The sequence below is a fragment of the Enoplosus armatus genome, chromosome 7 (genome assembly GCF_043641665.1).
Source record: "Enoplosus armatus isolate fEnoArm2 chromosome 7, fEnoArm2.hap1, whole genome shotgun sequence".
NCBI lineage: Eukaryota > Metazoa > Chordata > Actinopteri > Centrarchiformes > Enoplosidae > Enoplosus > Enoplosus armatus.
In genome coordinates, this window is record NC_092186.1 from 26,481,449 (window position 1) to 26,592,961 (window position 111,513).

General features: G+C 40.9%; 2 protein-coding genes across 2 annotated transcripts; one reads left to right on the plus strand and one right to left on the minus strand.

Moving 5' to 3' along the window:
* Positions 1–48,475: 48,475 nt before the first annotated feature.
* LOC139287811 (probable small nuclear ribonucleoprotein Sm D1) lies at positions 48,476–86,329 on the plus strand. Its single transcript, XM_070908988.1, has 2 exons — positions 48,476–48,694; positions 86,216–86,329. The coding sequence occupies exons 1-2, from the start codon at positions 48,476–48,478 to the stop codon at positions 86,327–86,329; spliced, it is 333 nt and encodes a 110-aa protein (XP_070765089.1).
* A 9,664-nt stretch (positions 86,330–95,993) lies between these two features.
* cherp (calcium homeostasis endoplasmic reticulum protein) lies at positions 95,994–110,569 on the minus strand. Its single transcript, XM_070908740.1, has 20 exons — positions 110,479–110,569; positions 109,276–109,449; positions 106,770–106,808; positions 105,988–106,157; positions 105,752–105,889; positions 105,482–105,633; positions 104,720–104,831; positions 104,118–104,207; positions 102,360–102,570; positions 101,943–102,106; positions 101,419–101,673; positions 101,084–101,279; positions 100,741–100,982; positions 100,201–100,334; positions 99,600–99,686; positions 99,104–99,262; positions 98,005–98,118; positions 97,818–97,912; positions 97,514–97,699; positions 95,994–97,163 (listed from the first exon to the last, which is right to left on the minus strand). Exons 1-20 carry the CDS (start codon positions 110,501–110,503, stop codon positions 97,126–97,128), a joined length of 2,781 nt encoding a protein of 926 aa, XP_070764841.1. The 5' UTR covers positions 110,504–110,569; the 3' UTR covers positions 95,994–97,125.
* Between the last annotated feature and the right edge of the window lie 944 nt (positions 110,570–111,513).

Here is a 111,513-nt window from a genome sequence, read left to right on the forward strand (position 1 = left end):
GACAGACTCAGGAGGCGGTTAAGTAGGGGGTGCCTTTCAGACGCTCCACTCATTTTTTTCCCTCAAGACAGGAAGAGGAGGAGTGGGTAGAGAATGAGGGTCTCTCTCTCTCTCTCTCTCTCTCTCTCTCTCCTTTATCTTACTCCTTCTCTCTCTCTTTCCCTCCCCCTCTCGGTCTTTGTCTGGGTAAAATGGATTTGTAGGTATTTCCCAACATTTGATGCTAGCTCTGGTCTGGATGATGTTAAATTGCGGCGCTTTGTCAGCAGGTCTCATCCTCTCTCTCCAGTGGGGCTCCAGGGGGCTTCAGGGATTACAGAATCCCAGACACCGACAGTCTGAGGTGAACCTCCTGAACATCGACAGGAAGGGGGAGCAGAGGTAGTGGGTAGTTTGTGTGCATGTGTGTGTGTAGGCCACTGCCACAGGGATATTTGGGATAATTAAAAGGATGTGCCATGCTCAGATGGCTCTATCAGGAAGGGCAGTGCAGGTGTATCTGATCATAACCATATACGATGGTAACCACAGAAGTTAATATCTAATTCTAGTGTTGTAAAACATATTCACCTCCTCAGTGCATTGTGTTCTTATCTGCGTCCTGTGTTTTGTGTTTATAGGTCAACTAAAGAGAAGGTAAAAATAGAACATTCCTTAACACTGTAGGAAGCTTTCCAGATGTAAAGTTTCACTAAAACAACTCTCCGAATTAAAATGCAAGTGGGCAGAAAACTGTGGGGAAAAATTTGCTGTAGTTGACCAACCGTCATCGAATTGTAGATGTTCAAATTTCCTTTTTTTTTTTTTAGCACTTTAAGAGATAGGTTCACAGTTTTTCAAGTCTATCTTAAAACATGTGTCCATATGAACATTGAAACCGTTTTTGCTTGCTGTAGTCATTCCTCCTGTTCATACTGACCAATGTGACTATTAAGAGATCCCTTCCTAAAGCTCTGCCATTGTACATAAATGGTAAATGATCTCACTAATATAGCGCCTTTCAACCTTCACGGTTCCCAAAACACTTTACAGCTAAGTCTCATTCACCCATTCACTCACACATTCACACACCAATGGCGACCGAGCTGCCATGCAAGGTGCTGGTCTTCATAGGGAGCAACTTAGGGTTCAGTGTCTTGCTCAAGGACACTTCGACATGACGGGGATCGAACCCCCAACCCGCTCTAACCAGCTTTACCTCCCGTGCGACAGTGCTAACCACTGCGCCACCATGCGGTATTGTAAGTGATGGGGGGGCCGTATTGTAAGTGATGGGGGGGGGGGGCAAATTCACAGTCCTTGTTCTGTGCTACTTTGAGACTTCCAGCCTGAATTAGACAAATCAAAAAGTGGATATCTAATGTAGTTACAGTATAAAAGTATAAAGCATAAAATTCCCTCTTTGTTTCCCTGGACAGTATTTCCTTGCTGAGCTGCAAGCATGACATTTTGCAGTATAAAGATTGAAACTTATTAGACTTATTATAAAACACCTTGATTTAATTAACTCCTGAAGCCTCATTTTAGCTTTTAATAAACGTTAGAATATCATTTCTCACAGGATTGGGACTGTGGATTTGGTCTTCCTTCACTTTCATTGCAAGCTCATTAGGAAAGGTTGCCAGAATGAATAGGAGGAACAATTACAGCAAGCAAAACCTGTCTAAGATTAGTCTAATAAGATAAGTCTAAGATTAAGAAGTGATTACTGGATCACCGTCACTGGTGGGAAGACAGATTTTAACCCCAAATTGGTCATCAACATCTGATATGAGAATCTGGCTGAATTTCGGCAAGATCGGCCATAATTCACCTGATTAATTAACTAAACTTGGAGGATTAGATTAATTTCTGGCTTGTCAGAAACTATGGTCGGCTGTCTGCAGTGTAGTTTGCGCAGTAATCCCATTTCTCGCATGGCTGCTGTCAAAAGATTGTTGTGAGCTTGATTTAATATTATAGCAGCAATATTTGTGTGTATATTTGTCTGTAGTCTTAACTGAGACTGTGCTGATATAGAGATAAAACTGAGAACTGAAACTGACATTGTAGGACCACCTGTGAGGTCCCTCAGGGATCCATCTTGGGCCTACTTCTATTCTGTTTGTACAGGCTCACGCTTGGAAATATCATAAGGCAGTTTAACATTACTAACTATAACTTTATTTCTTCCCCGGAGTTTCTTTGTGCTTTGTCGACTCGTAGGTCGCTGTGGATCGTGGTCCTGGTACGCCTGGGTGCTGCTGTCGCCATGGGCCTGCCTGACTCTCATCACTACAGTTATTATGTTTAGTCGTAGTTCTGTCACTATTAAAGCTCCTATTATTAATCTCAGCTAATATTACAGCTATTTCTACTGTTAGTGCTGCCATACATCTTTGCCTACCTATCTGTCTGTCTGTCTGTCTGTCTATCTGTGTCTCTATGTCTATCTCTCTGTCTCTGTCTCTGTCTCTCTCTCTCTCTCTCTCTCCCTAAAACCCAACCGGTCAAAGCAGATGACCGCCCACCTAGAGTCTGGTTCTGCTCAAGGTTTCTGCCTCTTAAAAGGAAGTTTTTCCTTGCCACTGTCGCTAAAGTGCTTGCTCATGGTGGGAACTGTTGGGTCTCTGTAATAACATTATAAAGAGTCGGTCTAGACCTGCTCTATTTTGTAAAGTGTCATGAGATGACTTTGTTGTGATTTGGCGCTATATAAATAAAATTGAATTGAATTGAATTGAATTGAACATCTCTTTTAACATTTTAACAACATTTTTATGCTGATGACTCACAGCTGTACCTCTCACTAAAATCTCGAGATTCCCTACAGCCTCTCCTTGACTGTTTCGAGGAAATTACAGGCTGGATGGCAAGCAACTTCCTTCAGCTAAACAGTAACAAATCTGAAGTAATCATTTTTGGTCCTCTAACCCCAGAAGCCATCTCATCAGTATGCTACGCCACCTCAACCCATATGTGAAGTCACATGCAAAAACCTAGATGTTATCTTTGATTCTGAGCTCTGTCTGTCGTTGGTAGGTTTTCTTTGTGTATTTTATTGTCCTTTTGTGTAGCACTTTGGTCAGCTTAATCTGTGTTTAAATGTGCTCTATAAATAAACTTTACTTACTTTACTTTACACATCTCCCAGCCATCTGTAGATTCATATTCAACTTAAACACTTTTGCGGATGCGGCCATCGCGTTTGAATAAAACTCTGGTGGAATTCCAATGGACAAAATTGATCTGTGGTTCTTTGTTTACATTCAGTGTGAGCACCCACATCTTGATCCGTCAATCAAACTGTACAGTGCGAGCATAAACTAGAAACTGAAAGCAATCAGTATAAAGTATTTAAATAATTTAAGACAAGCAGACAAGGTATCCAAGATATCCAAGGTACTGTATCCTTGACACACACAGAATGCCTTGGAAGTAAGTTCAGGGAAAAAAGCAGTACATTTTAACTGGTAAGCAGTGTTTGTAAATCATTAAAATTGTTAAAAGTTAACAAAGGTTGCCATTTAAAAAAAAACATCTAAGAGCTAAGAATTATCAAATCTCTTTCCTTTTGTTGTAAGCACGTTTTGGAACACCAACATTTGCAATTAGGGGACAAGGTTATAGAAAGATCTGGAAGGATTTTAGACAAAGTTCCAAAAAAGCTATCTGTTGTTGTGGGCAAGACGTGACTGCATGTGACTGAGGTTGCCAGAAGAGTTGTGGCTTCTGTCACACTTGACATCAATATATTAGTACATTAAGATGTAGATGTATTGTATTTGTTATATTTTCTAAATGTCATTTAAAATCCTGAGGATCCTGAACTAGCTACAATAAACAGCCCATAGTATGTGAAACACCAAACAGCAGTCACTGAACAGTAAGTGCGAAACAAATCCGTGATACACACCTCATTGACTGTGGTGAACTTTATGGGCATACCATTGTGTTAGCAAACGTACTTGTATGTGTAACCTAAAAAGAAAAAGTCATCTAGCAGCTATTTGCACCTGAGGGGAAAATCCTGTGCTGGAAGAACACAGTGATCCAGTTAAGGTGCCACGTCAATTATTTTGTCCCAGGTGAAAATGCAGTACACACGAGTGGAGGAACTGCAGCCAACTACGAAGACAGAAACATGGGACAGCTGCCAATGACCTGTCAGCCAGTGTCAAGACGAATTACCCGAGTAGATGTTTTAGTAAAAAATGCACGGAGCCACAAACATCACTTGTGGTGTGTGTGTGTGTGTGTGTGAGAGAGAGAGAGAGCGAGAGAGACAGAGAGAGAGCTACACACCTTGTTATATGATATAATTGTTGTGCTCCCTGAGGCTGATGTCCCACTCTGACCTATTCACACATATAACTTAAATGCCATCAGACGCTTGAGTCAAAACATGTAATGAACACATGTAATTATGTTTATTAACCATCGCAACTACACTCGACTGTGACTGCACTCGGAAAAGCTGACTTCTTTAAACAGATAGTGACTATTTATACAGGATTGAAACATGGCACATTCTGACACAGTGATGCCTGTTGGTGATATATCTGAATGAGTGAACGTCAGTTTTACTCTGACCTTGAATTAAACTATTTTGAATATGAGGCTCCATCTCTAGGGCTGATAATCACCCCTTTCTCCTAAAAAGCTGATTAGAAACCTGTTAAGCAGTGTCACATGACCAATAAATCAGATTTGTCCAGCTGGAATTCAGGTTTCAGATATTAAATTACTACAGAAGACAACAGGAAGCCAGTTATGTAATTGCATGTAAATGCAATACATATACATTTCCTACTATGTTTTTGGCCAACCAACTGTTGATTTATGGAATAGCATGAAAATGTCAACATATGCTTGTGCATGTGCATGCTTGTGTTCATGCCACCAGAGGAAAAGATACAAACAAAACAAAGACCCGCTCATCAAAACATTGCTCCAAAGACCCACTAGTGGTCAAAACTCCAAAGGGTACCTTTAAAGTGGAACTACATTTAAATTAGTTTTTTTTTTTTATTACACATAATCACATAGATTGTTGTTGGCATATGATGTTAATACAGGGGATATTTCCATCAAAGCATATTGTGAGTAAAAACTGCTTTTTCTGCTCAAAACAAAGAACACTTCTGTATCTTGTTGGATTTGAAAGTTTGGTTCGTGACAAAATAGGCAAGACTCCAAGGTCTATTACGTACGTTGACCCCCGTCCTAGGGTAGAACAGGGCGGTTTGGAGGTTCTCTCCCCCGTCCACATGTCGAGGTGAACTTGAGCAAGACGCTGAACCCCCTCCACCTTCCAGACATCGGATTAGGAAGGTCTGTGTTCCACCACTTCACTAACTTTGAAACTGACGATCCAACATTCAGGGTGAAGACTAAAGTAGTGAATATAAATGACTCATCAAACTCACAAAGAAACAAATAGTTGACTGTTCTTTTTACTCCTTTATCTGTCTAATTTGAGTAATACTCAAAGTTCTCCAGATCAAACAAAATATAAATAGGACCACACAAAGGTGATTTTTAGTTACTGATTTTAGAGTTTAATTCCACAGTATTGGTTGAGAAGGGTTCATTTGATCCATCCAGTACTTTTATATTGTGAGGTACAATGAACACTGTAGTCTGTATGGGGCCAATAGCAGGGCTTGTAGGTTTGCTCTATTGCAGATCTGCCTCTAAAACATCTTTGGTGGCTTTACGGATGTCAGTTACGTCAGCTTCAGAGCAGTGATTTAGTATTGCAATCCTGTAAAGTTTTCTCAGACTTGACAATGCTCCTTCAGAGCCACAGAACAGATATTATACACCTGTTTTTACAGGCTAAGTGTACTCCCCTTGACCAGTAAAATTACTTTTGTGTTAGCCAGGTGTAGCTGTGGCAGGATAAAAAGCCACAGAAGCTGCCAGGTATGTTATCAACATCAGCCTGCTTAATATCTGTAACTGTCCTCTTCGGATAGTTAGGTTTCTTGCTCAGTTGCACTGTAGAAAGCACAATTTCGTGTTTTTGAAAGGGATCCACTCTGATCGCTCAGATGCTATATGTGGATAACACGTGGCCTTTAAAAGAAGGTCCTTTCTGGCTCCCAGAATGCCTCACTACAAATTGCAAGAACTTTAATTTGTATCACAGAATTTAAGCAACAGATGTGGGTCGTGTGTGTGTGTGAGTGTGTGTGTGTGTACATGTTTAAAAGTGTATGTCACGTTAAAACCCACCTGTGTTCCCAGGGAAGTGAGTTTTTGCTGATAAATTGAAAACTGTCCAATCCTCTTTATTTTGTTTTTCTTTCCCTCTCACTCATGTTGATACTGGCTCAGGAGGGAGGACAGGGAAGAAGAGATGTGTATAATGGTGGAGAGAGAGGGGGAGACAGATGTAGGGAGGAGGAGAGCAGGAGGAAAATGGGAAAGTGACAAAGAGAGACACAAAAACAAATTATGCAGGATATAAGAAAATGAGAGGAAGAGCCTTGGCAAACCAAAGAGTGGAAGAAAAGACAAACACAAAGTTATTACTACAACTGATGCAGTTGAAGTTACACTGCAAGACTGACTCCTCCATTTTACGGTCATGTCCAGTTTAAATAACTGTTTGAATTAGCTAGCTAGGAAAATTTATTTACAGTTCCTTTGGTTTCTGATAATGTAAAATGTAAAAAGTCATTTTCTTTTATAATTTGATTCAGCACTCTGCATATTGTTATTAAATTTAATAAAAAATACATGTATAATATGAAATGTTATCATCATCATCGTCATTAGCATCATTCTTCTTTTCATAATAAACAGAGTTGGAGTTCATTTTTATTTGATTTATTTGAAATGTATTTATTTTATTTCATTTTTTCCCAATGATACTTTTATTTCATGTCACTTTTCACGTGTGTTGTCGCCACCCCCTCCCCCTTTCAACCAATCACATGCCCCCTGCCTCTCTTCACCAAGCTCAACAACTGCCAACAAAATATAGCCAGCTATAGTTTCTCTTAGCTAGAGCAAGAACAATGTCCAAGTGTTGTTTCTGAATCATCCACAACTGAAGTTCCGTATTTCACCCATGTGATAACAACTAAAGCATGACAACTGACCAACGGCATCCACTGAAGAAGACCATGAGATGTGGCTGAAAGCCACCAACACAAGTAAATAGACTATGTGTTCCAAGGTCAAGAATGAATCTTCAAGCTCAACAAAGTTATTGTGTGTTCTGTTGCAGTCTTTTACATGTAGGGTTTCATGAACATTTCAACCATTGTCTTTTGCCAAGATCCTGACAGCTGGTAAACAAAATAGTTCATGGCTCTTTGGACATATAACAGTGCCTAACTGCTATTGGCTATCTCAGATGAAAAGCAATCACAATTTTGAAGTAAGACCTGTGCTCAAGAGGTTAAGACACACGCTCTGATCTAAATGTTGACCAAGGAACCTCAGTACCACAAATTTAAACACATGAATGGTCCCTGCATTTTACACTTTACAATAACTAATATTTTCAGAAACTGTTTCAGAAACATTGTACAATCCTTTTTAATGGTGTTAACTTGGGAGAGAGCCACACAAATAGTTGCTTTTCCATCCATAGCTTAAAGTGCACGGGAATATACCACAAATATATTAGGCATAAATGCATTTTATGCCGAGTGTGTGTGTGTGTGTGTGTGTGTGTGTGTGTGTATGTGTGCGTGGACATGTATTACTCATGTTGTGAGGGCATAGATCTGTTTACATTGTGGGGACTCGCCTTCCTTTTGGGGATAAAACCCCATTACGCAAGTGATACAATTTTAGGGTGAAGACTTGGTTTAAGGATAGGTTAAAAGAGAGGTGGTCTAAATCCGAGGGTGTAACTCATGGTGTATGGGCACAGGTGAAATAATATCAGCTCTTCTAAATATAAAACATCCTCGTAAAAATTAAAACAAAATATTTAAAAAAATGCTTTAGAGATGGGGGAATAATGCATTGATCCAAGGCTCTTCTCTGCAGTCTGTTATTCATAAAGTCTCCCCTCCAGGTTGTGACCAGGCTCAACCCTGCTTAGAAAATAGCCAGGCACTGGCAAGGTTATGGTAAATGAATACCTCAAAGTTGGCCTGACTTTTGATTATTGGCTGCAGCCGTCTTTTAGTTTCAGTTTATAGTTGCCGTATTTTAGATTTGCTGTCTGTCTCTATGGGAGTTGTTGTCTCCAGGTGACATGCTACCCTTGTAGAGGGATTTTAAACCTGCAGCTGTCTATCACTATTGTGGAGCTATGGAGACAATATGACATTACTCAAAACCATTGTTGTTCCCCACTAAGCCCCAGGTAACTTTTTTATTTCTATAAAAACACTGTTCCAAAACCTTTCCAAATCTATTTTCAATCGTCCCGAGCCAGGGGGCTAGCATTGGTAAATTTAAGCTGACATCGCCAGAAAATCCATGCTTTTGTAAGTTTGTTTGAAGGTTGGAGGTACGTACACGCAAGAGGTATCAGTGGGGGATTATGACTCCCCCCCCCCCCCCCCCTCTCTGTTCTATGTTATTCTCTTCTGTTTATCTCCCTAACAAATCGACATGAGTAGCCCCTCTAGTAGGATCCTGGAAGCTTAATCTACGTCGTATGGGTAAGTACATATTCTACGAAGTCGTATGAGTTGTGATTTCATTAGTCCTCTAAACGTGTTTAGGGTGGTAACTGCTCTTATGGCGTGACGACGTCATTTTGGGCACACGGACCCTCGCGGCAGAGACACTACGGCGTAATAGTGCGTGCCTATTCGTGTCTTTAAAGTAGACCTTAAGCTGGATCTATGGTCGCCGTAGTTCCGCAAGCTGTCGAGGCGCGTGGTCGTGCACTTCTGAATGCACCTAGTACTAAGTGCAGCCATGTTTGTTGATGATCTTCCAATCGTTTTTTAATTTCCTGACGTTTCAGAGAATACTGCAACATCTACAGCAGCCTTCTCGCACGAGCATAAACAAGGCTTTAGTCACCGGTTCCTTGGTTTCTCCACTACGATTAGTGAAGAAAACTTGGATGTCTAAGAATTCTGCGTACTCTATTTGCAAATTGTGTTTAACTTTGATCTGTGGGTGGTGGAAATTTAACATGGTGACAAATTCCTCGAAAGCAATTGCTGTGTCCCCCCATAGGCCAAAGATGTCGTCCAAAGTATTATGGGGGTCATTTTATGCTCCATGTCTCGCCTGAATGAAAAGGACCTGCTTGAGGAGGAGTAGGAAGTAGAGCTGAAGGAGAGAAATAATTGGGTGGAGGTGAGGCACTTACTAGTGCTGGGTGCTGTGGTCAATCTCCTGTGGTTATGGTTAGAGTTAGGGTCACCAGGAAATGAACGTAAGTCAATGTAATATCTGTAAAGTGATGGAAACACGACTGAGTGTGTGTGTGTGTGTGTGTGTGTGTGTGTGTGTGTGTGTAAGTGAAACAGAGAACATAGAAAATCTTAATATATCTGTACTGAGAAACATGGTTACCAGTGCACCCCAACATGACACTAACAGCAGTGTGGAGCAGACAGACAGGAGAGTCCTGCTGCTGCTGCTGCTGTTTTGCCTAGTTCCCACAGCCTGTCAGTGGAAACCTGTGGAGGGGAAAATATTTGGCTTAGAGGCCTGGAAGACAAAGCGGCAGAACCCAACCAAACTCAGACCTAGTCCAAGTCAGGACGGAAGAGAGAGGGAGCAGCCTCAGGACAAATACCAGGCTGCCTGAGCAAGAAGGGGATATTTCTGCGCAAACCTGACAAAACCTGACAGGACTCGATGGGCCAGGATTAGGGGAAGCAGCATTTCATTCAAAATTGCTCGGGTTTGGGTTGGGATCAAACACCTTGTTGAAAAATACTATTAGTAATTTAGTAGTCAGATATGAGCAATTTAATGTTTTGACTGAGGCTTGTGTTTGAGTTCAGCTAAGGTTTGGACCAAAGTCTTTTCAGGCTGGAGTCAGATGAGGCTCACACTTTCATCTGTAACGTGATGTTGGCTTATCCACCGTGAAAAAATGTCTAGTATTTTTCCATAATTTCCAGAACTTAACGTAGCATTTTATTTGATTTTTGTCAGGTTTGTTGGTTCGGTCAGGCACCCTTGATAAAACACACAGAAACGTTTCCAACAATTTTTCAATAAAGAGAGAAGTATGCACAGGGAGAAAAAGAGACAATCAAGTGAATGACCAGATGATTTGCCATTCAAATGTGAGGTTGTTTGCAGAGACAGCCAATGATGGTATGTAAGTCCCAGTGTCAGCTAATCTCAAAATCAAGAGTCAGTCAAGAGGGACGTTTTCGCCAAACACATCAGAAAATATTGAAATGTGCCACCCAAGAGTCTATAGTCTAGTTTGCTCAGTTTTCTTGACACACCATCCAAAAGTACAGCTTCCCAGTCAAATCTAAAACCTCTAATGCGTGCCAATGGTTTGGGTCCAACTTGAAATGTGATACAGGGATCGTAAAATACTGGACTTAAGTATTGTGTGGAGGATCTTGGGAACAGGGGGAAATGGTTAAGGTATTTATCATGGAGGTGGTCTGCTTTAGCGTGACTCTTAGTTCTGGGGTAATGGTCCAGGGCGCCTAAAGAACACTTAAAGAGCAGGAAGAGTGCCACAGAGCCACAGAGGAATGCACACAGGCCTGTTTGAGACTGAGGAGCTGGGCAGAGCTCTTAAATCATGTTAGTGAACTGGATTCAGAATGTTTGTATACTCAGGGTTTGAAATTCCCATTAAGTCACCAGGTTAGTCACTGCAGCTGTTGGAGGAAACATACATATATATATACATATGAAAAAAGTATTCTTCAGGTTTCCTCTTTATTTGTATTTCTTATGTTTCCCAGAAGGCCTTTAGACAGTCTACAGAAAAGGTATGTTGCTTTCAGTTGAACATTTTCTTATGACAATAAAGGTATTGTAAGAAGTGAGAATATTAAAATCTGAAATACAGATGTGGTGAGATGATTTTATTTATGGACCCACTGAGAATTATTTTCCAGGAGGGCCCTACACCAGTACAAAGTTAACATTTAAACAACACTTACGTGCACATACAAACATTTCAAAACACAGTCACACAGCAGCTATTTGGCTATTTACACTTGGTGTGAGCATTGTCCACGGGTTATTACGCAGCAAGTGTTATGCATGGACCGCAGGTGTTGAGCGTTGGCACGACAGCCGCGGCTGCAGGGGTTTAGTGCCAGCTACAGATAGTCTTAAGTATGTCAGGTGACGCAGTATAAAGGGCAACAAAGTCCATGTAGTAAACATCATGAGGTGGATGGATGAATAGATCAAGCACAGGACCTGTTTGAATGCCATGTGAAACTAAAAGTTAATGTTTTTTTTAACCCAAACCATGATCTTCAACCTCAACCTAACTAAAGGCTTTCTAACATGTGGTAAACGTTGTGAAACAGTTGCAGTTTGGTTAGGTTTAGGCACCAAAACTACTTGGTAAGAATCAGAATCAGAAATACTTTATTGATCCCTGGGGGAAAATTGTACAGTACTGGTGCTCCCATTCAAGCAGCATAAATTAGAAATAAAAGTATGTACAAAATATAAAAAATAAGAAATAGAAAATAAAAATATACACATTTACAATATTAAAGTGAAAAATAAAAGTAAAAAATATATACAATAGCAGTGTATATGTATGTATTGCACTATTGTGTATGACTATATATGTATTGCACTGACATTTAAGAATAAGTAAAAGTGAGATAGTATATGTAGAAGCAAGGCTTTCTGACAGGAATGTTTTCTAACACGTGGTTAATGTTGTGAAACGTTTGCAGTTTGGTTAGGTTCCTCCCCAGATGCAGTTGTCTGTGGATGCCTGAGTACTTGTCTCTGCCATGCTATACACACCTGGGTGTAAATAGCCACATTAGCTATTTCAACCCGGGTGCAAATAGCACTGTTGGCTACTGACATCCAGCCTGCACAATACTTTTTTTCCCTGTCCATAGAGAGGCATGACGTATTCCTGTAAAGGAAGGCCATTTTTGGTTTAAGCTTGTTGGCCACATTTGTAGCGTGCCTTGAAGTACAAATCATAACCTAACCAGATACGTAGATACTTCCTGGACATGTTCAATCTCAACATTGTTCAAAGTATACAAATGAGGTCAATGTTCTGAGTGTAGAAAATCTTAAATTTAGTTTTGCTGGCATTGAGGACCAATTTCAGACTGGCCAGTGCCCTTTAAATGGTATCAAAAGAATCCTGTATGTATAAAAGAGCTTGTCTGCAAGTAGGCGCTGAGGAGTAAAGAGCTGTGTCATCAGCATAGAAATGAACATTAAAGTTTTGTATTTTCTTGACAATATCATTTATATACTTAATGAACATAAGAATAGACCCCTGTGGTACCTGTTTATTGACCACCACGAAGGGTGACCTCACCTCATCTGCCACCACAGCCTGCGTCCTATTTGTCAAGTAATTATGGAACCAATTGCAAGCATTCTGATCTACACCAATGGAGAATAATCTGTCCAGCAAAATTGTTTGGTTGACCACGTCGAAAGCCTTTGATAGGTTGATGAATAGTGATGCACATTTTTGACCAACAGTATTTACAATGTCCTTTATAACTAGGGAAGCTACCAAGATGGTACTATGGCCGGGTCTGAAACGAGATTGAAACAGGTTTAGAATGCTATTCAGGGATACAAAAGTGCACAGTTGCTGACTTAACAATGACTCCAGCACTTTTGCTGACAGTTTGGAGATTGGTCGAAAATGATTTACCTCACTTATTAGATAAATCATTACAAAACCAGGGGTTTGATCTGTTTTTCACTCTTAATCTCTTAAGAGGGGAATGCTTATTTAATATAGAATTAAAAGTTGTAAAGAAAAAGTGCTAACTCCGGGTCAGGAATGTATGCGCCACGATTGATTGGCAAATTGGCATAATGAGTTCTGTAGCTGTAAATAGAGGCTTCACAGTTGGTCTCCTCCACACTCGATTTCTGAGTTTATGATTGTTAAACATCAATGAAAAAGGGAGTGCTTTTGATTCTGAAGGGCTGACACCAACACCTATTGCTGAACGCTTAATATTCAATATATTCTTCCAGGTGCATCATCTTTGCAGTTAAACAATTCATAACAAAATGGAGAGTGATACAGACAATATACAAAGATTGATACAAATAAGAATAGTTCATCAGTATTAAAGTAAGCCCAGCTTGAGGTCTGTGTCATATCATGGGAACCTCATTTGTATTCAACAACATCCCTTATCCCCTTACCTACCCTACTCACCAACCCCTCCAACCCTAAATGATGTCACTTACAATTGTAATTTAGCCAGTTTAATCAAGATCCTTTTTTTTCGGGGGGGTAAGTAAAGCTATGTGACAGTTGAAGATTCCAATTGTGTAATTATAATTGTGTCAGTATTTTAGTAAAAAATAAAAAAATAAATGAAAATATTCTGCAAATACTGAAAGTAGAGCAAACAAAATGACCAAATAAAGAATGACAGACATTTTCTGTCAAATGACAGAGATGCAGAATCCAGTCGCACTACCTTTTTTACCTTCATTTATCCAGGAAAGAGCTTTTTCAGGAAGGCCCTGAGGCTGACACAATTATCAATCTGATCTTTTGGCCACTGAGCAGAAGATGGAAGTTAAGGGCCTTGCTCAAGGGCCCCTCAGTGGTGGGATGAGTGTTGTGATGTGTGTTATATGAAGTTAACTAGTTAACTTAGGTTCGGGAGCAGGGCCACGCCTCAACCACACCTCTAATAACCTGTCAAGCCTACTTTTACCCGGCAAACTATCCAGCACCGTTTGCCCCAGATTTCTCGACCCACCCTCCCTTTCCCGTTCCCTCTCATCCCTACCTCCTCCCTCCCTCCCCTCATCCCTTCCCACATCCCTTCATCCTCTCTTCCATCCTCCCCTCATCCCTTCCCTTTCAATCCGATGCACACTTCTCTCAGGTCTCATTCTAGGTACCGTCTGGGGGTCTGTAATCAGCTCGGGCGGAAAACACACCGAGACGGAACCCCCACACTGAGTCTCCCTCCGCCCCGGTCTTCACTACGACCTCCCAGACCAGCCTAACAGACGACATCTTTCTTCCACCTCCACCCCTCCCCTTTACATTCATTCAGTCTATGACATTCAATACTAGAATGTTCATTAAACCCGTAAATGACAATGTTGTGGTGTGGTCCTTGAGGTGAACTTTCAGTCAAAGCAGATTCATCAGTCAGATTTATCCTTCTGTCTGGGTATCAAACGGGCAATCTCCCAGTCTCAAGCCCGCTTGCGTTTCCCAATCCCATTGTCTGACGTACCCCCACAATCCTATTGGATGAGTTTAAGTACCCGTTCATCTACACCAGCTAATGTTTCAAATGTGTTTATTTGAAGTGATATTTTCTGATTTTGATTAGTTGGTAGTAGAAGGTCAAGTTTGCATTTGTATGTCTATCACTTAGAGTGACAGAAGCAGGACTTTTATCCATTTATCCATGACTTTAGGCTATCCATTTTGACCGTTCTTGGTAAGACGTTTCGCAGCAGGTGGTGTTCAGGAGTTACAGCTGACTCCAGTTGGTGGGATTTGTGTCCTGTTGTTGACCTATCGTAGCTTGTAGTTGACTGGTTACTATATTGTGACATTATACTAAAGCTCAACCTTAGACCAATTAATCCTCCTTTGTAATCAAATTAGCACATAAACCATGGTAACTACATGGCACAAGAACCCCTGGCTGGGGATCCCTGCATTAGGCCATCACTGCCTATGAACGTATATTTTTTTTTGGGGGGGGGGTGTTATCTCCGTAAAGGCATCCATGTTCTATACCTTTATGTTATGCTGGGTTGTAAGGGGCTGGAGCCAGTCAATCACAGGACTATTTGCAGTATAATGTACAATCATCTGTAATAGCTAGACTACACCTAAATCTATTTAATATTCAGATTGCATTTTCTGAGCATATTGATGCTCCACAGAGAATGAACCCTTTCCATTTTAATGATGCTATTATATATACATCATCGTTATGAATACCACTACCTCTAGCAGTGGTATAAATTCCTCCAACAGCAAAAAAGAAATTACATCTACACACACATACACACGCACCCAGTACCCCCTCACCTTATTATGTTGAATTGTCCAGACCACAGGCTGGATTTACAATGTGACAAAGAGGAAAATGGAATAAGGGAAGAGAGAGGATGAGTGGGAGGGACAGGGAAAGATAGACGGAGCGAAAATCTCACAGCACACATCTCTTCCTCCAGCATGGATTCCTGAGAACCCAACCATCATGGAAAACCTCTAACCAGGCTTCCAACTGGATTCCTCCTCTCAGGGCTGACCGCTGAAACTTGGCCTTCAGAGGAAAACAGACAGCAATATATATAGAATTAACAGAAAGAATGTGATTGAGGAAAATCTACAGTATCTATACATATTTGATTATTTCGTATATTGTTAATGTATTAGATTTTTTAAATTTGATGTATGCTTCAGTGTGTAGTGCAATTGATAGTTGTTTGTGTGTTTTAGGCAGCTAAGGCACTGATCAGTAGTTCATGGAGCAAATGGAAAAATGTGATGCAGACAAAGCTCTGATAAACCTACTGTGCACTACCTGCCCAGCACCAAACAGCAGACAAGGTTAGTGCCTACTTGGTGAACAGAGTGGAGCATTTAGCAGCTAAAGAGACAGATATACACACAAAGTTCAGTCAAGTGCTGCGTGCCAAAATTTGATTGCCCGTGTGTGTATTGAGGGCATGACAGTCACCTTAACTGTGAAGCGACTTCATGTTACATACCTTCTGGGAAAAGTTTCAAAAATTAAAACAAGCATCTACCTACAAAACGTGGGGCTGCCAGTGGGCAAAGTTACATTTTTAAATTGGAAACCAACCTCTGTTTGTAATCAACACTACTTCTGTGGCTACTCTGTTTCTTAATTTCTGAACTAACACGAACAGATGGCACAGTTATTCCAAACAGTTTAAATATGATGATACTGATGAAAGAAACCTGTAAAATGAAGAGTTTTTACAGTGTCCAGTTCCATTTGCAGCTCTAACGACTCCCTACAGAGGACCTTGTTTTCCTCTTTGTTTCTCGTCACTTACCACCCAAATGGTGACCAATAAACTCCACTTTGCCTCTTGGAGTACAACTCGTCCATGTGCAGCGAACCTTAAAAAAGCCGCTTTCATTTTTAACATCTTCCTCCTGGCAGTACTGTGGCATTCTACATCATGTTGTCAAGCCGGAATCCAAACTACACATAGAGAGCACATTCCACATGAGGAGTGTTTCAGCGGGATTATTGTATGTCAACTATGAGACATCCCAGGTTGAACAAAGCACAGCAGGCGTGCCAGACACAGAAGTTTTAGCAAATATAAATTTTCTTGACGCGAAGATCACCCAGAGAGGGAAAACACATGCCTTGTATTGTGTATTAAATCTAAAAATATAAGCACAGAGACATCCTTGCTATCAAGTCAAAGTATTATCCTTCCAAATATTAATCCGTAAGCTGCATAAAGCTGTGTTGTACTTGTGTGTGTTGATGCTGTGTGCATATTCACTTCCATCTTGTATATATTTGCTTTCATGACTAGCAGAAATAAAAAAGAAATGACTTGGTGGCGATAAAAGTATTTAAGTAAATTTGCAAAGAAATGATCAACGCTAACAGGCACTAAAAGTAGTCTAACTATCAATCAAACCGTGAATCTGTGAAGTTGTGGACAACATGTGCGCGCTGTTTATTTTTTTGGCCTATATTTCTTTACATTGTGTTCAAATTGCACCGTGAAAACTCATGCAGCTCATGCAACAGCTCCTGTTTGCACTCATTGTTGATGCTGTAGAAAATGTCTGGACATGATGATACGAGGAAAGATCTGAAAAAAGGTGCTTTTGTATGATTTCTGAACAGACCTATGGACATTTATCCTCAATAGACGTTATGAGTCCAAGAAAAAAACTGGAGGAAACAGCAGTGAGTTCAACACAGATGTCAGTACACACCAACTCTGTTGGTTTTTACATGCCTACGTGATGTTTTTCTTTAACATTGTCATTCATATTATCTACTGTTGTGGTTGGATTAAAGTCTCTTAAACTCCAGACAGTCTGTGGATTGGTTCTAATCATGTGGGATGTCTAGCCTGTCTGTGTGGAGACTTTAGTGCACAACCACGCATTCTGGTGATCCTTTGGTCCTCTTACACAGCATGTCAGTCAGCAGCAGTTATTTAATAGCAGCACCTGGCAAACATTGCCCATCCACAACACAGCTGTGGTTTGGTGTGCCTCCACCTTACTCCAGACCTTTGACCCATAACCCTTGACCCTGACCTTTACCTGTTCCCTCTGCTGTGCCTCTTGTTTCCCTTCGTGACGGTGGATGATCACCTGTTTCCTGCAGAGAGTCAGAAGGCCAGTAGTCCCCCCCATCCTGTGGGCTTGAGGGAGGCTGCATGGATACACACAAACAGACACACATACAACCGCACAGAAACACATGATGATGGGATGACAGGGCCTCGTCAGGCACAGTGAAAGTGAAACAGGATGAGTGTTCCAGCACATTGCTGCTGGTGGTCAAGGGTGAAGGAAGAAATGATGTGAATGCTTGAGCGTGATAGTTTATTCTCGACCTTGTGTGAACTCATGGTCCACTTTACAGCTTGTTCCAGAGCTTTCAACCGTCTTCATTAGCGAATTAAGTTGCTGGCTCAGTTGTTATCATGTGACCTAACTATGGAACCCACCCCACTGATTTTACATGTCACTTTACTACTCACTACTCAGTTGCATTGCTGTCAGCTGAGCTTCCTTAAATAAATAAAGGTTTAAAAAAGATCCAGTGTTTTTGGAGCTTTTTGGGTCAGTTTTGACCATTCTTTTGTCTCTTGTGAGTCCCCCAACTCCCCCTCACTAAATCACTGGCACCGATTTAGCCAAACTTATTTGGAAGAAAATGAAATAATGGTCAAAAGTGGTCTCAATAATGGATAAACTGGAGGTCTGTTTCCAACCTGCCTGATCATCTGCCTGAATGAAACAAACCGGGTCCTCTCACAACAAGCCTGCTCATGTATTTTGACCTGACTTTGTTGTAGTCTTTGATGTCACCATGTTCCCAGATCTGAGCAGTTAATATGGTGAATGGTCAACTCTTGGACATGTCTCTGGCTGCAATGAAGCATAGCATTAGCTCAGGCAGACCACTGGAGTCTGTATTGCAATGATTGGCTCATTCACAACTGTGTGGCTCATAACATCCAATCATATTCACGCAGGTGTGCAATGCAGACATTATAACCTTACACATCACTGTTACTCTGACGATCACGCCCATGCCAACTCTGTTTGCAGGTCCCTCCCCCACCCCAACCTCCTCTTTATGTGGCATTTCGTATTGTTGATTTAACTAAGATTTAATGTTTTTGTATGTGATTGTTGGGAGATGGACTCAGAAAAGTCCTAGTTTTTTTTTGTTTTTATATAGTGTTGGGGAGGGGTCATGCTCAGTATGGCTCTAGTGGGCACATCGAGCCATGATTTCCGGCCCGTCCAAAAAAAAACACAATAAAGGTGAAAAACAGTCTAATTAATTACCTTTTTTCCCCCTCTAAACCTTAAAGGAATTCAACAGTAACATAAATAGTACGTGTTTAACCATTTGCTATCAATTACTTGACTATGAGTTCCAAGTTTCTTGATGGAACTGATAGACATTATGGACAAAACTACAAATCAAGACCCAAATATAATAACCGCCTTTAAAATAACCTTTTTTTCCCTCTAATGGAATGCAGCAGTGATTGCCTTTGACATACACCGTACATGTTTTCATGTGTCAGTGTTTCCGCTGCCACTGAATCTTTAGACTGCGTCACAACACAACGAACTGCTGGACCACACCAATGATTTTGTTAGCTTTAATGGAGAGGTTTTTTTATTATATTGGTTAAAATGCTGTTCAAAAGTCTTTCCATCCATTTAAGAGAGACTTAATGACTCTGTTGTGTGGGCTGCAGTATGAGAGAGTCTCTTCTGTTTGTTGGCGGACCTGTAATGGCACAGGCAGGACGTCCTCTGGACACTGAGCCAAGAGGACAGCGTCACGCCTGAAGGGTGTTAACCACTGCTGCTCATCACTTCAGCTGAGGCACTAAGTGATTTCACTGGCCGTTCCCTGTTAAGCCATCATCATTTCATCATCTTCATTGCCGTCATTCCTGTCATCATTCCTGAGGGAGAACCGTCAAATCAACTCCACATGGCTACCACACTGTAAACTGATTGCACGTATCCACTCACACACACACAATTCTCCTGCCCAGCGTGTGCTCTTGAAGACATACTGAAAGGACTTTTTAAGTTTAAAAAAGTATTCATGTTTTCACTGTTGCCAGGGGGAACGAGGCCTAAACACAGAGAGAGGAGTTTGACACGCAGTTAATCTCTCTCCCGAGCTCACATCCTCTCTCGGCAACATTCATAACGTGCATAAACTCAGCCGTACATTCTACACATACACCAGTGCATAACATGAGCCAGGCCGGGCGCCCTCTAGGCTTCTCCGATCCCTGGAGAGTCGCAGGCGTGTCCAAGGAGGCTTTTCCAGCAGAACTCTGGGTATTTTCCAGCGCTGGCCTCCTCTCCATTAGCCTGGCTGGCCTACAAAGAGGCCCTGGCAGTAAATCCACTGCTCAGCTTGTTATGGCGCAACAGCTCTGACAAGGAAGAAATGTCACAGGGCCTTGCTGCCAGACCACAGCTAACGGCTGGCTAAAGACGTGAACAAGAGCCAAGAGGGGATTCCTGCAACACACACGTCACCACAGCGGGGGGGGGCTCAGGTTTGAATATGTCACTGTGGGTCATTATGGATCCAAGCCAGGGCAGAGCATTTTCCCATGTGGATACTTTTGTGTGTGTGTGTGAGTTTGTGTGTCCATGTTTATGTCAAAGCTTTTTTGATGCTGGAATATTATTTTCTGTGTGTGTGTGTTTGTGTGTGTTTGTGTGTTCTTCACCATCCTCCCTTGCAGATACAGACAACCAATCTGCAAAAAAAAACGCTTTGGGAGGAGGTTTGTGCCCTCAGCTATAACTGCTTTGAATAGCCTGGGAACACTGTAACAGGCTTGTGTTGTTGTAATGTTCTTGTTTGTTTATACCTTTGTTATTTTTATATACAGACTGTGAAAACAAGAATGAATCTGAATCAGTCCATGTGCATGCATGTATGTGTGTGTGTGTGTGTGTGTGTGTGTGAATGGAGGGACTCAACCAATCAATGATTGATTTAGTGTCTGGTCATTTGCATGGCCGACTCCCTAATGGGAATGAGGGTATTTGTATTTTTGGCCATCATTTCATCAGTAATAGTAACATTGTTCTGTTAGTTTAGCTGAGGTAACAGATAGAGTTGATGGTTGACAATATTTTGAGTTTATAATGCGTGCATCCCCTGAGCCAAAGAAGCGGCAGACTCTCGTACAGCAAGCTAACCCAATAGTGCAAAGTTCTAGTTTTTATATAGTGTTAGGGGAGGGGTCATGCTCAGTATGGCTCCAGTGCATCATCAAGCCATGATTTCAGGCCCGCCCAAAAGAATCCTGAACACAAAAAGAAATTATTTTTTAACATGCATATGTTTGGACTGCCTTCCTTGGTTTTGACCTTTGCCTGCCTCACCATCCTGTAAGCCTTTGTACCTCTTTTTGTTAATATAATTACTAAACTGCATCAGCTCTAGCATCAGGTGTCTGCATTTGGGTCCTATCTCGTTTTTCTGTTACCCTACTAGCACCAGCTGTGACAGAATTTCCTTTACAGAGCCTTTAAAGGGAAATTACGGTATTTTTAAGCCTAAAAATACCCTTTTTTATAAAAGAATTAGCTTTATCTTCACAATATTAAAATGCTACTTAGATGTTAATGCATCAGTAACAATATTCCAACATATTCTAAATATAACTCTCTGGATGGTGTCATTTTGCATAATGAGTACTTTTACTCTTAATACGAGTGGCGTGCTGCAGATGAGCACACAGAGCAAAGCATTTTGGTTTAGTTTCTGCCTGCATGCAGGGCTGTTGACATAAGAGGGGGACCGGAGCAGACCTGACCACGCTGGGCCGGAAGAGTGAGGACGACTCTGCAGGGGAACAAGTGAAGCAACAGTGGAAAGTTAGTTAGTTGAGCTCACCAGGGTTCCAGTAAGGCCTGCATCCTTTTCTTGTTGATTGACAACTAAGGAATTTCATCGTACGTGTTGCCTGTAAGTATCTGGTGCAGCTTTTTAGCAGTACTGCCATGTGTCGTGACATTAAGTGAAATATCGCAATACCTATGAGATACACACGAGAGATGTAGATAAAGGGAAAGACCTATAATAAACCTGCATACCTCATAACACTAGGTTCGTGTCCGCCCTTTTTAAAGCTGAAAACATCTAGGACCTCCTCCTCTTTGTCCACCAATTATTCTGGTTTCACGTACGGCTCCTCAGTCCATCCCTGTTTTCTATAACTGGTCTTCTCTTATCACAGTCACTGATTTCACTGATGTGCCATCAGCCTTGGTCTAATGAAACTTTCATGCTGGAATCAATGTGATATTTTTTTCACAGTGATTATTGACTAAAGCATGCTTCCAGTAGTCCATTATAGCAGTCCTGGGACCAGCTTCAGGTTGTGATGTCACAACTATACAGTCACAGCACTCAGCCATGCCCTCAGCAGGTCATCTGCTCCAGGCACAGCACGCCCACCACGTACAGGGACGCTCATCCACCCGCTCAGTCTGTCTAAGTTATTGGACCGCTCTGCTCAGAACTTCTCTTCAGGTTTTTGGAGGTTGTTCAGTGGGTCAAAAATTGCTTGTTTCAGACAGGGTGAACTGAGGGGCTGCAGAAAGAGCCAGTAGAAGATAAATAAGGATTTTTTTTGAACTGTGAATCATGCAAAGCTGCTCTAGTGGAGTCCCAGAATATAAATATAGAGCTGAAATTAGCATCATATGGGACCTTTAAACGAGCCTGCATGAATCACCAGTGTTCAAGTGCTGTACCATTTTTTGTGTAAATGAAGGCGTGTTTACACAAAGTTGGTCATATCAAAAAGTAAAAAAAATCAGTCGGTCCAACATGAAGGGTGGCTAAAATGTTTGATGAACGATTTATGCCCAATCCCTTCAACACACTGACTGCGCAAAACAACACTAATGTGCCTTGAATCCTTGAACCAACCTGTGTATTATTTGACTGCAGTAACAAAAACATTCTTTCAGGGATTGCGGGAGTCTTTCCTTCTCTGAATACCTTAAATTCTGTTTATGCAGCATGGCATAACATAGAAAATGATTGCTCAAACAAATCTATGTTCAACAACAACCAATGTTATGTCCACCTTCAGCTGTTAGAAGGCTGTCTCAAAAGCTCTGAATAGACTTCTATGATGCAGTATGATTACATGCTCAAACAGTTTGAAATACAAGATCAACTTCGGATACAACTTGCGAAACTACTGAAGCTTGAAGCTGAATGGTTTTATCTGCTCTGCTAAAATATATATTCACACTGCTGACTGTAGTCGAGCATTGGGACGGACAAGCTTGTTTCTTTCTGCTTCTTGCTCTTGCCGTATGTCTGCTGCTTTAGCGCCCCGGGTTAAAGTAAATGGTATGTGATCTCACTTATATAATGCTTTTCAACCTTCACGGTTCCCAAAGCGCTGAGCTAAGTCTCAGTCATCCATTCACACATTCACACACCGATGGCGACCGAGTTGCCATGCAAGGGTTCGTTGTCTTGCTCAAGGACACTTCGACATGTCAGGGGCAGCCGGGGATCGAACCCCCAACCCGCTCTAACCAGCTTTACTGCCCGTGCGACAGTGCTAACCACTGCGTCACCATGCTGCCCTCTCACAAGTCTTGCATGACAACTATGACTTGTCAACAACAGCTACCCACAGTGCCCCCAGCTGCATAACTGCTGTAGATGCACTGCCAGTGCTTAATTACTGCACCGTGATAAAACCACAGATGAGCGATAAGCCTACAATGATGCACAGGGTCGACTGGTGGTTTTGATATATTCTGTGAAACCCCGACTGTGCACTGTAGTAAATTTATGCAGAGGAATTTGATGTGAGACATATTTCAGAGAGGGTTTGAACCCCAAACCCATCCCCCTGGCTGCTTGTTAGTAGGATTAGTTCATTGTTGGTTTGGCTCTGCACATGGGATTTGTTGACAATGAGAACAATATCGAATAAGTCACCAGACTTACATATGTTTATACATCTACTTTTTCGTCTACTTGTTTGACTCCTGTTTCTTGTTGCTCTCAGTGTGCTCAAATTCCTTGTATGCATAAACATACTTGAAAAGGCTGACTCAGATTCAGATTCTGACGTTAGGTAAATATACACACATGCATACATATTGTGAAAACGTAAAGTCTTTAACTAAAAGTCATCCAATTTAGCTTTATCTGTGTGTGTGTGTGTGTGTGTGTGTAAAGGTAAATCTGTTGGGAGGAAAGCTGTGGAATGAAATATACTGCACTCTTAAATTGCATGTGAGTGAACACATTCATGGTATCATGAACACACACAGACAGATGGTGACATTGATCCAGTGGGGTTCCCCAGTCCAGAGCAACTCTCTGATGATTTCCACGTGTCTGGCAGTCCAGGTCGTGTGGGTAATGCCCCCCTTCTCTCCTGCTATGACATTCACTCATGATTAATCAACATTTTATTCTAACTCTGGCCTTTTTTTTTAGTTTTTGCTGCCTCTTCACTTTTCCATTCATCTGGCAGTCTGTTTCTTTCTCTCATCATGTCATAGTCACTATAGGTGATTACAGCATTCTGAATTACTCTGATGGCATAAGAAAAAAACGAGACAATCCTGATTAAGTAAGTGATTGATTCATTTTTTTATGGATTATCAGACACAGAAAAAACTAAAATGTTAATGTCAACATGTTGAAGTGAAAACACATGGTCCCAAGATGCTAGAAGACTAAAGAAACACAAGACATTCACCATAAAACACTAAACAACACAATCCTGAAATCCAAAAGCACATCATCACAGTTAAAGAAATTCAAAATAAACTCCCACATCAAAAACAAGAACAGCTAAAGTAACTATCATTGCAAATTTCATAATAAACCTGTCCTGTTCCATAAAACCCTAACCTGATTTCTATAAGCCCCTTTCATATTTAAAAACTTGATGTGTAATGGAAGACTGTTCCACAGCATGGCACCAGTGTAAAAGAAGGAACTTCTGGCTGCATTATAGATCCTTTTAGTGCAGACGTCATGACTATGTCACAGTGTTAGCTGGAGGCAAACACGAATCAGAGTAGTAGGCTACATAACCTCCAGAAAACATCATCTTACTGTGTTGTTGGGTCCCAGAATCGAAGGAGTAATGGCTCCAAATTGAAATTTGATCACATGCGTGCTGCCATTGCCAGTCAAAACAATCAAAGACGAAATAAGACAAAAGGATTGGACTGGGGCGTTCATCAAAAACGCTCGTGTTTGTAGCTCACACTTCATATCAAGTTAGGCTAAATAAAGTCTGTTGTAGGTATGGATAACGTTATGTGTCTAAAGGTTTGTCATGCCCACCTAATCATAAATTGGGGAACTCTGAGGAATAGGTGATTTCTCTCGTTGTGCTAACTCTTTTAGCGCATTTGTTAACTTTGTTAGCTACTTGTGTGGCCAGAGACATAGGACAGGACATAGTTATAGGCATCTAAAGACTTATACGTCCTCAGTTTCTTTTTACTATACACGCTTGGTTTATACACGCTCCACCGGAGGTAATCCTGTCAGATCTGGCCGCATTGGTTCATGGTAACTTGATGTGACCTTACATATTCAGAGAAACTCGTATTTTCCTCAGCCATTGTTAGAAAACAAGCCAACAAAACTTGCTAGCTAGCATTAGCTAACGTGTTCAGGGAATTACCTAAGCTCCGCCCACAAAAAAAGTCATAATATTTACAAACTCAAAAGGGGTCTATTCGCTGGAGGTACTTTACACAAACGCACACTGGCACTGGTATTATAAATGTGCTAAGTATGGACCATTGTTGTCTGATTAAAATCTGGTTAAATGGACGTCCCAAACCTAACATAACTAAATAAACAAACAAAAAAAAAAAATAACGATGCATGAACTCCTAATTGCAACACCTATTTTCATTCCTTTATGACCTCTATGAAAGACTTGTACCAGGTGAGGAAACGGGACATGTGAGGTAGTTTCACCATCTCTTCCAGTCACAGGGTGGTTTACAGTCCATCCCAGGATGGTGTCACTTTTCCTTTCCTTTACTTTTTACTCTCCATTCCTCAACCCCCATAAAGGAATTATTTTCCTAATGGAGGTGGAAAGTTTATGGCCATCAGCCACATGATCAGATGCCCCCCTTGGACTTAATGAAGGGCTGGATGTCTGGACATATCTACAGAAGATGGCCAGGGATAGAATCAGCAAAGACTCTTTCCCAGGTGTACTGCAAGAGAGGACATAAGGTGTGATGTGGATGAGATCTTGTGGCCAAATGCAGAGGACAGGGTTGAGTAGCACTATTGCATTTCTATCTGTAGTGAGTATGTATAGTGAATATGTATAGTTTTGTGTTGTATTACTGGAATTAGTTTAGTTTCATTTTGTGCTCTTGGAATTGCTCTTTTTACATTGCCTGTATTCGTTTTAACTATTAAAAATATTAAAATGATACCAATCTACATAATGAATGAGGTTTTCATAGTTTTAAAAACCCTTCTCAGAAAGAATGCATTGAAGGGAGAAAGTTCACAACACAGATCCTAGTTATTCATGTTTTGGAACTGGACCATGATGGCTGTTTTAGCAATCGCTGCACTCATGCACCACATCCTCTCTCTTTCTCTCTCTCTCTCTCACACACACACACACACACACACACACACACACACAAACTGTGGGTGCTCAGTTACTTTCCTATTACTCCCAGTGTTTGGCTTGGTGTCCAGCAGAGATTCAACAGCCATGATATTTATTATTGCTCTGTGTGTCTGTGTGCTCTCAGGGCTCTCGTCCAGCTCTGTTCTGTTAAAGAATCTCATTTGTCTCTGGCAGGGATAGATCATCCACAGGGCCCAGAGCCTCGGGAGCACCATGAAAAGGTAACAACAGATTTCTCATTAGCAGACTCCAGATGCTGAGGAGCATTTCTCAGATTCACTGTGGCCGCTGAGTGGTGGCTAGATGAGAACTGTTTGTTGATGTTGTCTTTATTTTTCCACTAATTTGTCTGAACTTTAGTTTTTTTTCATCACAGTACCAAGTGGAGTGGGGTAATGTTAAGATTATTTTTGGTTCCACTTCGGACTTCTTGTCGTATTATTTGAGAAGGAGAAGAACAAAGTACAAAGCACCTTCAGTTTCAGTTGTAAATCCAAAATACACCACCAAAAATGTGTTTTCAGGGAACATTCTGAGATTCTGAAGCATGTTTCTCCACAAATTCTCAGACCATCAGATTCCTATTCAAAAGTCAGTTTCTTCTTACAAAACACTACTGCCAAGTGCATTTTTTTTTCAGCCCTAGATTTGCTACAACTACTAGCTGACACTTAAGAGCTGTAACAGTTTTCTTGAGACTAATAACTTATTGGACAACTTTCAGGAAGGACAGTTTATTAACTCAGATAAACGTACAACTAATTTGTATTGACTTTATCTTACGACAAATAACATTTGCATAACAGTTGACAGAAACAGCTTTAAGAAATATTGAGTTAATTACTTATCTTGAGTGATGATACTCTGTTTCGGGAACTCCCATGGGTGTTTCAGACGCCTACAATCAAAGTTAAAGCACTCAGCAGTTACTTTAACAGCTCCTTAAAGTTGCTCCAAACGATATTTTTATATGAACCGTGGACCAAATGAATATGTGTAATCTGAATGGTATCGCTTATAGTGACAAACCCACAGAGAATTATTACCAACTCTGCTGTTACCCTACACTCTACTAGTTTTTTCAACATCTTTCATCTTAATCTGGCAGTCCAGACAGATTAAAATGCAAAAGTTCTTCTAAATGATTGCACATGCTGTAATACTTTTCATTTTTTCCTCAGGTTCCTGTGAATCATGGCCCTGGTACACCTGGCTGCTGCCGCCATGGGCCCGCTTGACTCTCATCACTATAGTTATTATGTTTAGTCGTAGTTCTGTTACTATTAAAGCTGTTATTGCTGTTATTAATCTCAGCTATTATTATTATTATTATTATTATAGCTGCTATGGCTACGACTAGTGCTGCCATACATCTCTGCCTGTCTGCTTGTCTGCCTGTCTGTGTCTCTACGTCTGTCTCTCTCTCTGTCTCTTTCTGTCTGTCTATCTGGCTCTCCCCCTCCCTCTTTCTCCCTCCCTCTCTATGTCTCTCTCTCTCTCTCTCTCTCTCTGTCTCCAACCCAACTGGTCAAAGAAGATGACCTTCCCCCACCTAGAGTGTGGTTCTGTTCGAGGTTTCTGCCTCTTAAAAGGAAGTTTTTCCTTGCCACTGTCGCCAAAGTGCTTGCTCATGGTGGGAACTGTTGGGTTTCTGTAATAACATTATGAAGAGTCGGTCTAGACCTGCTCTATTTGTAAAGTGTCATGAGATGACTTTTGTTGTGATTTGGCGCTATATAAATAAAATTGAATTGAATTGAGTTGAATTTCACAAAATCACAATCACAACTTTCCCAATAGGCATCCATGTTAAAGTTCTTAAACATCCACACATTAAATGCTTTACTCGAATCTGCCAATTGTATTAACAATGTCTGCAGGACTCAAATATTTACAGAGGTCTTATATATTCTTCAACTGTCAAGGGTAAAGAACCACCTGCGCCACACAGCCAGGCTACCGTTTACAGCGGAGATGGAACAAAACTAGTGATGAGAAGAATGGTTTGTTTCATTCATTCATTCATTCAGTCATTCATTCGTTCTTTATTTTATTTTTTAATCAAAAATAGTTAACTCAGAGATATTAAACTTGTGACATAGGTAGTTGTATGAGTACATCTTGATGGGTTTATTGTTATCATTATTGTGAATAAAGGAGGCTTGTCTGACTTGGACTCATATCGGCGGTTGCCACCTCTGCATCTTTCAAATGGGACTGCACTCTTGGTATGTTTCACTTCTTACCCTGACCATTGTAAAAACTCATCTGTTTGGGATAGCAAGTTTTTAGTAATAAGTTCAGCATACCCCTAGATACACTGACAGCCATTTAATCCACCGATCCACTCTACTTGAGTGGTACTGGTTCTGTGAGTTGGTTCCCACAGACGACTTAACACCTTTGTACACATCTGATATAATGTCTACATACGGTTGAGGTAGGTGAATTTCCTCTAGTACATTAGGCATTACTTTATGTCATAATGTTCCAAAGGCATCTCTAAAGTCCAGGAACACATTGTAGAATTTAAAAAATAAGTCTTGGGGCAGAATAATAGCCATGGTTGGATGCGGGCAAACATGCATTTCATAAAAACTTAGATAGAGGAGAGGACAGAAATATCTCTACATGCAGATGGATCATCTGGAACATTGTCTTTCTTTGGTATTCTATGAATAAGGGCACCTTTCCATTAATCGGGTACCTTCTGTTGATTGGTTGAAAATGTGAGTAATAGTGTGAGGGGACTGGGGCCTCGTATATCTGTGTGTGAGAGTCACAAACTCATGCACTCAGACACATTAGATCTCATGTGGGAAGTATTAATCCTCCCTCATGTGTAATTGCATTAATTGCTCATCTGTTGTTCTTGTGTGTGTGTGCCTTTTCCTGTCAAACCTGACAGCCTGTCTGACGGCTGAGACAGAGGCGCCTGCTGCCATTAAAAATACACAATGCTTAGATTGCAGCAACACAAACTCTGGCACGCACACACACACACACACACACACACACACACACACACATACGCACACTACATGATTTGCTAACTGGGCCTTTGAACTGCAGCCAGAGCTTCATGTACGCAGATTGTCGTGTGTGTTTTCCAAGCAGTAAAATGTGGGCCCCGCTGATACTTAACTCTGTGTCTCTCTCCGTGGAATTTATAGGGTAGGGAACAAATTCAAAGACGAGATATAGACTAGAGCTGTGACAACAGCGGATGTTATCTCCTGTTGCATCTCTGTGTAAGCGATGAAGAAAAAAAGTAATACAATAAGCAGCTCAGGTTCTGCATGAAAGTGGTGAATTTATTGTATGTATTATATTTGCTGTCATAATTGTTGTATGAAGAAGTGACCAATGTGGTTTCCACTCCAGGACTGCTGAAAACTAGCGAAGTATTGCTCTCACACTAAGTAATGTGTAAAACTATATGTTAATGATTATATCCTTCCAAAGCCATGAATTCCCTTATGTTCTTACTCCATGTCTTTCCCTGTCTGGAATACAGTATATCTCTCTGAGATACCAGGAACACCATTATAAATGGAAACCCTGACTGATGTGAACTGTAAAGTAACTTCATGCTGGGAGGATATGAAGATGTGTTCATAAAGCACCTCAGCAAGTAAACTCTGAAGGACAGATTTAGCAAGAAAATGGTGATGCGCAAATGCGTGCTGCGGTTTTCTTCTGCAGTCTGAATTTAATCAGCACCTGATTTACTGAGAGAGCTCATTACTGCATCAGCTAGTGGAGTGTACCTGGTACTGCTTGGAAGATACACACTGCAAGTGAAAGACAAAGACACACTTAATGAAACTGAGATCCACTTGATCTTCATCATCACCTTATGAATTTCTAATGCACCTGTGTGAACCTTCTTTGACATGGAAAAATCAGATGCAGTACAATAAAAAGTATTGTTTCTGAGTATTTCTGGGTTTGGGTGAAATTCTTTACTGTATTGGTTCTTTGGCGAATAAAGAATGCAGCACAAAAGCTGTACCATAATGAATGTCTGAATGTGTCTTGCTGTATTTTGTTGTCCATTGTGTAATTATTGATTGAAAGAATAAAATAATTTGACCACAAGTTCCGTTATTTGATGTAAATATTTGCTTTTGTTGCATGTTTTCAATATTTTGTGAGCGTTAGAGCATTTTTGTGTGTGAACTGTTTTTGAAAGTGTAACTTCCGAATGGACAAATGCGTTCAAGCAAAAGATGCTGGAGCCACCTCAGCACCATGCCTCTGCTGCTCAATCTCTCGATGTTAGGTAGATGACCTGAAAAGTTTGGTGCTTTCTGTGGCGCATTGGGGTGGTAGCATTCTGCTGCTAAAGGTGCTCCTGTGCGTGATCCAGCACATCGTGGAAGAAGGTGAGAGTCACGTCCATGATTTTCCGCAGTTTGCTCAGCATCTTTCTCTCTGACACCACCACCAAGGAGTCAAGCTCCACCCCCAGGACAGCGCCAGCCTTCCCGAGGGAGCTTGTTGATTCTGTTGGCATTGACTGCTCCTCACCCTGCTGCCCCAGCACATGACAGCAAAGAAAATAGTACTGGATACCACAGACTGGTAGAACATTCTCAGCATGGTACTGGATTTATGGTCGGCGTAGTGTCTGTGGCGCGGGGGTCTGTCATCGCACCGTGCCAAAGGCTCTGCAAGCTGTCGCGGCGCATTGGCCGTGCACCTCTGAATTTTTCTAACTCGGCGACGCACACAATGCAACGTTTTAACATGGACGCCTGTGAAACTAAATTAGCCGAGCAGGTACGTCATTTCAAGCACCTCTACAAGAGATTGCCACCACATTTAATAGATAAAAACAGATACATTCTTCCTCAGCAACGACAAGCTCTAGTGCAGAGTGCAGCCATGTTTGTTTATGACGATCTTCCACTTGTTGTTTATTTAACGCCCTCTGGCGTTTCGGAAAATACTGCAATGGATCGCCCGTTAAGCATAAACGCCTCTGTGCAATCTCAAAGTGCGCGAGCACAAACAAAGCTTCAGTGTTCTTAGCCCAGTCCACCTTGTGGTGTAATCCGGCACAGTTTTGACGTCGACCCCCTGGATGGAAATAAGTGTGGGGGTGTAGAGGTGTTTACCGTCTGCTGAAGTCCACCCCCAACTCCTTTTTCTTACCAGTGTTGAGCTGCAGGTGGTTCAGCCCACCATATGTTGGAGTACTCCACACAACGTCGTCCACACAGAAGTTGACATACCCTGCTGTACAATCTGTTGGATCATCAATGTCCTCTCCATGTGAATTACAGAGCACATGGGCATCCAGCAGGTCCAGTGTCTTATTTCTCTTGGTTGGACAGTCCACAAACTGCTTGAATGTGGGCAGAGTCCCAGGGTATTGCAATGAAGACATTTGGGTGCTGGGTCTGCAGTCTTGTTATGACAAGGTGTATGACCCGAGGCCGAGGGAGGAACGTAAACTCTCTTGGCAAATATTCTCACATTTTCCCATGGTGATGGAAGGCAAACATGGCTCCCTTTCTTTGGCTGGCACTTCACTCCTGCCCTACATCTCCTGTACCATTCAGGTCCCTCCACTGCCAACACACTTGGTCGAAGCGACAACAACGTACCTTCGTTCTAAACAATGGCTCTATTGATGCCGTATTGTTGTGCAAGGAGGGAGATGAAGTTTAACAAAAGTGTCCCCACAACGGAGAACCATGGAAAAAACTTTCCACCACATCGTGGCACTAACTAAACTAAACTAACAAACTGAACACACAACTAAGCTCAAAACAAATAAGAATGATTTACAAAAGACAGAGAGCAACTGTTGCTGGCTGCTGCTCATACAGGACCAATTAAGTGATCACAGACTGTTGGAAGCAACAAAACATAATTTGACATTATGCTGTACATCAATGTTTCCCAAAAGTTCTGTTTTTGCACATGCACAGTACAACTTGAATAAAGTTTTCAACCTATCCACTTTGGAGAGCATTTTGGAAAACCTTAATTTTTAGTGTGGATGGAAGACCAAAAAGAGGAGGCACGGTTCCAGTGGTTCATTAAGATTTAAAAGAAAATGGAGGAAATGGAAAAAGGAAATTACTTTTAAAGATGGAACTATATACTGTATGTGTGGCCTGTTGTGTAACCAAAGATTTTTGTCTTCATTACCAACAAATGGGCTTGGGGCTGAGTGCAACAAACTAGCCCTTTTGTCGCGTAATGCTTTGGAATTTGTTTGGTTATTTTCAAACACATTTTTTAAAGAAATCTCTCTCTCTCTCTCTCTGACTGTGTCAGTTTCTTGAATCCATGTGTGTCATGTGTTGTAAGTAGATACCCAATGTGAAGGCCAAAAGAGACAGTGCGTAGCCAACATGTTGCATTACTGCCCATTCATACATACGGACTCAAAACTTTGGCGCTATATAAATAGAATTGAATGGAGATGAATTGAAATTAAATTGAACTAATGGCCAAAGCAAAAATACTCCTTCAGGTCTCTCTGGTCGGGGTCAGCTCTTAGGCAGTAGTAGAGTTGAGTCACATGTATGGGCCAGTTAAGATCTCAGTTTTAGGCCTGTGCAGAAGTCAGAGGTAAAGTATTGAGAGACAGATTAATGTTGTTTTTGGTCTTTGAATGAGATTTGAAAATAGATTTTGATTGTACTGATTGTTTTATGAGACTATTTTAATATAATAATTTTATATAATCCAGACTTCTCAAGTTTCACCTGCGGTGTCCTGTGTTCAGCAGTCTCTGTCCCTGGAGGCCTTGACTATGATATTTTCACAGTTTGGACCTTGATGAATTGTTACATGCTCACAGTTATCAATTTGATATTGTTAATCAGTCACACACACTCAGCTTGCTGGCTGGACACAGTAAGTGGACAGCAGCCAGGTGTGTCCAGAAGGGGATTTTCGAAGCTCATTCTTCTGAATTTCACATCATTTTGCAGCAGATCTGGCATGGCAAAAAAAAAGAAATGCTCAAGACTGGAAAGGATTCCATCAAAATTCTTTGAAGTGGAGGCCAGGTTCCTGGAACAGATGCAGGAGCTCGAAGAAGAAAAAGTGCACACAACCAATACTCTGCAACCTTTAATACAACACTTGCAATAGGAACAAACAGTTTGTCTTCTTCACCAGTGAGATCTGATTACAACAGATGAAACAAATACCTATTTTCTCATATTAAGATGTATTTCACTGACTGTCTAGAACTTCACTCCAACATTTTTGAAAATATGCACTTTAGTTTATTTATTTCTTCAACAAAATTAAAAACTGCTTTATTTAAATGTTGTGTTATTTCTTGTGTATTTAAATCATAAGGATAGCATTGTTCTATGTTTTTATTGTAAATTAAACCCATGAAAAGACCAACAATGTGTTGGTCCATCTCTCAGTACTTTCTGACTTCCCTAGTTAGTCAAGCTTAGTAGTCTTGAGTCAAATAAACTACAGTGCATGGTAATGAACAAGCCACTCAGTGCAACAGTGCAAAATTACATCAAGAGCAAAAGACGTGGACGGTCACCACTACTGAGTTTAGACAATATTATCCATGCTATTTAAACTTGTTCACATTGCGCTTGACATCCAAAGCCTTCGTCCTTTGTTTGTTGATCGAACAGTTTCCGTCTCCTCTTCCCCCCTGCTCGCGTGCTTACGTGATGTGTGACAGAGTAAAGTTTCCCCACAGATATCTGGACAGTGACAGCCTTACGTAGAATACCAATAGGGATACGGAATGGCGGATCTGTTACTGAACTCAGATCATCACTACGCTGCACTGCATGCTGTTGGGATGTGGAGGCGCTGTTGGACCAGGTCAGCGGGAGAGCGTAACAAAAGTAAGGCTAAACAAGAATAGAATGGGTTGGCTTATTCTGCTTGGTAATTTTCTTGCTTGTTCCATGGTGGTGCTAACAGAATTCTCCATACCCTCCCACCGCCCATCGTGACTCCTGTCAGTGCGAGCTGACATAGCCTCCATCTTTTTGGACTCTCCAGCTCTCCATTCCCTCAAAGGGCTGCACTGTCAAGACCTTTTGCTATTATGTTTAAATTAGCTAAATTAATTGATTTCACTCTGTTGTTGCTGTTTCAATTCCTGGTGACTGGGCCTTTAGTAGGATCAATAAATTGCTCATTTCCATCTTTAATGGAAATTTCTGACAAAAAGCATAATTACCACTCTCACCTTTTATTTGTGTCAAAAGCAGACATTGGTTTTAAGAACACTTAACACCTGGAACACACTCTTGACATAAGCACTTACCAAGTATAATGGGAAAGTAGCTCCTAATTCACATACTCAAAATGTAAATTAATCAGCTTATCACTTTGATGTTACCACTGAGATATGTAATTATCTAGCTATTTTATGCATAAACTTTGCTATCTTACTGCTCATTGAATGGTGTCATTCTGAGCAACATCAACAGCTTCCTTTTCCAGCCTTTTTCCACAGATGTTGTGCATAAATTTGATCTGATTTGTAGAAGCCACCAAATGTATAGCTTCCAGTTTTAGTTTTTATGGTTAAGATTAAGATCAATTATTTGGCCAAAGGGTACACTTCTGGCCCTGATTTTGCAGTTTCCTGTCAAAATTACCGTAACTGTCAACACAGTCCCTTTCATTTTGTGCATGTCAGATGAAAAATCATTTACTTTCATAAAAAAAACTTTCAGTGTGATCATGCTCATGTGTAACAGTAGTATTTAAGTGTAGAAGAGGCACCCACAGTGCACATATACACAGGTCTTTGTCCTCTGTTGAACTTCTCTTACAGACTTAATGTGACATATTGCAGACAGCACAATGCACACAGAGTCAGCGGAGGAGGCACATGGAGTGAGTAAGTCATTTCTGTGTTGACGTTAGTTAGAGCGACAGATCAGCATGGTATAACCAGTTATACTGCAAAGACAATATAAAAACATGTTCCAACACATAAGTTCAAGTTTGGGAATGTGGGGCAGGAGTGAGTCAACACAGCTCTAACATGATCCTGCCAATATGCAAATTTTCCAAACTGATTGAGTCAGTATTCAGCGCTCTACTGCCTATATTCATTTTGTCTAATCTCAATCTTTGCTTGCCTATTGACTCTCTCCATAGTCCACTGATGCTGCAGCCTCTGGCACTAAGTGACAGTTGAAGTAATTTATCGTTGCTCTATGTTGACGGTATGTGTCTCATGCTCAATGCCTAAGAGTTTGCAGCCCAATGCATTCAATAGAAGGGTTAGGGTTAGGTTACAGTAGTAGATGTTCCAAGATGTAGCAAAATTTAAAAAAGTATTGCTGCAACCAAATCTACAGGCATTTCCCAAAATATTGTAAATAGGGAAAGAAGAGGTTTCACCATCCCAGTCAAAATTTGTGTGAACTAACCAATTTATTTTTAAATGAGGGCTAAAAACCTATGTTCAAGTAAAGAAGCAACCAACTCCAGATTCATGCCACAAGTCACAGCTAGCTAAACTTAGCTTAGGTTGGCTGCCACCTGCCATACACACCTTTGTACCATTACATAACTGTTGGCAATGCACCATTTGTCATAATACAAGTTAGCATCATGGATCACCTTAGCTGGTGGAGTAACTTGAAAGCACGCTCAAAAGAATTGGGGCTGGGGAGATGGTGCAGAAGGGCCATCTTATCAGAGCTGTGCGGACCTGGACAGATGTTTGCAGCTTTTTCAATAAAAGCCAAAAGGCCTAAATGATTGGCCAATTAGCCATTTAAGAGACTTCCTGGTAGCTGACCATTCTAGTTAACTTAACACATGCCCAGAGCATCAGCAGATGCCTCATGAACCAACCAATCACAGCAGCATAGAGTTTAGAATTCTTCCGGCTAATCCAATCTAGAAACAACCCATCTTAACACATCCATTGAAACTGACTTGGGTTCTGTCCAATAACAAGACAAGAAGTGTTGTCCCACCCTTCCTGTAATCTGAAATGTTGTGTTTTGTGAAGCGTCATTGTGTCTGGGAGAATTAATTAAGTTTGGTGGCTATACCAGCAACTTTCAGGCCACAACATACTGAGTGCCATCGGTTGCCAATGCCAAAGAAAGCCTTACGTGAACCCCCGTACGCGAGTCCAACTTGTCCCCTGCGGTGTGTCTTCTCTCAAGCTGGGTGGTGGGGTATCCTCTGGTGTGTCACTGAAGTAATACTGACAGCTCACTGGTCTGCACTGATTTCTGTTCAATTAGGGTAACACACAATAAACATGCAGACAGAAGCCCTATACGTCAGGGACGAGGGTTGTTATTCTACTAATATCAGTCATATTTCCATTATTATTATAATTATAGCTGCTATTTCTACTGCTAGTGCTGCCATACATCTCTGTCTGTCTGCTTGTCTGCCTGTCTGTCTATCTGTGTCTCTACGTCTATCTCTCTCTCTGTCTCTTTCTGTCTGTCTATCTGTCTCTCCCCCTCTCTCTTTCTCCCTCCCTCTCTATGTCTCTCTCTCTCTCTCTCCCTCTCTCTCAAACCCAACCGGTCAAAGCTGATGACCCCCCCCCCCCCCACCTAGAGTCTGGTTCTGCTCAAGGTTTCTGCCTCTTAAAAGGAAGTTTTTCCTTGCCACTGTCGCCAAAGTGCTTGCTCATGGTGGGAACTGTTGGGTCTCTGTAATAACATTATAAAGAGTCGATCTAGACCTGCTCTATTTGTAAAGTGTAATGAGATGGCTTTTGTTGTGATTTGGCGCTATATGAATAAAATTGAATTGAATTGAATTATTCACTGTCCATCACAGTATCAACAAAGGAGTTACTTGCTATCTCTGCAGCACGCCAGACTTTCTTTTTACGTTTGTGTTTCTTTCCTCCTCCCTTGTCTCTGTCAGGCTTACATTAGATAAGACTCGCCTTCTGATGTTCAGCAACCAATTAAAAGGAAAATGACAACCATGTGGCCGTGACACAAGGAAATACAGTTTTGATTTGTGTGGGGAGTTCTATGTGACCAAATCAGACAGTAATGTATGGAGTGCTAAGGCCATGAATGGGTCTGAATGAATGCATTAAATAATTATATAATCTTAATTATGGGCCTGACACAACTATTTCTATGTACATTTTGGTGAAGTTTGACACGTAGTTGTTTTGGGTTTGTTTTTATAATTGGCAGTTAGCTATTGTGGCTGGCTTGCTAGGATGTCCTGATCAGTTGTGGTTTCATTACTTTAAGATGTGATTCAATCCAACCAAAAAAAATTAAAATCGTGAAATACACTCAACAGAAATTCAATTACTCAGTCCAAAACTGAAAGACACAGTAAGGAAAATGAAAAATAAGACATGATTAATTCATTGCATCAGTAAATGCATGAAATGTAACCAAATGTGGTTGGTATTATTCTTGTGAGGTAAACAGTTTTTCTTTTGTATTACATGCAAGTACACCCAGCTTTTATTAGCACTCTGGTCCTTTTAAGTAATGATAAACCCAATCATCTGACAGTCATTCACTTCTCAGGAGTTTCTAATTTTCCAGTGTTATGCTGTAATAACTTGGCCGTTCATCACAGATAGGATCTTCTCTCTCTTTCTAAACCTTATTTAGTTCAAGTTAGAGAATCTCATGAATCAGATAAGGGTTCTCCCTCTCTCCCTCAACTATTTTGCAATAACAATTTCCCCGTGACAAAAGAAAAACGGACTGACTTCATCTTGTTCTTGTCACTTTGAGCTTATTGTGGATGTTGCCTTTTATTTTCATTTCACAAGATTCATGAGATGGTTTCCTTTCTCTAAATGATCCTTCCTGATCTTAATCTTTAAGATGAAGAAGTCTGATGGAGCGAGGAAAAAGCAAGGGAGGGAAGTCCAGACTGGGGCAAAATCTTGATTCATGTTGGTCATCGATGTGCCTCTGCTGTTATTGGTCAGCACTCCTTCACAGCTATATGGCGCTCCATCGTATTGCTCTAAAAACAATGGGGCTGCAAACCAGATGTGTGATCACAGAGCCAGCAGTTATCAGTGTAGACCTCCTGGTAACGGCTTTGCTACAGGTTAGCCTGAAGTCTCAGTGTCACCTATCTCTGAGTACCTCAGTATGCTTCAAACGATCGATATGAGGTGTCACCTGAACACCTCTAACACTAAACACATACCACTAGCCAATCAAAGTAGGCAAGATTGTCTGGTAAAAAAGATTGTTGGACTCAGCGCTCCCATTTCAGCTGTTCAAAAAAGGGATTTCAGACTTTGCTAAGACCATGAAACGTGCACTCTCTTCAAGCTTACTGAGGCCTTTAGATTGTTACCTCTTCCCCAATACAATAGCGTTGAGTGGAATTCTGTTTGGGATGCTCACAACATTTAAATACTGATATTTGAAAACTTTAACATCGACATCTTTTTCTAAAAGCACTGTCCCTGTTCCTCTGGATAACTATTTTCTACCAAAAAGAATGCTGCCATGTCATGTCATGTCATGTGACAGTGTGTGCTGTGGGGGAGACTACTACTACTTTACATGACCTGTGTTCTGAGAATGCAAACACGGAAATAGTGTGACGTTGTTTGTGACTTACAAATCGCATCCCAACCTGTGTGTGTGTTTCAAACAATACAATGAAATGCAAGACTATATGAAGTGTCTGTCCCACTTTATAACGGGATTTTGCCTTCTCTCTTTGTGTTTGTACTAACAATCCACCTAATTCATTCTTTTGTGGGATTTCCCCCAAAACACACAGTGGAGACCTTCAGTACTGTGTGTCCGTGTTTGTGTGTATATATGTGTATGTTTCCAACATGCAGACTTGCGCACGTTTGTCCTAATGCAGACGTCATCTGCTGAGCTGAAAGGGCATGATCGGCGTGGTTTCACTGATTGAGAGACAGACACTGTCTAGGCCTACATATGTTAATATGTATGTGTCCTACTGCGAACTTAAGCCAGACTGGACTCACGAATCTGTCGACTGAGACTTGCAGCTCAACTTGTGGCTTTGCTAGGAAGCCGACAAGGGTTAACTTGCCACTATTGGAATCTGTTGTAACTAAAATGAATACATGTTGTGCACAGTTGCTGTTCCCTGGTGGATAAAAAAATATAATTTTCACACAGACTACAGAAGAGGTGTAAACTATGAATCACTTTGCTGATTCAAATTGTTTCATTCAGTTCAATTTTAAGCAGAGTAATCACATCTCATATAGCTTCATATGTACTAGTACATACAAAAGTAAGTGCACACATCACTGCTCATACTGCCGTGACTTTGAGCGCTGATTCTGACTTCCTAAAACTAAAGTCTATACAAGCACAGTTTAGATGGTTAACAGCTCAGCAGCCACTTATTTGTGCCAGTTATCACATTGTGACTGTTTCTGTTCAATTTGGCGAGTGCATAATGACCTGGAAGTTTAGTACTTGGATGTGACTTGGGACATGTCAGACTTTGAGACTAATTTGAGACTTTAACCTGCAAAACAGTGGCTATGCCCCACCTGTGGTAAAAAACTATACCACGTGTATTATGAACACACATTAGATAGATCTTGAGCAGCATCTTGTTTGCCAGTCAACGGTTGGGTCCACATGAGCATTACTCTCTCTGTTGCTTAACAATCTGTGTGTGTGTGTGTGTGTGTTTTTCTTTGGAAGCTGCTATCATGAGTGTGTCTTGCAGGAATGCACTGACGGCAGTCTAGACAGCTGATCCCCGTATGTCCTCTCCCAGGATACAAAAACCGAAGCTGTTACAACCCATGACGTTTCCTCAAAGCGTAATTGACATAGATGGTGGTCTGAATAAAAAAGCTGGGATCCACTCACAAGTCAAAGTCACTGCTCCGTGGGCTATGTAAACTGACACAGTTCAAATAAAACATGAAGAACCAAACCAAAAAAAAACCCCAACACAAAATATATTCACTTCATAAGAAACAAGCAAATTAAATTCATCCCATTTGGAATCAGAGTATCAAGAGAGTGTATCCAATAAGCCTCCCTTTGGAGAAGGATTCTGTCCCTATTCTCACCTCTATGTGCCATCTTAACTGTCTCAATGCTCATGTAATGCAGTTCACTCAGTGCCTAGCCAACAATGATTTATCATCATGGTTACATATATAGAACACGAATGTTCTTAGATTCTGGTTTTTAACTCGTATTGTTTTCCCAACGTAATATAAATTACATGGACATTTTAACAGGTAAACCACATGTTTAGTATTACATGTGATTCTGCCCTTCACCCTCATGTCCCCCACCAGACTTCAGATGGGTGAATTGATTACCCCTAATCATAGAATAGCAGTGTATATAATTATGACAAGGCAAATTCCCACTGGGGATCTGAGACAGGAAATCTCTGATTTCTCTGACTTCACTAGGTCATCACGCATTTTGAAATGCAACTTGCAATTTGAGGGTCACTTTTCAATACGTTCCAGTGTCTATTCACTACTTGTTTGACTGACTCAGATATGAGACTATAGGCGGATACAAATGCAAGACCCTGCAAAGCTGTAACTCTAAAACTAGGTTTGAGTAAATCCCACCACTGAACTTGGCATACCTTTTTGAGATAGTTGTCCAATAATTCCTCCCCTTATCCCCTCACTTTAAAACTATCACAATGGTCTTTTGCTTGTGACTCAGAGGATTCATCAGGATTACAAGTGCGTCTAATCCTCAGTAGTTCATTATATAGTAGACTTCTTTTTAATGCTGGTGAATGATAACTTCTGGATTGTAAAAAAGTATTTTATCAGTTTCCTTTATTTTTTCCTTGAGTGTGTAGAGAGGTTCCCTCTGTTTTCACAGAAACATTTATGTGTTCCGGATCATAACACAATGTGAATTTGATGGATTCCTTTCTTGACAAATTGTGGTTGTAAATAAAAGTATTGATCTTGAAACTTAAAATAATTCCTTGTCAATACTTCATTAGTTACAGATAACAAAAGCTCAGTAGAAGGATGTGATTCAGTTCTTTCATTCAAAAAACAGTTCATAGCTTCTAGACCATCTTTGGGAGGTACAATGGGGGTCCAAGCTAGAGACATCCATAGTAGGTCATTAGTCCACATGACAGTCCTTCAGCTTATTCAAAAAGTCTGTAGTGTCTTTGAGATACAAGGGTAATGCATATACAAAGTCTTTGCTGTGAGAATCAACATACTGAGAAGTGGGTCTGTGAGACATTCGTTTCCAGACACGATAAGTCTGCCCGGAGGATGTAACAGGTCCTTATGGATTTTAGGAAGAGTGTATATAACAGGTTGTATTGGGTTGTCTTGAACCATGTTTAGATTTATCACAGATTTGTCCCTCTCGTAAGGCCTGTTTCAAGACAGTCCTGATTTCATCAGCAAACTTTAAAGTAGGGTCTGAGTGGAGAGGAATATACACATCTATCTCTGTCACTTAATTGTCTTTTATGTATGAAGTTTTGTCCTGGACCACAGTGGCCCCACCTTTATCTGCACGGCGTATGACAATGTCCTCACTATACTTGTCATTTTCTTCAGATCAGAATAAAATCTTCTGTTCAAAGCTATCAGTCAAACCTGTCATACACTGAAACGTGACACAGCCCAAAATACTTTTATTGACCAGCAAAGCATTGATTATAAAGCCTGGCAAACATTTTGAAAATCCAACTGCTCTGACAAAATGAGATTTAACTGCCAAAGGACAAGGAGCTGGACACCCAAAACCATCTTGTTTGCCAGTTTGTTCTTTATGCTTCCCAACAAGGAAAACAAGCATTGTCCTGGGCATGGTGGCGCAGTGGTTAGCACTGTCGCACGGGAGGTAAAGCTGGTTAGAGCGGGTTGGGGGTTCCATCCCCCTGCCCCCGTCATGTCAAAGTGTCCTTGAGCAAGACACTGAACCCTAAGTTGCTCCCAGCACCTTGCATGGCAGCTTGGTTGCCATCGGTGTGTGAATGTGTGAGTGAATGGGTGAATGAGACTTAGCTGTAAAGCGCTTTGGGAACCGTGAAGGTTGAAAAGCGCTATATAAGTGAGATCATTTACCATTTACCATTTACCAGCACCTCTGTGCCCCTTTGGAGGCCCATGAACATTGTAAAGTTCCAGCATGGAGCACTGGAGCTCATGACCACTAAAGACACATAATGATTTTATGGTTTACATTCTCATTAATGGCCAACGTGACTAATCCGAAAACTCAGAACTGGTTGTTTATACGGCATCATGGGAGTGCACACAATAAGCTGGTGACATTTATAAAGCGTAATGATCTCAGTGACAGACACACCGCGACAGCATTACTGGCTAAGCCAAAGGTACGCTCGCTATGCAGACAGCAGATGATTCGTAACGCTACCGGCTTTGTCCCGTCAACCTGAGCCGCTGGAGTCCACGAGAGCTCTGTGACAGAAATATGCTGCAGCTCGTGGGAATCTACTACTGACGGAATGCAGCTATGCAGGAATCCTAAACATGCAGCTCACCTGAACAGAACAGCCAGACACAAAAGACTAGAACAGACCACTTATAGAATAAACTAGAGCAAACTGTCTTACATTCCACGCCTTCACGCTCATATGAGACGGTAGGAAACACAAGAACCATGTTTAGCTTCCTACCGATTCTGGGGACCCAGCCAGAGGTCCTCAGCTGATGGAGGAGTCAGGGGGTTCTGTTTCCAGTGCATACTACAGAGGCAACATGGAGAATATTGACTTTAATAGACTTATTAGCACACGTTAGAGGAATAATATTTTCTCAGCAGACTTCAAAGAGCAGAAAGAGAGTCCGGTTTCAGTGGTCTGACTGCAGGTGACGTTGTCGTATCAGGGGAGGCCAAATGAGAGAGGATGGATTGTCAATACAAGAATACAACAGATAAAAAAAGAGCACTTTTAAAAACTGAAGTTACAAAGTTCTTTACAAGAACAAAAGGGAGGTAAGTGTGTAAAACCCACAAGATAAAAGTTATAAAATCCAAAGAAAACAAATGGATTTGAAAACTTGAGGAGCAACAACAGCTGAAACTCCTTTACCTTTAGTTTTCATACAGACGTCCTGAAGACAATTGTAAAATCATTCCTAAAAGTGCTGCAAGTGTTTTTATGAAGAACCTTGCTGCAGAGTTCTGGACCAGCAGGAGTCCATATTAAAAAGATTTAAAGGAGGTAGGTGAACAAGGTGTTACAGCAGTCATGCTTAACATGTAAACATACTGAAAGATTTTTTTTGTTTTTTACAAATCTTGTAATGTACAGTGTGAGAACAGGATGGGACAAAGAATTAACCCCTGTGGTATGAAAGTGGCAAAAACGTGAACATTAGTGGTGGCACAGAATGTAGTGTTGGTGTGACAGGTAAGATTTAAGCCTGTCCAGTAAGACACTGTGATGAACAGTGTCAAATGAAGCACTGATGATCATAAAAGACAATGAGAGAAACTAGAACACTTGGCAAGACCTGAAAGATACTGGCTGGTGTGTGATGGAGGTCTCCTGTCTTAATCATTTTCCTGGGACATTAAACATGTTAGGAATGCCTCTCTGAATTGGGCCTGTTTCACTTTCACAAAGTGTGTAAAGACAAATATGTGTGTGTGTGTGTGTGTGTGTGTGTGTGTGTGTGTGTGTTTGTATTCATGTGCATGGCCAATGGCATTTGCTTGGACATGTTAATGTGTGTGCGCGCGTGTGTGTTTGTGGTGTTAAGATGGGGATGGATCAGCCTGGTCGAGGTCTCAGTCTCAGAACAGCAGTGACTTTATTAAACAAACCTGATGGTCGGAATTTGTTTTCTGTAGCCCCTCTCTCCCCACTCCACCTGCTGTCTGGGAATGTTCACCAGCTGTGGGAACACACACACACACACACACACACACACACGAGTCATGCGTGTCAGACACACATAAGTCATGCATGTCAGACTTGCCATAATAAATCATTTACAGTCACATGACAGATGGAGATTTAAAAAACCAAAAAAACCGAAAGGGTTTCTTTTAAAATACAAATTCATTACTTCCTCCTGAATCTCAGTGATCAGAGAGAGAGATAAGTTCAAATACAGCGCTCAAGCTGCATCTGCATCTCTCAATAACTGAACTGAGAGCCTGATTTTGTCTTAACAACCCGTTAGAATGTAAGCTAACCAATTACATAATAAATAATGTACTCACACGGTAGGCCGCTCCTAAATACAATATGTGCTGTATACAGTATATCTTATTTTTTTTTAACCTTTTTACTCTGGCATGCATTCTATTTGAATTCAAATTCCTTCTTTTACTGGAAATCGGGTTTTCTGTGCACCCATGCAAGTCCCAAAGAATCAATGTTTCCTCTCAGCTGTAATTGTAAAATAATAGTTGTGTGTAATTTAAGAACCAACTTGGATTACAATGTTCACATATGGGATATCTGTCCTTAGCATCTGCTTGGATTTTACAGTTGACCATTCTACTAAGAAATGACTGAGCTATTTTAAAGGCCCCAGTATTCTTTTTTTCCATTCTGATTTTTATTGTTTCCTTCACAGACATCCAAAAAATCAGACACACACACATAACCTGTAAACATATACACATACGTACACACAATCAGACATATAAAAAAATAACTGAGTACTTGTTCTGAAAGGAAACTATTTTCTCCCATCGCATAATCCTATCCCCGTCCCGCCAGTCGAACATAGAGCACTGTAGCTTGGTTTTAAGTTATGAATGTGTCAGACTTATCTTAGTTTACGTTTCCCTGATCTGTCTTAGAAATGGGTCCTAGATTTCTGTATAGGTGTCCATTTTCCCATGTATTTTGTACAGGCCCCAGTATTCTTGAAAGCCAAGTGGCTGAAAGTTAAAGCTATTGGTAAACTGCACAGATATGCTTTGCCTCTGTGAGCAAATCTCTGATCCTGGCAAATTTCATTGAAATGTATTCATTTCAGGCCTCTTGTGAGCAGGCCCTAAGGATAGTGGATTCAAAATCTATCAGCCAGCCCCCCCCCCCAAAAAAAAACAACCAAAACTGGTTACATAATATTTGAGGGCTTTATTATCAAAGCAACTTTACAGTATGTTCCCACTTTACACCGGCAGTCACAGGTAAAAGGCTACATTGTGTCAGTGTTGTCTTCCCAGCACTGCTTGTATATTCAGTGGGCAGTTGCCTGAAGAGCAGTAAAAACAAACACATTCCTGTGCAGTTGTGACAGGTGTGTGCAGCTACTGGTAGCTTGGTAGGAAGGCCCGAGCGTCCACAGCAGTATTATAACCCACAAACACTGGTCGCCTGGCGTGTTTTCCATCAGGAGGTTGTGACTGAACAGGAGACATCGGCTCTTTGATCCCAGCGCCGTGCAACCTCTCAACGCTCTCAGGTTTTAGTGCGAACATTATGTTCACACAAATCCTCATCAGCTCATTCTGAGTGGACCCACTACAGAGCTTTGACACAGAAAGCTGCTCACACAATGATGTCTCAAACAGGAGCGGAATGCAAAAGGAAACACGTGCAAGGTGTTGGCAGAGGTAAATTGTGGCTCTATAGACACATAGCTTGCTCATAATCAGTTATTCCTTCATGAGTTCTTTGTGACACCAGAGGAGAAACACATACTGGGCAGTAAAATGCTGCACGATCTGCTGTCTCATGTAACACTGGTGATGCAGGATGCGCTGAAGAAGCAAACCCCGGTGGGGTCCTGCAAAGCCTCAAACTATGATGATACTGGGCCAAACTTCGTGAAACACTGACAGGGACCATTTTGCTGCAGAATGAGTACTTTTTATACACATTTTGCTGATTATTTAAACATACTTAATTAACATTTCGAATGCAAGGCTTTTGAGCATTTCTACAGTGTGGTATTAGTACTTTTACATTAGTAAAGGATTTGAATACTACTACTACCACTGCCAACCAGCTCTAACCACTTAATTCCTGTGTTGTACTCAAGCACACGTGCAGTAGCATTGTGTGTTTGTGTCAAAGGTGGAATCAGACAGCTTTGCTTCTCTTTTGAACAGCGTTAATGGAGCATGTAACCATAATCTTTTTATCACTTTTATTTGTCCTGTCTAATCTTCTCTGTGGACACCCGGGCTTCCTACTTCTTGCTCAGGTACAGAGGAACCTCACAGGGTTGGCCTAAGCCGCCAGTTTGGGGACCAAAAATTAAAGATTTATGCTTGAATCTTGCATGTTGTGATTTGCACATTTTGAAGTTGTTGAGTTGTTTAATATAGTGTGTTTTGTAACATTACTAGAGCACATTCTGATGCACACACCTCCCCAATCTCAACAACACGTTGTGCAAAGGTGATTGAAACAAAAAGGTGACGAACACTAAAACCACTGAAAAGCTGTTTAGTTTTGGATCACATTGATCGTGCCGCGGAAGAGTGGTTAAAACTATGATGCTCACAATATTCTCATCATCTCTGCTACTCTTTAAAGGTGGGAGATCATACCCTTCACTACATGTATGGTTATGGAATTATAGAAGCAAAGGGTTACTTCTTGACAAGTGCGGGTCTAACCCAGACGTGTGTGTTCGTCAGCGTCAGTGTTGAGGAATGTACGCGGGTGCCACAGGTCTAAACACTGCCCACTCTCTGTGGTGTGGAAGGGCTTACACTCCCATTACAGGATATGTGTGTGTCTGGCTTAGAGTTCCTTCTCTGTGTATGTCTGCGTATGGCATTACTGCCAAACTACCAACCCACTCTTGCTGTCTGGTGTGAGGCATGACTCATAACACACACAAACAGACGTTTCTCACACACAAATACCACTTTTAGAACAGCGCAATCGATGCGCAACCCCACTGTGTGATGTGAATTACTGTAGTGAAATGTCGCTACATAATGTGATGCTGAACTGCAGCAAAGCAATGGACTTGACATGATATATTCAGGGTAAACATGACTGGTTTGCATTGCAAGCATTCTCCTTTATGCTAACATTGCTAAAGGTACTACGTGTATAATTGCTCCCTCATTGAAACGTTGCCATGTTGATTCCGAAAACACCAGTATAATTATGGTAAACAAAATGACACCATCTCAGGCATGAACTTTACCTTCAGGACACAAAACAGAAAGACAGCCCCTTATCATCTGAATAGTAACTATGGTTGTACAAATGTAGTGGAGTAGAAGTATAAATTTGCACAAAATGGAAATACACAAGTAGAGAAAGTAGAGTACTTAAGTACAGTACTTGTTACATTCCACCACTGCCGGTTGGCATGTGTCTTCAGCAGTTTACAGGTGTACTGCCATGTGTACAGAACAACAATTCTGATACACTATAATAGATTTATCTGATATATATTTAGCCACAAATTGTACCCCTGTAGTCCCAGCTCGCCTTGACCTGGCACTGGATGTTCCATGTATCATGTCAGCAAGATTTAATACAGCCTTAAAGATTGGTGAACTGTATAGTGCTGATTAAAAGGTGGGCTGTCCCATGGATGGATGTATCAGAGTTTCACTTGTTCACAGTGTAAGCGAGTACGTTAGAAACAGATTGTGAGCAGCCACTCTCTGTTTTACACACACAGAAACAAACAAGACAGTGGTGGGCCTTGAATCCAGCTGTAACACAAGACAACTGCTCATCATCAGGCATCATCGGGTTGGCAGTTTTGCTGTGTGTGAAAATGACTTGTGAAGAATTTACAAGGTAAACTGGAGGCAGTTGCAGATTCAAGTGGAATGCGCAAAAAAGATGGAATGGATCACTTTTGAAATAAGTATAGACAAAAATCCTGTATTTATTGTCCCTGGTCATACACCAAATTGTGGGTTTAGTTGTTTTTTTTTTTACCTTCACCCTGGTTCCAGCAGTGACATTTTAATACACTGCTGAAAGAGACAGAGGGAGGATGAATGTGAGGGGGAGAGGAGAGGGACGACAGACAAAAATGGGGGAAAGGAGTAAAAGAGATATGTCGTTTTTCCTGCAGTTTGACCTAAATTCTACACGTTCCCAAAGGCCAACACCCCCAACGCTAACGCTATTCCTATCATTTTGTCTGAAAAATAACACACACTTGACAGATATATTATTTGACAATACAAACAATGTTTCACTCTGCAGGACTGGACTACTTGGGAGAACAGTCATGGGAGGAAAAGCAAATTAAACCAGTGACTGGCTTATCATATATATCATCATCATAAAATCAAAGAAATTCATCTAAAGCCAGGAATGTGCCAGTTGAATTGTGACGGGCAGCTGCTAAGCACCTCTTGAAATAAAGTCATTTTTATCCCTTTTAATGAAAGATAAATGAATGACCTGGCTGGCATTAACTGCAATAATACATTGTGCAGTTGCAACGTAATATCAGCGCGACTGAAACGTAGACCATACAACAGAGGCCTGTGTTTTCAGTTGAGCGCTGTCATTTTTGTCTTTGATGGAGGATTTCTCTCTACATTCCATCACCATCATGAAACTAGTCCGATTTTTGATGAAACTCAGCCATGAGATGGTTACCATTGAACCGAAGAGTGGCACCCAGGTCCATGGCAAGAAGAGGGAAGCAGTGGCTGGGCGGGGGCGGGGACGAGGCAGAGGACACGGGCGTGGCAGAGGAAGGGGACGAGGCCTAGCGACCCGAGGAGACGATCACCAGGCCGTACATTTGCTGGCCACCACCCTGCAGTTTGTACAGGATTCTTTTTTTTTATTCTAGTTTTGTTTTTCCTTATTTTGTACATTCAGATCCTTATGGGGGGGGGGGGGGGTATAGAGAATTCCATGTACATATCAGTAGATCAACATATCAAGTTCAAGATCTGACTGGCAGTTTATCTGAGTGGAGCAACAACATCAAGACACATTTTAATGGCCATAAAGTGATCATAAGTCTGACCTGTGTAATGTGGCACAAATCATTCTACACAAAGCTTCAATACTCCAGTGTAAATCACCATGACACTATGTGCATTTTGAAGCAGATCTGGATCCAAGAAAAATTAAAATGTTGAGGTTTGTGCAGCACCTGGTTTCCAAGGTGACAAACCTCAACAGAAGAACATATCTGTGTACAGTACATACTGTGCTTTCATTCGAAGCAAAACCGAAAAGACCAAAACTGAGCAAAACTTGTTGCCGTTGTGTCATCAACTTGGAGAGGTGTGGATGTCTTTCAGCATCTCTAGTCTGTCTGTGGCTGATAATCTGCTGTACGGATATGAAGGCACTGACAGATCTATTACAAGTACTGTGTTGTAATCTCACACACATTTGACTGTTTTACCTTTGAGATTATTTTGTGTCGATTATAGCTATGTACATTCTATTAACCTTCACCTTTTCCCTTACATCACTCTAAAGTTAATGTAAAGTTTTACATTCAAGTCATCATCCTTAAACTGGCTATACTAAGAGCTGAAAACAAGCCAAAACATCGCATTGTTTTGTTTGCAGTGTTTACCTCTGATGACGTGACCTTGATGGAGTCTTCCTTCTGTCAGTCAACTGATGTGGAATATGGTTATTTGAAGAGTTGTTTTGCTCTGCAGCTGGCATGGCAATCCCCCCCGTCTGGCTCACCTCTGGCCACCAACACTGTGATTACATAACCAACCAAGACCAACGTTTGCCATTTAGTGTGTTGTTTTAATCCCAGGCACTTTACAGTTAGACTCGTAAAAAACAAAGGACTCTCATGAGCTGATCAGACTGCCTTCCTACCCAATAGGAAACAGGGAGTCAAGTGGGTCCAACCACAAAGTGGACTAAAATGTAGGTCAGTTTAAATCAAAGAACACCTTTAGGCTACAAAATAAAGTGCATTAACATGTCAACATATACAGTAGGGGAACATCATGTCGTTCCCAGGTGTAAACTGAGCCCTTATGTCCAAAACAACAATAAATTCCTTTTTTATAGACCGGCACTCTGCAGCCTGTCCATAAAACTGATTATCAGTTGCCGATAATGATCCTTCTGCAGGTTCAACTGAGGAAAACCTCGTTGCGGCTAGATAATAAGACGTTTTATCGTCTTCTTGGCCGTTACAACTCACTTTCTCAGTGAGGCCTTACTAGCATAAACCAGAAAAGAGGACATAAATATGACTATGTTCATATAAGGGCAATGAACAACTTGGAGGGTACAACAAGCATTAATGGAGCCCTGCAGTAGTTCAAGCAGGCACGGAAGTGATTCTACAGTCACATGTTCCATACATCCTCCAAGTCCACGACCTGTATCTCACAATGGCCAATCCTTGTTCAGTCTACATTCAACAACTCTGAGCTCTGTGTCCTGACTGCTGCACTGCTGCTCCCCAGCCTCCTCCTGTAACTTCATACTTATTGTATGTATGGGGGGGCAAACCTGCAATGTTCTTATTTTGGCGTACACAGCATGTCTGAGCAGTACATAATCCTTGGGGTATTATGTGAGGCAACACAGACTGTTTGCTATATTTACCGGTTCAATAATACATTTTTAAAGACGGTAAATTTTGGAGCAAACAAAAAGCACTTAGTCTATCCTAGACTTGTACCCAATGCTGAGATGTCAGTTAAACGTCTGGGAAGACAAACACATTTGGATTTATATTCAAGTATCTATCAAGCAGGTTGCACACCCATCTGACACCTGTAGAACAACACATTTGTTATCATGGGGAGTGATAGCCAGCATGGAGGAAAAATCAAGATGAAGATGTACTGTGTACAGCACACAGTGTTTGGTTGGCAAGTTACTTAACAAAACAAGACAACGGTCATTTTTGACATTTTTTGACGGATTAGTTTGAAATACTGTGATGGAACAAGAAGGAGCAGCCACAGTGAGCTGTTAGATGAAGAGTAGTCTCTCATAGCCAGACCTATCTCTGCACTTTGTTTTAGCCATGAAGAGCACGCAGCCTGTCGCCTGCACACGTCCAACTTCTCAGCGACGTAACAAACTCCTTTCACTGTGACAGTTGCTCACAGAATGGTGGAAAAAGGCCAATTATTGATTGACGTCTTTATTAAAACGCCAGTAGTTTGTTTTGTTGCCCCCAGAATTCTGTGACATTCAGTATTATTACTGCACTTGCTGTTAGGCCTACCACCAGTAACCACAGGTTACTACCTTAGCATTTGGTCTTGACAATACCAAAGACCAAGTGGCCTTGCCCCTAAAATTATGAAATTCTCGGCTGGGAAAATAGATTTAATATTAAATAAAAAATAAAAAAATAAGAACCAGAACCTCCTTTTGTTCTTTAAGTTTGAAAAGAGAGAAATAAAGGGCTGCAGGGAGGTAAAGCAGAATGAATGGTATGTAGTTACTGTATGTTATCACCACGTCTTGCTTCCAGGCGGTAGCTGCAAGACATGCACCTGTTAACATATGTTGACATGATTCCCTGCACAGTGGGAAAGAAGTGAGGAGGAAAGAAATAACACACATGGGGAGAGAAAAGGAGGAGATGAAGTCAAAGTTGGAGGGCACAGAGGGAGAGAGTGACCATAAAATAACACCATGTACCTGTAAACTGATTAGGCGACTGCGGCGCATTTTAAGTAACTGGAATTAAAATGACACAGACAAAACAACACATTTGTCCGACGAGGTTAGTCATCTGATGCAGCCTGATAGGGCACATACACACTGCATGTGTGTGTGAGAAAAGAACAAAAGTGTTAGGAAAGTATTTTTCCAACACAGCCCTACCACAATCTCGAGCATGAGAATGCAGCTGTGTGTGTTTTATTGTTGACCAATATGAGCCTACGGTCTCTTTTACAGTTTATAATATTAGTTTGGTATATGAGCCCAGACAGATTTATATAGATTTATTTACGTGTGGGGCTGTATAGTATTTTGGCTTGTTTTACACAGGGACTATTCAGTGGGGGGCTGTGCAAGCAAAACATGAGAACCACAAGGGCCGAGTTAAAAGGGAATTTTGGTTTGGCTGCCTGGCATCTGGTGAATAGATGGTTACTTTGTGCTCAGCCCGAAGCATGAGAAATGACTGTGGGATTAGAACAGTTTGTGTGACAAAACTGTATGTGATTCAGTGCAGGGGGGCTGCTGACTGTCAAACTGTCAAAAACTGAGTTCTTAACATCTCTCCAGTGACATAGCACTGAAAGATTACATATTTGTTTGCTTTGTCAGAAATGGTTGAAAACCACTGTGCCATTGCTCTGCTTGAATTTGAGTTCACAGCTCATCGTCTTCTGCGTGAGAAAGTCCTCATTTGGACAAATGGGGGAATCCTGGATGGAGCTGAGACGGGACAGTCAAGTGCGAAACACCATGGCTGACCAGCCGTCACATGTAAATATTGACCCATACATACTGGAAAACTGGTACAAAAGTAAGAGATAGCGCAACATAAATGTACAACCAAAGAGCTGAACCAAATTCTGTGTCAGATTAATCAACTAGCAACGTTCTAGCTAGCGACAGCTAACTACCTATTTCAAGCAATCTTGTGAAAGAAAACCCTGAAAAGTGAAAGAAATGTCAGACTACAACGCTGCTAGAAGTCTTCCATTCCTTATAGCACTTATAATCCCCCTTTCCTTCCCACTCTCCGCAATGTTTCTATGCTGGAATACTCCCTGACCCCACATTTGATGAGGTGATATTACAATAATATTGTAACCAACACGATTTTTCATTAAAATATGTATTTCACAATTGGAATTGCAGGAGGGGTGGCGCCCCAACGCCCTTAATGGACCACACACCACTGATCCAACCTTGCTATTAATTTAAGAAGTGAGTGGTGACAGTAGTTCAGTTGAGTTAAGTAACCCAAACATTAGAAACTATTGCTACTTTCAAAGCGCCCTGACCCCCAAAAAAGTTTGTCATTGCCCATGTTTACTACCATTGGAGGTGCAGTGGACTTGGTTTTCTGGGGTGTTTTGCATTTTTTCTTGAAATAGAAATATATTATATATATAGATGTATATGATAAATATATGCATTTTAGTTACTGCCGGTCAAAACTATAGAGTCCACAAAGGTCAGGGACCATGTATAGATACATATCTAAACATCTGAAAGTGATAGATACGCTCCCCTTCTCAAAATCGCCACCAAGACGTCTTGTTGAAAATTTGGATGTATATTTTAGACGGTTGAAGAAACGGAGACTTTCTGAATTCGGTACATACAAGATATTTTAAAACCAGCATCTTGTCATCGTTAAAGGAGCTACAGTTTAAGGCGCTCCCCTTGCTTTGGTTTTGCATTTGTGAATAGGTTGCAAGATTTATATTTAGACAAAAATGCCTCTACGTATTTTTTGGTTTTGTTTTGTCATTAATAACTGACAGAATCCATTAATTCCTGGGGAAAACACCCCTCATTCCAGTTCATTTCATTAGAAAAGCAACAAAAGCAGGTTGTTGGAAAGCATCACTGAATTAAGGTGATCAAAGACAAAACATTAGATAAAGTTATGTCATGCATTTTTTTATTGTGCAACCGAGCCGTGAAGGTGAAAATGTCACACGGTTAATTATAATCACTCTCCTTTGATACTTTGTCCTCATACTTGTAAGACCAGTGTTTAGGAATTTCCCTGTAACGCCAAGTTGTGGTTGTACCCAAGCGGCATGCTGTTTTTTTGTTTCTCTTCCTCCTGAGCTACTTGAACTTTTTACTTTTTCCCACCATACTCCTACAGTATAGTCCGCTCTCTTTTCTTTGTCTGCAAGCACTCGCAGGATGATCAGGGAGGTTCATATTATTGGTAAACCTGTGAGGTTAGATCGACCATAACCCTAACCCATTTAGTGCCAATGCAGGAAGTAGGGTGTCCTTTATGTAGCAAAGCAGAAAGGAAGCTTAACCATAGTTGTCATAACCACAGTCTGTTCCTAATCTTACCATAGAGGCCATTTTCAGACAGTGTAGAAACCAAGAATTTTTAAATCTTTGGCACTTAACATAATCCAGGGTTGAGCAGAATTGTCCAGTATTGACATTGTTGTCTGGTGAGAGGTATGATCTTTAAGCCTTGTACCGGGATAAAGACAACATGTGAGCTGGTGGAGAGCTGTTATCAGTCGTTTCACCAATTGCCCCAAAATGGCATACGTTTATGTTCAAGTGGCAAAGCCTGTGGCAAGTGGCCGTGGTAATTATGACTCTTGTCCAGAAGTAAAATTTTTAAAAAGGATATATTTTGTCACTTAATCTGGAGGACCTGTTGCTTAAATCCTTCAGTTTCTGAAAGTGTGTAGCCACTTGAAATGTAAAATATATAACGTGTCGCCCTGTTTGTGCACATTACTCATCACTCCTTCATTTGAAACCGTCCAGTAGAACCTGTTCCTGAGTGAATGTAGACAAACACTAGATATCTCAACACCCCAGACTCTGTATCATAGCAACATTTTTGGCGGGAAAATGTTAATACTGTAAGACATACCACACACCAAGTTCAAACAACAGTATTTTTTTTAACCTCCATTCTAAAGATGTTTAGTAATAGAAAACTTTAATAATTGAAAAATAAGTATAATACACATGATTTGGAAGGATTTGGGCTTCAATGGGCGTCACAGTTTAGATGGCTAATGAAAATGAGCCCCAGCCTTGCAAACTGTTGCCTGTTTAAAGAGCTCACTGCAAACAGGCAAAGAGGAATTTGGATAACATTACAATTTTTACAAAGTCAAATTCATTAGCTTTATTGTGCTGTATCAATTCACAATCAACCAATATTGAATAACATTTCTTTTAATTGAATTTTGTTCAAAATGCCCATAGTCCCACAGGGACGATCCTCTAAAACTGTCAGTGGTTTGTTCTACCCACAGAGTCACGCAGATATGATACATTAGATTTTATATCTTCAGTGCTTACTGTGGGGGCTCACTGTGCCTGTTATTGATTCAGCTCTGTGCTCTGATGTTTGCCATATGACTCACAGGCAGGACAGGGATTAATCAGAAACCATGTGCCGAACTGCTCACCTCCCATGGGAGACAAAGACATTTAAGAGTATGTTGTAAAAGTCAATCCATTCTTAAGCCCCTTGTGTTTATCTATCATGTTTGATAATGTGTCTCAATAGCTCCCGTGTCAAAGAACTTACTGAGGGATGTAGAGCTCTCTATGTCACAGAGTTGTAATGCTTGTTTGTGTGCCATTTGTAAGAAAGCTGGCTGCTGTTTGTAATAGCTTAAAAAGCTCTGAAAAGAATCCGAAGGTTTTGTAGAATCCCTTTTAGTCTGCCTGTGTCTGTGTCACAGATACTAGTTACTGCCATTTACAAAAGTATTTGACTTTCATGGCTATGACAGAAAATAAAGAGAAGGGTTAAGGGTGTTTCCATTACAAGAACTTAACCAGGGGACCAACAACCTTTTGAGGAACTCGGGAACTTCGTCTGCTTTTCAGCAGGAGAAAGTGGGATTGAATTTAGTTCCTCTGGGCGGTCCTGGTGGCCTAGGGGTTACGGCAAGGACCATGAACCTCACTATTCCCAGTTTGAGTTCAGCCAGACTACTGTCAACTCTTCAATTGAAAAAGGCATAAAACATCCCCAAAAAACCTAATACATTTAGTTCCTGTGGGATAGTTTCAGGTGGCAAAAAAGTCCCTGCCCCCGGTTTGAACTTTGCGATGGTTCAGGAAGAATCAGGTGGAGTTTGTAGGGCTAACTGTTGCCGAGTGGTCAAGCATCGAGTCCATGGCAACTACAACTTGTATACCACTTCATTCACAAAATAAGGAAGTACTGGGTGTGACTAATATCAATATGAGGGTCATGAACAGTTATTGTTGTTTATTAAATCAAAAATAATGTTGTCAGTTTAAAAAGGATCGAGATAAAGAAAGAGCAAGGGTGTGTGCGAATGGGTGGAGAGCGCACCCGAATGGGGACGAGGAGTGTCGATTTGCTGATGGAACAGTGCATGCTCCATGTCAAAGTTCCTGTTCAGGATCTATTACACAGCTGTCTCGTAGCCTCCCGAAGGCTGGGACAGATTCTCCTTAGCAAACTGTTGCACCCTTCACTTCTTGACTCTCTTTAGCCTATAAACATATCAGGCCTCTGCCCAACACTACACTTCATGTAAAGTCACCTTACACATTGTCTACAAAGCCAGCATAGGGAAATCAGCAAGTTAGAGGAGTTCTCACTCCCAAAACGCTTTACAGTTAAGGTCACATTTACCCATTCAGTCACACATTCACACACCAATGACCAATGTCAATCGAGCAAGGTGCTGGTCTCCATTGGGAGCAACTTAGAATTCAGTATCTTGCTCAAGGACACTTCGACATGTGGACGGAGGGGGGGGGCAGGGATCAAACCCCCAATCTGTTCTACCCTGCTGGGTGTTTCCAGAAGAGATTAGAAATGTCCACAAAAGCTATGTTTCGGGCTGCACAGGTGAACTGCAGCCGAACTTTTCGGCCTCCTGGATCTGGTACAGCGTGGAGATTTTTCCTTCCAACTCAGCGATCTTATCGGCCAGGCGGGCGCAGCTAACACAGCCCAACACAGATTGGGAGCCATGGATTGCATATGGGGTGGACACAGGGGGCCCAACCCAACTGATTAATGTACCCAGGAGCAACGTGTAAATAGAGAAAAGAATAGGACTAAGCATGGAATGTAGAAAGTTTGTTAAAAGAGAGAAAGTGGTAGTTATGCTTTACTATATCCTTTACTGAATAAAAATAAACCTGACTTATATAGCGCTTTTCAACCTTAACACTTCCCAAAGCGAAGCAAAGCACCATCATCGGACCAAATTTTGCACACTTTAAAATCTTTAAAATTGAATTGTCAATATAGCTGATTCGTCCTTCCTCAATTATAAAATGTTTTGTTTCTCTACCAATATTAATAACTTTACAGTCCTATATATGGTTTTGTGTGACTTTTTACTAGCTTTTCTCTCATAGAATATAGCCAGACCTTTTACTGAAAAAAAACATACTAACCTGTTTTTGTTTATGTAGCAAAATGTCATTTGGGGGTCTCAAAAGTACACATTGACTGGATTTTGGTAAAATTCCTGTTACCGGTGATAATTCCACAACCTGGTTCAGCTGTGAGGCTGCTGCTGTTGTAATAGTGAGTTGAGCAAGGAATGTAACAATGAATCCACTGCACCACAACTGTGCCTGCCAAAACCCAACATTTTTTATTTAACCTTAATTTAGACAGGTAATCTCATTGAGACACGGGGTCTCATTCTCAAGAGAGACCTCCTCACAAACATGCACACATTTTCAAAAAAAGATCATAAGGGACTCGAGGACAGTCAGACCCAAATAGAGCAGCATGATGGTCCACCGAGTAAGCAGCAATATCTGTCATTTTTCCAGTTCACACTGTCCGCCTGCCTCAAAAAACAAATTTCAATGATGATGACGCACCTCCTGATCAGAGTCATGGCATGCTCTGGTTATGCAACATCTCCATCATAGCTTTTTTGTCTTTCGTTTTATCCTTCTCTTTCCCCCTACTCTCACTACTTAATTACTACTTACTGAGACAAAATTGTTTATGTTGACACAAAGTCAGTAACAGGAAATGCACCATTAAAATTCATGTTAGGTCAGTTGTCAATAACTGTAATCATTTATATACATTCACATGTGAGTTCCATGCTTCAGGGACGTGAGCCAGTCTGGAAAAAATAAGTCAGCAGAATGGAAAAAAGAGTCTGCTCCTGTGTGGTGGTCGTCGAGACATTGGCTTGAAAGGCAGCAGATGAATGGACAATAGAATGGCTGCAGTTCGTCTCTGGCAGCCGCGACACAGCAATAACGCAACCTAGCTGCATCCGGTGGGCACTGGGGGTGTGACATATTGAAAAATAGACCAATCCTGGCTAGTTTAGTCAGAATATAACTATCATTTACTAACTGAGTGGGCCCGTGGAGACCTTTAAAAGCAATGCAGCAATGAATAGATGCTACATAAAATAAAGCAAGCAAAGGACTAATATGGTTATGTTGACCATACTGAGCACTGTTACAACCAGTGTCTGTAATTTGTATCTTGCAGAGATCCCTGATGTAGTTAAATTCATGGATGTGTATTTTTCTGACAGTGACTCACGCTCTGCACAGGCTCTTATTGTAGTAAGGTTTGCATGATAACCAGCCTAAAGCTGTTATTATCTGGCTGAGTCGACTGCTTGCATGGATACAGAGCACTTAATGTCATCCTCTCTGATTTTTGACATTAAACATATTCTAGCAGAGCTTTTGTGGTGTATTTTATTTGCTATTTCTAGTTTCAGAAACACACACAGCATAATGACTGGCCTTGAGGAAATGACTAGAAGATTCTTTCTGTCTGTGCCACATGTGGGGTCGCCCCTCCCCCTCCTCTTTCTAGGACTGTGTGTGTATGAGTCTATTTTTGTCATTTTGTAGATGTCATTATGTGGTGTGGGTGCTCTATTTTTATTTTCGCTTTTCCACCAAAGGCCTTATCCCCCTCTCTCCCGGCAAGGCCTCTGGAGGCTTGTCTCCAGCACCAGGCCTACCCTCTTATTTGAAAAAAGGGGAATCATCTTTAAATGGCATGCTGGCTTGTGCCTAATCATGACAATTCAATGTAAATAGACTCTCTCCCTCCTCCAATGTGTGGTTCATGAGTGGTAACTACAAACTTGTGATGTTCCTACACTCCAAGGGGGTTCAGTTTTGATACTTTTCTACATATATTATACTAGGTATTTATATACATGATTGATAGTGACTGAGACTAAGAGGGGCAGACAGTCTAGCAAGGGTGTATGTTTCAATGAGCCGCATATATGAGCAGTTCAAAGGATAATTCCATTTTCATACATACAACATTTCTATGATCATACTTTACTCAGCGACGTAATAGCTGAGATCTGGGAACACGGTGACATCATTACAACAAAACAGTCAGACAGGTTGTAAACAAGCCAATCGTTTATATATATGTTTATATATAAATAAGTATAAAATACATTTTTCTCTGTCTTCAAAAATGTATGAAATACTTTATTTGGAAGTAAAACTGAAAGTGAGCACACTTGAAAGGAGAGCTTATTGTTTGTCTCCATACACAGCAAAATCACCCAATCAGTCCAATGGGGCAGGAAACATGAGCAGTCAGACGATCAAACAGGTTGGAAACAAACCCATTTGTTAGCGATGATGAGCAAACCTTCAGTTTGACCTCCAAAAAAAAGCTTGGGTTACTTGACCTGTTAGATTTCGTTAATGTCTCTAATGTTGCCAGAAAAGGATAAGTGGTTATAGATAATGGCTGGATCTATGTTGCCAGATTTCAGAAATTACTTTACAATGATATCATAACCAATAGAAGCGATGGCCAGAACTATAAAAACAAAGCCAATTACTTACATCCATATGGATCAAACTTACTGGCGGTGGTGCAACATCAGGGTTGGGCGATTGGGCGAATATATCCTCCATAAGCGATTGGTCGCTGTGGACGATTTATGTAATTTTATTTTGCTATTTTAATGGACTGCCTCCTCAAGAATTTAACTCGGCAAATAATTAACCTGTAAAGTGCCATCCAAAACGTAGGAACTGGCAGTTGGAGGTGGGCCATATTTTTTATGTTGTTGTTACTTTCCACCACTGCTCACTGTATCCATTCATGCAAAAACATAAGAAAACATAGCATCGAAGCATCCCTGTAAAAATAACAAAACAAACAACAAATATTCTTAGATTGTGTATAGCAATCATAGCTATTTAATTGGACTTTTCCAGCGATTTGAAGGAGCTGTGAATAGGTGTCAGGATGAGAGGAAACAGAGAGTGGTAGTGGTGGTGTCTCTCTGCACTCATGTGTCAGCACAAACAGGCTGATTATAGTTGTTTGGGTAAATGGTAGTGTTTAACACTGACATTTAAGCTTTTCCCGTTCTGACCATGTTACATCAGGCTCCATGTCTCAGCCCCCAGAGACGAACCTGTCACACATTAACCTATTGTACATTACTGCTGCATATTTGACACGAGTACCATTACGGAATACTGCATGGCCTCAGGTACAGTATGTCTCAAAATACGCATTTACCCAACATGATTAGTACACTTTAGCAGTAAGCTTGCACATAGTTAATAGATATAAAGACGAATACATCTTTATAAAGCAAAGATTAAAGGAAACAAAAACATAAATTGAGTTTGATGTGGGAATAATTTTGGCCTTAAAAAATATCTGATAATGGTGTTGTCATCCACCTCTAATATTCTTAGAACTAATCAGTGTGTTTTACTTGTAATTATTATTCTATATCAGAGCTTTTTGCAGATATATTGGTATCAGTGTATATGTTGGCCGATAAGTCTCAAGAAATTGCAGTACATTGCAGACCCACCAGTAAGTAATTAACAATTGGGCTGTTAAGATGACATTTGAGAGTTGCTTTGGTCTCCTTTTCTGCAATGCATCATGTTGATAGATGAAATTATTTGGTTGGACCAAGACGGAATTGAAATATTAGAATAAATCAAATCGTCTGCGTGGAGAGGCAAGGTTTTCTTCAATGGGTTTCCAAGATAAACAAAAGACCGCCTTTAGATTTATGCACATGTAATGCTGACATCTTGACCTGTGGCTGGTTCCCACCCCATATGAACTTGGAGATTAAGGAGTTAGATGGGAGAGGAAGGGGTAATATAAATGCAAAAAAGTTAACCCAAGATATCCATCTTCACAATTGATACCCCAGTCTGTATGGACTTGGGAAGATGAGTCCATCTGCTAAGGTCAGATTCAATAATTTTATGAATGCCCAAAAATGTTTAGATGATTGTTTTTTAACTCCCAGGTACTTAAAATGTATAACAGTAGTGATATAAGATACTAGTGAACTCAGTATCAGGTATTGATTCAATGGTAAAAGAGCTGGAGTCTGCGAAGATGCTTGATGAATGGAGGTCAGGGAAATTGAGTGACTTGTATTATTAAAAATAATTGGACAAATAGATGGATGTTCTCTAAGAGTTGTGCCAGTGAGTTTAGAGAGGGACTAAAGGGGCAGCCTTGACAACGAGAGCATGTGATATGAAATTGGGGGGAAGTAACAATCATAGGATCATTTAAATGAAATTTGACCTCAATTCGAATCTTTTTAGTACTTCCCACAGATAATCTTCTTCAAGTAAAATGCCTTTTCCGCATCCAGGCTAAAAACAGCGTTTGGAAATGTGATAACTTTTGCAGCATGTATGATATGCAGAATTCAGCGCATGGTGACGCAGTGGTTAGCACTGTCGCACAAGAGGTAGAGCAGGGGGTTGGGGGTTCCATCCCTGGCTCCCCCTGTCATGTCCTTGAGCAAGACACTGAACCCTAACTTGCTCCCGTTGGAAACCAGCACCTTGCATGCCAGGTGTGTGAATGTGTGAGTGAATGGGTGAATGTGACCTGATTGGTAAAGCGCTTTGGGAACCGTTAAGGTTGAAAAGCGCTATAGTGAAGACCATTTACCATATTATCAGAGGCTGTCTGGTCAAAGTAAACCAATTTGGTCATATAAGGCTCAAGATGGGATGCCAAGATGTGAGCACGCTTTGATCTGGATAGTTCGGCGGGACGTTCAGGATGATAGCAACGTTCAGGCATATAGTAAACAAGCTATGTCAGCCCTCTGAGCTGCTCACTGTAGTTTTTTCTCTATGGTCCAATTGAGTTTCAAGCTTGGAGAACTGCTTCTCGATAAAAGCATGTTGTTGTTGTTGTTGTTGTTGTTGTTGTAATGTAGAGTGAGTCATGGTGGCTAGCACATTGTTGTAGTTAGTAGCATCTTCAGAGGAGTCATGGGGTTACTTACTTCTTAGTCGATTAGCCATTTCCAGCCAAATACGTAATTTGTGCCTTTAAGCAAGGTTAGTGCAGAAAAGTTAATGGATAGTAATGGTAAAAAATGGAGAGAGATGGACTAACACATTGTTGGTTTTCATCTTCATGGGTTTCTGTTGACAATGAGAACAAAACAACCCATTTAATATAATTTTATTTCATTCATTCCACTGGGAGCATACATTTGTTCATTATATTTTATTCCTCCATACTCCTTTTGTAATATAGGTGTATCAGTGTCAGTTGGTATCCAGATAGTGTAGAGAAAAAACACTCCAACAAACTGGCTTGACTCCAACAAACTGACCTGTTAGTGTTAAGTTGGGAAGGCAGCAAGAGGGGACCTCTTTGTCACTGAATAGAGTCTGTTAGTGACGAGAAAGACCGGTTCGTTTCATTTCATCTGGCTCTTATGCACAACTGCGCGTGCATCATACAGAAGCAGGATTTTGGATTCACTTAACTTATTCCTCTTTCAGAGTTGCTCAAAAAGAGCGATTCATTTGCAAATCTAATTTGCTGGGTGTACTTACCACCAACGGAGCAGGTACACGGGAGAGTACACCCTCCACAGGCCTAAAGAGTGACCTGCAACAACAGAGATCTTTTAACGCCTGTCAAAATAGCAGATCAACCAGTAAGTAAAGAGTTATTTCCATCCCCCAATGTGAAATGGCAAGATAGAGCTCTATAGAGAATGACAAGAGGGAGAATAGTCAATGTAGGAAACAAGAAGAACCCACTGTATATTAATATATGAATTCCTATTTCATGTCCAGTTACTGTACTGCATTTGAGAGTTTCTGAATGCACAGAACATTTTTTTAAATCAGCAATTACATCAGGGCAGGTCATCTGAGGACAGGTGCCCTGGAGGCAAACTGCATTCAGTCACTAATAACATGCTTGTTGCGGTGAGCTGCGAGAGCGTTGTGTTTCCGTATTGTTGCTTGGGGTGAAGTGTGAGAAGCTGCAGCGTTTACTGACAGCCGCATAACTTGCATGTCAGCTTGGCAGAACAAAGTCAGAACAAGGTGTCTATGGAAACCACTCCAGCATCAACTACAGTGTGCATGTACATGTGTGTCTTGCGTGATATTTGATGATATCCACAAATATGTGTGTACCTGCACCACACATGTTGTATGTGTTTGCAGAGGAGTGTGTATGTTTCTGGAACTGTGAGCTCCCTGATGACTCATGCTGCTGGTATTCACTGTCACTGGTGTGTGTGTGTGTGTGTGTGTGTGTTTGTGTGTGAGAGAGAGAGAGAGAGGGTGATCAGACAATGCTTTAACATGTCAGCAGAGTGTTTGTTATACATACATATTTGCTATATATGTCAAATATAACATTTGAGTTGCAACCACACCTGTACACACATATATTACACACATATTACAACATATCATAGTACACTAAACATAGTGTGTGTGTGTGTGGTATTAATGTCTAAACCTGCATTTTTCATGAGTGTGAATACGAATGTTTGTGTATATTTTACCCTTATGACAACTATATCTGTATGAATATCAATATTACACCACTGTGACAGAAGAAAAAACAAGGAGAGAAAAAATGTCAGAGTAACCCTTAAAAGCCCTTGCAGGTTTAGTAGGTGAATGAGTGACACCTGTGTTCAGAAGTGAGGAAAATGTTTGTGGAGACGAAGAGTGAAACCACGCTGCACACCGCAAGCCAAGCCGAGCTGTCGCCTGTCATAATGCTGTGAGGGGACAGTCAGGCAGCGTACAAAGTAAAGTTAACATTACATCACAGTAACCTATCACACTAATATACTTATTGCAAATACATGTAAATTGCAATTCATTATTTAACACCTGACGACACATACTGTGATGAGAAAAAAAATTCTCAGGTATCTTCAGAAGGAAATATTACATGGCAGAAAGTTCTACTTGTGATAATAGAAGTGGGGTTTTTTTTTGTCTGGATGATGACTGTAAGCTGAAGGACCACAAGGTTTGACCCCAGGAGAGCCTGTGACACTCTTTTGCCAATGGGCAACTTCAATTAGTTCAATCTCCACACACACACACACACACCAGTCCTTTCCTTTACCTTGTGTCGGCGCATGTAGGTGTGTTTGAGCGCACGTGTGTGTGTGTGCATGGAAATATACTTTGACATCACAGCTTTTGCTCACACGTAAAGGGTTTCCCTCTGTGTGTGTGTGTGTGTGTGTGTGTGTGTGTGTGTGTGTGTGTGTGTGTTGCTAGGTAACATGCACCAGGTCAAACAACAGTCATGTGTGCGGTGTAGGCTGCCATGGCGACACATAGTGATCCCACGCTTGTCGTAACAGTGTTGCCTGTGCGTGACGAAACCACATGAAAGGCTTGGCTTGGACACATCAAATGGAATTTTTTTTTTTGGTGGGTTAAAGGCGCCTCAGCTCATCATTTAATAACCAATTAAACTGTCACCTCTGCAGGCTGTGTGATGCATGACTACAGGTTGCAGGTGAGAGGATGAGTCCTGGCGTGTCCTCACAGAAAAGTCAAAGAGTCTTGAAAAAAGGAAAATTAAGCAGTGGATTTCCAATGCTGCACAGTCTCACACACACACACACACACCATCCACTTCTTCTCTTAAGTACATAATAGCGAGATGGGACACTTTTCAGGAGATTAAGATAATTGTGCTTTGCTCCAGCAAAGGTTGTGAAATGATGCGGAATGTCAGGCAGACAGATAGACAGACAGGCTGTATTCAATTTATAGCTTCTTGGAGTAAAGCCGTCAGTTCAGGTCAGTTCAGGTAAACGGACTGCTGATGTTATGATGTCTTCACACTATAGTACTTTTTCTGATGGTCTTGCATTCTTGATCAAACCATTTGTCGACATTTTGCCATATAACGGGCTTCTGTTTTTGTTGTATAAGGTCAGCTTTAATAGCTGTATTATGAAATACCCTATTGATATTATCAATGGTCTTGTTTACACCATCTCTGGTTGGGATATATTGATTTTTTGGTCATATATTGATATATCATCAGATCAGGTGAGTTCAACGCCTGTTTATCTCAATGAGCTCAAATTCAAAAATTCTCACAGCAGTAGTGGATGGAAACATGCATTCATTCATGTTCCTTTGCCGGTTTTCTGTGAATTCGGTTAAAAATTTGTGCCACATTTGGATAGAAACCCGGCTACTGTGAGTTTGCCAAGACATCAGGCAGCTCAGCACACAGACCCTGTAAAACCAGAAATACTTTACACTTCACTCTTTACACTATTAAACAAACATAATAAATAAAACATGTTAGTTAGTGAGACTCAGTTCTGGTATGCAGATTTGTTTCTTCATATGTACTGTGCAGATTTGAGAGTGGTATTAATCTTTTAATCTAACTCTCAGTGAGAAAGTGAATGTCAGCCTATTCCTTTAATAGCAGGTCTGTGACGGGACATGCACTTCAAGTATCCTGCACCTGAGTCAGACCTGCTACAAGCTCATCCACCACCTTTGCTTCTATCGTTTAGTTTGGAGGAATTGTTGTCCTATCTAAACATTAGCTAACATAAGCTACCAGTCATACCAGGCTGAGTAGTCTGTTGCAGCAAAACCCTTTAACTGTATTGAACTGAGAAATGGTTTTACTGCTTATAAATTCAACTTTTCATTGGTCAACCGCACACCCGCAAACCTCGCTGCACAGGCTATGCTGAGAGCTTTACATCATCAGCAATGCCTGTGGGGGTTGTGTGCCAGGCTACATTTCCATGACCTTACGTCTTGGAGGGAATTTACATTTCGGAGGGAATTTAACATTAATTTTAAGTTTGCAATAGAATATTAAGAGAAAGTTATGCATTACTAGAATAATTACATAAGATAATAGACTTGAAATAATTTTATTGAATACATTTTATTCCATTCTTTGTAAACAATACTACATCACCATAACGTATTGTCATGTGTTTCATTTTGCCGTCCTGCCATTCCGTCGAACTGTTTGTTTTTCCCGTGCCGTCCAGAAGGTGTTGTCCGTCTGCTGTCTACCGTCTGCCTGAATCCATGCGAATGCAGCATTGTTCTCTTTGTGTATTCTGTCATTCTGGACCAGTTAGTTTTTAAGCACAACACATTCATTTCAGTGGTTGTTAGGGACCAAGCAGTGAGGCAACGAGGAAACGGGAGTTGTAGATGAAAACCTGGGTTTTTATTTAACCCCCCCCCCCCCAAAAAAAAAAAAATGCAAAAAGAGAGGTCAAGGCAACATAACTATTCAATATCACAAGGTGTTAACTGAACAAACTGACCTCCCACAATGACTCGAGGGAACATATATGGTGGCTTGGCCGAACCACAAGAACACACGTGGTAAACAAGAAGGACTCCACCTACAACTAAATACAAAGCATAACTAACTAAACCGAAATCCCCCCTTCCCATAACAAGGCAGCACATCATGGTCTGGCCCAAAGAGGATCCCCCCCAACTATCACAGTTACTCAAAGACACTGCACTGTGGTTTGTTGACCTCTACCGTCATGACGGTGTATAGAACACAGGCGGTGGAGGATATCAGGATGTTCCAGAGTGGAATTCTTTTAAATCTGGCTCTCACAGGAACTAAAATGCAATCCACGATGATCCAAGTCAAACTGAAAGTTTCCTCCGGGGAGCCCTTGGCAGTCAGCAGCTGATCTGTGAAACTGAAGAGGTTGGGTGTTAACAATAACATGGATCAAACATTAAACCACTAAACTGCTGATTTCCTTGGAATGGCATGTCTTCGTAGGAGTCTGTTGCACCATTAGCGCACAGTGTCTCTAACTCTGTCTGTGTGGGAACATCACGGAGAGACAACACACAATAGCAGACAACAATGCTCAGTCAACATACCTCACGTTTATGTGTCCCATCTACTACTACACACACTGGCAGTGTATTAATAGTATGCAGTATCCATTGTATAAAACATACACTTTCACATTCAAGCAGTTGTGACCCTTAACACCAGAAGAACATTGTATCATAAAATTCTTTCAAAAATATTTAAATTTCCTGATACTGGCTGCCTCTAATTCTGTCATATACATATATTAGTTGCATGCGTGACCATATATTTCTTATATTAAGTTTGCATGCTTGGATTTCCCATTTTTTTCATATGTGGCATGAGCAATTCCTGCACAACAAACATTGCAAAAGTCTTGGCTCATTTGTAGGGTAACAAAGAAGAGCAGTCAATGCAGGGGAAATGGATGTAAGGAAATAATTCAAAAGATTTAAAGTATACATAGTGTATTTCTTTTAAATTTTACATTCAGTGTAAATATGGATCCAAGATGGCGCCGCGGATGGCTGCCTCGGTCTGTTGGAGCGCATTGTTGTGCACTGTTGTTATTTATCTTATCTTATTTTTATTTTTATTCTTATTCTTATTTTAGCTTTTATATTCTACTTATTTTTCATCAAAACAATAGCACCTTCAGACCACAGCAAATTCCTTGTAATGTATGTTACTTGGCAATAAACAGTTTCTGATTCTGATTCTGATTCTGAAATATATAAACCCTCTCAGGAAACCAACACCTACAGCATACTGCTTATCAAATTTGACTGAGATGAATGACTTATTGGTTGTTTTCAGGAACAGGCTCATGTATTTGAGTTAACATTGGTTAGTAATGCTGCCTGAGGGAAGGGCCGCCACACATAGCTGGGTAAACAGTGACACAGTCACTCCAGAGGGGAAAGTGACACCACAGGTGACACCACAATATGGCAATATAGTGATGTATTTAAATAAGATCAGTCTGGTATCAAATGTCAGGACATAAAGATAACATGCAGCAACAAAACAAAGTGTTTCATGTCTTAATAATCAGGGGCTGAATATGAAGCTGCACAGAAGCCAAGAGGGCCCGTGGTGGCTTTGTATTTAGATATATTTTTGAATCCTGCTACCTCAAGATCAGTTGTTTTGCCATGAAAATGGTTCATTTATCTGTATTTCATTTTATTTGAACAAACTTCTTATTTAGTACATGAAAACAAGATCCTTCTTTCCCTGAGATAACAAGAAATGAAACTGTTTGCTACAAAAATGAACTTCTGACTCAGATGAGAGGATTACAAAAATTATTTGCTGAGGAAAGGCAGTCCATCGCAGATAAAAACATAGGACTTCAGTCGGTCAATTCATGTAAAAACTGCTGTTAAATGAAAGTGCTGGTGGGATGTGAAATGTTGATCCCAAGACTCTTTTTAAAGAGTGCTCCAGCCATTATTTTAAAGCTTCACATCATACATTTTCACTCAGCTGTTTGTGTTCACATTACAACAGCATGGAGGAACAGCAGGATGTAAAACAATATGTTGGACTGTAAAATATATTTTATATGCTGCGATGCCTTTCGGGCAAGGCAGCGTGTTAGTATGAAGCTTTTTCATACAACAACAACTTTTGAGGTGATGTAATCACAATACTGCATTCTCTGAGGTTTATTATATTAAACAGAAAAACAACAGCAGGTGGAATCATTGTTAGATTACTAATAGAAAATCCCATGGGACTATCGTTGTATCTGAATGACATTGTGTCTCTGTGTATGAGGCCGAAGCCAGCGCGGCACTATTCAATGTGGGAAACAATGTCACACTTAATTACAGAGCTGTGGTCTAGGAACACTTCAACACAATACTATCTACTTTTAGAAATTACTTTTTGGGAGAGACGTGTGTGTGTGTATGTGTGTGTGTGTGTGTGTGTGTGTTTGCGCATGCACATATGACTGCATGTTTGTGTCATTGAATCAGGGAGCTTCCTCATTGCAGCCAAAATCCAAATTACTTCCTGTGTGATATTCCTGTGCTGGCTTAACAATGCTGGTGGCCCAGGATGTGACATCGCACAAACAAACAAACAAACAAACACACACACACACACACACACAAACACACACACTAAGAAGTTGCTGGTATTCCTATTCAACATGTACTCTGGGCCCTGAAATGAACTTTCTCATTCATAAACATACTCACGCACATACACATCCCAGCTTCTTACAAATGAGGTCAAATAACTTTTCAAAGTGGTTTCACATCATTCTTTCCATCTAGTAGCGAACCTTAGAACCACCTGTACCACCGTATTTCTGCCACCATGACAAAAAGCTGCTTGCTGCAGTTTCGTGCTATGACCAAACTTTCTCATTGCAAGATCTTTTTCTTGTCATAGCAAGATCTTTTCCTGTTATGACACAGTTTTACTACATGCTTGTTATAACAAAAAAGCGTCTCATTAAAACAGGAAACTTTTCTCGTTAGCAGCCATGACAGCGTGTGGCTGATGTTTTCTTCACCTTGTGAGTCTCTGTGTGTGTGTGTGTGTGTGTGTGTGTGTGTGTGTGTGTGTGTGTCAGCACTGTTGCGGGAACCACCACGGAAGCTACCATGGAAGAGGGTAATGAAACAACATTACCCTCTTCCATTTCATAATGCCTAGTTGTACTTCTGCGGTAGAAATTTGCTTCCATAGCCTGTATACACTCAAGAACAACCAAGGAACTAACGCAACAACATAGCCACAAGGAACACAGAACAGGTACTAGGTTTATTGCGGATTTCAATGAGGAGTCTAGGCACGACAGGAAACACAGGCATGTACACAAACGTACCCATGCAAATACGTGTGTGCACAGTAATACCGTTTAGTGGCTTCATGCCCTGGTCAACATCTGATTGGCTGCTTATCTTTGGAGGAATCTCGGAATTTAGAGTAAGGGTTAGCCCGACATCCGCACTTCCTTATACAAAGACACACACAAACTCACACTCACACACAAGTGTACATAACACAGTCTCGGGTAGGTTAAAATAGGTGTACAGGCTGGAGATCTGTAGGGTATGGTTCTTTTCTTGGAAACTGTTCCAAAGCCACACTCAGCCACCTAAAGAACACAAGCTATGATTTCTGTAATGATAACAATAACACACGCACAGTGACATCAACATGTCTTTTGTTAGGGAAACACAGTGTGTGTGTGTGTGTGCTTAAGGTTAGGCAGGGGAGTGGTGAAACTCTGTAAGCCCAGCGTATCTGGATTTCATTTGCCTTAAATCAGATCTGCTTTAAGAGCAATTAGAGTCAGAGCCCATGGCAGCCCTGTGTTTCTGAGGGTTGCTCAGGGCAACCAGGGGCACTCTGGAAACAATAGCACAGCTGTATAGTAAAATGTGCTGGCATATCTCTAATTCGGCTAACATGCGAAAGTGAGTTTACAGAAATTACAAGCCAAATTCTGTTACTGTTTCATGCCAGATACCATATGTTGTTGCTGCAAACACACACTGTACTTCTACACTTACGAGGACCTTCCACTGACCACAGTACATTCAATCCCTTGCATTAACCTTTACTCTAACCTTTACCCTAACTAACTTAATCCTGATTCTAACCATAATCCTAAACACAAATCCTGACCTACAACAAGCAAAGGTCCACACACACATGCACGCACAAATTCATCATAAAATATTTCACAGAAATTAAAAAGCTGGATCCAAAAAACAAAATCCACTGATTTTCAACGCTGTGAGAGGATGAACTTGATGAACAACAGATGAATACATTTACAAATTGAGCTCCATTACACATGGAGTGCAAATATTTACAAAATGACGTCACTAAGTGTGACGTTAACAGGAATTTGATGCATTTTCAATAAAACCACGCCACCTTTTGGATGGATATTCAGGCAGCAATCAGTTTTCAATGTGCGTTTAACTCAGATGCCAGAAGATCAATAAACCATGTTGCTGTTCAGCAATTCGTTGTTCGCATGGTGCCTAACCTACGGAGGCCAACAAGTGCAAACGTGCTACAAACGGCCCAAAACATTTCCATTATGAGAAACGCAGATTCAGAAACTAATTGCCAATTCAAAAACACATGTGAAAATCAGAAAAACAAACACAACAACGGAAACGTGCTGCAAATGAAAAATCGTGAAACAGAAAATAAAGAAATGATGCAAAGTCAATAACACACAAACCCCTGAAAACAAATGCAACAAAAAAAACACTACATATCTAATCAACACGACAAAAGTTCTCGGGCCTCTAGGGGGAGCACTAAAACTTTCTATGTCGCCTTTTACTCCATTTCTCTTTTCTTTTTGTTGTTCTTGGGGTTGCGTGTTTTTGACTTTGCATCTGCTCGGAGCAGACACGCGTAACATGTTTTTCATATGGCAGCAACACAACAGCCTGCCTAAGATTCCTGCAAACACGCTTAGTTTACGCCAGCAGCTTAACACAAAGTCCACCAGCTAACTTTACAAGCAACAGGAGCAACAAAGCCAGTTAGTGCAGAGCTGCTAGCTCTGTAAGGATAATACCTCAGGGGAGTCCCTGTAGTTCAGCATGCTGCAGATCCCCAGAATCCGAGTGTAATCTAAAGTCTGCTGGGTATGGCCAACTATTGCTTCCGACACACCCTGGCTATGGTGCCCAGAACAGGGCACAGAACAGCAAACTGCACTACAAACACTAAAAGACAGTTGCGTCATACTTAAACCCAGGCAGAGAGACGGAACTGATTGATTGTGGATTGGACTGGGTGCAATGGAAAAAGGGTGAAGTACATAATAGTTTATGCTAGTCAATCTCTTAGCGATGTGGAGACGAGATACTCCAAGACTTCCAGAAAAGGAAGTACTGGCTGTTGTGTCGAGCTGTCCTCCTGCATGGTCATCCTTTCACACTAGTGAATGATCACAAAGCACTGGAAATTGAACAATCCCAGGCCAAAACCACCTGCCAGGATGGAGAGATGAGGACTGAACACCCAAAGCCTTAACACTCACTGAGGTCAGGGTAGAGACACTCAAAGACCCCATCCTTCAAGAGGTTAGTGCTCACATCAGAGACAACACATGGCATAAAAAAGATCCAACATGCTGATATTCGAAAACAGTTCAGATAAGTTATCAGTGAACTAACAACATCAGACACTGTACTGTGGGGCACTAGAATTGTAATTCCCACTGCCCTAGAAGACAGAGTGTTATAGCTAGCACATGAAGGACACCAAAACTAAAGCACTAAGAGTGATTTCCAGATACTGACCACAAAGCAACAGTATGCAGTTGTCTTGCACGTCAGGCTAACACACCAGTCTCACATAATAAGCCAATGAAAATGTCACCATTGCCAGAAGCTCCCTGGCATAGTGTTAGTGCAGACTTCTATTGACCACTTCCCACTGGAGCGTGCTTGCTTGTCATCATGGATGAGTATACACACTACCCAGTTATAGAGAGTGTAAAGTCAACCTCAGCTAACACAGCCATTCCAGTCATGGACAAAGTCTCCATGTTTGGGATTCCCAGAGTTGTGACGACTGATAATGGTTCCCCATTTAACAGCGACTGGTTCTCCCATACTACTTTGGATTCCATGAGCGGTGTATCACACCACTTTGACTTCAAGCCAATTCCCTGGAAGCAACATCTGAGCATCTTCCTACATGAGTACCAGTCCACACCCCACCACAGAAAGTTCACCGTCGTTCCAACGTAATATGTATAGAAAGATTCCCTCACTCACTCATACTGCAAACAGTTCAGACTTTTAAGTAAGAACTCGGGACATTAAAGCTAAAGCCAAGATGAAATCACATGCACACTCTCACCGTCATGCCACACTCTCACTCCAGGTCAGGTGGCACTGTGCTTCATAGTCAGCCCAAGCACAACAAGCTTACCACACTATACAACACCAAACCATGCACTGTGACCAAGTCAAAGGCTCCATGGTTACAGCAACCAGAGAAGGGCACATCGACACAAATTCTTCATTCTTCAGGAAGATCTTTCCAGAGCTGCTTGGACATCCTGCCAGATCTTGATGATGATCATGGTGGTCATTACAGTGATGCCTCTATGATCACAACAACACCAAGGTACCCCTCGAGGCACAACATATGTCCTCCCACCTACCTATAGGACTATACGTAGTTTATGAACTGTTAAACATATGGACAGTCTCCCACATTTTATGCAAGAATGCATCTTATTCTATGGCTCATGTGTTCAGGCCTAGAGCATGCAACATACTGGCAAGACAGGTTTGCCATATTTCTTGTTAGGTATTGTTGCTCTGTACAGTAAGGAAGTTATAAAACAGGTGAATACACATTTTAAAGCAGGAAAAAAAAAAAAAGAAAGGACAATATGATGTTCACAGGAGCGTGAGTTTATTTTCAGTAAAACTACACCACCTTGTGGAGGTACAGGTACACAGGCTGTCCTCACTGTGCATGTAACAGAATCAGAATCAGAATCAGAAATACTTTATTGATCCCCGGGGGGAAATTGTACAGTACCGGTGCTCCCATTCAAGAGTAGAAAGTAGCATAATTTAGAACTAAAAGTTTGTACAAAATATAAAAATAAGAAATACAAAATACAAAATCTACACATTTACTGATAGGGCTGATAGGCGAACTGAAGGGGGTCCAAGTGTGTCTTGACCAAGGGCCGGAGCTGCTCTAGGACGAGTCTCTCCAGGGTCTTCATGATGTGAGAGGTCAGTGCCACGGGTCTGTAGTCCTTGGAGCCACTGGGTCGCGGCGTCTTTGGAACAGGAACGAGGCAGGATGTCTTCCACAGCACGGGGACCCTCTGAAGACTCAGGCTCATGTTGAAGACGTGGTGAAGTACTCCACATAGCTGGGGGGCACAGGCTTTAAGCACCCTGGGGCTGACACCATCGGGGCCTGCAGCCTTGCTGGAGTGGAGTCTCCTCAGCTGTCTTCTAACATGGTCGGCAGTGAAGCACATTGTAGAGGTGACCGGTGGGGGAGGGGTGGAGTCATCAGGTTGAAGAGTGCCATCAGCCTGGGGTAACCCAGATGTGCTCTTTGGAACCTGGCATCTGTACTTGGCTAAAATCATTAGTGAGGTAAGAGAAGCACCACTCTATGGTGACGAGTGGACAATGTGTTCTCACAGTCCAACAAGACTGGTGTCTCCATTTGAAACAATCCAGCTGTGTTGTGTCACTTACAGTTGTAAGAATCTCCCTGTTGCTCTTTCATCAGTATCAATATTGTAAGTTTATCAGCTAAATAATTGTGGATCAGGACCGTCCAGTAATTGGATAAAAAAAAAAAAGCTGCTATTTACCAGCTGTTCAATGTATCAGATACATATTTCATTTTCATTTAATATCTTATGCTTTCAGGTTGTAGCCACAGGTTGTCAACATTAATCCGGCCTATACTAAAAACTTTCAGACAATAAAAGGCGATAAAAGATCTAAATTGAATCTTGGATTTTTATATGTTTTAACTTTACCTGCAAATGTTGAAAACCTAATCTGAATATGGAATCAATAAGGGATTCAAAATAATTCAGATTTGATCAATTCTATCAAGCCTTGACCCTAGACTTAAAAAATGTGGCTACTCTCTGCTTTCTGCAGTCCAAATGCACTAACACAAACACACACATAGACACAAACACATTAGCCAGGTTACATGTAAACACTTTGTCCAATTTCCTACATAAACTTGTTTTCTCTCAGTAACCCGGTTCCTCATTTTCATATAAACATAGTCACTGACGCCATAGTTGAAGTTTGGCAAACTGGGTCAAATTTGGATTATCTGTGCCATTTGTGGCTGAAAAATAATCAGTTTAAGTCTGAATTTTGCAAGGAAATGTCAGTCAGGCAGTCTGCAATTGTTTCCCTGACATTTTCTTTTCTAGAGGCCCAGAGAGGAAAATTGAATGACATGTACAAACCACTGCCTTGAGTTGCTTGATGTACCTGCTGTGTACCACAGCGTAGCCAACTGGTCTAGCAGCAGCCTGTAGTCTCTTAGTTTATTTCTAATTGTAACGTAGCAGTGTGCCGGGCCAGACAATGAATGGACTGCAGCGCCCCCCCCCACCCCTTCTCTAACCACGGCTTTAACTGCCTGTCCTGTAACCATCAAACACTGCCACTGGTTTCCTACAAGGCTTTAGAGCGAGGGAACATGAAAGGGAGGAGAGGAAGACAGCTGAGGTCCCCACTTCTCCTCTGGATGTGGTAATAGATGGGTAGGGCTGGAGGCTGCTGGTAATTGGTAGCTTGGTGTTTAAAGAGGGGTCCTTCAACTGAAAAACCTCATGGGAGGTCTTTAATTTAAGCTACTAAATACGCCCCTCTCCCCCTCGCTCCAAGTGAGGATGCATGCGATGCAGATGTTTATGGGGTTTGTGTGTGTGTGTGTTCTGCACATACAGTGTGTACACACACAAGTGCACTGTACATATGCGTGTAGTTCTACATTCTGCATTTTTGGCCCTTTGCTGACTCAAGCTTTTAGGTTCGGTATTGTCTCAAAGCCACACACACGAACATGCTTGCATCTGAGTGCACACACACACACACACACACACACACACACACACACACACACACACACATAGCTGTGCTATATGTGGTGCAAAGTCTTGACAGTTCAGGGGTGAAACCACAGGTTTATTTGAGTGGCCAATAGTGGGTTTTATGTTGTTTATATTCGTTTTACCATATATTTTATTTGACTTGTTTGCTTGTTTTTTACTTCTTTAAAACACTCACTACTGTAAGGCAGAAAATGTAATATCATGCAGTGGGCTACATGTTGCAAATCCACTTACCTCATATTAAACCATCACTTGTTGTTGTTGCTATAGACCACCAAGCTGTGCTGTACAATACACTGATGATTTAAGTGTTATGCTTCAGAAAGTTACAGATGCAGATAGAGAGATACACTTTCTGGGAGACCTGAACATTGACTGGCTTTCTCCAACCTGTGCTCTGAAAGAGAGATTACTAGTTATAATCAGTGTATGTAATGTGACTCACATGATGAACGTGCCTACCAGGGTGTGCTCTAACAAGTCTGGGATAATATCATCCATATGTATAGACCATATTTACACTAATGCCAGTGAGCTCTTCTCAAAGGCCATATCCATCCCAGTTGCTTTTAGTGACCACAGTATAGTGGCAATAGCAAGAAAAACTAAAGCACTGAAGGCTGAAGGTTGTGTTTCAAAGATCATATAAATCAATCCTAAATCCATGAGTTTATTAATGAAATAAAAAAAATCTACAGTGGGACAGAGTATGTGCTGTGAATGATACAGGTGTTGTTCACAGAAATGTCATGGACCGTTGCTGTAAACACACATCAACAAATAAGTTCACTGTAAGGTGTACTTTTGCCGCTTGGCTTGATGATGAATTTAAACCATTGTATGTCTCACCGTGATGAAATGAAATGGGCGGCGATAAAAATCGAGGGACTCTACTGACTGAAAAAAATAATATACTTTTACTAACATATCAGGCAGGTCAAGAGCTAATTATTTCAATTTTGACTTCTTCATTGAAAAGGTGGATAGCCTAAAATATAAAATGATCAACTATCAGAAGTCATTAAAGAATGTATCATGACAAATAGAGGTTGTGGCGGGATCTGGATGTGGCGGGGTCCCTGTATGTTTTGTGTTAACGTTTTGTGTTTTTATGTGGACTCCAGGAAAAACAGTTGTTACCTTGGGGAGCTGAATAAACGAATATTATTACATTTGACTAATTTAACTTTTGATTGCACTGAAGAAATGAATTTAGGAAATTATCATACAAATAAAATATAGGGTGAATAACAGAAAGTACACCCCTTTGTTTCATTTTACTTAGTACTTCATAGACCTTGAAAGAACTGTACGTGTATCTAGAAGACCAGACCAATTTACCGTAGCTCACATTTAGTGATGATAACTACATTACAGGGATACTTCAAATGTTTTACACTTGGTCAAAGAAGATTTTCTCGATTTAGAAACACTACTCTGTCTTTTGAAAACAGAGAGTGGACTGGGATTTTTTTCCTCGTTCAAAAAGACCAACAACCAATGTTTTCCTACATTACTCATCCAGCTTCCTTTGCATCAAGTCATTTTCAGGTATTTGCAGGTAGCTAACAGGTAGATAGGTAGTGGTGGAAAGAATGATTGACAGACAGCTGACGGAGAGTTACCAGTAGTCGGAATCTATATAAGCACACCGTAATATTGTTTAAGTTTATCACCTTAAAAGTTCTGATACACTGCACATCAAAAACACAAAACAAAACACTGTCCAACATGACATTCATCATTATACCATAACTGGATAGTGCAGCTGTTATCAATTAACATGACATCTCTTTTTGAAAGTCACAATTATTTTCTTAATTATTGAGTAATATCAAGTATAATAGTGATGTAATATCTTACTAAATGTAATGTAAGCTAACAGCAAACAGGTTTACTTGTATGTTGTCTCTTCTCCAACTGACTGGTTTGAAAAAAAAGAATCTTGGACGGAAAATAATCGCAATTTAAATCCCAACATTGAACAGGAACTAAAAATAAAGTCAAACTAAAAATAAAGATTTTGCTCAAATTGTTCAGCCCTTCTTTACAGGATATTAAACATTTTCAGTGAACAGTGTAGCTCTAGCCAATCCGCTGAACTGTAATATGAGAAGAGATCCACTCGCCATTAAAGGTCTGACCTCCGCAGCATGAAATCTACTGTCAATACAATATAAAAACAAAAAGTTATTTAGCACATTCTGCACAGTGCTTGTTTTACTGGATATTATCAAGTGCACTAAGCTGAAGAGAGAGACACTGAGAGGCTATTAAAAATCTGGGCTGTTTGTCTCTATCAGACCAGGCAGAATTCTCCTTCTTGTGTGTGAGCATTCCTCAATCATTCCTTGGCTGTGGGCTCTGGCAGCAGCCCAGAGACGAGAGTGAACATAAACATCTGGGAGCAGGACCGTATGCGGCGGCTCCCAGAGGGTTTTTCTACCTTCGTCACTCGCTGACCTGTGAGGCTGGAGGTTGGTCAAAATTGCTTGCAAGGGAAAGCTGAGGAGTTTGAATGCCTTTACAGCAAGCTCACTTTCACACTTTTTTAAAAGTTTTAAAGCACCACTCTTTCACATTTACATATGAGTCTGTTTCGCCTCTCTGATAGATGCAACCCAACAATAGAGCTGGGTGTGGAACCTTTTTTTAGTATCAATCCAGATGTGTTCACAGGGTATCAAAAACTGTCAAGTACTGACAGTTGGCATTGAATGCGTGGTCAAATTCATAATCATGTTCACAGATTGTTACTGATTTGAATCAATGTTTTAAAGTAAAAAGTTTCAAATCAAATCAAGACTGAAACCCTGGTGTCGTATCCGAACTAGTATCAAAAAGTTCCAAACAAAACCCTGCCCTACCCAACAATAATTCAACCTACAAGTAGTTCATCTATCTAAGTCTCTTTTTCCATTCACTTCCATTCAATTCCGCAATTCTGGCATCATAAATATAAAAAAAACATACACTTGTCTCACATACACAAATATATACTCTAAAACCCCAAATTCAAAATGCACACACAACAATTGGAGCTCTTCAGGGATTTAGAACATGGATTTAAACCGCCAAGCTTAGTGATGGCTCTCTGCTAGATAGATATCATTAGAAACGTAATTTCAGTCTGTTCTTCATGGTGCTTGTTAAAGTGAATTACATGTTAAAGCGAATTACTCATTGAATTGAGGTATTGTTGGATTTTACTGTTGACTCACTTCCAACTTTGCTTCATGTACTATCACAGTGTTCCCCCTGCATGGTAAATGGACTTCACTTACATAGCACTTTTCAACCATAACGGTTCCCAAAGCGCTTTACAGATCAGGTCTCATTCACCCATTCACACCAATGGCAACCATCAGCAGCACTGGTGTCTTGCTCAATCGGAATCAGAATTAGAATCAGAAATACATTATTGATCCCCGAGGGGGAAATTACACAAGTGGATGGAGGAGCCGAGGATCAAACCCCCAACCCGCTCTACCCTGCTCTACTTCCCATGCCACAGTGCTAACCACTGCACCACCATGCCACCGTAAATGCATTCAACTAAATGATTAGCGCCGCTGTTGTATAAAAATATCCCCAAACAGAGACAATAATTAGCTAGCTAGCATGCTCTTTCCTAACTGTATGTTCAGTGGGTGTCTGGTGTTGAGGAATGGGATTATTTCTGAAGGACTATGGGTTAACAGTCAAGCATAGAGGCCTTTATGTGAATAGTTTAAGCCCCCCCCAGCCAGTCTCTTGCAAAACAATGGCTTTGACAGCATTGGAAAACCTATACTTCATGAGTGGATTGACACACATACTGAACTACTACTACATCCTTTCAGTTACTGGCATGCTAATAAATTACATTCTGCATTCAAATAGGCTTTGATAGCTAGCTATATTTTATGCAGAAATATTTCACCTGCCAGTTATAACGTTCTTAATAATGAAGCTAATAATACGGATAATACAGCCTCTATGCTTGACTCAAACTGGTAACTCACATTACTCAACACCGGACTTGCATTTACGGGGGGATTGCACAAATAATAGGAGGTGACATGATAACAGAGGATGATTATGTATTGCGGCGGATTTACTACAATCTCTGACAGTCAGTTTTGCAGAGGAAAATTCTCACCACAGACAACCAGGCTGATAAAGGAAACATTGGCACTGGAACATTTGTATTGGAAAAGGTTTCATAGAAAAATAAAACACAGACATAAAAAATGATTTCCTTTCATTTTGATAAAAAAAAGACTTCTGATGTGTTTTTCACTGACAATGTTTTGTCACTCTTTTTTCAGTAACAGTTTTGTTCTCAATGCCAAATTTAATTTCAACGCCAGATTTTAAAGTCACTGTCCTGGCTCCATATACCTTGTGTATATTTTGTGCGTCTTCGATTTGGCTCGTATCATTTCATCTCCTTCACGTTTCCCATGAATGTGTTTAATTGCTCCTAAGGTATTACTGTAATAATTACCTATATGGTTAATCATAATTTAGTAATATTCTGAGTAATAGCCTATCAATTTTTCTCAGGTGGAATTGACCAGAGGCCAAAGTAAATTTTTTGTAATCAAGATCACTGTTGTATAATTATTTTATGAGCTTGGCTATCTCATAGAAATCCCACTGCTGAACTGCACCTATGAGCTCTCCCTCTCTCAAAGTGTGTGTCTTGGAGGGCTTTTCCAGGATCAGTCTATATAGTTTATAACAGTTTGTATATACCCAGAATGCCACCAGCAACAACTCCAGAAATTGAGCCCTCGGATAAGGATTGTGGTTTTTAAAAATGGTAAATAATAAATGTATATTTTTTTTATATCTTATATTTGTACATACTTCTCATTTCTAAATTTGTGCTACTTTTCTATTCTTGAATGGGAGCACCTGTAATTTGTGCGATTTCCCCCCAGGGCTCAATAAAGTATTTCTGATTCTGATTCTTTTCTTCTGCATTTAACTCATTATTTGTTTCTACTTGTCAACAAGGTCGTCTCCTAAAAAGAAGTAATTAAAAAAAAAACAACTTCAAACAAAGATACTGCTAACACTGAGGCAGAGTGAGTAAAATTCTGAACCAGATTAAAGAGCTGACTGTCAGCCGTGTGTTTGTGTGTGTGTGTGTGTGTGTATCCTTACCTCCTTTCTAAGTGATGGATCTGACCCAGGGCAGGGCCTGGTACCTGTACAGCTCAACCACAGCTCAATCTGCCTCATGTTTCTATTTACAACACTCTGCTGTGAGGGTCATATTAATCTCTGCGGCCTCAACTGAAGCTGTCAATGGTCTATTTTAACAAGCTGTAATTGCTTAAAGATGGCTCAAAAATGCATGTATTTTATGAAGTGATTAAGCGTTTTTATATAAAAGTTAAACACTAGGATTAGTTTATTAGATTACCTTGAAAATGTAATCAAATACAGTACTTTAGTGACTGTTGCATAAAAACATCATCAGGAATGTCAAGTAACTAACATTCTACAAGTTAGCCAACAAAGAGTGGGAAAAAAAGCATGGAAACAACACAAGCAGGGTTTTCACACCACAGAGCATTATTTGAACCCCTACAGATGAATAATGTTAATGAATGTTCTATCCAATTAAAATTCTACTGGGTAACATTTTAATGTAAAAAATAAATGTCAAAAAAAAGAAAAACCCCAATAGTGATTCAATTCATGGAACTGCAAATGAAGTCAGTCTGTTTGGAAGAAAGAGAAAAACTGAGGAGTTCAAAACTCAAGTGAGGCAGCAAAGGCACCGTGAATAAATGGGGCAACTTTAATTCTACAGTGTTTTTAGGATAGTTGACGTTATCTGGAATTAATAATTTCACACACTACACAAGCAAAAAAGCCTGTGGGTTTTTTTTCCAGTTTCTTGACCTGTCAGGCTTCTTTATTGTGATGACACCATGTCCCAAGATCTTAGCAAGTGACGTGGTGAAAACAATGTTATTATTACTGAGAGGAATGACTGACCAAACTATATCCGCTATACACACTATATGTGTTAGAAACTGCAGTGGTTTTTTTCCAAAGCTGGTGAGGGTAATCAGGCCGTTGTGAAGAATGACTATACAAACTCACAAGAATTAATAAACCTGCAGAAAGAAATGGCAAATCCCAGTTGCCCTGGAAAACATCATGGAGATTGCTCAAATTGATCTTAAAGTATTGCTTAATATACTCAGGGAGCACAACAAGTGCTGATTGCATAATGACACACAACTGATTTTTGTTTACCAAATTGCACGAACCCACACGCTAAAACTGTCAAGAGTAAATAGCCCCGAGCTTGTTGGTGACGATTCAAACCTCAGCATGATTCCAGGCTCCCGTGCCAAATGGAAATGCCATGAGAACATCAACAAGGGCAAAACAAGAGAACATGAATGAAGTGGTGACACAGAGGGAAAGAAAGACAATGAAGAGGCGACAGAGAGAGAGAGAGAGAGAGAGAGAGAGAGAGACAAATGCAGAGCAGAGATCAAGAAATAGACTTCGGGAAGAAAAAAAGAAGTTAGGATTTACACCCGACGGAAATGTGATCTCGTACACCAAAGGCAACAAAGATGACAGATAAGAGCACATGTTCATAGAAGAGACAGACACCAAGAAAGAAAGGAATGACAGGGAGAGGAATTGCCTCTTTAATCTGTGCCGAAAGATGAAACGCTGGAACCAGTTTGGTCAGGAAGTTACAGCGGTGGAGAGATGTGACACTTTGTATAAATGCCCCCCCACCCCAACAGCACAACTCACATCACATAAATATAGCTGATATTTTTATCCATTCCATATGGAGGCGGATGATTTTCAGCACTGGGAAATGAGGTTCCTTAACACCAGGGCAACATCCATCTACAGAGTCTTTGTAACACAGAACCTTCTCTCTCACTGCTGTAAGAGTGTGCACACTCAGTTCCCTGGATGAATTAAGAGTTTAAAAAGCTACTCGAGTGAATGCTGTTGAAATGTTGCTGTTGCATTCTGTACTTACCTCTCCTACAAGGCAGCGTCGCGTTCACTACACCAAGCAGGTACTCAGCAGGGATCAGCCACGGCCTAGCCAGCCAATTTTAGATGGTTAAAACATGGCAAGGTAGCCCTGTATAAGTGAAGTCATGTTAGGTTTTCATCCTTTTTTTTGTATGGCATACTTTGTTTGGTGATTGATGTTTCCGTTAAATGTAATTTCCGTGGGCTCCTTATTTGTAACAACCATTAAAATATGCTTTTGTGATTTATAAAAATGGCTGGAAACAAAATAACAGATAGCAAACAGTAAGGCTGTAAAGCCACACCATGACATTGATTGTAACCATGTGCAGCCAAAAGCTGAATATAGACACACACGGGACAGATAAGTAGTGACAAGTATATACAAGCCCACTCTGTCTACCGCTCCTTCACAGGCCTACACATACATGTAGGAACACAAATGGGCCAAAACAGAAATACACACATATAGGATTACACTGCAAAGCATGTGGAAGCTAAAGACCTGTGAAGACAGAAGTCCATTAAAACAAGCTAGTAGGGCTATATTTATTAGTGGGTCTTTGATGTTTTCATAAGAGAGATATAACAGAAACACATTACAACCTATAGCTCCTAATCTGTCAGACAGGGCACAATTACACACACGTCCCCGTGATTTTAATGACTGAACTCTACAGTTGCGGATGACATGGCTTTTTTTAAGGCTGACACACGCAGCAAGTCTTTGAGCTGAAGTTAAACATCCATATGTGACTGTTTGCTTGCCAAAATTATTATTAATAGGCTTGAGCGTTTCCTAACTAACTTGAGACTTAACCAGGTGAAGTGTCTGAAACACTGGACAATACCCGGACAATTAGGGCTCTACTGCTGTGATGTCTTAATGTGTACGCCATGGATTTGTGCTAACGTAATAGCACAGATCACAGGAAAGAAAATTCTACAGAAAAGCTCACCAAGCCTCTTTGTGGATGGGACGGCTTGGTGACCAACAGCAGTGACCGCGTGCAGCTTCCTGATGTCTTGTTGTCACAGAGAGGTTGTCAGGTTTGGTCCCATCATGCCTGTACAGAGAACAAAACCAAAACCTGTGCTCATCGGCCATATCTGGCAGCCCACGCCATAGCCGAAGAAGCTACGCAGAAGTACTAAGCGGGCTGGATAAGCTGTTGTTTGTCAATAAATAGTTCCAGGACTTATTAACTGCCCCTAAAATTTTTTTTACATTTCTGCTTATGTGTGGATTTAGCAAACACCACTCAACATTATTAGTTATGAGTTACTGCTGTCATAATTCAACGACATTAGAGATGTCGGCAGGTGTATTTTTGATCTTTGGACAGAGCCAGGCTAGCTTTTTTCCCCCTGCTTCCAATCTTTATGCTAAGCTAGGCTAACTACAGCCTGACTCTGTAACACACAGACATGAGTTTGTTATCTTATTATTTATATAATCTCACATACTTGCTGTCTGAGTTTTAACATACTTTATTTCCCTTATGGTAAAAAGAGTACAAGCTGCTGGGGACATGGCAACAATTACCACCCAGGGAGCAGCAGGTAAAGACCAGATGAATGGATGAATGAATGAACAGACACACACGTACACTTGCACCAACGACAACGTGGTACCTTTCCAACACACTCACATACATTAAATGTGGAACACGCAAACATTTGTTCACCATAGCACAAGCGACATTTAGCCACTAATCTTAAGCCTGCCCCCACCCACACACATGGTTCAAGACCCCGGCTTACACACTTTAACAATGTGCTCCCTTTAATAAGAGCTGCCTGCAGAAGTGCTCCCCTCACTCAGCAGCCACCACGTCTCTGTGGCATCTTGCCTTGTGTGTGTGTGTGTGTGGGGGGGGGGGTTACAGAGACAGTGTGTGGTACTAGCAGGGACCTTGGGGGTCTTGCCTCAAGCCACATTATAGCTCCTGATCACAACTGATCTCTCAGTAATAGCAGGCCTTGTAGCAGCTAATGGCAGCGTCTCTCTAATGATGTCTCTGCATGATTCAAGTCCACGCAGCTATTTTAAGAAAACTGCGGCTTCTCCGCCACCCGCCTCTGCTCTTGTCTCTGTCTTTACAAGGTGCCATTAGTTGAGGTTGAGCCTGTGAGGTGAGTGTGGCTGGGTTAGAAGTGGATCTGCGTTCGCGATGATGAAAATGCCTGGGCTAATTGAAGGCCACGTCTCTGGATTTGGTTTCGCAATGAGCCCTGCTGGGCTGGTGAAGGTTTGTGGTTCAAGTCTCAACAACTCACTCTCTGGAGTTTATTTTTACACTTATGCTAAACCAACAGCAAGACAATGGCTGCCTTCTTATCCATTTCCCCTGAAAAAAAAACCCTACTGACTAAATGATGTCAGCCCGCTAACAGCAGGGCAGCAAATAAACAGTCCGACCACAGAACTTCAATTAAGGGATCATTTCTGGTTTATAACAACTTGGTTCTTCTTTTAGTAGTTTTGTCCAATATTTCTACCAGTTATAACAGTGTACTCACCAAAGTAACTGCTGAGATCCGCAAACTCAGTGATATCACTACAATGAAGTCCAATTGGGACAGTTTTGGTAATAATTGTGCGGTTAACGTTTGTTGTCCCTGCTAAATAAGTTTGACTGATGTGAAGGCAGCTCATGTTTACCTCTTTGTAGTGATGTCACCGTGTTCCCAGATCTGAGCAATTAACTACAACAAAGTTATTATTACTAGGCACTGGCCAAAACTTCAATAATAGTACCCGAGTTGTAAAGAAAAGGAATTACCCTTAAATCACCTTCTGTATTTTATGTAACAATAAATGGGCCTCTTTCAAGAACCTCTCATATGAACATGATTTGCGCTAAAGAGGCACAAGTTAGTGATTTAAGAGAACTTGTTGCAGTCACCAAAGTTTTCTTTCTATTTACACAAAATCCACGGATGGTCCAGACCTGTCTTACGGTACATACTGGTACTAAAAAAAAACTAAATTAAACGTAATTTAAAACTAGACTTGCAAGGAAGTATAACGGGGTACAAGCACCTGGATGCAATTCAGAGCTTAAGGTTCACTTACCAAAGGTGATCAGTAAGCTGAGAGCAACACTGAATAGGGCTTTGTTACGGCCGTAGTGCTGTGTGGATCTTGTTGCTGTGTTTTGTTCTGCTCTCTCTCCTGTGCTCCTCCAGGTACCGACCACCCCCTCTTGCAGCGGGTCGTCTGTTTCCACTTGCTCACAGAGTCAGGAATAGAAAGCCACAGAGCCAGTGGGCCATTCGGCAACTAGAGTTGTAGTGTAACGAGATCGGTGGTCTTACTCCATTTTAGGTGGTCACTCCCTAACAGGTGGTTTGGGCTGGCTTAGAAGCCCTCCGAGAGTGCAAACTGCCAGGATTTGAACCTTGCCTTGGACCACAAGGATCGTTGAGTCTGCATCTGCACCATAACTAGTACGAGTGATGAAGCGCCTCTTAGTTTAAGTATTGTTTTCTCAAGACACAATGAATGCACAATCAAATCCCTAACTAAACAGACATTTCCATGCATGAATGCACCAGCACTATGAGTAGCTAATGTAGTGCAGCTTGCAAATATAAACATACAAGACTGAAACTGAAAATTCCACATTCCAGGATATGGGCAGATTCAGACTCAGCACTCGCAACTAAGGAAACAAAGGAACTGAATTGACCATGCTTTAATGACCCGTACATGAATTGCTATGTCATGTTAACAAACTATATAATAAGAAGGCAACATTTTGTTTAACATATTCACATCCCAAGGCTAAAAGTAGCTCAAATTAACCTGTTAAGCTGCTGAAGATTGCAACTCTGCCCTAATGCAGAAGACATTATTATGAGGGCAACTTGCATACTCTCCAACTTTCTGCATTCTGCAGAGGGGGATCAGGGTCCAGACAATGGTTCCAACCAGGAACCTGCTGGTGAACAGGGCATCAAAAGAGGCCCTGAATGTACGGGAAACCTTCCGTCACTACTCAAGGATGAACTGATTAGAAGATGGTTGTCAAAGGTCAAGGTCACTGTGACCTCATAAAACATGTTTTTGCCCATAATTCAAGAATGGATGGATAATTATGACAAAATGTCACACAGATGTTTAATGGGATACAATGATGAAGTGGCCAGTATTCAACATCATAACTCTAGGAACAGATTAGCTTCTTATGGGCTAACGTTACGTTAGCAGTCGGAAGTTTAAGCATAGACATTTTACACAGACTGTTGAAGCCTGATATACACATGCCATCGTCACACTGAAGCGTTCGGAGTCCTGTGAAACAAAGACAATTAAACAATCCACCATGTTGAATGTTTTGAATGTGGTGTTGTCAACAACATGCATTTTGACTGGTCAGATGTGAACATGTTGGAAGCGAAACCTCAGAAAAATCAGCCTTGGTCAGACAAAATAAATGTCGAAATATCGCTCAGTGAAATTCCGTTGCTTATGTGAAAGCTTGCATTAACTGGATATCGCACCAAAAAAAAGATTTTGAGCCTCACAACCCCCATGAAATGAATCGTCTCACTATCAAAATTTGATCAATTCGGTCTGATAACATTTAGAAAGTCTAAAAGAGCCACACCGCTCCCCATTCAAGTTAGCATAGGGCAAAACCAGAAGCCAGAAGTCTCTGGTGGTCTGACAAATCTTCCATTCGGAATTAGTAAGAATGTAAAATTTGTTTTGTTTTATTTTCTATGAAGGAAGTAATAATAACAATTTTTGGAGTGTTATTTACCTTAAAACATGCCACCTTGTATAGGTTAGGGTTGCAATAAATACATATGTAATTACCCCCCAACTGTAACTGACTGTCATATATATACAGCACATATGTAATCAACCCTCACCGACCCGACCCAAGCACACAGACTATTTGAGTGTTATGAATAATACTTTTCCACCCTTTTGTGCTGAGCTGATGTCAGCTGATGGATTTCTTTATATGGTCATCTGCTCCAGACACAGCGTGCCCAGGACACACAGGGATTGGACGCCCCCATCTACCTGCTCAGTCAGCTCTACATTGTGCTTCACTGCTGACCATGTTAGGAGGCAGCTGATGAGACTCCACTCAAGCAAGGCTGCGGGCCCTGATGGTGTCAGCTCCAGGGTGCTTAAAGCCTGTGCCCCCCAGCTATGTGGAGTACTTCACCATTTCTTCAACATGAGCCTGAGTCTTCAGAGGGTTCCCGTGCTGTGGAAGACGTCCTGCCTTGTTCCTGTGCCGAAGACGTCGCCTCCCAGTGGCTCCAAGGACTACAGACCCGTGGCACTGACCTCCCACATCATGAAGACCCTGGAGAGACTCGTCCTGGAGCAGCTCCAACCCTTGGTCAAGCCACACTTGGATCCCCTTCAGTTCGCCTATCAGCCCCAACTTGGAGTTTAGGATGCCATTATCTACCTGCTCAGCCGCGTCTACGCCCACCTGGATAAGCCGGCGAGCACTGTGAGAGTCATGTTTTTTGATTTCTCCAGTGTGTTCAACACCATCCGTCCAGCTCTACTGGGTGAGAAGCTGACTGAGATGCAGGTGGATGCCCCCCTCGTGTCCTGGATTGTCAACTACCTGACTGGCAGACCACAATATGTGCACTTGCAACACTGTGGGTCAGACAGAGTGGTCAGCAACACCGGGGCCCCGCAGGGGACTGTCCTCTCTCCCTTCCTCTTCACCAGCTACACCACGGACTTCAGCTACTGCACAGAGACCTGCCATCTTCAGAAGTTTTGCTGTGTGGACAACTTTGTCACATGGTGTGAGCAGAACCATCTTCAGCTCAACGTGACAAAGACAAAGGAGCAGACTGTGGATCTGAGGAGGACCAAGGCGGCGATGACCCCTGTTTCCATCCAGGGGGTCAGTGTGGACATTGTAGAGGATTACAAGTATCTGGGAGTCCACATTGACAATAAACTGGACTGGGCGAAGAGCACTAATGCCCTCTACAGGAAGGGCCAGAGCCATCTCTATTTTCTGAGGCGGCTGAGGTCCTTCAACATCTGCCAGACTATGCTGAGTCTGTGGTGGCCAGTGCTATCCTCTATGCTGTTGTATGCTGGGGCAGCAGGCTGAGGGTGGCGGACTCCAACAAACTCAAAAAACTGATCCAGAAGGCCAGCAACATTGTGGGGGTGGAGCTGGACTCTCTGATGGTGGTGTCAGAGAGGAGGATACAGGTCATCTTGGACAATGTTTCACATCCTCTCCATGACGTACTGGTCGGACACAAGAGCACCTTCAGTAGGAGACTCATTCCTCCCAAATGCACAACAGAGCGCCACAGGAAATCATTCCTGCCTGTGGCCATCAGTCTGTTGCCATCAGTCTGTTTATTCTGAGTGTCGACACTCAGAATAAACAGACGGATTCTGGACTTATTTCACCTCTGTCAGAAACCACTACCTCATTATTTATTCTCTATATATTAAAAAAAACAGTGCAATACATGAATGTAAATGTATATATTTTTCATATTTTTACATTTTAATTTTTTATATCTTATATTTTTACTTCGTGACTTCTCATTTCTAACTCTATGCTACTTTCTATTCTTGAATGGGAGCACCTCTAACTTGTCTAATTTCCCCCTAGGGAATCAATAAAGTATTTCTGATTCTGATTCTGATTCTGATTCGACCACTCTGCTCAGGACTACTAAGTTTTTGGATGTTGTTCAGTATGTTTTGCAGAGGGTGCTTTTACAGTTGTGAAGGAAAGGTAATTTCTTGATGGACAGATGTTGATAAAGTAATCTCTAACTACTGGCAACTGTAGTTGTCATTAGCTAGTTAGCTCAGTTAGCCGGTTCTATTTGCTAGATGACTCTGCCTGGAGCTGGGATCTTAGTAAAATGTCATACATATCTACACTGAAAGATGAAAACCTTGTCTTTCCAAAGGTTTCAGAAACTAGAGTCTTGATGTCATCCAGTGGACTATGAAGGTTTTAAAGTCGAAAGTTTGAACTGACTCAGGGACAGATAATTCAGTTTAAAGAAAACATATAAACACTACCACTACCTACTATCGTTATAGTCTATCGCGCTCCAGGTCCATACTCTGAATTCTTATCTGAATTCTCAGAGTTTTTATCAGGTTTAGTCCTTAAAACAGACAAAGTCATTATCGTAGGGGATTTTAATATTCATGTGGATGTTGATAAGGATAGCCTTGGTACTGCATTTACCTCTTTATTGGATTCGATTGGCTTCTGTCAGAGGGTACAGAAACCCACTCACTGTTTTAATCACACCCTCGACCTGGTTCTGACATATGGACTTGAAATTGAACATCTAACTGTCTTTCCACAGAATCCTTTGTTATCGGACCATTATTTAATAACTTTTGAATTCCTATTACTGGACTACACGCCATTAGGCAAAAAAGTCTACACCAGATATCTATCTGATAGTGCTGTAGCTAAATTTAAGGAAGTGATTCCATCGGCATTAAATTCAATGCCATGTCTCAATACAACTGAGGACTCCTATGCTAACCTTCGTCCCTCTCAAATAGACAATGTTGTTGACAGTGCTGAAGGCTCAATGCGATTGACACTTGACTCTATTGCCCCTCTTAAAAAGAAGATAATAAAACAAAGAAAGTCAGCTCCATGGTATAACACCCAAACCCGCAAATTAAAGCAAACAGTGCAGAAACTTGAAAGGAAATGGCGCTACACCAAACTAGAGGAATCACGTTTAATTTGGCAAGATAGTCTTAGAACTTATAGGAAGGCCCTCTGTAAAGCCAGAGCAGCCTATTACTCAACATTAATAGAAGAGAACAAGAACAACCCCAGGTTTCTCTTCAGCACTGTAGCCAGGCTGACAGAGAGTCACAGCTCTATTGAGCCATGTATTCCTATAACCCTCAGCAGTAATGACTTCATGAGCTTCTTTAATGATAAAATTCTAACTATTAGAGACAGAATTGATCACCTCCTGTCTTCAGGTGGTACCTTACCTTCAAACACAGGAATCTCAGAAATAGCTGTAAAACCTGATGTATATTTAGATTGCTTTTCTCCCATTGACCTTCACCAAATTACTAAAACTATCTCTTCATCTAAGCCATCAACTTGTCTCTTAGACCCCATCCCAACCTGGCTGCTCAAAGAGGTTTTACCTTTAGTCAGCACTTCTTTACTAGACATGATCAATCTGTCTTTATTAACAGGCTACGTACCACAGTCCTTTAAAGTTGCTGTAATTAAACCTCTTCTTAAAAAGACCACACTTGATCCAGAGGTTTTAGCCAACTATAGACCTATATCTAACCTCCCCTTTCTCTCCAAGATCCTTGAGAAAGCAGTCGCCAACCAGCTGTGTGACTTTCTACATGACAATAGGTTGCTTGAGGACTTTCAGTCAGGTTTCAGAGCTCATCATAGCACAGAGACGGCACTGGTGAAAGTTACAAATGACCTTCTCACTGCATCAGACAAAGGACTTGTCTCTATACTTGTTTTGTTAGATCTTAGTGCTGCATTCGACACCATTGACCATCATATCCTATTACAGAGACTGGAACATTTAATTGGCATCAAAGGAACCGCACTAAGCTGGTTTAAGTCGTATTTATCAGATCGATCTCAGTTTGTACATGTTAACGATGAATCCTCCATGTACGCCAAAGTCAGTCATGGAGTTCCACAAGGTTCTGTGCTTGGACCAATACTATTCACCTTATATATGCTTCCTTTAGGGGATATTATTAGAAAACACTCCATACATTTTCATTGCTATGCAGATGATACCCAGCTATATTTATCGATCAAGCCAGAAGAACCTCATCAGTTAGCCAACCTCCAAGCATGCCTTAAGGACATAAAGACCTGGATGACCTGTAATTATCTGATGTTGAACTCAGACAAGACAGAAGTTATTGTTCTTGGCCTTGAACACCTCAGAAATACAATATCTAAGGATATTGTTACCCTAGATGGCATTGCCCTGGCCTCCAGCGCCACCGTGAGGAATCTCGGAGTTGTCTTTGATCAGGACATGTCCTTTAACTCCCACGTAAAACAAACTTCACGGACTGCCTTTTTTCACCTCCGTAATATTGCAAAAATCAGGAAGATCCTGTCTCAAACAGATGCAGAAAAATTAGTCCATGCATTTGTCACGCCTAGGCTGGATTATTGCAATTCCTTATTATCAGGCTGTCCCAATAAGTCCCTGAGGACTCTCCAGCTGATCCAGAATGCTGCAGCACGTGTACTGACAGGAACCAGGAAAAGAGATCATATTTCTCCTGTATTAGCTTCTCTGCACTGGCTCCCTGTAAAATCTAGAATAGAGTTTAAAATCCTTCTCCTCACCTACAAAGCTCTTACTGGTCAGGCACCATCATATCTTAAAGAGCTCATAGTACCTTATTACCCCACTAGAGCACTCCGCTCCCAGAATGCAGGGCTGCTTGTGGTTCCTAGAGTCTCCAAAAACAGAACAGGAGCCAGAGCCTTCAGCTATCAAGCTCCTCTCCTGTGGAATCAGCTCCCAGTTTGGGTCCGGGAGGCAGACACACTCTCTACTTTTAAGAGTAGGCTTAAAACTTTGCTTTTTGATAACGCTTATAGTTAAGGGCTGGCTCAGGCCTGCCTGGACCAGCCCCCTAGTTATGCTGCTATAGGCCTACACTGCCGGGGGACTTCCCATGATGCACTGAGCTTTCCTCCTCTCCCTCTTCATCTTTGCACATTCATCACAGTCCAATGCATGTTACTAACTTTATTTCTTCCCCGGAGTTTCTTTGTGCTTTGTCGACTCGTAGGTCGCTGTGGATCGTGGTCCTGGTACGCCTGGGTGCTGCTGCCGCCATGGGCCTGCCTGACTCTCATCACTACAGTTATTATGTTTAGTCGTAGTTCTGTCACTATTAAAGCTCCTATTATTAATCTCAGCTAATATTACAGCTATTTCTACTGTTAGTGCTGCCATACATCTTTGCCTACCTATCTGTCTGTCTGTCTGTCTGTCTATCTGTGTCTCTATGTCTATCTCTCTGTCTCTGTCTCTCTCTCTCTCTCTCTCTCTCTCTCTCTCTCTCTCTCCCTAAAACCCAACCGGTCAAAGCAGATGACCGCCCACCTAGAGTCTGGTTCTGCTCAAGGTTTCTGCCTCTTAAAAGGAAGTTTTTCCTTGCCACTGTCGCCAAAGTGCTTGCTCATGGTGGGAACTGTTGGGTCTCTGTAATAACATTATAAAGAGTCGGTCTAGACCTGCTCTATTTTGTAAAGTGTCATGAGATGACTTTGTTGTGATTTGGCGCTATATAAATAGAATTGAATTGAATTGAACTACATCAAGTAATATTCCTGTGTTTTGATTCAACAAATCTCTGTTGGCCATCACTTTGCCAGAGACACTAATATATAGACTACGTATGATTGGAGGAGGACCGACATGTATCAGTTCTCTGTCGAAACCTTCTCTTTAACCTACTGTTTATTGATTTAAGTGCAAATGGGTTGAAACAGACTTTGCATGTATGGATGCAGGTGTTTGAATCCAGGTATCAGTCTTTCATTTTTACTGTTGTTTCTGGAGTGCCTTGTTTCTATTCAGGGTTTGTTACAGGTATCAGGACACGCTGCCTCGGTCTCTATTCCTTTAACAATAGCACCTCCCCATGGCTACATCTTTTCCTTGTATAGGGACAAGTATAAACCAATGCCACACACCACAGCATTTATCACCAAAGCTAATTTGCAATGCCCGTACCTAGATGGGCCTTTACAACACAAAACTCAGAAACAAAAAAAAACAAAACAGACAAAACAATACAGGACACAAACTAATACAAACATACACCACAAAAGAAGAAGCACCAGATCATGACTCCATGACTGATCCCTCTTCAAAAACTGTTTCAGGCAGAGAAGACAGAGAGACAGAAAGAGATTACATGATATACATGATAAACTTTAATATTCATTCTTAACAATAGTATAAATAAAAAAGTGTTTAACAAAAAAAGACTGCTTAAAATCACTGAAACGAATAACAAATAATAACAAATACAAAGCACAGACTAATGAGAGGCAAGAAGACAAGTAATAATAGAAGTCAGAAAAGGAACCTAAAATAGTATATGAACAGTAAAATTATTAGGTTTGTCTTTTTATGAAAATAATTCATAGAAATATGTTATACGAAATGCTATATATGTTATTTGACCCCATGAAGAGAAGACCTGCTACTTCACCTTGATCATGTACTCGATTCTGCTGTGTGAGTCTTTCTCAATGACTGATTCAAACCATATCAGTGGTTTGTCCTGAGGACATGAAACACAGTAGCAATATTAAACATTGTAGCTAGAGATACTTCGTTGCTATTTGCGTCTCAGAAATCATTCCAAATGCATCCAGAAAAGATAGTATGAAATTGTCATTTAGGAGGTAAAAAAAACCCCATCCCCATTTAGGACCATGGTACATCTGTGGTGTTGATATGTCCTTCTTTCTAAAAAAACACAATGAATTTTTTAGAAAGCGTAAGATTCTTTTTGCTTAACCAGAAGCAGATCGAGGAGAAGTCGCGCTCTGAAATCTCACAAGAGGTTGAGTTGTTGCAGGAAGGCGATGGTGGAAATGTAAGTCAGTGAGTCATCTTACTCTTTAACAAAAAGGTCTATCTCTGTAGGGATCCTTTCCATAATGTTGTCAGACACTTAGAATAACAATCTGAGCCTGTCACTGGCTGAAACAAGCACTCTTCGTGGACATACCTTTCATGGGCGCACTTGCCTGCGAGGCTTGTTGAGCCCCTGTAATGTCTTTGGAAATCCTACCAAAAAATAAACAACTCTTGGAAACCATTAAATTTACCATGAACTAGTATACAAATAATGACAGTCCCAAATAATATTTTGATAATTTGATAATAAAGACCAGGGCTATGTTTCCTGCTAAAACCTGATCTTAGAAGTAAAGAACGTTTTCACTAACACTCACTTATTATTATAATAATAAGAATAAAGATTATTTATGCAGCACTTATCAAATTGAGCAATTACAAAGTGCTTTACAAGGCAGACAAAGAAAAAGGATAGAATACAATGCCAGACACACACATTTCCACATATATATAATTACAAATAAAGAGAACATTTGGACAGTTGTTAGTTGTTCAATTTCTTAAATTCAGGGTCATATGATTTTTTTTGACACTGCCTTTTCATAGATTTTCTATGCTGGCTATACTTATTCAATAAATATGACTTCCAAGGACTAAAATCTGCCCAATCTTTCTCTGATTCTCCTTATAAAAGGGGCATCGTTAAACAAATTAAAGTTATGATAGACAAACTTGAAAAGTCCAGACCACTGTGAAAAATAGATGTTTTGAAAAATTCCAATTTGTATGACCTCCAAAACCTTGAAACTAAAAGAAAATCAATTCATCAGTACAAAGTTTGTTTATTATTTGATACATTTGTGAGATTAAATATCAGATATCACAAACCACATCTCGTCTTCCCATTAAGATGATTATAACAGTGTAATTTTTGTGCAAAGTATCCATTATTCACTGGCTACATGTCACGTAACACTGAGTCTGATACATTTATTGGTTATTTATTGGACAATTACAGAAAAGCATGATAAATACATTCTTGAACGACATCATCAGCAAAATCATCACAACAAACGACAGCAATCACGGTGATGGGCATGATCAGTTGGCAGTCTCACACAAATGATCTGTTCCATTTCAAGCTGGTGTGTGCTATGTTCTTGTTATGCAATTGGGTATATAAGGCACCTGCAGAACCTGGTTTTGACTAGCAACAATGGATAAAGTTATACTTACTGTGAGATACGACAAAGATACCATCAAATAGAGTGTTGCAAGGATGCATTTTTGTAGGCAAACCCGGAAGTTAGCATCGCCCTGGTTCCCTTGACAAAAAGCCAATGGGATTTTGGATTATTGCAGAAAATAAGATCTGTTGATGATACTGACATGTTTTGATAATGATTATGTTTTGATGCAAAATAATCTTCACTAATGAACACCACTTTTATGATTTTTGAAGCTTAAATGGAATCGCCAGGAAAAAAAAAAAGAGTTAAGCTATAAACAAACTGCACCACGGTTGCATTACTTCATCACCACCACTAAGCTTCACTTTTAAGAGAATATAGATAGATATAGATATATAGACAGATAGATATAGAGTATAAACAGGCTTTAAAGGCAGACTAAATTATTAAATTATAATTGGACAAAATAATGATAGTCAGAAAGTTTGACTTTTTAAGTGACAATTATGAGACAGTAAGGCAGAATTTTGACTTAGTATTTCATCATTTGGATTTACCGTGACTATTTCTATCATGTCTGACTTTTCGTTCTTTTGTTTTCTTTTTCTGGCAGAAAAGGACTTCCATAACCACAGAAGAAGAGGCCAACCAAGAGGTATGTCTTTGCTTTTTCATTTCAGGGACAAAGGCAGGAAGAAAAAAGAAAAAAAAAAAAAGACTATGTATACTGGAGGACAGGTCATAAGAGTTATGTACATTCTAAAATGACATCTTATTAATGGTGGCAGAGCAAAGTTCAGCTGAAAAAGATGAATTCTCCAATCTGATGCACACGTAATCAAAGAAAACGCACATTTATGAGTGAGAGTTCTGTTTATTTAGGTGTCTCTACCGTGTGTTTGAGGAGAAAAAAAAAATACAACTGATTTCATATTCAAAACTTTTTTGTTTTGTGGAATATTTTAATACTACAACTGAATGACAAACTTACATATCTCCACAGAAGAAGTCATTACATGAAAAAGTATCACAATAATCAGCAGCGAAAAAAACAACAAGATTCAAAAGAGGGGCCACCATACCTTCCTAGTCTAGTTTTTGTCCTGAAATGGTCAGTTCACACAAATGACAAAAAAACATGTTTCCACTCACTCCTAGTGATATCTAGCAATATATTCACCTTCAGTTTTATTTGCAAAAGTTTTTGAGCTAGCCACCAATGAGATTTCTGATACCACCCACAGTGAGCAGTTCTCATTAGGACTATTTATTCAGCAGAAAATACTTCCATAGTAAAATCTGTGGATTACAGAGTAAACAGCATTTCTGGAAGAAAAACATGTTTTTAAAAGGAAATGTTTCAAAAATAAAAATGAAACTTTCATGAGGGACAAATTATTTCATTTTTTTCTGACTGGGTGAAGTGACCCCTTTACCTTAGCAACTTGAGGGAGGAGAATGAAAACAATTGTGAAAAACCCAAATGAAATATTTAAGCAATATTTAGCCTACTTCCTCATTCAACTGTTGACACATATGCATAAAACAAAGGGTCCGTTTGCTTTCAAAAAGCCCTACTCTGATAATCAGAGCATTTCACATTTTTTCTATTCTCAATTTTGAACCATTTGTCCCATTTTTTTCTGCAGCCATCTTAAATGTTGAGGCATTTCAAATCCAAAACAGAATTAAATAATGAGCGCTGCAATCCATCTGAGTGCTGACTGTTCCATCTGCAAATCTGAGGCTTTCTGCTGAGACAAACTCATCCACACTCTCGATTGAGGAGAGGTAAAAAAAAAAAAACTTTGCACTCCTTTCGCAGGCTTCAAAAGTGCGGTGGTACTTTGTATCGTCACTCTGGTTTCTGAGGAAAGAGGGAGGATTTGGAACTGTTGACTCGAACCCTGGATGGAAAAACTGACAGTGAAATTCAGATCCTTGCTGGAGGTGGCAACGGGGGGAAAGATGAGGAGATTGTTTGACGCCGTTTGATGACATCAGTCAGTCGAAGGGGCCTCCTGAGGTTCCCGATTGACTGAATTGAGAAAAGAAAGAAGTGAATGGTTTGATTTAGTCTAAAAATGATTATTAATCTAAATAGTAATTGTGTGTCATAAACATTAAATAAATTACAAAAAGGTATAAAGATAAGGTGCAATCCAAAAAAGGTTTTGAACCTTTTTCCCAGTTCTTGCTTAGTTAACAGAGAACATGTGCTTAATAATAGTAATAATAATAACAATAATAATATGACCCCCACAAATGAAATATCCAGAAATAAATATTATCTTCTATTTGGGCCAATGTAATTACAAAACAGCTTACTTAAGAGTGAGCAGCATGGATTTCCATTTTTAAATCCAACGGAAAAGTCTGCGTATGTACCTTCCTCTCGTGCCTTCATGCGGGCGACAAAGTTGTAGCTCTTGTTCCTGCGATAGTTCTCGTAAGGGTCATCCAGTGACACCCCCACGCCTTTATACTGATCCCATTTATCTCTGACGTCTCCTCCTTTGATGGGGTCCTGGATGCCCTGTTCTTTGGCCCCCAAACCACCTGAACCACTCCAGCCTACAGACAGACAGGGCAACACAAGAAGACGAGAAGGGAAGCTAGGAATCAGCATATACAGCATTGAAGAAAAACTTGAAATTATGAAATAAAGGGGGAAAAAAAACGAAGAGCATACCCATCTTCATCAGCAGTTGATGGCCCTTGTTCTCCTCCCCTAGCCTGGTATCTCCAGACAGTTTGGAGGGAGGGGCGCCCAACACTGATGTGGAGCTGTAGAGAGCAGGAGAGAGGGTCAGTATACTACAATAAAGTATAAAAAGAGTGTCATGATAGCACTTCAAAGAGCAGTGGAGGGGACTTACGGAGGAGAGGAGCTCTGGGATTTGGGGCCACGGCGTCTCTTGGCGGGTGAATGTGAACGAGATCTGGATCTGGAGCGAGAGCGACTCCGAGATGACCTGGATCTACTCCTGGACCTAAAAGAAGAGGCAAGTTAAGGCATGTTAGGCTGAGTGCCTCAGGTTTAAAGCGCTTGTAAATGATGATAAAGAAGAAGCAAGATTTCATAGTATGTCGGCTGCTGAAACACAGCAGGAGGGAGAAAAAAAAATGGAAAAATTGGGTAAAAATACACAACAGGTTGCTGTGTAGACACAAGACTATAATCCCTCTCTAAATATTTTCCACTGCGGGAGCTTCACCAAACATAATGTAAAATGTAGCCATTGTCACAGATTCGGCTTCTGTTTCCACTAGTTTTGCTTTTGGGGACGGATTCCTGGAACTAAAACTAAACTATTGCTCAGGAGGTGATAATTACACCAAGTTCCAAGTACTTTCAGTGGTCGTTGGCAGTGCTGATGATCACGATTGGCCAAGCAGATTGTGACATCACAACTAGGACGACTATGACAAGCGCAACAACAAAGGGGGCTGGAGTCAGCGGTTAGAAACCAAGAGGATGACCAGAAGATTTTTTCAGTGTCTGGCAGAAAAAACAAAGCCAAACAGCGCTTTAAAAAAATTAAAACTAATAAATACAATCACATAAATATATAAAGATCACAATGCACACAATGGAGAAAACCAAAAACTACAGAGGGGTTTGACGCTCTAAACACCGTTTTGGGACACCAAAAAAGTTCAGAGTAAAATGTGAAAGAACAATAACAGTATCAACTCTGCTTCTTCCATTGTGGTCTGTCCCACAACTTTGCCTCACTTTCTACCAAATTGTGAAAATAGCTGGTCCCTCCTTGCGTACAAGAAATGTTCATTTCCATATTGACAAGACATACACGTGTTTCTATATGTGATTCCTCAAGATTTAACAAATCACATTCTAATATGTGTGTGTGTGTGTGTGTGTGTGTGTGTGTGTGTGTGTATATGTGTATATATATATATATATATATATATATCTCAACATAAAAGTATCATGCAGATGTCTGTGTGATATGCGTATTTGCAGACCTGGATCGTGAGTAGGAGCGGGAGCGGCTGCGGGAGCGGGAGCGAGATGAGCGCGACCTGGAGGACTTTGAGGAGCGAGAGCTGGAGCGAGACGAAGACCTCCCTCTGCTGCGAGAGTGACTCCTGGAGCGACTGCCTCCGCGACCACTGGGAAAGAGGGAGCCAGAGGGGAGGGGTTGACAGGTACAGGAAGGAGGAGGATTAAATTAACATAATAACCATGTGGGTCAGGTGGCTCCATTCCTTAATACACCAACAGTGACATCCATCTCCACAAAACGATGTGGAAGCCTTTAGGAATAACCAGTAACTGAAATAACTTTGTAAACCATAACACTGACCGGAATGAACATACAGACTGCAATTTGAAAGCTAATTTTTCATTTTTAATTAAAAAGCCCAAATACAATTGTAATCTCTAAATAGGTGTGAAACACGAAGTGACAGAACAAGAGAGAAAGATCGAAATGAAAAGGAAGCTCACCTGTTGCGTTTCTCCTGTCCCTTTTTCCTCCTGGCTCTCATCTTGGCCCTGAAGAACTCATACAGGCCATTCTGCTCCCAGCCTTCACTGGAGGAGGAACAAACCACAGCCAGCTGTAAAACTCTATGACCTACAGCATTTTCTATCGGAAACTAGCAGTACTACACAGATGCTGCTGCTACACAACTACTACAGAACAATCTGATGATTTAATGGTGCTCCTTCACTAGCAACTAACACATTTTTCAAAACTACTTCAAAATCAAATCCTTCAATACAATACACAAAGCTGAAAATAGCCTAATTCTGATTGAGCAGAGCTAATAAAAGTACTGGAACTACAAATTAGCGAGCTTGACAAGAAGAAAATAAGGGATTGGAAAACCAACAGTGAAAAAGGAGGCACCATATGACTACTGTAGGGTTGGGTTTTGACAGCCAGTTTCATTTTGGATCCGGTTCAAATCTCTCACTGACGAATTTCTTATAAAAATCTTTCTCTCTTCTGGCTCTTGACCAATTCTGACAGATTAACCAAATTGCAATTTTAATTTCAGTCTGATTTCTCTTGCAGACAGAGTCAACGTGTATGTGCGTGTACCTGTTCCTCGGCCGATCGTGGGACGGAGGGCTGTAGAACGCTTCCACGGCAGCGAGCAGACGATCGCTGGGTGGCATGGGAGGGGGCAGCCGGATGTCTTTAGGGTCCAGGGGTTTATAATCAGAGTCCTCAAGCTGAGCAATAGACAGTACAAGAAGGATCACATGAGACATGCAGGTCTTACTGTGTAATTGTGGCAATTCTAAAACTTTTGCTGGTAGTGTCAGTCTTTTCTATTTTAAAAACAATAGCGCTGTGGCAGATTTGGATTGGCCATTTCCATTAATATAATGCTGTATTTCTCCTCCATAAATGACTTCATTCAGTCTTTTATCCCAAGATTTCTTAAAACAGTGTTCTGTAAAGTACTTCCACGGTTTTGGATCGTATCCATTCTGTAAGCCATCGTGGCAGTGCATCAGACTTCACCATTGTTCTTTTCTCCTCTGGTAGTATTCAATCATGCTGAAGTTTTAGCAGCTAATAAGATTCCAATTTATTTTCATGCCATTGTGCTCAACTCAGAAGCAGGTGACTTACTTTGACCAGCGGAGCCATGAGACCAGCTGGCAGGTCAAAGTAGGGTACGTTGGGCACCAGACTAGGGTCATCTTGGACCGGATGCTGCCGATGACGCATGTGGGGCGAATGGCCGTTGAAGCCATGCGGAGGTGGGCCAAAATCCGGGTGCTGGCCTCCGCCCCAGGGAGGATGATCAGCCCCCATACCGGGGGGAGGGAGCCTCTGATTGGGATGGTGATGGGGAGGAGGACCTGGCATGTCTGCCAAACGGAGGTGGATATTGTTAAAATACACAAGAAGAGTACACAGATTACAGAGGCAAAAACAGGAAGCTTTACAGATCTGACCAATCGCTTCACACCTCCAGGGTAATCTCCCTGAGCGTAGTCAAACCGGTGTGGGGTGTATGGTGGCCTGTCGTAGTGGTGTCTGGGAGGAAAGTCGTCCTGCATAAAGCGTGGCGGGAAACGTCCAAAATTGTGTGGCGGTGGTGGGGGTTGGTTGAAAGGAGGTGGTTGCTGGTGGGGAGGGAAGGGCCCTCTGAAATGGGGAGGTCTCTGTGAAAAATGCAAATTAGACAATACAGTCATTGATGTAAATGAACTGCAAAATCACGTCCTTGTTGCAACAGAAATGTAGAGTATACAGTACAATACAATACAATAAAAACAGCCACTGGAGTCATCTACCACATGCCTGTATGCGTGGAGGAAATGGGGGCTCCCTCTGGCCCCACGGAGGCTGGTCAGGCTGGCTCCCCCATGGCGGCTGTTGGTCATATGAGTTCCAAGATGGAGGGCCTGGGTCAGACCCACCTGGACCGCTCCAGGGGCCTCCTTCTCTGGGTGGACCTCCGCTCCAGTTCCCCGGGTCCCTTTGGTCATTCCACATCCCCTCGTGGCTGTTCCAGGGAGGGCAAGGAGGGGGAGGCTGGTTTGGGTCAAAAGGAGGCTGGGGAAGGACAAGTCAGAAAGGGTGTGAGAACAAACCCAGAGTGGAGTGGAGCCTGCTGCAAATACAAGGGGCGGCATGGCAGGCTATAATCTTTTACAAAAGGAGTTTCGTTTAAAAAACACCTATAGAACTGTGATTGAAACTGAGAGGGTGATGGAAATGGGGGTATCGTACATGCAAAGATGGCAGGGGTGTGATGGCAGGAGCAGGCCCACCTACAGAGACGCACGCACACATACACAAAGACAAGCACATAGGTATTTTACCGGCTGGTTGGGGTTCCAGGGGCCCATGTGCTGGGAGTCATACCACGCAGGCTTATTGGAGGGGATATCCGAAGGTCCACTGGGGTTGCTGGGATCCTGTGGTCTGGATGAAGCTCCATCAAACTCCCCTGGAGGAGGACCCGTCATGGGAGGCTTAACATCGCCTGCACACAACACAAACAGACACATTACAGCACAAACATACATGTACCTGTCCAATGTGGAGCAGGTCACAAACCTATACAGCAAGACAAGACAAAAATGTCCCCAAAACTGTTGAAAGACAATTAACTGATGTCGTATGCAACGTTTTTCGGGTTTGACTGCATGGTATTAATGTACGGTACCTTAACACTGAATCTGGTTTCATGCATCAGGCTGTGCCTCTGGTTTTGTGTTACGTGTGTGTCTTCTCACCAGCTTGTGTGGTCATAGGTGGGGCCTTTTCAGGCTCAGCAGGGGTAGGTAGCTGTGGCACAGGGGCAGGCTGCGGCTGCTGCTGCTGCTGCTGCTGCTGCTTCAGGCTGGCAACAAACTCTTCGTGCTGGGTCTTCAAAGCCTGGATCTGCTGCTGGAAGGCCAGCTGGATTGGCTGCACCACTGTAGCATACTCAGTTATCAGAGATGCCTGAGAGAGAGGACAAGGGTGTGTAAAATCTGAAACTGTCACAGTGTTATCAGTGAATGAAAACCACAAAAAAAGGTATTTATTTTCCAAAAATAGGGCGCAAATGTGGGCAAAATCTCTAGCAACAGCAAAATAAAAAATATACAACATCCTGAATATTAACATACATCACCCCCAAATATGCTGTCAACATTGGTGCTGCAGCTGCTGGAATATCAGCACAGTTTGTTGGGCAAACTAATACAGACCAGATCTCTCTGCATATTTGAAAAGATTAATTTAGCTCCAATAAACATAAGGTGTGTCCAACGGAAAACAATAATCAATATCATATCTTTAAGCAAACAAAAGATAAATGGGGTTTGGAGATTTGCTAGTTACTGTTTCGAAAACGTATGGAGGATTTTTGGAGAGGCAAGTGCGATCCTCTGCCATGGAGTTGAGTTCAAGTGAACATAATCCACCGAAAACATGGAGGGCGTTTCTGCCTCTGCAATCTGCACCTCTTACTGTTGTTGTTGGAAAACGTGGAGTCGCGTTAAGAAATGTTTCGTTGGGAGTTTTGCATCAGCTGTGATGACCTTCTCTGGCTGAGGAATCAAAATGATGTATGGTGTGGAACGATGTGAGATTTAGGCAAATACTTTCAGGCCCCGGTGTTTATAATGGTTGTGGTTAATTTTGTATAGCCAAGCTCCCATCAGATAAATCAGTTGCTGCAGAGATGCTATGGAAATCTTTAGGCTAGGGGGACATGTGTTGGACTGTGTGTCAGAGCACTCCGATTTGTTTGAGCAGCCACTTCCTGACGCTGCTAGTGGAAAATCTCTGAACTTTTCAGAAAGGCACTGGTGTCAGTACTGAAGCTCCTTTTCAGGCAACCAATAGTATATTAGATGGGGGCAGGACTCGTCAACCTGGTAACCAGGAAAAGAGGAGAAGCTTGTTCTGGCCGTGTCTTGTCTATCCTGAGCTTAATGATGTCAGACTGAAACGTCACAACAGAAACAGAAAATTCCATCACACAGCAGCGGTTTGAGTGGTCATATGTTGTCATAGAATTTGTCAAGATATTGTTGACATAGAAACAAAACCTGCACGCAGCCATTTCTTTTTTCTCCCCTGCCTGGCTGACGCATTTTAGCGCCCTTTCCCTATGGCAGACTGATGCGAGCAGTAGAGCACAGGTTTTAGGCGGTGAAATTGAAAACAGATGGACCAATTTCAGGTTTTAGTCTGTTGGTCCAGTGAACCACTACCTTGCCTGACTCAAAAAGGTCTTCTCCTCAATGTAATCTTCCTCCAAAAAATGTTCACTGCAAACCCTGGAGGCCCCTTTCTCTTCAGTGCTGCTACCCAGCACAGCAGTACTGTTCTCCGTTTCAGCTGCAGTTTATTGAAAATTGACTGTTTTGTCCTTGGCTTTAACCTTCTTTTATATGTTAACATTTGTCATGTTTGTTACATAATTGTTGATTAGAGTGAAAAATCACTTCGTAACTGATCATACCTTGGTTGACTGTGTCATATCTACTTATGCTACTCACTTGGTACTGGCCGAGGCCCAGTGCTGGATTCTGGAGCTGCTGAATGGTCTCATCATCAAAGTACCCGTTCTTCTCCCAAAGCTGCAACAACTGGGAAGGAGGCAGGGGATGGGAAGAATCAAGAGAAAAATAACTTTATACTCAGGTATAAGAATTTTATACCAAAAACAGAGACAGATTCTTTATAGCTTTCCAATTCAATAAATGAAGAGCAGAACAAGCAGAGTGCTGAGGAACCTTTACTTACCAATGTTGAAAATGTAGCTAATTATGTATTTGCATGAATACTTTAGACTGCAGCATTGTTTGCTGATATGCAGCATGTGATTGACACTGTCCTATTAAAAATAACACTCCAGACAACTGACATAATGATACTCATTATACTACATACCAGTACACCATTAATTAACCATCTGGGTTAAAGAGGAGAGTTGTCCCATGGTGTTTATGTTACTACCAAGAATAAAATACTCTCGTCAATTTAAATGATGAAGAAAATGGACACAAAATGCTGCTTGTTGGCAGTTTTAATCCAATACCACATTGGTCTGATCCTAGTGCGGTATGTATGAGCTTTTAAAAAAGCAGCAGGTGTTTACCCTGGTGATCTTCTGCTGCTTCTCTTCCTCTACAGCCAGAAAGCTGGTGCAGTAGATGGGAACCACAACTTTCTGCAGCGCTGCCAACAAATCCTTCTGCTGCTTCCGCTGGCTGGGAGGACACATTAAAAACACACATCACGTTACAAAAGGCATATACTTTAAGCTGCTCAACGATCTTCGCTAAAGCTTCCCAGAAAATCTGTTTTAAATGCCAAAACAAGCTTCTTTATACGAGATTTGTTTCATTATCGGAGCAAGGCTGCAACTACTGGCTTATTGGTCAATGTCTTAATTACTTTTTAAATGCTTATTTTGTCTATAAAATGTCATAGAAAAAAGCAAAAAAGACAATAATGTAATTTCCCAGAAACCAAGCTGCTACCTTCAAATGTCAGTTTTTTTTTTTTAAAGTTATTCAGTTGAAAGTGACATAAAAGAAAGAAAAGCATCAAATCGGCAAATTGGAGAAGCTGCAACGAGAACCCCCCCCCCATTTTTGCGTAACCGATTATCAAAATTGTACTTTTTCACAATTGACTGGTTGATTACATGATAAGCCATTTTGTAAACGCTTATGTGTTAAACTCCAACAGTGTCACTGCGCCTTGTATGAATTTAATATACACATTCCATTTCGTGAAATCCAATATAAAACTTGATTAATCAGTGACAGGTACCCAACACCTATGCTTGTTCAATGTTTGATACCACTGTACACACAGTATCCACATGTTTACGTATACACTTAGGTTTGTGTACCAGTGATGGAGAACGTCATTTGTCAAATAGATGAGATGGAGGCGGAGCTCAAAATGCGCTCCATCGGTGGTGATGCGGTTGCGAAGATGTGAGGTCATCAGTTCACAGTGCGGCGGAGTCTTGGCGTTGTTGAACATCCAGTTCTTACCAGCCTGACGGAAGACAAACACATGAGTAAGATATAAAGCCTTTTCTTCAATTATTTTAGTACCATGTACTTTAGAATGTACCTAAGCATCCCTAAAGAAATCGGCATAATGGCAGGCTTACAGAGATGGCATCTTTGGTGCAGGTGTCTATGATGGGCTGCAGCAGGTTGTCGAACTCCGTGATGTCCAACTGAGTTTCCAGCATTAGTTTTTGGGTCTGCTGCTCCATAGCCAGGGCTATGGCTGCAGTCACTTGTTCCTACATTGGGAAAAGCAGAAAAAAACATGTTTTGAAAAATGCTATCAACCATTCTTCTTCAGCCTGCCCCCTTTATTAATTTCTTTCTTGCTCCGTACCTGTCTTAGTGTATGTAGATGCTGCTCCTGCTGCTGCAGATTCCACTGGCTCTGTTGGATGAGCTCATCGATGGAGGGCGCAGTGGGCGGAGGAATCTGAGGCGGAGCAATCATCGGCATCGTTGGAGGAGGAATATCAACCGCGTCTTTGGCACCCGGGTTGTACATATCTGAAAAAAACAGCAGCAGGAAAACAGCAGGGCATATGAAAATTTGAAGTCTGTAGGTTTGATAAAATGTTGATGCTGATGCTGCACGACTGCTGACGTGATGCAGATGCGAGAAAGATGTATTCCATAAATCATATACAAGGCAGATATTGCGTGGTTTGTTTTACACAAAACTATTTCAATTAATGTGTCCTAAAGCTCAAATAAGATGCAACATCTTACATACATTAAGCAGATGAAACGTTCCATTGAAAATTAACAGACATGCAGCCCACATTAACACAACAACTGTCGTCATTCCTAATCCCCAACTACTTCTGGAACAACAGCTGCAGAAAAGGAAACATGTCGTCACCAGGCTCCTCTTTCTGGTTTGTCTGAGGAAACCTGACAGCTTAAATGTGGCCTTTTAACCATTTGAGATATCTTTAGTCGAGCCTCAAAACAATACAGCACAAACTCAAAAAGAAAAAAAAAAACATAAACATGAAAAATGCAAATGAAAACAAACCAAAAAGCTTTCAAGCACATATGAGATAACGTCCAGCAAAAATTGTGACTTTCCAACTGGAATTTTGAATTCGTCTGACAAATCTGGTTCCAAATAAATACCTTCAGATTTATACTCCTCCCCATCGTGGGTAGAGGGATCTAAGTGAAGAAAAAGCAAACTTTAATGCATTTCAGTGTTATTACATGACTGACAGAAGAACTCAATGCAACCCTGCACAACTCTGTGCACATATTCCCAGACTGTTGATAGCCTGACCATCATGCATTGACCAAAACTGTAGGGTGCTGTAAGAAGCTCTGACTGCACCCTACATAAGCAACAAGGGGCATTAATAGATGAGTATATACATAATACTACAGTAAAAGACAAAAAAACAAAACAAAAAACATATCTGTTCTTTTCCCTCAAATCAGGTGCTTCCGTGAACTAAAATTGCACGTACAGGGATTTACTCTCCCATTAAGCGTTTAGTGCTCCCTTTTATCATCCACATTCTTGGTCCTGATATGTGTAATCATTTATCTATGTCTGTTTTTGCCCAGGGAGAATTTTCCAGTCCTTGCAGTACTGTTGTTTTTATTATAATAAAGAAGGGTATGTCTAAGAATATCCAGGACAAGGACTGGTGTGCCCCCCCCCCCCCCCCCTCCCCATTTGGCCTTGCTGGCAATGGAGTGAGGAGGCAGGTCTGAGGTTGAATCGTAACAGCTGATAATCAAAACAGCAAAACAAACTGCCTCATACTTGGAAGGGCGTGGCCAGTGAGTGTATTTATCATTTATGTGTTAATCAATTTTAATTAAGGGCATTCATCTAGCACTGTTTAAAGACTGCTATTATTTGAAATAAAAGTTGTAGGGGTGATTTGAATAATTGTAATCAACTTTTCGTGAAGTTTGCATATGACAGACTTCTAGTGTCTACACATTGGTAGGTCTCATTAATACAACAGCATCAGTTTCACAGACTTTCACAGAGTTTTTGCACTTGGTTGCCCCAGATGTTCACACACACACACACACACACACACACACACACACACACACACACACACACACACACACACACACACACACACACACACAGCATCTCATTTGGTGCAGAGGATAAATGGATTCAAATGAACCAATAAAGCACATATCAAATGTTGAAGAAACTGAATGCACTTTTGGCCATCTATAAGTTATGATGACATTGTACCCAAAAAAAGTAACTGCTGGATTTCTCAACAAGGCCAAAGTGTTTGGAAGGATGGCCAAAAACAAACAAACGACCAGAATCTGGTGACAGAAACCAAAACACATATACTTCTTACAATAACCTAAAGTCTACATTACAGCTGTACAAGCACAAGGTGTGGGCAGTATGGATACGATACCTCTATCATGATTTATGTAAAATTCTATATTATTAAATCATAACCAGACAGGTATGTCCAGTTCTATCTGATCCATTAATTAAATACCTGACATATCAATGTGCTATATAAAATTGATTAGAAAAAACATATTACAATGCATTACTTCCATCAAGCAGTCCTTCTCATTGATTTTCAACATGAGCTGTGCTAAACTTGTCACAATAATCCACACAAAATGTGGCTTTTTTTTAGTCGGAAATGTTGTAAGTACATTTGGCATTTTGTTTACGTGCTGCACCAGTGCTGATGATTCAGGTTTTTGAGCACAGCCATTGCAGACATTGAATGCACCCAGATGTATTAAAACAAGGATATATTAAATAGTATGATATGAATGGTACGGCAATATATCTGACAGCTTGCCCACCACTAATAAGAACCATGCTTAAATAAAATTATTTGATTGTTTTGATTTGAATAATGTAGGGTCTTATCAAAGAATATGTTAATTTAAAAAATACCAGTTGCCATTGGGTGCCAAATGTGGGTACTTTTACTCTTTTGTGCCAAGGACACAATGTAACATATTAAGATTCCATACCCAGCTCTACTCTTGTGAATTCCAGGTTCAATTCATGCACTGGCTAGTTGGCCACAGGGCTTTGCTGTGAAAACATGGCCAAGAAGATGGCAGCAGTTTGCAATTGTACTGCTACTCCACTGTATAACACAGCTGACATGGCAGCAGAAATTAAGAGCTACCCTGTGCCATAAGAAAGCACAATGAAGTAGGTAAGTGTGAGTAAGTAAAGTATTTGCTTGATAGGAATGCTACTAAAGCAGGTTTTGGATGCCTATAAACACAAAGGGAAAATAAACAGAAAAACATTATCAATATGATGTTAGAGAGTTCAATCAACAGTTTCCCCAAAAAGAGGAAATAATACAGCCCAGACATTCTGCAAATGGGAGCACAAGGTGTTCTAATTGGGTTATATCCCCTAAAAACAACCTGTATTGCACAGGGCATGCATTCATTTCATAAAATCAATTAAACGTTTATCACTTATTGGCCTGTTCTTTTTTGTCAACTGTACAAGCTGCATTTCAATTGAATTTCTTTGAATATTTCCATTAATTTAAATTAAGGCTTCTATAGTACTGGGAACTGAACATTCCAACATCATACAAATATCTATGTGCAAAATCTGGTTTTAGGGTGGACTGTCCCTTTAACTACATACGCTGCTGTTGCTCCATAGCAAGCTTGCACTTGTAGTAGCTGAAGTACTCTCCCCCAAAGAGGAAGGAGAACTTATGGTTGTCCTTCTGTTTCTCCATTGTCATCTTTTCAAACTCTGGCCCGTTCCGAGCGACAAACTGGGCCAGCTTGTCGATGACATTCCTCAGTTCTTGATCTGTACCAGGAAAGAGAAGGAGAGAGAAAAATACAGTCAGAGCAGAGACAGCTAGTGATCTGTCAAAAAGTGACAAAACAGACAACAAAACATAGGTTGAAATTACAGTAACCTGTGCTTTTTTTGACACTTTTCGAACTGAGCCACAGTTTGTGCCTCTTATATAATATCATTATATTCCAGTTACAGAACTAAGCTCTTTTTTCTGAAAGAGAAATACCAAGTGATCTTTGAAGAAAACAGGAAGATTTGAAGGTGAAGACTTTTTCTTCAAATCTGAATAAAAAATAAATAATAATAACAAAATTATGTCATTTTGATTCACGTTGAGCAAGGAAATATGTCATTTCAAGCCACCATCTATGTTTTGATTAGGAAACACCGTCGTTTGAGTATTTATCTTAAAACCAAAGAGGCACAAACCAGGGCTAATTCTGACCATCATTGTGAAAACGTAATGTGATATCTTACATAACAAGTGACATGCATTTGTTAAGCTGATCTTGTGCTTTTAATCTCGAAAACCTAAATTCCTGCTGAAGACCTATTTAAACACAGATATTAGAGGAGTAGCCCGAGTAGCCATAGTCCGCACTGGAAATCGCTGTCTTAATACAACCCACGGACTGTATGATACTCGTTGACCATGTCACATGTTACTTAACTAACGTAATCTTTATATCCGACTTATCGAGAATTTGATAATGGCACCACATTTGAAAACAAACAGAGGAAAAGAAGGAAATCGCAAACTTGTAAGAGAAATAAATAACTTTAGCCATGAAAGTTAGCTAACTTAACAAACACCTCGAAACAACACATCGTTAGCTGTTAACGTTACCATAGTTTTCTAGCATTATTGTTCATATTGCTTAGGTGGAAAAGTGTACACAAAAAAACATGTAAGATAGACATTTAGCTACTGACGTTTCTAACGCTAGCCGAAATGCTAAATGCAGCGGTAATGTAAGCTCCAGGTGCTAGCTAACGTTCAATGAAAATCATACAACGCTACAGCGTAATGCTCACCTTCGGGGGGGGTGGGGATATCCATGTTTGGCTTTAGATACAGTGAACCCGCTGAACCTTAAAATATAGCCCAGAGACCAGTCAACTCGTTTTATGTTTCTCTAAATGCTTTATAAAATTGACAAAAAAGCACTTGCATTGCGCCTGAGACGTACGCCGGAAGTATTACTATACATAAACAGCGCCACGCAAACTAGCCGTCTGATTTGTCTACAGCGCCACTTGGAGTTAGGTGGAGGGTGGCCTGTTACAGGCATCATTTATTTTATTTTCATTGGGATATTTCATGGTTATTTGTACGGAAGCTTTGTTTTTGTTTTTTTACAATAGTGCCAGAGAGTTGTCCCCTAACTTTTTTTTTATAATATTACAAGTTAAATGCAACGAGCGACCGCTGTCTGTCTGTCCTCTGTTACACTGCAACTCTGCTGATACACTGTATATATAATTATAGAAAATAATGTGTGACTTAAAATGTAAATGAGTAAAATATATATATCACACTAAATGTAAATTGAAAAAGAATTGTGAAGCCTGCCAGAAATGTACTATATGTGTCTTTTTTATTTATTTCCAAAATTAGATCGTGGCAGCCATTGTACAATGCAGTAAGAAAAAAAGAATATGATTAGAAACTAATTACATAGGGTCTTAAATATTAAATTATAGTAATATTACTGTTATTATATATATATATATATACTGTATATATATAAGATAAAGTGTGAAAACACATGACTTAAACATCAAACACTTTACAAACAAACAAAATAAATAAATAAAATTATACTACTACTACTATTGCTACTACTACAAATAATAATAATAATAATAATGATGATAATAAGTATCATATCTACCACCTACTACCTTCAGTCTTTCTCTTTCTACATTTAACTTCCTACAACATATCAGCACGTTCAACATTTTCACATTTATCTGACGCTGCCTCGTGTGTCCTAATCTTAACCTAGAAAAAAATAACGTCTTCTTTCCTGCATTTACCTTTATTACGTCTTACTCTGACTGACATTT

Coding starts and splice junctions, on each gene's coding strand:
- LOC139287811 (XM_070908988.1), top strand. CDS start 48,476: ATGAAACTAGTCCGATTTTTGATGAAACTCAGCCATGAGATGGTTACC. Junction 48,695..86,215: donor TGGCCACCACCCTGCAGTTT/GTACAGGATTCT, acceptor TGCATTCTGCAG/AGGGGGATCAGGGTCCAGAC.
- cherp (XM_070908740.1), bottom strand. CDS start 110,503: ATGGATATCCCCACCCCCCCCGAAG. Junction 106,809..109,275: donor TGCTATGGAGCAACAGCAGC/GTATGTAGTTAA, acceptor TTCTTCACTTAG/ATCCCTCTACCCACGATGGG. Junction 99,687..100,200: donor CACGATCGGCCGAGGAACAG/GTACACGCACAT, acceptor TTCCTCCTCCAG/TGAAGGCTGGGAGCAGAATG.